At 42.9% G+C, this 142,795-nt stretch overlaps 5 protein-coding genes across 24 annotated transcripts; 2 read left to right on the top strand and 3 right to left on the bottom strand.

The window, feature by feature from the left end:
- Positions 1-261: 261 nt before the first annotated feature.
- Positions 262-24,959, bottom strand: Nusap1 (nucleolar and spindle associated protein 1). 4 transcript variants are annotated; one of them, XM_042275981.2, is made up of 11 exons: positions 24,521-24,959; positions 21,046-21,114; positions 18,959-19,102; positions 15,391-15,505; positions 13,279-13,377; positions 11,000-11,109; positions 8,857-9,023; positions 8,045-8,205; positions 4,789-4,905; positions 2,682-2,790; positions 262-1,187 (listed from the first exon to the last, which is right to left on the bottom strand). In XM_042275981.2, the coding sequence occupies exons 1-11, from the start codon at positions 24,611-24,613 to the stop codon at positions 1,091-1,093; spliced, it is 1,281 nt and encodes a 426-aa protein (XP_042131915.2). In that variant the 5' UTR covers positions 24,614-24,959; the 3' UTR covers positions 262-1,090. The 4 variants fall into 4 exon arrangements, with proteins under 4 accessions (XP_042131915.2, XP_006991319.3, XP_076426498.1 ...); XM_006991257.4 differs by having other exon boundaries at positions 15,391-15,547; positions 24,521-24,845; XM_076570383.1 differs by having other exon boundaries at positions 8,857-9,020; positions 24,521-24,845.
- Positions 24,821-33,776, top strand: Oip5 (Opa interacting protein 5). Of its 4 annotated transcripts, none has more exons than XM_076570387.1 (6): positions 24,825-25,255; positions 25,458-25,524; positions 26,561-26,683; positions 28,254-28,335; positions 28,761-28,865; positions 30,450-30,769. In XM_076570387.1, the coding sequence occupies exons 1-5, from the start codon at positions 24,952-24,954 to the stop codon at positions 28,854-28,856; spliced, it is 672 nt and encodes a 223-aa protein (XP_076426502.1). In that variant the 5' UTR covers positions 24,825-24,951; the 3' UTR covers positions 28,857-28,865; positions 30,450-30,769. The 4 variants fall into 4 exon arrangements, with proteins under 4 accessions (XP_076426503.1, XP_076426502.1, XP_006991321.1 ...); XM_006991259.4 differs by lacking the exon at positions 30,450-30,769 and adding an exon at positions 32,014-33,776 and having other exon boundaries at positions 24,829-25,255; XM_076570388.1 differs by lacking the exons at positions 28,761-28,865; positions 30,450-30,769 and adding an exon at positions 28,933-28,979 and having other exon boundaries at positions 24,821-25,255.
- A 9,881-nt stretch (positions 33,777-43,657) lies between these two features.
- LOC143272646 (uncharacterized) lies at positions 43,658-50,038 on the bottom strand. Its single transcript, XM_076568418.1, has 4 exons — positions 49,836-50,038; positions 49,439-49,784; positions 47,035-47,118; positions 43,658-43,799 (listed from the first exon to the last, which is right to left on the bottom strand). The coding sequence occupies exons 1-3, from the start codon at positions 50,036-50,038 to the stop codon at positions 47,110-47,112; spliced, it is 558 nt and encodes a 185-aa protein (XP_076424533.1). The 3' UTR covers positions 43,658-43,799; positions 47,035-47,109.
- A 6,723-nt stretch (positions 50,039-56,761) lies between these two features.
- Positions 56,762-92,059, bottom strand: Chp1 (calcineurin like EF-hand protein 1). The gene is made up of 7 exons (XM_006991260.4): positions 91,786-92,059; positions 81,521-81,593; positions 76,236-76,316; positions 70,188-70,315; positions 63,783-63,844; positions 59,143-59,265; positions 56,762-58,762 (listed from the first exon to the last, which is right to left on the bottom strand). The coding sequence occupies exons 1-7, from the start codon at positions 91,850-91,852 to the stop codon at positions 58,709-58,711; spliced, it is 588 nt and encodes a 195-aa protein (XP_006991322.1). The 5' UTR covers positions 91,853-92,059; the 3' UTR covers positions 56,762-58,708.
- Positions 92,060-92,071: 12 nt separating this feature from the next.
- On the top strand, positions 92,072-141,770 carry Exd1 (exonuclease 3'-5' domain containing 1). Of its 14 annotated transcripts, none has more exons than XM_042275973.2 (12): positions 92,072-92,313; positions 97,363-97,548; positions 99,012-99,080; positions 99,317-99,374; positions 99,651-99,778; positions 104,290-104,348; positions 109,565-109,651; positions 127,795-127,899; positions 127,977-128,057; positions 134,396-134,539; positions 137,785-137,976; positions 140,263-141,770. In XM_042275973.2, exons 2-12 carry the CDS (start codon positions 97,416-97,418, stop codon positions 140,920-140,922), a joined length of 1,716 nt encoding a protein of 571 aa, XP_042131907.2. In that variant the 5' UTR covers positions 92,072-92,313; positions 97,363-97,415; the 3' UTR covers positions 140,923-141,770. The 14 variants fall into 14 exon arrangements, with proteins under 14 accessions (XP_042131907.2, XP_042131913.2, XP_076426490.1 ...); XM_042275979.2 differs by having other exon boundaries at positions 92,172-92,313; positions 99,646-99,778; XM_076570375.1 differs by having other exon boundaries at positions 92,172-92,313; positions 98,995-99,080.
- The last annotated feature ends 1,025 nt before the right edge of the window (positions 141,771-142,795 follow it).

Raw genomic sequence — 142,795 nt, 5'->3', positions numbered from 1 at the left:
AAGGGAAAGAGAAAAACACTTCTTTACAGCCAGGGATGGTGGTATACACCTAACTCAGCATGTACTTGGGAGGTAGAGACAAGAGGATCAGGAGTTCAAGGTCATCCTCAGATACAAAATGAGTCTGAGCTACCCAAGACCCTGTTTCAAGAAAAAAGTTTGTTGTGGAAGAGAAGTGGGTGGGGAGGATGTGTAAGTACTTACTGACCTTCAGTGGCCACCTCAGTCCTGGGCAACTTACATTTAAAAAGAATGAACCTATCCCAGTGAAAACATTTTTATTTATGAAAACCATAAGCATTACACACAACTCAGCATCTCTGTGTGGCAGAGCAAAGAACTACAGCTATGTCTAGCTGCTCTCCTCTCCCTTACAGCTAGTAAGGGTTAAGTCTGACAGACATGGCAACTCGTATAGCAGCGACTGTTTTGTCTTCGATGGTAACAGGTCAAATCCAGGGTCCAATGTGTGGTAGACAAGTGCTGTACAACTGAGGCACACCCTCTGCCCTGTGGCTTTTATTTAACAAGTAGAGACAAAGAATTCTGTTTTAAAAATATGAGTGACAGTTGGCAATTACATGAAATGATCTGAACAAGGCTCCTATAAGCTAAAACATGTTTTTACCTTGATAAAATATTGATTCATAGCCAAATCAATAAGATTATTAGATTTTCCAGACTAGTGAACAAAAAGGTGGCCTCTCCAGCCTCCCTTTTCCTGTGAACTTGATCTCACTTAGAGTCTCATGCTAAGCTTCTGCTATGGCTTGCTGCCATGTGGGAAGTGCTCTTGTCCAGGAAAGGATGCAGGTCGTCCCTGTTAGAACTAGCAGGACCTTGACATGGAAAACCTGTCAAGAACCCCAAGGACAGGACTTTAAAAAGCAGAGTTTTATAGGACATTAGGTGAAAACCACTTTAGTTGTGAATTTTAGGATGAGAATGTATTTTCAGAGGTATAGCACATGAAGAGCAGACACTCCACAAATTAGGACAGTTATGGTAGAAAAAGCTTTGGACTAAGGTAGAGGAGAGTATAAAAACACCAAGAGAAGGAAAACAAATCAGAAGGAAAGACTGGACAGCATCACTGGGCTTTGGTCGGAACCAGGTTTCTTCGAGCTTCCAAGACCTTTGCCTTCCTCTCCTTTCGTTCTTGCTCATGTTTCTTCCGTTGTTCTTCCCTAAGAGGACAGACAGGCTCCACGTTAGCCTTACAGACACTAAAGAACATGCTGCTGACCTAGCATCTAGTTAAATGGCCCCTGGCACACTCATGGAACAGACGTCTGCCAGGAACTGGGCTCTACCCACCAGCTGCAACGTTTGTCAGCACTGTGTGCAAAGGCTGCAGGTTGCTAGGGTAACAGCATTCTAAAGTCACACATGGAGCAAGACCCAGAGGACACCTCGGTGAATGAATTCAGTGCCTGTACTTCAAAAGTTAGTTGTAAATGAGAAGTCTTATTCCTAGAAGTCAAACATAAGAGTTTGGCCACAGTACTAGAACTAGGGTTCACTGACTAGAGACAAGAAAAAACCTCCAGGCTCATGATGTTATCTTACACGTAGTAAAAGGTCTTGGTGGAAAAGGATATAGGCAAAAGGTGGATGATAGGCAACCTGTATGGAGACAGTCCAGGCGGTAATCTGATCCAGCCAAGACCAAGTGCAGCCCAGCCCACAGAAGGGAGCCTCGCAGGCCCATGCTTGGCTTGGATCTGTGTGGGACTTCACTCCTTACATGCCTAGTTTGCTTGGGAGTGGAGAATTGATACCTGGCCATACTTGAGCACTGGTGTCTGCAGAGATAGTTACATGTGCTGTTGGGAAGACAGGCCCCACAGAAACATGAAGCAGTATTCAGGGTGCATTGCAAACCCAGTTTGGAATCCATTTTGTAGAGCTGAAAATACTTGACAAAATTTACATTTTTAAATAGGCTATCATTGGCGCATGCTTTTAGTCCCAGTGCTTGGGAGGCAGAGGCAGATAGATCTCTTGAGTTTGAGGCCAGCCTAGTCTACATAGTTTCAGGACAGCCAGAGCTATACAGAGAACCCTGTCTCAAAAAAAAAAAAAAAAAGTTATCATGTATTCCAGGCCCCTAGCTTACTTTTTTTTTGTTTGCTGTTTTTTTTGAGACAGGGTTTCTCTGTGTAGTTTTGGTGCCTGTCCTGGATCTTGCTCTGTAGACCAGGCTGGCCTCGAACTTACAGAGACCCGCCTGACTCTGCCTCCTGAGTGCTGGGATTAAAGGCATGTACCACCACCACCCAGCACCCCCCAGCTCACTTTTAGGTTATGGGTACCACCCTTGAAAGTGATTAATGCCAAGCCTGAGGAATGAGCTAGCTCTTTAGGAGGAGGCTGTTAACAAGACAGCAGAACACTTTCCCTCTGCCTAGTCCACACATTCTCCTGACTCTCAAGTGTACTTATACCATTTGCCATCTTGTGATATAGCATGATTCCACCAGCACCCTGGACTTCCAGAACTGTAGATCAAAATAAACTGTTGTCTGTAGAAAGTCTAATTGCAAGCATTTGGTTAAATCAACATAGAATAGAATGGAATATTCCACTTCTGTCACTACTATGATTCTGTCCCTGACATGCTTTGGTACACTGTCTTCTGAAATTAGAACATTTGGAATATGAGATAATGATGTACTCACCTGGTGTGGAGATGAGGCTGTTTGTAGGTTTTCCTGTGCAGGCTAACTCTGCTGACACACTCATTCAGAGAACTATTCTCTTTAGATTGACCCCAAGGTTTCAGCTTTCCTAGGTTAGGAAAAGGACAGTGCTAAGATTCTTTTATTCACAACTCTGTTGTCTCTGTCTTTTTGGCTAACTGCCTACCAACATTTTAATGTATCTTGATTTTACATTCCAGACGTGAATCATATTATTTCTCAAAAAATAAAAGTGTGTTTTAATAAAAACCTTTTATTATTATTGTGTTTGTATGAGTGTGAGTACAAAGGTCAGAGGGCAACTTTGGAGAGCTGGCTCTCTCCTTCTCCACCAAGAGTTCTGCAGACAGAACCTAAGATGGTCAGGTCTATGCAGCACGCACTCTGCCCACGCAGCGGCTCAGCGGCCTGGGTCATGTAGCCGCCATTTACATGTATTTCTGTGTACATGCCCTGGCATGTGGGGGTCAACAGACAATGGCTGCCTCTCTCCTTCCACCGTGTGGTCCTAGGAACTGCAAACTCAGGCTGTCAGTTTGGTGGCTTCACCTGCTGAGGCGCCATGCTGGCCCTGCTGTCTTCTTTTTTAACTCTGAGGCAGCCATGAGGGAAAAGCCCTAATACGGGGGGCTACAGCGATGCTCAGTGGTTAAGAGTGCTTACTGCTCTTACACAGGACCCAAGTTCCGTTCTCAGCCCCCATGTCACGTGGCTTACAATCCCTGTAACTCCAGTTCCAGGGTATTGGATACCTTCTGCCTCCCTAGACAACTACACTCACATGCACACAGACAGACAGTACAATAATACTTAAAAAATCTAAACAAATACTAATAATTAAATCTGTTGTTAATCTAATTACACATCACACTGAATAAAACAATTACAACCAAATAATTTATCTTAAAATTGTATAAGTATTATGTTTAATAGAATTTTTAAAAAATCATTTCATATTTTTAAGGTTTTAAAGATGTTTCTAATTATTTGTCTATGTGTGTGTGAGTGTATGCCACCTGTGTGGTTACTGTGCACTTTATAGCTAGGCATGGCGGCTAACACTAGTTATTCCACACCTTAGGAGGCTGAAAGAAAAGAAAGGCCATGAGTCCAAGGGCACAAAGGGATAAAGAGAGAGTTCCAGATTGGCTTGTGCTACACAGTGAGACTCAGAATACAAAACTCTCTGCTTCCAGCCAGTGCAGTGTGACAGGCTGGTCTGCTCCTGCTGCTGGCTTCCTGCCACGAACTGTCCGCCTGGAACTGCTATGACACACATGTGATGGATGGTCAGCCTCATGCTCTGCCACATGGCCTTTGCCACCAGATGAACTGGAGCCACCCCCAAATGTAAGGCACAACAAACCCTGTCTTTTAGAACAAAACACCACAACAAAGATCAAACAACAACAACCGCATACCCAAAATAAAGTCGATCTGATATACACTTTAAAATTGCTAAGAAGCCGGGCAGTGGGAGCAGCACTCGGGAGGCAGAGGCAGGCAGATCTCTGAGTTTGAGGCCAGCCTGGTCTACAGAGTGAGATCCAGGAAAGGCGCCAAAGCTACACAGAGAAACCGTCTCGAAAAACCAAAAAAAAGAAAGAAAAAAAAAATTGAAGCCCTGTCTCAAAACAAAGGAGCAGAAACTCAAGCGGGTATTTATATACCTGTCTGTAACAGGCAGAGATAAAAAGCTACACAGGCTACCTTCAGGCTGACACCAATCTGTTACAAGTCATACTCCTGGTTAACAAATGTGTAAGCAGGTCAGTTGGTTTTTGCTCAGTGGAAAATCTTTTAAGTCAGGGATTCATGTGGAAGGAGGGCCAGAAATTTCTAGGACTTCTTCCAAGTCATAGAGCATTTTTTTCTCTTGTTTTGTAGTGTTCAGGGATCAAATTCAGTCTCATGCCCGCCAGGAAGCACTTTACTGCTATATATATTATAATACCTCACACACACACACACACACACACACACACACACACACACACACACACACCCTCCAGCCTTTTGATATCTTTTGATGCAGAACTGTTGAAAGTCTTCTACCAGCCTTGTCCTTCCAGACAATTCCACATACCTTTGTGTGGCTTGTAGGTGAGGGGACGAGACAAGCTTGCCTGGAGATCAAACACCGGCTTCTTACTGGAGCTTGGAGTCTGTGCTGCTTCAGCTGACCACTGGAATGGGGTAAGAACTGAAAAAGCAGAACACCAAAGAACTTCATTTCTTCTTTTGTTTTTGTTTTTGGTCTTTTTGGGACAGAGTTTTTCTGTGAAACAGTCTTGGCTGTCCTGGAACTCGCTCTGTAGACCAGGCTGTCCTCAACCACCTGCCTCTGCATGTCCCCTCCCTCCAGGGCTGGGATTAAAGGTGTGCACCACCATGCCCAGCTAGAACTTAATTATTTAAACAAAAAAAAATTACACAGCTTAAAACTTTATTTCTTAGACTCGTTTTATGTGTAGGAGTATTCTGCCTGCATGTCTGTGTACCACACATGCCTGTGCCCAGGGACTTAAGAGGGATATTGGATCACTTGGAACTGGAGTCACAGTGTGAGCTGTCACATGGGTGCTGGGAAATGAATCCAGGTCCTCTGAAGAGCAGCAAGTACTCCTAACTGCTGAGCCATCTCTCCAGCTCCCCAAATAACAGGTTCTTATCAAAGTATCATTTTACCATTTAAAAATATCTACATTATGGATGAAATGTTTTTGTTCCCATCTTTCATTCCCATGATGAAATGGAATCTTGAGAAGAATCATTCCCCATGAATGGGATTAGTGCATTATAAAGAATCCCTCCAGTGTATCCTAGTTCAGGGTGGAGGTTGAATAAGGATTCAATACAGACTCCTGTATCTGAAAGCTTCACCAGGGAGTGGAACTCCCTGATAGGCCGAGAAGGATTAGGAAGTGTGGCTTTATTGGAGGAAGTGCGTCACTGAGAGTGGGCTTTGATATCAAAAGCCCGGGCCAGGCCCTGCCTCTGCCTGCTGCTCAGACTGTGGAGTTCTCCGCTCTTTCCCAATCACCATGCTCGGGTGCGGCCATGCTCCCTGCCGAGATGAAACTGTAAGCAAGTCCCCAGTTAAATGCTTTCTTTATAAGTTGCCTTGGTCATGGCGTCTCTTCCCAGCAACAGGACAGGGACTAAGACACTTAGTTTGCCATTTCAGTGTGTGACTGGACACCAGCAGCTTGGTAGTTGAAGGGCCTTTACTAGGTCCCAATCCCGATCTAGCCTCCAGAGCTAAGACATTTCTTTTGTTATGAGCCACTCAGCCCTTGGTAGTTTATTATAACATGCTGATTAATCCATACGGGTCATGTGATGTAGATGTTGGGCTCAAAGGCAGGAAAGAAGGGGTATAAACATAACTACTAAGGTCTGTTCCCCAGTTAGCAGCCCCTAAATATTCTGAATGGTTCAACATCTTCTAGGGTCATCTGGGAGTAGCGGGGGCTGGGGAAATGGCCCAACAGATAAGGTGCTTCTGATGAAGCCTAACCACCTGAATTTGGTCCTGGAAACCCACATGGTGGTAAGGGAAACGGAGGCCCACAAGCTGACCTCTGACCTCCAGATGTGTGCTCTGGCACACATGCATGTGCATACACATACATACTTGATCTTTTTTTTTTTTTTTTTTTTTTAAATAAAAAAGAGAAAAGCTGATAGCCATCATGGGGAGTGACAGGGCATGACTCTAACTGTAGCACTTGAAAGGTGAAGGCAGGAAGGCGGGAGTTCAAGCCAGCCTCAGCTACACAAGACCCTGTCTCAGAAAGGAAATGAAAAAAATGAATAGAGGGTTAGAGTGGTTTGGAGCATGCACTGTTTTTCCAGGACCTGAGTTCAATTCCCAGCACCCACATCAGGTGGTTCACAACTACCTGTAACTCTAGCTCCAGGGAAAGCTGATAACTTTTAGTCTCTATGGGCACCTGTACTCATGTGCTCATACCTACCCACAGTTATATACACATAACCAAAAGAAGTTAATCTTAAAAAATTAATTAATTAAGCCAGCTCATTTAGAACCCAAGCACTCAGAAAGCTGAGGCAGGAGGACTGTTGTGAGGTGCTGTACACTAGTCTCGATCCTGTGTCGAGAACAAATTCGTATGCTTCCACAGCTTATGATGTGTTCTGGAGGAACCTATATGTCTTTGGGGGATAAACTGAAACAGATCCCTATTATTGAAATACCATAAAAATAACTAAACATGTTTGAATCTTGAAATATTTTGTTGAGTGAAAAAGTCACAGGAAAAAAAGTCAGAGTTAAATTTTATCCATGTAAAATCAAATCTAATAATGGGGGTTGGGGCACAAAATAGCATCTCATTTTACTGAGCCCCTGAGTTCCTTAGCAGAGAGCACTCAGGACGAGTCAGGCCTCATGTCTTTATCTCTGAGCAATGGTAAACCCTCTTGTTATTGTGAGGTAGGTGCTGTTCAGGCCTGAGCGCTTTGTAAAATGACACAGACGTAGCTACTAACCAATTTTTTCTGATCACCCCTGCCCAGGCTAGTTCTTCCTGTTTAGAGCGCCAAGCAGAATGTTTACTGGGCCAGATGAGAGGTCATTTAAGGGGAGAATTCTGTGAACTTACTCTTCTCATCTCTGCACTCTGTGAGTGAGTGTGTGTGTGTGTGTGTGTGTGAGAGAGAGAGAGAGAGAGAAAGAGAGAGAGAAAGAGAGAGAGAGACAGACAGACACAAAGAGAGCAAGCACACAGTTTGAGGTCAGGTACCACCCATTGTCTCTCACAATGGCCTGGTTCTCACCCATTGGTGAACTTCAGAGAGCCATTATCTAAGTCTCCCTGGCACTGGATTATAATAGGCAAGTCAACACATCCAGCTTTCTGTTATTAGACAAAGGGTCTAGGAACTGAACTCAGGTCCCATGTTTAGAAGATAAGTGCTTTTATTCACTAAGCCTCTCTTAGCCCTGGGCCCTTGAATTTGATTTTCCTTTTCCCTATTCAGTTAGGTCATGACCCATGAGAGGCCCTGAGTCTCACACCAATGACCTCTCCTCCAGTCTGAAACAATGGATGGTTCTGGGCCAGGAGCCCGCTACCAGCCTGACGTTTTCAAGGGATTCGAAGGAGAGTCTTGGTGTGTGCAGCAGGCATGTGAGTTTATAGCTTACATCTCTGGTGTTTCCTTCACCAGTGTAAATGGAAAACGTGCTATGACTTTTTGTACTTGATTATACACATGTGAAGAGACTTTAGAGAAAGAGACGCGCTTAGTTCAGAAGTTCAGGTTTAAAGTTAAAACCTCTTTTTTTTTTTTTTTTTTTTTTTTTTTTTTTTTACCTGCAGCAGTAGACTTCCTCTCAGTGGTTTTTAACTTGGGTGTCCTGAACACAGCCTGGTCTTTTGAAGCACTCCCAGGTAGGGTCACACGTGGAGACTTTCTGGCCGGAGTCTTGGTCAGTGAGTACTTATGTTCATTATCTTTAGTAGCAGCTGAAAACCTAAAGCAACAATGGAGAGAAAGATGTGGGTACCTGTACCAAGGGTCACCAAGGTTAAGATGTAAGTGAAACCACTGGACCATCACCAGGTGGCACAGGAGCCTCAGTAAATACTTGCTACGTGAATCAACCTCTCTCACACAAAAGACATGTTTTTGACAACCTCCATTATTTGTAAAATAAGTTTTGAGGGGCTGGAAAGATAGCTTAGGAGCTCAGAGCATTCGATGCACATATGGAGGACCCAGGTTCAGTTCCCAGCTCCCACAACCGTTTGTGATTCCAGTTTCAGGGGATCTGACACCTCCTGGCTGGCCTCTGGGAGCACAAGGCACCCAAGTGCTATACATACATGTAGTCAAATGCTCACACAAATCAAATAATAAGTCTTTAATGATAATAAAATATGTTTGTGTTTTTCTGATATTCTTGTGTTGGCCAATGACTGGAGGTTGTCCACTAGCCAACAAACCTACATACACACAAACACACAAACACACACACACACACACACACACACACACACACACACACACACGCATATCTGAACACTGGTAGAGCCCTGGTCTAGCATACCCAAGGCCCTGGATTTAAACCCCAGTGTGCATGTGAGTATACACACCTACACAATCTCTTAAAAAATCTCTTTACCTGACATTCATTTTAGTTGCTGAAAGCACAGAGTGTTTGTCTGACCCCTTCAGACTTTCAGGGCCATGGGCCCGGTCTTGTGAGAACTGCTGCCTGGCAGGAGTATAGGGTGCAGAGAATCTTCCTCTTGCTGGAACGGGGGTCACTATCCCTTTTTTCTCAAGCTGCTTTTGAAAGGAAGAAAAAGCACCATTTTAAGTCTTGGTTTCAGGCCAGCGAGTTATCTTAGCGGTAAAGGCAGAAGTCCGATGACATGCATTCCATCCCACAGCCCACATGAGAGAGGAAAGAATCAACTCTCACAAATGGTCCTCTGGCCTCGGCGTACACACACATACACACACAATAGAATTTCCAAAGTAAGAGCTTGTTCTTAAATCAGGTGGGGAGGTACATCCCTGTAATCCCACCACTTGGAAGGTGGAGGCAAGAAGGTCAGAAGTTCATCCAGAGACATTTCAAGGCTAGTGTAGACTACATAAAATCCTATTTTTGGCCTCCATGGGCACCTGAACTCTTGTGTGTGTGTGTGTGTGTGTGTGTGTGTGTGTGTGTGTGTGTGTGTGTATTATTTGTGTGTATACAGACACATAATATTTTCTTTTCTTTTTTCTTTTTTTGGTTTTTCAAGACAAGGTTTCTCTGTGTAGTTTTGGTGCCTGTCCTGGAACTCACTTTGTAGACCAGGCTGGCCTCAAACTCACAGAGATCCACCTGGCTCTGCCTCCCAGATTGCTGGGATTAAAGGTGTGCACCACCACCACCTGGCTTCATGATGGCCTCACTCACCTGCCTGTCTCCACCTTCTAAATACTGGGTTAAAGGCATGAGCCACGAGATGGCAGGATACAGTTTTACTTGGAAGGTTTTTAAATTTCTGAGGGCAGGAGGAAGCAATTTTAAGAAAGATGTGTCAAACCCAGATAAGTCCATTCACAAATACAGTCATATGATTATAGCTATATTCTCCATAGTGTTAAATTGAAACTTTGCTAGGTGTGGTTGCTCATGCCTAAAATCCTACTACTTAGGATGCTGAGACAGGAGGGTCACTGACAATTTAAAAACAGCCTGATAGCAGGTTTTTTGGATAACCAGCTGCCAAATCATGGCATGGAGACTTACTATTAGTTACTAAGTCATTAATAATTAAATCATTAAGTTATTAGTTATTAAGCTCAGCCTTATCTTATGCTTGTCCCACCAGCTCTTATAACTTATTTTAACCTGTTTCTCTTCATCTACGTTTTGCCTTAGGCTTTTTACCTTTCTTTTATTCTGTATGTTCTACTTTCCTGCTTCCTCCATGTCTGCCTGGCTGGCAGCTGCCTGGCTGGCAGCTGCCTGGCTGGCCCCCTCCTCTCCCTTTCTTTCTTCCTTTCTCTCTTCGCTCTCAAGCCTAGATTCCTCCTTGTTCTTATTCTGTCTGCCCGCCATCCCCGCCTATCCCTCCTCTGCCTACCCATTGGCCATTCAGCTTTTCATTAGTACAATTAAGTGCCGTATGCAGGCAAGGGGAAACAAATGTAACACACCTTGACATCACTACACAACTGCAGCAGAAACAAATGTAACACATCTTTACATAGTTAAAGTAATATTCCGCAACATAGTCTTGACTACACAACAAAAAGGCAGACAACAAGTAGTTTGGTCTGAGAACATGAATTTTAACAATTAACAAGAAACCGGGAACAGTGGCGCACACCTGTAATCCCAGCACTGGGAAGGTAGAGGCAGGTGGGTCTCTGTGAGTCTGAGGCCAACCTGGCTTACATAGTGAGCTGTAAAACAGCAAGAGCTACATAGTGAGAGTCTGTCTTGAAATAAGAAAAGAAAAAGAAGAAGAAGAAGAAGAAGGAGGAGGAGGAGGAGGAGAAGAAGAAAGGACTGAAGAGATGACTCAGTGGTTAAGAGCACTAGATGCTCTTCCAGAGGACTTGGGTTTAATTCCCAGCACCCACATGGCAGCTCACAACCGCCTGTAACTCCTATTCTAGAGGATCCAACCCCGACTGGGCACCTCCATGGGCACCAGGCAGGTACATGGTATACATATTTACATGTAGGCAAAACACTCATACACACAAAATAAAGTAAAATATATTTTAAAAAAAAAACAACATGCATTTTGTCTGCATACCTTTAGTTCATTAAGTGAATTGTGTTCTTTAAAGTGTTTCTTTTTTCTCACAATATATTCATCAATGGATTCCATTTTCTTAAAACGAGCCTCATGAAGCCTCTTAAAGTCTAGAATGTATCACAATATGAAAAGTAGTAAGATAAAAATCCATTTTTAACCTTCTCTGTGTTTTTATCAACATTTGTTCTCTTTACTTTCCTGACATTCAACTTAATGTCATCTTGACTAAAACACAATTCTAGAACACACAACTTTTGGAAACTCTGGGGAAAGCATGTTCATCTTAGAAATCATCAAGCATTCACATCTCCACTGGCTAGTTCCCTGACATGTTGGTTTGGAGAACAAGAAATTTGTCTTCCTCCACCTCAGTTAGTTAAAGGGCTTTATTTAATCATTACAAAATGGCCCGTGCTTGTGTGTGTGTGTGTGTGTGTGTGTGTGTGTGTGTGTGTGTGTGTGTGTGTGTGCATGTGCGTGATGGGGACTGAAATACAGGGCCTCCTGCATGGAAAGCACATGGTCTACTATTTGAGATACAACTTCTCTCGCCTCTGAAAACTGACAATTTATACACTGAGAAAGCACTAGGCTAAAGACTTCTGTGAAGGGTCAAACAACAAATATGTTAGGCTAGTATGGTTTCTGTCTCATTTTATTTTAATCCCTTTAAAAACTTGAAAGCTGGGCTGGACAGATGGCTCAGTGGTTAAAGAGCACTGACTGCTCTTCCAGAGGACCCAGGTTCAATTCCCAGCACCCACATGGCAGCTCACAACTATCTAACTCCAAGATCTGACACCCTTACACAAACATACATGTATGCTGTGGGATATCTTTCTGTAGGCTGTGAATATGTGTTGCTCTGATTGGTTGATAAATAAAGCTGTTTGGCCAATGGTGAGGCAGAATAAGGTGAGGCAGTACATTCCAACTGGAGAGAGAGGAGGAGAAAGGAGAGTGGGGCAGATGCCAGTCTGCCACTGAAGGAGCAACAAGGTGCCAGCAGACTGGTAATGTAGATTATTAGGAATGGGTTGAGTTAAGTTATAAGAGCTAGCTAGCAAGAAACTGACCCACAGGCCATATAATTTGTAATTAATATTAAGCCTCTGAGTGATTATTTTATAAGTGGCTTCGGGACAGTGGGGCCAGGCAGGACTGGAAAAACTCGGGACCACAGGGTTGGGTGGGACCAGAGAAACTTACGGCCACACAAGTAGGCAAAACACCAGTGTACATAAAATAAAAATAAATTATTTTTTAAAAAATTGAAAGTCAAGCTGAGTGTGGTGGCACATGCCTATAAACAAAGCACAGGGCAGGAAGAGACAAGCTAAAAAATTCCAAGTCAGCTTTGGATACACATCAAGTTTGTGGCCTCCTGGGCTACATTGAGACCCGTTCTCAAAAAATGCAAAAGGCAAAAACTTTAGCTCAGAGGATTTAAAACTAATAAAGGTCAGGAGGGAATGGTTTGCCAAATCTACCCTAGGCTATTCCATTACTGAACTTTTTCTTTTTTCAAATTTACTTTATTTTATAGGTATGAAGGCTTGCCTGCACATATGTATGTGTGTTATGTGTATACTTGGTGCTCAGGATCAGAAAAGGAAGTCGGATCCCCTGGAACTGGAGTTATGGATGGCTGTAGCCACTATGTAGGTGCTGGGAACTGAACTTAAGTTCTCTGAAGGAGCAGCAAGTGCTCTGAACCTCTAAACCATCTCTCCATCCCTCATTATTGAATTTCTAATATATGACAAACAGTCTTCTGTTATAAATATATAATAATCTATGTGTCAAGAACCGTAAGGCAGATGAAAAAACTGTTGTTCTTTTGTTTGTTTGTTTGTTTTTTGCTATTGAGACAGAAAGTCACACTATACATCAGGCTGGTCCAAAACCATGTAACCTAGTTTCTAACTCCCAAGTTCTGAGTAAATAGCATGTATGTAGTATTTCACAGATAATATTTCATCAGATATTTACTGGAGCCTTGCTATGTGCTATTGGATGTGCTGGGTACTAAACAGTGGAAAGAGTATTCTCAAGTTAAATACTAACCCATGAAGCCTAAGTACAGCCATTGCCACTTTCCACTGAGAAAGACAGTCTGAGGGTCAGGTGCCCACTATCCTAAAGCTAGGAACCCAGAACAGTGGAACATGAGCCCCGGTCCCCATACCGGAGATTTTAGCTGCTGCCAACCACTGCCTACTCAACAGGAATCTGAAGGAGGGCAACCCACTGTCTTCTTTGTGTACAAAACTTACTTGGTGTGGTGGCTGCAGTCTTTTTATTGTTCCCAAGTTTGGAAAACCCATCCGTGCATAGAGATTTTTTTCCCAAAGGCATCTTTGAATCTTTATTGTCTAAATACACACATATAAAAAAAAAAAAAATTTCTGTTAAACTCTATTAACTTAGATAATCACAGATATAAAAAGCTTCTAAGAAACATCTGTATTTGAGCACTTGCCTAGCAAATGCAAGGCCCTGGGTTCCATTTTTAGTACCACAAATACTAGACAAAGAATCAAAAAAAGAGTAAATTATTTTATCTGCTTCTATGTACTGTTATTTGGTCTTTCAGAGAGGCACAGTTGAGCAGGAAGTGTTTGAATAGCCTTTAGTAAAGGCAGGCATTATTCAACTAAACACACCAAGGGGGAGCTGCTGCTCCTTTTAAGACAAGGTCTCTTTATGTAGCCTTGGCTGGCCTGAAACTCTCTATGTAGACCAGGAAGGCCTTGAGATCATAGAGACCTGTCTGTTTCTGCCTTCTGAGTGCTGGGATTCAAGTGTGCATCACCATACCCAACAGACAAGTCATAGTTTTTTAAATGTTAGTTGCATGATAGAATATGAACTTATGTTCTTTGTACATTGTGTAAGAACTATCTTATTTAAGAAACACAGAGACGCCTGGTGGTAGTAGTGCATGCCTTTAATCCCAGCATTCATGAGGCAGAGGTAGGTGGATCTCTGTGAGTTCAAGGCCAGCCTGATCTACAGATCGAGATCCAGAACAGGCACCAAAACTACACAGAGAAACCCTGTCTCAAAAAAACCAAAAAAATGGATAAATTTTAAAAATGTATATAAAAAAATTTAAAACAAACAAAAACCTGTCATTGAAAAAGTTTAAGAAAAACCTGTTTTATTTATTTACTTTTTGGACAGTCACTCACTATGTAGCCCTGGCTGGCCTGGAACTTATTTTGAGGACCAGACTAGCCTTGAACTAGCCACCTCCTCAGTCACCCAAATGTTGGAATTAAGGGATGGGATGTGCATGATTGAGAAAGACAGGGATTCACTATGTGAAAAGTGGGTGTCACCGCCTCATGTAAGCATCTCAGCCTAAGAAGCAGGCAGTGGTTGCATCATTCTTGAGCTAAGCAGAAAGGTTAGAGAAGAAAATGGCTCTCCTGTCACCAGGAGAGATTGACCTTCCCAAGCTCTCCGGAACCTCCTACTCTGCTCTGGATAGGAGTCATGGCTAAGGATGTAGCTCAGTCACTGTGCACTTGAGCAGCAGCTCAAGCTCCTGAGTTTGGTCCCAGTACCAGATAACAAATGCTAAATATGACTCATTGGTCTTCTGTATTTATTTCTAAGTTTTGCTTTGACTGTAAAACACGTGAAAGTTCCAAGTGTGGCTATGGTGAACTGTGGTCCTCCAAAGATAAGTTAGTTCCCAAACTCTACCAGCTGTGATGTCAACCACTTAGGAACTGGGTCTCTAGATATTTAATCGGACAGAGGTTGTTTGGTAGGCAGTAATCCAATAGGAGCAGTGTCTTTAGAAGAACAGATTCAGATCAATCCCAGAACCCTTAAGACTGAGGCAGGAAGACTGCAGTGAGTTTGAGGATCTACCACAAGCCAAATAAATAAGACAGATGTCATGTGGAAACAGAGGCAGAGAGCAGAGCATGTGGATCAGGCCACGGAACCACAGACAGGCATAGCCATTACAAGGTACAAGAAGCAAAGAAGGTACCCCGTGCCTCAGAAAAGCATGGCTCATTGACACTTCGGCTTTAGATTTACAGCTCCCAAATGTAGACAACAATCTATTTCTGCTCCTTTTCTTGTTTTTCAGGGGTTTTTTTGGTTTTTGCTGTTGTTTTGTTGGTTTTTGTGACAGGGTCTTCTCTCTGATAAGCAGCTCTGGTTGCCCTAAAACTCACTCCATAGATCACAATGGCCTCAAACTCAGAGATTGACCTGCCTCTGCCTCCTGAATGTTGGGATTAAAGGCGTGTGCCACCATGCATGGCTCAGTTTCTAGATTTTCAAACTGCCTGCTTTGCATTCCTCACAAACTAATACCCATGATCCCCCTGACCATTTCAGTTTGAAAACACTAGCTGGCATACCGTTGACTTCCCTTTTTCCTGAGGAAGCCGCACTCCCGTCTTCTTGGCTCTGGTCTGGCAGAGAAGGAACTTTTGTAGTAGTTTTGAGGTCCTGATTTTCCTGCTTTTCTTGATTCTGTAATGTAGTACAATCACTTCTTTTTATCTCAGAATGATCCTGCAACAAATTGTGAAAGGAAAAAAACCCAAAAGAACAATTGCTATGTTCCGAAAAAGGGGTATGAAATCAAGGTGTGTGTGTGTAGGGGGTGGGGGTCAGTCAGAAGAACAATAGAGGAATAAGACTCCTGAGTGGTTTTGTGTGACCCAGTGTTCTGAGACTGTAATTTCAAAAATGGAGACACTAGAGACCACTAGAAAGAACAGAAGATTTGTTCCTTTATGGATAACAAACTAAAACATAGCTTCTTAATCCATGGGGTCACATGACTAAACATGGCAGCAATAGGAAAAGCTGAACATGAAGTAACCCAAATTAATCCAAAATCAAATACAAAAGGAACCCAAGTTTGATTCCTGAGGCCCCACGTGGTAGAAGAAGAAAACAATCCTGAAAGCTGTCTTCTGACTTCCACATCCAAGCCATGGCATGCACCCCAGCCCCACATCCAAGCCATGGCATGCACCCCAGCCCCCACATCCAAGCCATGGCATGCACCCCAGCCCCACATCCAAGCCATGGCATGCACCCCAGCCCCCACATCCAAGCCATGGCATGCACCCCAGCCCCCACATCCAAGCCATGGCATGCACCCCAGCCCCCACATCCAAGCCATGGCATGTATCTCAGCCCCCACATCCAAGCCATGGCATGCACCCCAGCCCCACATCCAAGCCATGGCATGCACCCCAGCCCCACATCCAAGCCATGGCATGCACCCCAGCCCCACCACATCCCCTCCACATGTAAGCCATAGCATGTACCCCAGCCACCCACATGCTCTCCACATATAAGCCATGGCATGCACCCCAGCCCCAATCCATTCCCTCCCAACACAACAAATACATTTTAAAAATGTTATTAAGGGGCTGGAGAGATGGCACAGTGGTTAAAGGCACTGGCTGCTCTTCCAGAGAACCTGGATTTGATTACCAGTACCACATGGCAGGTCACCATCACCTGTAACTCCAGTTCTGGGGAACTGAATGTCCTCTCTGGCCTCCAAGGGTACAAGGAATGCACATGGCATATGATATACAGCAAGTAAAACAGTCATACACATAAAATAAAAAGGTAAATTTAAAAACAATTATTAAGGCTGGGCATAGTGGCACACATCGCGATGGTCTGAAAGAAAATGGCCCCCATAGGGGGTGGCACTATTAAGAAGTGTGGCTTTGTTGGAGGAAGTGTGTGTGTCACTGTGGGAATGGGCTTTGAGGTCTTATATGCTCAGACTAGATCCAGTGTCACAGACTCCTGCTGCTGCCTGTGAATCAAGATGTAGAACTCTCAGCTTCTTCTCCTGCACACGCTACATCCCACCATGATGATGATAGACTAAACCTCTTAAACTGTAAGCTAGCCCCAATTGTGAGGTCATGGTGTCTCTTCACAGCAATAGAAACTCTAACTAAGACATACATCTTTAATCCCAGCACTTGGGAGGCAGAAGCAGGTGGATCTCTGTGAGTTCAAGGTCAGCCTGGTCTACAGAGTGAGTTCTAGAACAGCCAGGGTTGCATAGTGAGACTCTGTTCCCTACCACCCAAAAGGTAATTGAGAAAAATTAAAAGAAAAAGCACTACAAAACAAAATTAAGAAATTAGGATAGGCATGTTGGTTCATACCTGAAATCCCAACACTTGGGCTGAGGCAGGAGAATTACTGTTGTGGGATATTTGTACACTGTGTGAAGATATATTGCTGTGATTGGTTTAATAAAGAGCTAAACAGTCAATAGCTAGGCAAGAGGTATAGGTGGAACCTCCAGGCAGAGAGAGAGGAAGTAGGAGATGAATTGAGACATGCAGGATGCTATGAGGTGCCAAATGAGTCAGGCATCCAGAATGGAAGAGGTAAAAGCCATATGCTGAAACACAGATTAATAAAAATGGGTTAATTTAAATTATAAGAGTGAGTGGGACAAGCTTATGCTAAGGCTGAGCTTTCATAATTAATAAAAATTCTCCATGTCATTATTTGGGAGTTGGCTGGTGAGACAGAGAAAGACTTGTTACAAATTACCATGACTTTAAGGCCAGCTGGGGTTAGAGAGTTGGACTCTCGTTCAAAAACTACCACCCCCACCAAGAGACCAAGCAAGGTGGTGCATGCCTTTAAGCTGAGCCTAGTTTACATAATGAGTACTGGGCCAGCCCGGGCCGTTAGTGAGATGCTGTGTCAGAGAGAAAGAGAGAGAGGAATGGAGGGAAGGGAGGAGGGAGGGAGAGAGGGATGGATTATGATTTCATGTGGTGAGAATCAATTTTGATTTCTGTTGCTGTTGAGACAGGGTCTCACTAGTAGCACCAGTTGTCCTTGAACTCATGATCTTCTTGCCTCTGCCTCCCAGAATTGAGATTAGAGTTGTATACCTTCATGCTTGGAAAAAAAGTTTCATTTGTATAAGGTACAAGAATAAAATCAGGGGTCTGGAGAGATGGCTCAGCGGTTAAGCGCACTGGCTACTCTTCCAGAGGTCCTGAGTTCAGGTCCCAGCCTCCACATGGTGGCTCACAACCATCTGTAATAGGATCCAATGCCCTCCTCTGGTGGGCAGAGGAACATGCAGACAGTACTCATATAAACGAATAAATCTTAAAAAATGTTTGAAAAAAAAAAAGAATGAAATCAGTGTAATCAAAGCAAGTAGGGAAGCCCCCAGTTATTCAGCCTGACCACACACTACTGAAAGACTAAGCACGGGATGATGACCAGGCCAGCAGCAGACTGAGAAAGAGAACTTAAAACTATACTTCAGGTTGGTGGCTCTTTCATATTTACTGCAGACCACCTATGTGAACAATACATGAGCACTCACATTTATCCTATCAATTTTTGTATGAATTATACTTTTGTATGAATTGCACATGGAAGTATGTATGTGCGGGTATGCACACTATGAATGCAGGAATGCCAGAGGAGGGCATTTGTGTGTGTGTGTGTGGGGGGGGGGGCTCTCTATTATTCTTTGTTTCTTTGAGGCAGGATCGCTCACTGAACTTGGAGATCTTGTTTTTGGGTTAGACTGGCAGCCAACAAGCCCTAGAGATGCTGTATCCACTCCCCTCAGAGCTAAAGTTACAGGTGTGCATGAGACCACACCTGGCCTTCACATGGGTACTAGGATCTGAACTCCATAGCAGCAAGCTTTCCTAACCCCTGAGCAATCACTCATCTCTCTGCAGCCCCTTTAATGGATATTTAATTTAATTTGTACTTAATACTAGTGATTTCTTCCCAAGTGCTCGGGACAGGGGTATGGTGGGGAGTACTGCAGACACAAGTCTGTACTTGTGAGGAGCGTGCAGCACATAGTATGTGTCCAGCCATCTGGCTCATAAGGGAAGGTAAAATGGAAGCTGGTTATGGTGGCTTCTCTTCAGTTTGCATCGTTCCATTCACCTGGAAGTTAGGGATTCCATGGACTGTCTTGCGCTTCCTTCTTGTTGTTGTGACATGACCAACTGGTTTCCTCTCAGCTTGCTCCTCACAGTTAATTTGCATCTCAGTCTCATCACAGGAGACTGCAGAAGACTGATTCTCATCCTGGAAAAAGGAGGATACAGTATGAGCCAGATCTTGTATGCATGTACACTAGCAATTGCATCCTAAGTCAAAGTAACTTGTCACAGATGAGAATAAGGAAATAGCATAAACTAAAAAAGTAAAAAGTTACTGTATGATACAGTATAGTCAGAAAGCAGAGAATCCTAAACAGACCTGCTTATGTAAGAAATCATTGTTAGCCGGGCCATAGTGGTGCACGCAATGCCAGCACACTGGAGGCAGAAGCAGGTGGATCTCTGTGAGTTCAAGGCCAGCCTGGTCTACAGAGCTAGTTCCAGGGCTACACAGAGAAAATCTGTCTCGAGAAACAAACAAAACAAACAAAAGAAATCATTGTTAATGGCTTATATATATTAGTGGGGAAGGTTCTTTTCATTACTGAATAACTAATACTATTAGCTATTATTTCTTATATTTGTTTTTTTTTTTTGTTTGTTTGTTTGGTTTGGTTTGGTTTGGTTTTTTGGTTTTTTCAAAACAGGGTTTCTCTGTGTAGCTTTGGTGCCTGTCCTGGATCTCACTCTGTAGCCCAGGCTGGCCTCGAACTCACAGAGATCCTCCTGGCTCTGCCACCTGAATGCTGGGATTAAGGTGTGCACCACCACCGCCCAGCTATTTCTTTTATTTGTGTTAGAGGAAAAAAAACTTGTTTGTTTTTTTTTTTCTTTTTTCTTTTCCGTACCACAAAGAATCTGGATGGGCCGGGGGGTGGTGGCGGCAGCGGTGGCTCTGTGCAGCCCTGGCTGTCCTGGAACTCACTCTGTAGACCAGGCTGGCCTCGAACTCAGAGATCCGCCTGCCTTTGCCTTCCTAGTGCTGGGATTAAAGGCATTCGCCACCACCGCCTGGTTTTTGTTTTCTTTTAAAGACAGGGTCTTACATGAGTTTAGGCTGATATTGAACTCAAGAACTTCCTATCAGGCTGGAGAGATGGCTCAGAGATTAAAAGCACTGGTTGCTTTTCCAGAGGTCCTGAGTTCAATTCCCAGCAACCACATGGTGGCTCACAACCATCTATAATGAGATCTGGTGCCCTCTTCTGGCCTGCAGGCTGAATACTCACTGAATACATAATAAATAAATAAATCTTTAAAAAAAAAAAAAAAAAGAGTGCTAGGATTACCAACTTGCACTACCTTTTTTTTTAAAGGACTTAGCGGATTTATTTATTTATTTATAATTTCACATGCATATGCATAAGCATACATACATATCATTATATATATATATATATATATACTCTCATATATATGTAACAAAAATAACCAAAACAAACAAAAAAGCTACCAACTTGAAAATGAGAGTTTGCATAGGAGGGAGAAGTGCTGCAATTCTGTTTTAATTAAAACATATTTTAATAATGAATAAACAATTTTTTTGTAAAAAATTAAAAAAAAAAAAAAAAGAACTTCCTCTCTCAGCCACTGGAAGGCTGGAGTGTAAGAGTATAAGCATGTACCATGACATACAAGTACTTCTGCATTTGTTTAAAGATACCTTATTTGCACCAAAACTACACAGAGAAATCCTGTCTCGAAAAACTGAAAAACAACAACAAAAAAAGATATCTTATTTGTTAGTAACATGGCATTTTAAAAATTTATAACAAACAATGATGAGACAATTCAGTCCCTGGTCCTATTACTAATGATAATACCATCATATAATAATAAACATCATATCTATTTATTTATTTATTTATTTATTTATTTATTTGTTTGTTTGTTTGTTTTTGAGCTAGGGTCAGGGTCTGACTTAGAACTCTAATAGACTGTGCTGGCTCCATCTCCCAATGTTGGGCTTATAAGCATGAGCCTTTATATCATCTATTACATCTTAAATCATCACCAATAAGTATTTAATTGCTCATTAACTAAATACAATATTTTACTATCTAATAAGTGATAAGGAACATTACTCACCTGATTTTTATTTTCTTTCCTTGCTTCTGGATTCAGGTGGGCTTTCAAGGCTCTTAACAACTTGTCTGCCTGTAGGAAAGAATAGCTCATCATTACAGTCAAAGTCAAAAAAGCAAGAAATCTATGCCAAACACCTTTTTCTTCTGTTTACTGACTGTACTCTGGTCAGGCTGGCAGACTATAACAATGGCCTGGATAGAACTGGATTTCACACCCCAGGGGCAGTATCAGGTAAAGAAAAAAGACATACAGTGCAATACAATGGGGTAAGTGTGTGAGGAAGCTTTGGATATTGTGGGCTTGATAGATCCAGTGTCAGCAGGTGATGGGATGCCCCAGCTTTAAGACAGATGTCCTGGCTGGGGCTGCTGAGATCGTGAGAATGGAGAAGAGAGGGTCAAACAGACAGAACAAGAGGAAAAGCAAGGCAAAGAAAACAGGGCCGACGATGACTAAGTTCAGCATGACTGGAACACTGAGCTAACGGAGAGGAGGGTGAGAAAGAAGTTGGAAAAGTAGTCAGGAGCACGATTTTGCTAGCTTGGCCTGCCTCGTAAGGCTTCTTGGGTATAAACTCTGTCCTCCAGCAAAGGGGCAGCCTCTGAAGAGTTGGCTTCAGAGGGCAGCGGGTGACCAACTGGATGCTTAGGAAACCTGAACTGCGTCCGGAACTGGAGAGATGGATGAAAACCTCGAAGGAAGTAAGCCAGAAGGAGTACCAAGCTGAGGAGGGAAACTTTTAGGGTCCAGTTTCTCTGGTGGGCAGGTGGCATCCTGTAGTGGGGAAGTCCTTACAAGTCCTGGGGAAAAGGGAACTCCTGGACTCACTTTCCATTCTAGGAAAGCTTCCCTGTTCCTTTCTGGAAGACAAATACTGATCTGAGTGGCTTTCCTTTTTTAAAAGTTCAAATGGAATCAGGCATAGCAATTCCCTGAGATTTCTAGGCTAACCTGGGCTACAGAATGAGACCCTATTTCAAAACAATCAAAGATCAAGTATATTTGTTAGGTTCTTTTTCCCTACTACAAACAGGTATGCAGTTGAGGGCCAAACATTTTAAAAAAAATAATAATTATGTTTGTATTTTAAAAAAAATTCTTAGCTGGGCATGATGGTACATGCTTTTAATCCCAAGCACTCAGGAGACAGAGGTAGGCATATCTCTATGAGTTTGAGGCTAGCCTGGTCTACATAGTGAATTCCAAGACAGCCAGAGCTATATAGTAAGACCATACCTCAAAATAAAAGAGTAAAATAACTTAAATTTTTTTTTTCAAGACGGTTTCTGTGTAGTACTGGCTGTCCTAGAACTCGCTCTGTCAACAAGTCTTGAACTCACAGAAATCTGCTTGCCTCCGCCTCCTGAGTGTTTGGGATTAAAGACATGTGCCACCATTGACTGGCTTAAAATTTTTTTAAATAAAATATAATTACATAACTTCCTCTGCCCATTCCTTTTCTCCCTTCATCCTCTATCCATGTACCTGGCCTTGCTCTCTCTCAAATTCATGACTGTTTTTTAATTGTTGTTACACACACACACACACACCTCCAAGTATATAAATACAACCTGCTCAGTCCATGTTTCTTGTGTGTATATCACTCTATACACTTAAGCTGGGCTCAATCTCTGAGCTTGGCTTTCCTTCTCACACAATCTACCATTAATCAGTAGTAAATGGCAAAGCTTGAAATTTGCCTGCCCTTTAAGTACAGAAGTTTTGATGGGGTGTGAGCCTAAGCCACATGCTTCAACTGTACTAGACATCTCTGCATGAAGCCATCTAGCTATTAATAAAATGATTCGTATTTCCTACTCAATAAATCTCACCTGAGGTTTCCTCTCAGAAGAGGTAATCCAGGTCTTTTTGTTGTTGGTTTTTTGTTTGTTTGTTTTTGTTTTTTCAAGACAGGGTTTCTCTGTGTAGCCCTGGTTGTCTTGGAACTCACTCTGTAGACCAGCCTGGCTTTGAACTCAGAGTTCTGCCTGATTCTGCCTCCCGAGTACTGGGATTAAAGTCCTGTGCCACCACACCCAGCTAGGTGCAAATTTTTATTTATTTACTTATGTGTGTGTGTGTATTTGGGCAGGTGTGCCGCAGTGCATGTGTGGAGTTCGGAGGACAATTTTGTAGAGTCGATTCTCTCCTTCAAGCGTGTGGGTCGCAACACCAGGTCTGTGTGCTAAGCAGTGTTCTAGGAGCTAGAGAGACTGGTGAACAGAACAGGCAAGCCTTCTGCTGCTTCCCGTTGTACTAATGGGGAAACAGCTTATTAACCACGTAAGCTAGAAATGCCCCATCGGGCTGGGAAGAAACCTAAACTACGAGATAGAGGTGGGACAGGTGCTCAGCTGGGCTGGTGGTGGCCAGCTGAGACGGAAAGGAGGGTAGGAGCAGCAGATGTAGTCTGATAAACAATTACAGTCAGGCCAGAGGTGGTGGTACAAGCCTATAGACCCAGGGAAGGTTGAGGCATGAGGACCCTCAATTCCAGGCTAGTCTAAGCTATATACTGTTTCCTTTAATATCCCTTTAAAATTGGGATTATTTCAGCACTTGGGAGGCAGAGGCTGGCTGAGCTCTGTGAGTTTGAGGCCAGCCTGGTCTACAGAGCGAGATCCAGGGCAGCCAGGAATGTTACACAGAAAAACCCTGTTTTGAACCGCCCCCGACACACACCAAAAAAATCCAACCAGATAGCAAAAACCTGAGGGCCTAAACTTTATTTATTAAGCTGTGTAACTCTGAAACATTTCCAAGTACTCTTCATTGCCATTCAGACAGACAGACCTGAGGAGCATCTATGGTCTCATTATTCTGTTTAAACCATTTGAAAACATTTGTGGTGATTAAAGAGACATTTAGTGCAAATATCAGTTGCTGTACAAATTTCTGGGGTACACGTGTGGGAAATCTCAATTACAATATAGCAAGCCCCAATTTCACAATGAATCACATTTTCTCTGAACACCTTGCAAAAGTCCTTACCGGTTTTTAAAAAAAAGAACACCATCACAATAGAGATCAGTGTACGGGCAATCATACTATATCCTGATGGCTAGGCATCCCAATAAAGGCCTGTGAGGGTGCAGGTACTATCATAGTTTACTAAACAGTAGTAGTTTGGGAGTTTTACAGAAAGCAATTCAACTTTTTCTTCAACTGCCTAATAACCGGCATTAGACATTACATTGACTACGTCTTATGGGTCTGCATTTCCCATCTAGTACCAGGGAAATTATCATTAGAGTTTCCAGAAAGAGGCCTTTGGAAAAAGCCAGCCTCCAAATAAAGTAACAGCCATGGCTTCTCTTTCGTTTAACAAATTCCAGCCACCGTGAACCAAACCGACTCACCCAAAAACAGCGTCCCCAGGGGGCTTCCTCTCAGTCTCTGCGCCCGGTATCCCCTGCACTCCAGGTATCTCCTACCCCGCCCACCCAACTGCCCGCACCACCAGCCGGCACCGTACCCTCAGGTTAGCCCGGAGGCCCAGCCTTTTGGCTAAATTTTGCAGGTCACTGTACTTGAAGGAGTCCAGCTCCTCTGCAGAGGGGACGGTCATCGCGTTCTGCAATCCCGGCGACACCCAGAAAAACAGCCAGTGCTCAAACAGCACCGTTCAAATCTGGCGCCACCCGAGGCGTTGACAAGCCGACCTTTATAGTCAGTTTAAATGAAGCCTGCTGCACATCCATTGGTTGAACGCCTCGAGGGTGGTTTTTCAATGCTGGCCAATAGAACGGCGGAAGCGCGCTATACCGCACGCCTAACAGATTAATACGCAGGCGCTCGACAGCTTGTGGGCGTATCTTAGGGAATGTTGTCCAATGAGAACGCAGGAAAACATCATTTGGGTGGGACCTGGCGCGTGCGTAAAACGGAGGCGCGAGCTTCAAAAAGATGGCGGCACGCTCGCGGCGTCGCCTCTCGCTACTGCGGACGCGGTCTTGCAGTGATTCCAGTGACACGCCGTTTTCTTTCACTACCTCCATGGAGTGGGACACTCAGGTGGTGGACGGGTCCTCCCCTCTGGGCCCTTCCGAGACTAAGGTGGAGGCGTCACTCGTCGACCTGCGGCCTCCTGCGTGGTTGGAGCCAGAGAGGTGTGCCGTGTTCCACTGTGCGCATTGCCACGCGGTGCTCGCCGACACCGTGCATCTCGCCTGGGATCTGTCCAAGTCTCTCGGGGCCGTGGCTTTCTCCCGTGAGTGAGGCGAGGGTTGGCGTCTGAGAAAGGCGGGCCGGGGCAGGAGGAGAGGTGAGGGAGCCGTGGTTTTGTTTCCGGAACTGGACCTCGCGTGAGCTAAGCATGCGTCTTTGGCTGAGCGCCCTCACCCCCCACCCCCCGCGTTTTGTTGACTTTTACGGTGAGAGGTTTTCCTGTTCAAAACCCGTTTGTCTTCCAGGAGTCACGAACAACGTCGTTTTGTTAGAGCCCATTCTGGTTGGCATTGAAGGTTCTCTCAGATGCAGGTACGTGTGGAGAATTCCTGAGGTGGATCTATAGTTCCTGATTTAATGACACTGAGGAGTGCCTAATTGTCGTGAACAAGAAGAAAACTTTATTTTTGTTGTGACCTAAGTTTATTCTTTCCATATAGTATGTTTCAATGATATACTTTTTATACGTTTGAATCTTAACAAGGCATTAATGAAATGAAAATTAGGGTTGGGTGTAGGTTTTAACATCTGAGGAGATAACTAGGACTATTTAAATCATCCTGTGAGATAACTAGGACCATTTATTTATTTATTTATTTATTTATATTTATTTGTTTATTTGTTTGTTTTTTGGTTTTTCGAGACAGGGTTTCTCTGTAGTCCTGTCCTGGATCTCACAGAGATCCGCCTGGCTCTGCCTCCTGAGTGCTGGGACTAAAGGCATGGGCCACCAACACCCGGTTAGTTACATAAAATATCTTAATTTTACAAAATCAATTTTGTTCTTAGTAATAACGATTTTGTCTTGACTTTACAATTCTGCCTCTGCCTCCCAAGTGCTGGTTCTCAAGTATGGGAGCCTACAACAAACCTCTTAAAAGAAGCCCGATAAATAGTTTTAATTCTATATTTGGACATGTGCTATAGCTCAGAAGTACAGTGCTTGCCTAACTTGTGTGTCGTGCTAGAGTTGATCTATAGTACTTCAAGAAAAGTACATACAAGAATAGAGTTCTATTTCTGTTTCACATTATAATCTAGAAATAGTTTTATTCTGTTTATTCAGTGTGGGTGTGGGCATTCACATAGCAAGGTGCACATGTGAGGGAGAGAGGACAGCTTATAAGGTAGGGAGCCATGAACTATACAAGTGATCTGAGGAAGTGTAGAATAATTGTTTTTCATAAATTATGTTCTTTGTTTTTGTTTCTTTGAGACAAGAGTCTTCTGTAACCCTGCTGGCCTTGGAAGCTGGTGAACTTGAACTTCAGATCCTCCTGCCCGCAGTAGATTTATTTCTTCTCTGGGTTTTCCTTATTTTATATTCTGTTCTTTCCATTCCCACCAGCACATACAACCTTCTGTTCTGTAATTCCTGTGGGGTTCCTATTGGCTTCCATCTGTACTCCACCCATGCTGCTCTGGCTGCCCTCAGAGGTCACTTCTGCCTTTCCTGTGACAAAATGGTGTGGTGAGTAGAGGGAGATATTATTCATCAAATAAGGTTTTTAAAATTTTCTAGAAAAGTCCAGGTGTTTATAACCAAAGAAGATGCAAAAGGCCAGGCACTATTTATTATACACATGTCTGAAGTAAAGACAAAATACAAACCTGTGATAAATGTCATGATTATTTAGATGATTTATTGTACCATGTCTTAAGAGTCATATGGAGTAATTTAATAGTATTCTTTCATTAAGGGAAATTCTGGAAGGTATGCTTTTGGGAAATAGTGTCGTATATAACTTCATTTACTGCTGTGCCTCATAGCCTTCTTGTGGATAGGACTTGGCCTACATGGTATCCAGCCTGAAAGAAATATACATGTATATTTATTCCTGATCCAATGAAGCCAGTCAGCTTTTCTCCCTCAGGAATTTGAAATGAGGCTGTATTGGTTACTTGTCTAGTGACAGGACAGCATACCTGACAGAAGTGACCTACGGAGGGCTTACTGTGGCTCACATCTGAGGGCGCAGTCCATCATGGTGGGAAGCCATAGAGGAGGTGGCTGGTCGTATTGTGTCAGGAAGCAGAGATTGGTGCTAATGCTCAGCTTTTTCTCTCTCGTTCTTTTTTAAGTGATTTATTTTTATTTTTTATGTGCATTTGTGTTTTCTATGTATGTATATATATGTGAGGGTGTAACTGGAGTTACGCACAGTTGTGGGCTGCCATGTGGGTGCTGGGAATTGAACCCAGGCCCTCTGGAAGAGCAGCCAGTGTTCTTAACCACACTGGACCATCTCTCCGGCCCTTGCTTTCTCATTTTTATTTTTAGTCCAGTACTCTAGCCCATCGAATGGTGCTACTCACATGTAGAGGGGGCCTTTGCACCTCAATTAAGCTAATCTAGATAGTGCTTCTTAGAGGCTTGTCTCCTTTGCCATCCCAGATCTGCCAAGGTGATAATATTAACTGCGGGGACCTAGAGTCATTTTTAGATGATACTGGTGCTGAACTTGAAAAGTGAATACTCCACACTTGGAGTAACTATTTTCTGCACTTTTCTCCAGATACAGAGAAAATCTTACCTGATGAAAAAGATCAATGAAATGAAGAATAGAGTGCAGTAATGCCTGTGGTCGCATTTACTTCTTCCCATAGATTTCACTGGATATTTCATCATCTTCCTAACTAATGGAACACTTGACTTAGGTGTTTTAAGAAACTGAAAGGGCTGGAGAAACGGCTCAGAGGTTAAAATTACTTATAGGTCTATCAGAGTACCAGAGTTCAGATCCCAGCACCCACCTTCCTGTCTCCCAAGTGATGGGATCACAGCGCACACCATCATACCACACACCATCGTGCCCAGCCTTTAGTCAATTTTTCACCCATGGGAGTTAATCATTTGATTCTGGATTTGTTTTCAGTTTTCCTGAGAGATAGTTTTGTCTCTGAGAATGGGGAAGGATGAGGAGAGTTTGTGGTTTTAATTGAGAATTTGTTTTTCCAAAGAAATACACCATGATCCTTGAAGCCATTGAGACAGGCTTTGGTAATGGTACTAATACTTTTTCTATATGTTTTCTCTTTAGTTATCTCTTAAAAACAAAGACCATAGTAAATGCATCTGAGATGGATATTCACAATGTGCCTCTACCAGAAAAGATTGCAGAGGTAAACTTGGTTGTGTAGTTATTTAATATATACAACTTTTTTGTTTTCTTTTTAGAGACAGGATTTTACTTTGTAACTGTGGCTTGGCCCTCATTTTAAGTACAGAGACCAGGCTGTCCTAGAACTCAGCTTTATCCTTTCCCTTGATATAGGCTTTTTTTTTTTTTTTTTTTTTTTTTTGGTTTTTCGAGACAGGGTTTCTCTGTGTAGCTTTGCGCCTTTCCTGGATCTCGCTCTGTAGACCTAGGATTAAAGGTGTGTGACACCACCGCCCAGCTGATAGGCAATTTTTAAATGTATGTGTGTGTTGTGGGTTTTTTTTAAAATAGATTTATTTTTTTTATTTTAAATCTAGTAACATTATAACCAGCAGATTGAGGGTTGAGTGAGGAGTGTAAGAATCCTCAATCTATGTCTCTTCCCAGCTGAAAGAGAAGATAATGGTAATTCATGATCGTTTAAATTCACTGATAGAGATTCTGAAGGAAGTGACTCCTGATCAATCTAATCAAGAAAAGTGAAGAAACAAGGTATGAGTACAGAACTTTCTCCCATCTTCAACAACAGGACCGTTTGTCATTTCTTTCTTTTTTAAAGATCTTTCTGTGGCCAAGAGGCGGTGGCGCACGCCTGTAATCCCAGCACTCGGGAGGCAGAGGCAGGTGGATTTCTGTGAGTTTGAGGCCAGCCTGGTCTACAGAGCTAGTCCAGGAGAGGCTCCAAAGCTATAGATAAACCCTGTCTCGAAACTCCCCAGCCCCCCTCCCCCCCCAAAAAAAATCTGTGTGTTTGTGTGTCCATGGCACATGTGTGCTGGTGCTCATGGAGGCCAGAAGAGAGAGTGGGATTCACTGGAGCTGGAGTTGTAGGCAGTTGTTAGCTGCCTAGCATGGGTGCTGAGGGCAAACTCTGCGTAAATGGGAAGTGCTCTTAGCAGCTGACCCATCTTTCTAGGCCCCAGTGATCCGGTCTTTTCTTGTTGTTGTTGTTTGTTCCTGTTTTGAGACATGGTCACAATGTGCACCTCTAGCTGTCCTAGAACTCACAGAGATCCACCTGCCTCTGCCTCCAGAGTGCTGGGATTGAAGGGGTGCACCGCCACACCTGATTGGTCTTTTATTTTTTAAATACCACTAAGAATGAGAGGACTGCCAGATGTGGTGACACATGACTGTAATTCCTGCACTTGAAATACAGGCACGGAGATCAGAAGTTCAAGATTATCCTTGGCTCCAGTTTGAATTGAGGTCAACCTAAGCTTGATGAGAACTTGTTCCAAAATCCCTACACGCCCCAAATAATAGTTGTTGTTGTTGTTGTTTGTTTTTGTTTGTTTTTTCCAAAACAGGGTTTCTCTGTGTAGCTTTGGAGCCTGTCCTGAATCTCGATCTGTAGACCAGGCTGGCCTCAAACTCACAGAGGTCCACCTGCTTCTGCCTCCCAAGTGCTGAAACTAAAGGTGTGTACCATCACTGCTCAGCCTTGGTTTATTTGTTTTGAGAGAGGGTCTCTGTATACCTTACCATGCCTGGCTCTTAGAAATCATTTTTTGCTTATATAAAATATATATGTATGCTGGGCAGTGATGGTGCATTCCTTTAATCCCAGCACTTGGGAGGCAGAAGCAGGCAGATCTCTGTGAGTTGGAGGCCAGCCTGGTCTACAAAGTGAGTTCCAGGAAAGGCACAAAAGCTAGACAGAAACCCTGTCTTGGGGGAAAAAAAAAAAAAAAAAAAAAAAAAAAAAAAAAAAAAACACGAACAAAGATACATAAGAAGTAACAATGAATAAATTGCATAACAAACAATTTGTGTTTTCTGTTGCTTTTTTTTTTTTTTTTTTTTTTTTTTTTGGTTTTTTTCAAGACAGGGTTTCTCTGTGTAGCTTTGCGCCTTTCCTGGAGCTCACTTGGTAGCCCAGGCTGGCCTCGAACTCACAGAGATCCGCCTGCCTCTGCCTCCCGAGTGCTGGGATTAAAGGCGTGCGCCACCAACGCCCGGCCTTTCTGTTGCTTTTAGACAGGGTCTCACTATGTAATCCTGGCCACTTTGAAACCTGTTATTTGGCCCAGGCTAGTCTTGAACACAGAGATCTACCTGCCTTTTGTCTCCTAGATTCTGAGATTAAAGATGTGCACCACAAGCCTGTTGGGCCTGCAGAGGCTGTCAGATCCCCTGGAACTAGAGTTAAGTCAGTTATGGGTGTTGGAAACCAAACCCCAGTTCTCTGCAATAGCAGTAAATGCTGTTAACTGCTGAGCCATCTCTTCAGCCCCACAGAATGGAACCTAATAAAGTAATAATACATTGAATCATTTTTGAGACAGGATCTTACTCTGTAGCCTATACGGGCTTCCACCGTAGCAATTCTCCTGCCTCAGCCTCCTGAGTGCCTAGTGAGATACAATGCTCAACTGTGGATTTTTAAAACACATGTAAGTATATTTACCTTAAAATTAACATACTTCCTTTATAAAAGCTTAAAAACTGTTATGTCATTGTGTGTAGGTTGCTGGGGCCTCACACAGGGTAGGTGGAAGCCCTACCACTTACTAAATTTCTTTTTATTTTTTTTATTTTATGTACATTGGTGTTTTGCCTGAATGTATGTATGTCTATGTGAGGGTGTCAGATCTTGGAGTTATAGACAGTTGTGGGTACTAGGAATTGAACCCTGATCCTCTGGAAGAGCAGTCAGTGCTCCTAACTGCTGAGCCAACTCTCCAGCCCCAGTTATTTCTGATGTAATAACTATTTTTCTTCTACTTCTTTTTGGTTTCTGTGTTCGCTTTAGAGCCTGTCCTGGATCTCGCTCTGTAGCCCAGGCTGGCCTCGAACTCACAGAGATTCCGCCTAGCTCTGCCTCTTGAGTGCTGGGACTAAAGGCATGTGTCACCACCGCCCAGCTAATAACTATTTTTCTTAATTTCTGGATTTGCCATTTTGGATCAGAGTTTGTATAGGAAATTAAGTGCTTGAGCCTGACTCAGATTAAACTAGGACGCATATGTGTGTATTTATATGAATATTTATGTGTGTGTCCAAGAAATGTATTTTCCCCATGAAATATAGGCTCACTTTTTTAAAAAAGGAGGTCAGAGCACAAGCAGCAGCAGTCAGCTCTGTCCTGCTTTATGAGTCCTGAAGATAAAACTCCGGCCCTCTGGCTGGTAGCTCAACTCCTTTACCTGATCAGCTAGCTTGCTGCCTCTCCCTTTTTATTTCTAAATTAAGTTTTGTTTTTTTTTTCTTTTTTCATTACAGTTGTGTGGGGGCACATGTTTATCAGAGCTCACGTGTGGCCTCAGAGACTTAGTGGCGAATGCCTCTACCTGCTGAGCCATCTCCCTGGTGCCCACTTCCATTTTTGAGAGGCACAACATAATATGCTGGTAAGAGAACAGATTTTAGAAATACTTTTAGCCAGGCAGTGGTGGTGCACCCCTTGAATCCCAGCATTGGGAGGCAGAGGCAGGGGGATCTCAGTGAGGTCAGCCTGGTCAACAAAGAGAATTCCACGATAGCCAAGACTGTTACACAAAGAAACCTGTCTCAAAAAACAACAACAAAAAAAAAAAGAAAGAAAGAAACCTTTTTGATTTAAACTGATTTCTGCTTATTAATTATTAGTAGTCATGAATTGAAGAATTAAAGTCTGTTTTGTTTCTGCGTATAATAGGGATAAAAATAGTAACCACACCTATGGTGAGGATCAAATGAATTAAAGAATACTGGAACAACTGGTTACCCCCCTGGATGAAGAAAAAAACTGAATGTTGTCCTATGAAATCAATCCAGGCAGTGTAAAGATCTACATGTTAAACGTGAAAATAGAAAGCTTTTAAGCAGAACCCTGAAGAAAATCTTCATTATCTCACAGAAGAAAGTTTCTTAAGATAAGCATTAATTGTTTGATGAAGATGACAGTACTTTAAAATACAGAATTTCAACTAAGACAACATAGAGTGAAAAACTGAGCCACAGCAGAAAATGTCACACATAAACAACGAACGTCCATAATACAGCAGCTATAGACCAACTGCTATATATCAGGAAAAACAACCACTTAAAAACTGGCAAAATACTTGTGCAAGCATTTTAGAGAAGGCACTGGGTGGAGGGATATGACTCAAGTAGAGTACTTACTTTGCATCCTGCAGAGGCTCCCACACTACAGAAAAGTGTAAAGCTTGAAAAGTGGTACCCAACTTCACTACTGACAACCAGAAAATAATATCAAATTGGTGAAAATCAAAACATGATGTAAAGATGAGGAGAGAGAATTCCTGTAAGCTACTTGTACGAGTAACACCCTGGCACAGCTGAAGGCCGGTTTAGCATTGCTTGTGGGAACTAAAGACATAATGGCTGCTACAGAGCAGCGACTTAATCCCTAGGCACCTGCACTAAGCATGTAGCAGATGTGTGCCAGTGTGTACACAAAAGGCTCCTCGTCAGTCACATTATCTGTAATACGGTTTGGGAATTTAGCTCAGTAGTAGAGCGCTTGCCTAGCAAGAGTAAGGCCCTGGGTTCAGTCCTCAGCTCTGGGTGGGGCGGTGAGGGAGACAAAATAGCAAAAAAGACCCCCACAAAAAAGGGGGGCGTTACTGGCACACATTATTTGTAATAGACGTGTTGTAAACGTCACGTTGCTCAAGTGTAGAGTGACTGGAGGAACGCCGTGTTTGTGATGTGGACAGATACAGCAGAGCTCTCACCAGTGAAGACTTCTATTCCTTCTTGTCTGTGTTCCTTCTGTGGGTTTGCTTAAACAAATCAGTTTTGTGTCTATTTTATATCTAACTTGGAAGAAAATACACATAAGCACCCAATAGAAGATCTAATGTAATAAAGAATGTTTGTAGCATATAGAAGTGCTCAGTGAAAACTGTTGCCATGTGTATAGTGGTGGGTGCACACCTGGAGTGCTAACATGTCTGAGGTGGAGGCAGAAGGCAAGCCTGGACTAGAGGAAAATCTGTCTCTTGTTAGCTAAAGGAGCATTATTAGCTCTTATATTTCAGTCTCTTAATTGTATCATGAGACATCAAGTGATTGAGCTGGTAACATCTGCATTTGTCCACATACACTTTAAAATGTTCCCACACTGTCACAGAAGGGATAGGGCTCATGAGGGAGGGCCCTTCATTCCGAGAGTTTGTACAATTGATGGTTGATGAGGCAGAAAAAGATATTTATTCTGTTGTTGTATAGACACTGGTTAGGTGCCCATGTTCTTTTAAATAACCCTAATGAAGCTCATTGGGTCACCCCCGCCCCTCCAAAAATAAATAAAGACACGAAAGCCGAGGAGGAGCTATGGGAAAAAGGGAACTGTTTGGGAGGGGGAAGAGGATGTGAATGTGATCCAAATACAGTATGAAAATGTCAAAATCCATTGTATATAATTAATATATGCTAATAAAAGCTTTTAAAGACAAATAACTGTTGCAGGATGTTTGATCACACTGGATCCCGAGATGCCAATATCTGTAACATAGATATTGTGTGGAATTGACCAGTAAATGCTGCTCATCACAATGCTAAAAATTCTCTTCCTTGAGCAGTCAGGTAATAAAAGCCAGTAGCTTGTTTGTTTCTCTTTATTTGACAACAGCCTATCTTGAAGTTTGTAACATCTTCCTTTACTGGATTCCAGGCTGGCTTCAGACCAGTTCCATAGTAAGAATCTGAACTGATTCTTCTGCCTTTACCTCCCAAGTACTAGCATTACAAACACACTACGTCCAGTTTGGAATCTGTTTTTACATTTATTCTGTGTGCATGTCTGGAGGTCAGATGTTAACTTGTGGGAGTCATTTCTTTCCTACAGCTAAGGTCCTGAATATCAAATGAAGGTCAGGCTTAGAAGCAAATGCCTCTCTATCTGCTGAGCTCTTAACAGCCCAATCATCTTTCTTTAAAAAAAGCTAGTGCCGGGCAGTGGTGGCGCATGCCTTTAATCCCAGCACTTGGGAGGCAGAGCCCAGCAGATCTCTGTGAGTTCGAGGCCAGGATGGTCTACAGAGCAAGACCCAGGACAGGCAACAAAACTACACAGAAATACCTGGTCCTGAAAAACAAAACAAAAGCTAGTGTTTGCTGGGTGGAGGTGACACACACCTTTAATCCCAGCACTTGGGAGGTGTAGGTGGGCGGGATCTCGGTGAGTTCATGGCCAGGCTGGTCTTCAGAGCAAGTTCCAGGACAGCTGGAACCACATAGAGAAATCCTGTCTTTTTGTTTGTTTGTTTTTGTTTTTGTTTTTTGTTTTTTGTTTTTTGTTTTGTTTTTTCGAGACAGGGTTTCTCTGTGTAGCTTTGTGCCTTTCCTGGAGCTCACTTGGTAGCCCAGGCTGGCCTCGAACTCACAGAGATCCGCCTGCCTCTGCCTCCCGAGTGCTGGGATTAAAGGCGTGCGCCACTAACGCCCGGCTTAAAAATTTTGTTTTTTTTTGTTTGGTTTTAGTTTTTGTTTTTTTAATCTTTTTCTTCCGGAGCTGAGGACTGAACCCAGGGCCTTGCGCTTGCTAGGCAGGCGCTCTACCACTGAGCTAAATCCCCAACCCCTGAGAAACCCTGTCTTAAAAAAACCACAAACACACCCCTTGTTAAATAACAAAATCAGTGCATCTTATAAATGACTTTCATTCTGGGCCTCAGCATCATCCTCCCTGTACAAATTTGTAACAGGAACATGGAGTAAACAGAGCAGCAGCAAATGCAGAGCCTGAGCAGATGGAGGTGCAAGCAAAGGAGCACCCACTGGGCTGCAGGAGCAGAAATAAGGATGCTGGAGCACAGTGGCCAGTGAGTGCTGGGTATACTGCTGTCATTAACTTATCTCAGGATCTGGAACTTTACCATCTGACAGCAAAGATCAACCCCAGGAAACAGTCTTACTTCAAACCACAGTCCCTGGTAGCCCTCTGCCCTATAGCTGTGGGATCTTGGCCCGGCACTGTTCTTACAGCCAAGTTTAACATGTGTAAGTTGCCTCTTTTGCTGTCTTAGCTGAAGAATGAAATCAACTTCGACATTTCTTATGGGAAGAACTTAGTGGAATGAATAGTTTTATCATTCTGTTTAGAATCTTAACAGAAACTAAGAATTATATCAGTTCTTTCTTTGGACCTCCAGTTCCTAAATAATGACTTATTACTAAGTATGAAAACTTGGCCTTAGCTTAGGCTTGTTCCCAACCAACTCTTGTAACTTAACTCTTTTAATCTATTTTCTGGCACGTGCCTCATCACCTCTCCTAGTTATGTCTGACTTCTTCTAATTCTGGCTGGCGAATCTCCGCCCTGGAATTCCGCCCCCTCCCCACCCGGAAATCCTGCCTAGCTACTGGCCATTCAGATCTTTATTAAACCAATCAGAAGGTGCCTTAGCAGAGATACATCATCACAGTGTACAAAAAGATTATCCCACAACAAAGGATTTATTGAGATGAAACATAAGGTGGTCCCTAAAAGGGAAATAAATTAAAATGTGATGGTCCTTCTCTTCAGATGGTTACCACTGGGCAACACAGACCAAAAACCACCACGACTAAGGTATTAAGAAACCCAGAAAAAAATAAAAATAAAAACTGAGGTGGTGATACACACCTTTAATCCTGCACTCAAAAGGCAGAGGCAAGGATCTCTGAGTTCAAGGCCAGCCAAGGTGACCTTGTCTCAACTCTATCCCTTAAATAACAGAAAGACACCTAAAGCCCACTTCAACAAGGGTCTGTGGAAAGGCCTCTTTTCCCATTGTAACTTACATTATCTGAAATTACCCATTTCAAAGTAACAGCACACAATGAAATTTCAGTGCATTCTCAGCTCATGCTTTATTGCTAAAAACATACACATACAGGTGCAGTTTCAAACTCTCAAAACAGTTCCTTTTCTAAGGAGTCAAATGTCTTCAAAACTCCCAAAGATGCATAGATTAAGAAGCTGCCTTTTGTAGTGCTTCAAACATTCAGTGAAGCTCTTTTACATCACCTTGGATACACCAATGGCGCAATGGAAGATAACAGGGAAGAGCAAGCAAACAGCAACACCTGTGCTTGAAGGGCAGACGTCACTCCACTGTCAGGGAGATTCCTTGAATATTCGTAATCCTTTTCATTACAGGAATGGGTGGGTTAATGTGAATGCCCAGACTAGTAATGTTTAAAGACTGACAACATGCTGGCAGAAAGAATATCTGTTTGATCCTTGGGATGGGGAGTCAGTGCTGAGGACTGGCCTCAGGGCCTAAGTGTTCTCCAAGAGCTAGATCCCAAGCAAAAAAAAAAAAGCACATTTAAATTAAGGACACAGCACACCATTACCAAAGGTGTCAGAATGTTTAGAAAATATCAGTAATTGTAAGTATATTCTGACTTTGAAGGTGTTTATAAGTCTGAGCTCTACCAAATATACATTTAATTTTCCTGTGTGATCTGTTTTAATTGACTTTAGTGGACTATTAGGAAGAGAGTGTTAGAAGAAAGAACTCTGACCTTACATCTTTCTTGGCTAGCGGACATATATATCAGAGGCAAAGAACATTTCTATTTGGGGTACATCACACACCTCCATTCCTGTATTTCAGTCAGAAGCAAACACCACACTGACAACTCTAATTCAGTTCTGAATGATGGAAGTTAGCATTCTAGGTGACGTCCACAGCAAAAGTTAAAATAAATTTCAAACTAGTTTTTCATCATGTAACAGGTAAATTGGATTAAACCCAGGGAAACAGTTTTACTTGAATTCTATTTAGGTCTGTCCCACATTATAAATACTTCTCATTATTTGTCAAAACTATTTGTTGCTTGGATCATTTCCAAGTCAAGAGTCTAAGAGGTTCTTCGCTCCCACCACGGGTTTGGGTAGTGCTGGCAACTGGACCCTTTTCTCAGCTAAATGCTCTCTGCATTAGATTACACTTCTGCTCCTTTCACCATCTTTGTTCACCCAAATACATGTCTTTTTTGGAAGAAGAGAAACTTTTCCTGTCCATCAGGAATCAAAAGTTTTAGGCAAGATCCACACTTTGACCATCTCATCTAGAGTGAAACTGTAGCTCAATGGTTGTAAATGCAGCAACAAGTGCAATCAAAAGAGCAATGGCAGTACTTCCGTAACTCTGCAGAGACCCTCTTAATGCGGGTCCCTTACAGATGGTCCGTATCAGTACCTTCCAGATCAGATGCCTCATTCCTGCAAAACCAAAGTATGTGCACACTGATGCTATACACCTCCAAGATACTAATTTGTCTCCTGCAAAGGAGTCTAGCTATGGCACTAAGGCTGGCTTCTGCCTATTCAGGAACCGCAGAGCATGCATCTGGCTTAATCTATAGTTTTTAAGAAACCCCAAACTTAGTCTACATAAACCTAATTGAAAAAGTCCCATAGCTGGTTGTTTTGCAAACTGAACACATTTCTGAAGTTAAGATAACCCTTCTTAGTCTATTTCCTGACTCTTCTGGAACTCTGCACCATTCTGATTATAGCAGCTTATTCAACATGCTTAGTTTATCTTGTATTTGCAAACATGCTTGGGAATAAATATAGCCAGGAAACAGAGCAAGCATTGCTTGCTGTATTCCTAACAGTTTGAATGTCTTGTGGTTGCCCCTTATTTATCTTGTACTTCCCATTTTTCAATGGAAGTAAGACAATCTTTAATTAGAAAACAAAAATAATTCAAACAATAAAACCAAGCTATTGGTTCAAGTATCTATTGCTTCATTATTGATAAATGCATATAGAAAATTACTAGTAACTACCTAATAATAAAAATTCAACCATGCATTAAAATGTTAGCATTCTAGAATCAGTTATGGGCCTGCTACTATTGCTTACACTTTCAACCAGGCCTGGTTTTAATAAACATGCAAACCCTTTGATTCAGAACTGTGGGAAAAGCAATGATACATGCAAATTCAACTGAATATTGTCAGTCAAATTCCTTAGAGATGCAGTCAGGTACACTTATCTAGTACAATGCTGCTTCAAAACAGAAACAAGTCATATACAAAAAGGCTAAACTGAAGACTTCTATTTAGTTCTAAAAGGCTTAGCTAGAAATCCTGGCCCTTTGAGGATAAAGAATAAGTTGAAAGCCCTGGGAAAAAGAAACTGAGGTGACTGTCTTCAGGGAGCAGTAAGTTTTCTGGGCCACTTACTGAGAGCTGTAGGGGTGGTAAGGATACTTAGGCAGAATGGTTTCTTTTCTGATTCACATTAATGAACAGCTCCCTGGGGAAAGATAGGGAGCTGAGCTACAACAATGTAAACTCAAGCAGTAATGCCCTGAAATTTAGCATAGCCCTCTGCATTTTAAAACTCTTGGCCAAGGGGTTCTTCCAAAATGGTATAATTAATAGCCAAGCAATGTTCTAAATAAACTAGAGACAGTTTGCTTGCATCTACAGCACCATGAGAATGTAAACTCCTGAAGGCTAGGGGGTCTCTTCATATTTTGCATATCACAGGTACATAAAGAGTGAACAAGAGACTACAGAAAGACCGAATACTAATTACCTACATACTTTTGAGACCACAAAATCTTGTAGCATAGTTTTACACTTAGAACCATAAACATGGCTGTTAAGGGTAATTTCTGATGTAACTGAATTAGCCATGTCTCCATGATCATGCAAGTGTCTGAATATTGCTTGGTTGTCCCAAAACCTAACTTGGACAGGACAGGACATTTAAAGAGAAACTACACTCAGTATAGCCTTTCCCCTCCCCTTAGGCTTGTAATAAAATAATTCAAGAGAGAGTCTGAGATCTACAAAACTACTCTTTTAACTTTTTTCCCCTGGGAAAACAAAGGAACAAAGACCCAGATCTTTTCACTGTTCAAGTAGCTACGATGGACATGAGGTAAAGGAAGTTAGGAATCACCCCAGTTCCACTCTTGTATCTTGATGTGAGCTGTGTGATTCCTCAGATCGAGAAAGGAATGAGTTTGCTGGGTTCTCCTTGTTAAAAACTATGCAGTCACACACAGGCCATACGCTTCATTACATACATGTATCAGACATACAGACAACCCCCAGCCTGGGTACTGCCCAGTCATTTTATTTACCTTTAATTCCTAACTTTCTTCATCCTAAGTACAAGGAAGAGCCAGCAAGTTCTTGAGGCTCTCCCGCTTCCCCTGACACACCAATCACACACAAAAACAACCTTTTCCTTTTGGAAAAGTAGCCAGGAAGCCAATGAACAAAGGTTACAAAGCATACATCATTCTACACAGTAAATAACTATTAATAGAAACAATTTAAGGAAGACCCCTACATGTTGGCTTCACTGGGACTGTAGAAGTACATGTGTTTCCGGATTAAGCACTAGAAAGATTTCAACAACTGTAAACTCTAGGGAAACAAAATAGGGTCTTTAACACATATATGAAAGTTGGTATTTTCATATACAAACAAAGATATATTCATATACATTCATAGTTTTAAATGCTTTTTAACTTAGGATGTATTTTCCTTTTGTGGACTCTGTGAGACTGCAGAGGTCCACAAATTCAAATAGTAAGTATTCAACCATACACCTCTGTGAACACAAATTACTATACATGAGAAACTGTTATTGCTACTAAATTCCACCTCCTCAACATTTTTAGTTCATTTATGGCTTTTATTTTTTGCAATAGGAAATATCCTTTCCTATATACTGTGCTACTTTATATGCATTACTTTTTCAAGTTTTTTTAATTTTTCCTTTGTTTCTTAAATTGAAATGCTTTTCAGAAGCAGATTCTCCCAGGCGCTAGCCACCTACTTGATATTCTACAGGGATCCATTCCTGGGTCCCTTACTAGACTCACACCTAATCTGTGGGAAAAAAAGTCACATTAAAAACAGTTTTACATTTTCTATCACACTAATGTAATACATGTTAATAAGTCCTAGACTCTCTTTTCTTTTGGTTTTCTGAGACAGGATCTCATGTAGCTCAGGTTAACCTTCAATTCACTATACAGTAAAGGATAACCTTGAACCCCCGATCCTCCTGACTCAGCTTCCCAAATGCTGGGATTGCAGGAATGCACCACCACATCTGGCAGGCTCTAATTCTAAAATTAAAACAAAACAAAACAAAAAATAACAACCTACAACACTCCAGAAAACTGTTACTCCCAAGTTTCCTAGGCAGCTTTTAGAGGTAGGAATTCCATTTTACTGAAAACTTTCTTTTTTAAAACAAAGCAACTACTTTATTTCCATAAGGAAAGTAGAAAAAAGCCTAGAGTACAGGATACTCCAAACTGCTGACAAGGTTCTGCAATTAACACACATACTGCAAACAGGAAAGGAAATGGCCACAGATTAAACATTCCAAAGCAATTAGCATAGCATCTCAGACATGCAAAATAGAAAATAACTCTCTGGACACAAAATAGGGAAAATGAACCCAAGACATATAATACAGACAATATAAGAACAAGCTAGCTTCAAACTAAGAGAGCAAGACTTAATCATGAAATGAGGCCTTGCTTTGAGGACTGAAAAGCTGCAAAGGCAGTTATTTCTAGCTACCTTGTGAAAGGCTAATAACATTTCCCTAAGCACAATGTTTCTCAATGTGAACCCACATTTCTGTTCAGACATTAGTTGTTTTGGCCTTTATCTCCTATCCCCAGGGAGAATATCACAGATTCATACAAGAAAAAAAGGTAAAGGTCTAGGATTTTCCACTCTTTTTACACTACTAGTTTTTATCAATATTTCATCCTGAAGTTTAAAATTATACTAAATTCATGCACTAACCTCTAACATGGCACTACAATATGCTACCAAGCACTACTGCTTACAAAACTATACACATCTCAAAATGGAAGACATTGGTGATTTTGTTGTTCTTAAACAACTTGTAACACTTGTCCACAAGTATTAAAATATACATATATATATATATATATTTATATTGCACATATCCCGTTTTTGTTTAGTAACTCCAAAAGAAAAACTGCCAGCTTACATGGAGAAGGGAGGAGGCCCGGATACAGATGGAAGCACAGCTCTAAACTGGTAGTTTCTGCTGCTAGTAAGAAAACCCAAGCAAGACTATGAAGTGGAAATGTATCGCACACCAGGCAACCACAACTGGCATGTCCCCAGGTGTGAAATGCCATCTGGTGCTAACAATGCAGGACACTGGAGCATCTTTGATAAAGCACACTCAACACCTGAAGGTTTAAGCTACAAACCTGAAGCATCTGGAGCAAAAGATGGCACCTCCTTGGGGTTGACAGCCCTGCCTGAAGGCCAGATCCCACAAAGTTGCCCAAAGGCATCTATGAGATGCTCGGTCACCAGCTAGTTTCCATTGTCTTCTAAATGAATATATAAGTGGCTGGGGTACTTAAAGAGAAAAAATTGGGTTATATTTTTGTTTCATTTTGAGACAGGGTCTGTCATTCAGGCTGGCCTTGATCTTGTAGCCAATCATCCTGCCTCAGCCTCCAAAATGCTGTGGTTACAGGTGTGGGCTACCAAGCCTAGCAATTTAGGTTACCTTTCACTCTGTATTTCTCTAGTGTTTTATCATTATTTGCTCTCATTAAAAGGTTATTTATAATAAGTATTTTATAAAAAAAAAGCTTTTGTATAAATTCAAATTTGCTGCCCAATCTCAATAACCATTAGAATGTTCAACATTTCCTAATTTTGATCATTTTTATGACTCAACTTCACAGCACTGGGAAATGGTTCCAGAAATCAGCTCCAACAGCACCTTTCCTAACTCTAGCAACCTTAAACTTCCTTCTCTACTGGCAACCACTGAAAACAACAGTTCACTCCCTTGTACAAGCCTGGCATCCCATAAAACAGACTTCTGTTGACTTGGAAGCAAAGAGAGATTTTCATGATGGTTCCTCATAACTGTTAAAGGAAAAATGAGCACACATCACTTCTTACTGGAACTAGTTTTCTCAAGGTCTTCCCAACCCTGAACCTGAATTTCCTCTAAATCTACAGTGACTTGGAACAAGGTCCACACTTCTTATTTGACCCGCTTTTCTTATTTGAAGTTTTGTTCAGATCCTGAATTTCTTCCAAGAGTATAGTGAACCGATCACAGGACTGGGAACATTGCTTCTGAGATCCATTCTCTGGTAAAAAAGTTCAATTCAAACTGGGAAAATTTACCTGAGTCCCAGAATTTCAGCCTTACATTACATTATCACCTAGAAAAATAAATGTCCAAGTACCCATCTTGGGATGAAGGTTATTTATGCTTTTATAACAAATGCAACTACATAATGTAAAAAATCTAAAGTCAGATGCTGCTACATTATACATTGCGGCTTCTTTTTCTCAGAAGAGGATTTACACGCCCCTTTGAGTGATTTTCCTTCACTCCTGTATGTTCAAAGTGGAAGGCGAGTTATACCATAGGGTCCATCACATAACACACATGTCACTTTCCTTCAGCCACAGCCACATGGAAAACCGAAGTCTCATGTGCTACATGAGATTGCAAAAAAGAAAATACTCTCGGAAAACAAGAGTGGTGTTACTGGGCTCATTTTTCTTTTCTTTTCTGCTGTTTTTGAGACAGTCTCACCATGTGGCCAAAGCTGGACCCGAACTTCTGATCTTCCTGCCTCAGCCTCCCAAGCACTGGCCGTATGAGGCAAGCATCACCCCAGCCTGTTCTCTTCCCACTCCGAACTAGCCACAGGCCTAGCTGGTCCTTCCTGAGGATGAAAAAAGCAAAGCAAAACAGACAAAGCTCAAACACTTAAGACCATCAAACTGTCTGAAGCCTTCTCATAAATGACAGCTTTCTTCTCCAAGAGAAAAATCCTGTTAGAAAAGTGGATTTAGACACATAAAAATGTGACTCTGCACACACACTGCAAGGGTTCCACTCCCATAGGAAAGCAACCTTGAAATCTCGACTTTTGCTTTTATCATAACAGAGACTTGTTTTTGTCCAGGAAATTCTGTCAAGGGTGAGCTAGGAGTTAGATAATGTTTCTTTCACCTCCAATTATAATGAATATTTGGAATTTACCACTGCAGTCTCAACTGTGCTTTATAATAGTGTTAAAACTGGCAGACTTAAAAACCAAACGAAATGAAACCTGAAGTCACCCACACTTGGCATTTGTTTAGTTTTGTTGTTTGGAGCTTTTAAAGGAAGAACTCACGATGCACAACCTAAGCACCTGTTTCCAATTAAACACCTTCCTTCCACTTGCAAACGGTGTCTTTCTAATGAAGGAACTGCAGCAGAAGCCTCAGGCCAATTGGTTTCTCCTGGACTCAACACGACAGCTGCATCCCAGACTCCTCTCTGCTGAGGTGGCGTTAAGGAAAGGCAGGCAGGCAGTCTCTCCATTCCAAACCGTGGAGGTGTGTGTAGAAAGACACCCGCATTTCACCAGGGGAAGCAGCTGGATCAAAGAACCAGGACGCCCCACTGAGAAGACAACACAGACATTCCTGGAAAAACATATCAAATTTCAAATAGGAAGATTAGGACAGGGACTCCTATGTAAAGCCACGTTTAAAATCAGTATTTAAAACATACACACACATGTACACACAAATATTTTAGTTAGGTGTGCTGTGTTCACTTGTAGCCTGTAGTACTGAGGCTCAGGCCCAGGGATTACCGAGTTCAAAGCCAGGCTGAGATAGGTAGTGAGACCATGCCATAAACTAACTACATCTTTTCTATCCCTCAAAATGAAACCTCGTGAGGCTGGAGAGGGCTCAGCAGTTAAGAACACTTGTGCCTGCAGTAGTTCAGTTGCCAACATCCAGATGGTAGATTATAACAGGGCACACACACATAAGGTAAATATAAAAATATAAAAATAAAAAATAGTAAAAATAAAATGTTTAATTAAAACAATCAAAACAGCTCTTGGGCAGCACAAGTCATAACTCAATGATAAAGTGTTTGGTTTTGTTGTTTTGGTTTTGGTTTTTCAAGACAGGGTTTCTCTGGGTAGCCTTGGCTGTCCTGGAACTAGCTCTGTAGACCAGGTTAACCTCAAACTCACCGAGATCCACCGGTCTCTACCTCTTTTTTTTTTTTTTTTTTTTTCCTTCGAGACAGGGTTTCTCTGTGTAGCTTTGCGCCTTTCCTGGAACTCACTTTGTAGACCAGGCTGGCCTCGAACTCACAGAGATCCGCATTCCTCTGCCTCCCGAGTGCTGGGATTAAAGGCGTGCACCACCACCACCACCACCACCACCACCACCACCACCACCACCACCACCACCACCACCACCACCACCACCCAGCTCTGTCTCTACCTCTTAAGTGCTAGGATTAAAGGTGTGCATCACCAGTACCAAACTGATAGAGTGCTTTTGTAGCAAGCCATAGAAGCAAGCCATAGAAGAGTTTAAAATAAGTAAATAATAAAAGTAAAAAGTAAAATCCTGCATCCATTAAACACCATTTCAGCAGATTATAGTGGCATAAACCTATAATTCTAGCGCCTGAGAGGCAGAAGCAGGAGGATCACCAAATATTGAAGTCAACCTGGTCTACATGGCAAATTCCTGGACAGCCAGGGCTACAAAGAGAAAAACTGTCTTGAAAAAACCAAAAACCAGCCGGGCGTGGTGGCGCACGCCTTTAATCCAAGCACTTGGGAGGCAGAGGCAGGCGGATCTTTGTGAGTTCGAGGCCATCCTGGGCTACCAAGTGAGCTCCAGGAAAGGCGCAAAGCTACACAGAGAAACCCTGTCTCGAAAAAACCAAAACAAAAAACAAAAAACAAAAAAAACCCAAAAACCAAAACAAACAAACAACAACAAAAACCACCGAAAAAACAAAAACAACCCAGGACCTTGCATCCTAAGCAAGCCATCAACTCCAGTCTTCAGTTCTTTATTTGATTAATATTATTTATTTATGTATGAGTGTTTTCCTGTATGAATTTACACTACATACATGCCTGATGCCCATCATGTCAGAAGAGGATGTTGGATGTCACTTGGGTGCTAGGAGGCGAATCTGGAGGTCCCTGAAAGAACAGCCAATGTTTTTAACCATTGAGGCAACTCTCTAGGACAGAGAATCCTATGTAAACTTACATAGGCCCTACAATGGTCTTTGTTGGCTAGCTGATTGGTTGCTATAATAGGGTCTGTCTGTGTCAGCCAGCCTGGCCTTGAATTTCCAATTCTCCCACTTCAGCCTTTTAAGTACTGATTTTTTTTTTCTTTTTCTTTCTTTCTTTCTTTTTTTTTTGAGACAGGATTTCTCTGTGTAGTTTTGGTGCCCATCCCGGATCTCACTCTGTAGACCAGGCTGACCTCGAACTCAAGAGAGATCTGCCTGGCTCTGGGATTACAGGGGTGCGTTATCACCGCCCGGCTACTGAATTGTTTTTAAGAAGTTTTGGTTTTGGAGACAGTGTCTCACTGTATAGCCTTCTGTAGAGCAGAGGCCTTGAACTCAAGAGAATTGCCTGCCTCTGCTTACCCAGTGCTGGGACCAAGGGCATGTGCCACTAAGGTCCTGGTTTGATCCTTATTACCTCAAAATAAAAATAATAGAACTGAAGTGGGTGCTGAGAACATGGCTTATTTGGTAAAGTACCTGTTGTTCAAATGAGTTTGGACCCCAGCTTCACGGAACAGCACATGAGCATAATCCCAGTGCTGGGAAGAGATGGGAAGATCTCTGGGGCTAACTAACCAGCTGGTCTAACCAAAACTGGTCAGCTCCAGGTTTAGTGAGAAAACTATCTAAAAAATAAGGTGGGGAGAATACGATGAAGACACTTGACATCAACTCCTAGACGCCACAGCACACTCTAACATATATATACGCATACACACAAATAATGCCTAGCTACATTTATTTTTTAATCAGTTTATATTTTTCAATTTAATTAATATGAACGTTTTCTGTACAAAATGAAATTATTGGTTGGGTAAATGATTTATCATCTTACTGTATCTGCTTTGGTTAAAATATAATATAGAAGCCAGTAGTGGTCACATGAGCCTATGTGCAAGTTTGTATGCATGCATGCGCGCGCACACGCACACACACACACACACACACACACACACACACACACACACACACACGATAGATAATAATTATCAATGACTCAGTCTTTTGGTTTTGTTTTTTAAAGCCTTTTTTTCAAGACTGATTATGTATACGGTGTTCTGTCTGTATATATGTCTGCACACCAGAAGAGGGTATCAGATCTCATTACAGATGGTTGTGAGCCACCATGTGGTTGTTGGGAATTGAACTCGGGACCTCTGGAAAAGCAGTCAGTGCTCTTAACCTCTGAGCCACCTCTCTAACCCTCTTTTTTTTTTTTTTTTTTTGAGACAGGGTTTCTCTGTGTATTCCTGGCTGCTCTGGAACGCATTCTGTAGACCAGGCTGGTCTCGAACTCAGAGATTGCCAGCCTCTGCCTCTGATTCCCAAGTGCTGGGATTAAAGGTGTGCCACCACTGCCCAGTGGTCTTTGGGTTTTATTTATTAAAACAAATGTCTTACTATGTAGCCCAGATTACTTTCAAACTCAATCCTCACCTCAACTTCCCAAATCCCAAGTGCTGAGAATAAACATGTGTCATGGTGTCTGGCTTATAGTCATTTTTATATTTATCTTCTGCTTAAGTTAACGGTTTAGTGTTTTAATTCTATTGCTATAACAGTATTTGGAATGATTATCCCATTACTACTTACTTGCCAAGTCCTGAGTTCAGAATTCTGAGCTGAATATAAAAGCACCTAAGGTCACGAAAATATTCATCTTGTGTGCTAAGGTTCCTGAAAATAAAAAGAACAGAAAGGTAAGTGTCCTAGCTTCTTTTCTATTGCTGTGATAAGACACCATCATTTAAGTGAGCTTATAGTTTCAGAGGGTCAGAGTCCATGATGGCAGAGCAAAAGCATGGTGGTAAGAACAGTGAGCTCACGTGTCTAACAGCAAATAGGAAGCAGAGAGAGACTCAACAGGAACGACTCTGGGTCTTTTGGCCCCTCAAAGCCTGACCCTAGTGTTACACACCTCTAAGACCTAATCCTTTCCAAACAGTTCCACCAAAGCAAGGATATACATAGCCATTACTTATACTACAAGTATTCCTATACAACCATTCTAAGAAAAATGCACTCTCATAAGTATGCTAAAAGAATAACCAGCTGGGAGGCGGTGGCACACGCCTTTCATCCCAGCATTCGGGAGGAGAGCCAGGAGGATCTCTGTGAGTTCCAAGCCAGCCTGGTCTACAGAGCGAGATCCAGGACAGGCACCAAAACTACACAGAGAAACCCTGTCTCAAAAGAAAAGGAAAGCCGGGCGGGTGGCGCACGCCTTTAATCCCAGCACTCGGGAGGCAGAGCCAGGCGGATCTCTGTGAGTTCGAGGCCAGCCTGGGCTACCAAGTAAGCTCCAGGAAAGGCGCAAAGCTACACAGAGAAACCCTGTCTCGAAAAAACCAAAAAAAAAAAAAAAAAAAAAAAAAGAAAAGGAAAAAAAAAAGAATAACCATAAAGTCACTTTCTGTCTACCTATGGTGGCACTAATGTTTAAAAACATCAACATTTTTGGAGAGGAAGTTCTGAAGCTTTTATCCAACACTTAGAATTTGTGATACTAGGGGGCTGGAGAGTTGGCTCAGAGGTTAAGAACACTGACTGCTCTTCCAGAGGACCAGAGTTCAATTCCCAGCACCCACATGGCAGCTCACAACTGTCTGTAATTCCAGTTCCAGGGAATCTGGCACCTTCACAGACATACATGCAGGCAAAACACTAATGTACATAAAATAAAAATAAATAGATCTTTAAAAAAGGAGTGGAAGAGCCGGGCAGTGGTGGCGCAGGCCTTTAATCCCAGCACTCAGGAGGCAGAGCCAAGCGGATCTCTGTGAGTTCGAGGCCAGCCTGGGCTACCAAGTGAGTTCCAGGAAAGGCGAAAAGCTACACAGAGAAACCCTGTCTCGGGGGAAAAAAAAAAAAAAAACACCAAAAAAAAAGAGTGGAAGGGCTTATTTTAAAGAAAAATTATGATACTGTGGAGTCTTTCTGGAGGGGGAAAAGTGTAACTGTGCATAAAACTTCCAGCAGTGTATGGTCATCTACTTAAGACTTTTGCTTTTATTGCAAATACACTTTCCTTTCTAAGATGGGGAAGAATGAATGTTATATTCCTTTCCTCTGGCTCATACTTTTTTTTCTTCTTGTGTATCAGATTAAAAAAAAAAAATCAAAACTATTACTGCCAAAGGGTTTTTGTTGTTGTTGTTCTTGGTTTTCTTTGTTTGTTTTTCTGATTTTTTTGAGACAGTTTCTCTGTGTGGCTTTGAAGCCTGTCCTGGAACTTGTTCTGTAGACCAGGCTGGCCTTGAACTCACAGAGTTCGAGCCTCTGCCTCCCGAGTGCTGGGATTAAAGGCGTGCGCCACCACACCCCAGTTCATTTCTGAGACAATGTTTTGGTAATATATATATATATATATATATATATATATATATATATACACACACACACACACACACATACATACATATATATGTGTGTATACACACACACACTCCGGGCCTCTGCACCCACACACCCAGCATATGCCTCACCAATCCAGAAATCAGAAGCACAGATCTGTGTAGGATTTAACTGAGAGCCAATAAAGGGGCCCCAAATTACAGAGATGCCCCATAAAATGAAATAAGAGCCGAATACAAATATGTCAGTACTAATACTTTGTAGTCACTCTAGCTACCCCAATAATATTCTAACAGTATTTCCAAAACTATAGTTCTTAAAAATTTAGAAATTAGAAAAAAAAAAAAAAAAAAAAAGCATCCTAAACCGTTTCCCTTAACTCTGGGTAAGATTTCAACAACGGTGAAATTCACTGTCAGCCGAAATTAATGCGCCATAAGGGCATGATCAGGGCGTCCAAGGACAACGCTGCTCACTATGGTCATGAAAGTTTGCAGGGGCGAGCGGAGGTAAGGGCCGAAGGGCCTGTCTGTACTACACACTCAGAGGGTAATAATACCAGGGGGAGCCTGTAACCTCCCATCTCAAGGTCAGCGCGCTGGGGACACAGGACTCCCAGAGCGGCAACAGGCCTCATTGTTACCTTCACCGATGACGCCTTCGGGAACGGGTCACTGCAGATGTCAAAAGCAACACGGAGATGGACATTCTTAGAGAAACAAGTGGGCGACCAACACTGCGGCTTCCAGACACAGCCCGCGCGAGCGAAATCGGGGAGGGTTGGGTTAGAGCGCACAGCGGCCAAAGCGAAGGGCGCCGGGAAGGGCGTGGGGCGCGGTAACGGAAGGACGCCGCGGCCACACACCGGGAGGCGGCGCGGGCCGACCCGCCGCGGCGGCCCGGGCAGAGCCCTGTGCCGCCCAGGCCCCGCCGGCTCCCGCGTTAGGCCGCTCGACGCCGTCCCGGACCACGCCGCCCACCGGCTGCTCCTCACCCGGTGAACGGACGGCCTTCTCGGCTCACCTCACTCGGCCCCGCACAAGTGCTCTGCCTCTCGCGGGAGGCCCGCCCGGGCCCGGAGCCCGGCTGCCGGGGAACGCCTCACTCCGCCATCTTTGCTCCTTCTCCGATCCGCCACCCCCGGGGCGGGGACGCGGAAGGTCCCGCCCCACCTCTGAGTGCTGATTGGACAGCACCTTGCTCGCGCGCTCTCCTTCCGTCGCAGATTGGCTGGAAGGTACATCAATCAGCGCGCTTTCCCCTTCTGGTTCTATTTTTTTGTTGTTGGAGCTGTATGCTCAGGTTGAAGTTAAAGGGGAAAGTGGGTACTGTAATTCACTTGAGAAAAAAAAAAGTCTGCACGGAGGCAGTCTCATTTTCCAGTAAGATAGTGTGGCAAGGCCGAATAACTATTTTAAACTACCGTTAAAATAACTAGTTACTAGTAATTTCTGTCTTGGTCTAAAGGAGTTTTTTCCCCGGGCTAACATTACACCCAGAAGAACAGTTTCATGCTTTCAGTTCTCCAAATTTTGACCCATTTAGAATCTTAAAAGCCTCAACGTAGCCTGCTGTTTAAAGGTCAACACAGGAGCTCAGTTTTCCTCACCTTAGAGGGCCTGTCTGCTGAGTGAGAAAATGGCAGTTTTGTTTCTTCCAACTGTAGGATTTAAAGATCCTTTAGTGATGGTTCCAGGAGAGGTAGGGAAGGCAAATAGCGTTACATTACTCTTCCATGCTATGACAAGAGTTCTCCTGGGTTAAGCAGTGCTTGCTAAACAACAGGTTTATCATCTGGCCCATTTATTAAATCCAAATTCCTAGGCTGAACTCTGTGGGCTCAGACAAAACATGGTTGTGTATTTCCACAATGTCAGAATCCATTGAATAATAATAAATTCACAAGCTACATTGCTTCATTGGCTGCAACACTACAAGCAGCCTTGATTTCCCTTTGTAGCTGGCAGATGGCAAAGACCTTGTACAGGCTGGCCTCATTCACTAGGTAGCAGGTCATCCACCATACCATGTCCCACATGTCAACTGAGCAACAATGTCCTCAGCCCAAACACATGTTCCTTTTCCAGTGTTAACTGTGTATCAGATCATTATGCTTCACACAGTATTGTGTCTATGTATATATGTAGGCTACAGACCACCGACAAAGGATTACATAAACTTCTATGTTCAAAGATGTTTTTTTTACTGCATCCAGACCGAGCTGGTACAAATGGGAACGAGTCGTACTTACCTAGATATTACTGAACCCAGTTAGAAAGCCATAGCAAACTGAAGTCAGCTGACCGGTGAGCTGCAAAGGAGGGCTATGGTGAGGTACAGGACTGAGTAGGAACACAGGGATGTACAGACAACAGTAATTCAAATGAGCAATTTCAAGCAATGGGGCCTGTGCTAAGCTGAAGCCCAGAGAACAGGCAGAAATAGTCTTGTCCATCCTTAACTCGCTTAACCAGGGGGGCAGATGACCACTGGAGCACAGTGCTGTTTCCTTCCTGTTTATATGGGGGATAGGTGAGGAATGTTCAGTAACGTTCAGTAACTCCTGCCTGATTTTTGTGTGCAGTGAAAACGCAGACCTTCATGCACGTAAGGCAAGCACTCGCCTGAGCTCTCGCCTCAGCCCTCTATTTAATATACCCATATTCATGTTTCTTATCTACTTTTATTTTAAAACGTTTATTTTATGTAAATGAATGCTTTCCCTCCATATATGCATGCACATGTACCACTTGCTTGCTTGGTGCCTTGGTGCCTGAGGAAGTTAGAAAAGGGTGTCAGAGCCTATGATCTGGAGTCACAGATTCTTGTGAATCACCATGTCAGTGCTGAGAATCATCCCTGGGTCCCTGCATGAGCAACAAGAACTCTTTATCTGCTGAGCCATCTCTCCAACACACACTTTAAACCTTCAGCAATCCTCCCACCTCTGCCGTCGGAATCCCAGCTTACTTGTCTTTTTTTTTTTTTTTTTTTTTTTTTTTTTTTTAAATGCATTGGTGTTTTGCCTGTGTATGCCTGCGCAAGGCTGTCGGGAACTGTAGCTATAGACAGTTGCGAGCCACCATGTGGGTCCTGGGAATTGAACCCTAGTCCTCTGGAAGAGTAGTCAGTGCTTTTAACCACTGAGCCACATCTCCAGCTTAATAACTGTAGCGCTGTACTAAGTAATTCTTGAAATTGATTTCTCCAATATCATTAACTTTAGTCTTCTACATTTTTATTCAATTATCATTCAGTAATTTCCTTCTAGTTTAACCATGGGAATGCTATTATTAATATCAATGACACTGTGCCTATACCATTGATCTGACACATATGTACTCTCATTTATTCACTTTTTTTGGAGACTGGATCTCATGTAGCAAAACTGACCTTGAGGGGCTGGAGAGATAGCTCAGAGGTTTAGTGTATTGTCTGTCTGGCAGTTCAATTCCCAGCAGCCCCATGGTGGCTCACAACTATCTGCAACACCTTCTTCTGGCTGCCATGGCGCACAGATGTGTATACAGGCACCCATACACATAAATAAAATTTAAAAGATGATCTTGAAGTTCTGATTCTCCTCTCTACCCTTCCCATGCTGGAATTACAGATGTGTGCCACCATACCTGGTTTTATACAGTGCTAAGAATGGAACCCAGAACTTTGTGCATGCTAAGCAAGCACTCTCCCAACCAAGCTACATCCTCAGTCCTATTTATTTAAATTTTAAATTAATTTTAGATGTGATGGTTATTTTGTCAACTTGACATAAGCTAGAGTCACCTGGGAAGAGAGAACATTCTCAGTTGAAGAACTGTCTCCATCAGATTGGCCTGTGGACATATCTGTGGGGACATTCCTTTGATTAATGATTGATGTGGGAGGGCCCAGCTCACTGTGTATGGTGCCAGGCCTGGACAGGTAGACCTGTGATGTATAAGAAAGCAAGATTACCCAGGTGGTGGTGGCACACACCTTTAATCCCAGCACTCGGGAGGCAGAGGCAGGTGGATCTCTGAGTTCGAGGCCAGCCTGGTCTACAGAGTTGTAGACTGTTGTATAACCCCAAGAAGTGCTCCTCTGAGATCTCTACTTCAGTTCCTGTCCGGACGTCTCTTGATGACGGACTGAAAGCTGTTAAGTTGAAATAAACCATTTCCTCCCACAAACTAGGTGTGGCCAGTGTTTATTGACATGAGGTTAACATCCCAAGGTTTTATTGTGGCAACTTTGTCTGACAAACAGTTAAAAAAGCTTTGCAGGGTTGAAGCGATGGCTCAGAGGTTAGGAACACTTGTTGCTCTTGTAGAGGACCTGGGTTCTGGTCTCAGCCTCCATATAGCTGTTCACACTGTTCATAACTCAAGTCCCAGGGAATGCAATACCCTCCTCTGATATCCATGGGCATCAAACACACACAGTAAACATACATACATGTAGGAAAATACTCATACATATAAAATAATATGTATATGAAATAAATTAAAAAGAGATAGATAGGCCTTGCGATATGTGAAGTGGTGTGACATATTTACTTCTTTGCCAAAACATCAGCCTATCAGTGCTCATCAAATTGTTTTCCACAGCTTCACAAACCACATGGTTTCTTGTGAAATCCTTTCAAAAATATTACAAATAAAAAGAGGACTGTCTCTGGAGTCTACTCTGGACCCTTTGGCACAATTTGGATCTGAGCTTCCCTTTCCGTAGGGAAGGGAGAGAGGGAGGGAGGGAGGTCTGAGTGAGAGAAGTCCTAAGTGAATGTGTAGTTTGACATGGTTCCATAGAACACTTTCTTTTTTTTAAAAAAAAGATTTAATTTATTTATTGTGTATACATGTTCTGCCTGCATGCCTGCACACCAGAAGAGGGCGCCAGATCTCATTACAGATGGTTGTGAGCTACCATGTGGTTGCTGGGAATTGAACTCAGGACCTCTGGAAGAGCAGCCAGATGCTCTTAACCACTGAGCCACCTCTCCAGCCCTCCATAGAACAATTTCACAAAGCTGTTACCCATATGGAAATGGCATAACATTCCTGGGGAATCTGAGAACACGTGTTCATGGAAACTGATCAGTGTGTGCAACCGCACTTTCTCCTCCTAGATGTTTACAGCCTTACTGCCTGCTCCTAAAGAGACTGCCTAGAGACTGGCTAACTCCTCCCCCGTGCTGGACCCCATCCACCCAGACTCCTGGCTGCCAGGGTAGCCTGAGCAGAGCCCTGCCTTGTCACAGCTTCACTGTATGTGTGCATGTCTGTTTGTCCTTCCTTTGTTCCCTAGACGCAGGACCCAAGCCAGCACAGCACCCTTTTCCACTTCTGACTTTATGGTGATTACGACGACAACAGAAATGCCCCTGGTGTTAGGTACGAATGATTTCACAGACCAGTTATCTTTGCAAACACAAATTATCGGCTGTTTCAGCTCCCTAGCCACCAAAAGATGCAGCACGTAACACACTTAAAATAGCACACTCATTCTTTGAAACTGATTCAATTTTGAGAAAATGACAAAATTCCCCATGGCTATTCTCCTGAATGACATCCTACAGGACATATTTTAATGGCAGGTAGAAATTTGTTCTTTGTACTGTAGGCTGAGAAGAAACAACTCCTCCTCTCAGGAAACTGAGCCCCACAGCCAGGAATGGTAGCACACCTTTACTCTACACGAAGAGGCAGAGGCGGTGAATTTTTAAGTTCATGGCTAGTTTGATCTACATCTCGAGTTCCATGCCAACCAGGGCTACACAGTAAGACTCCGCCTCATAAGTAAGCAAGCAAGCAAGTAAATAAATAAATAAATAAGTAAATAAACAAACAAGGAATTCAGCATCACGACAGAACGGGCTTTTTTCAGTGCTGTTCTCTGATTACAAGCTTCCAAGTCTTAGCAACAAAAATTTGTGATTTCAAGGTCATAGAAAAAAAAAAGCCAGACAGGAAATCTCTGGGCTCAATCCTCCAAATATTCAGCAGGAATCTTTCATTTAAGTAGATTTCCATTGGTGCTTAAGCCTATAAGCAGGAAACACATTTTAGATTTTGAATGTTTTTTTTAAGGTTTTTTTTTTTCTTTTTGCGGCGGTGGGGGCAGGGTGGGGTGGGGGGGCTCACAATTTCTGTGAGTTTGTGGCCAGCCTGGTCTACAGAGCAAGTTCCAGACCAGCCAGGGCTACACTGAGAAACCTTGTCTCAAAACAACAAAAGATTTTATTTTTAACTACCTGTGTTTATGTGTCGGGGTGGGTGGGGTGAGGGTTGGGGGTGTTAATTTTAGTGAGTTCAAGCAGAAAAGGCCAGAGCATTGGATCCTCTTGAGCTGGAGTCACAAGCACTTGTGAGCTTACCAAACAAACATGGATGCTAAGAACTGAACTCGGATCCTCTGCAAAAGCAGTGTGTTAACGGCTGAGCTGTCCCTGCAGCCCCGTTGGGGGTTTTTGTTTTGAGCCAGGGTCTCCTGTAGCATAGACTGCACTCAGACTCTAGTGGAGCATGGCCTTGAACGCCTGAGCTCCTGTCTCTGTCTTCTAAGTGCTAGAATCACCGGCTAGCTCTACACAATGGGCTTTGAAGCCTGTTTTATAAATGTGTTGTGAGACCTGTAGGGGTAGGGAACTGCTAAGATTATTGATCTATACTAGAATGTCTATTCTGGATTTTTTTGTTTTCTTTATTCTTTTTTCCGAGACAGGGTTTCTCTGTGTAGCTTTGCGCCTTTCCTGGAACTTGCTTTGGAGACCAGGCTGGCCTCGAACTCACAGAGATCCACCTGCCTCTGCCTCCCGAATGCTGGGATTAAAGGTGTGTGCCACCACCGCCTAGCTTTTTTGTTTTTTGTTTGTTTTTGTTTTCTTTTTTAAAAATGTTGTGTATATATGTGTAATGTTTTGTCTGGTGTATGTATGTGCACATGTGTGCTTGGTGCCATCAGAGCCCAGAACAGGGTGCAGATACCCTGGAACCGGTGTTAAGGAACAGATGGAAGGACACTGTATGGGTGCTGGGAACCCATCCCCAGTCCTCTGCAAGGGCAGCAGGTGCTCTTAACTGCTGAGCTCTCTCCAGCCTCATTTTTTTTTTAAGACAAGGTCTCATGTAGCTCAGGTTAGCCTCAAATTTAAGATGTACCTAAGCTTGAACCCCTTGATCCTTATGTCTTCACCTCGTGTTTGGGTTGTAGGTATGTACCACACCCCAGCTTGCTATCTAATAATCTATCTATCTATCTATCTATCTATCTATCTATCTATCTATCTATCTATCTATAACACTCCTCCTTTGTAAGCAATGCTTCTTGGATTTAGAGACTAGATAAAAGAAACTGAGGGATGGAGACACAGCTCAGTTGTATAGCACTTGCCTAGCAAGCTTAAGGCCCTACCTGAATTCCACACATCACACATCTCTCTCTCTCTCTCTCTCTCTCTCTCTCTCTCTCTCTCTCTCTCTCTCTCACACACACACACACACACACACACACACACACACACACACACACACACACACTCTCGATTTTAGCTGGGTGTTTGGGGTAAACATTTGTAACTATAGCACTTGGGAAGCTAAGGTGGAAGAATTGTTACATGTTTGAGGTCAGCCTGATCTATATGGCAAATTCCAAGCCAGTCAGGGAAATTAAGACTCTGCCTCAAAAATCAAAATAACCAAGTGAAAATGCACTCCACTCCCCCATCCCTTTCCCCAAAAAAACAAAGAAAATATTGGATCTTACTTGGAATTAATAGGAAGGGGTCAGAGACAAAACGCCATGGCTCTTGGCAGACCGGACCCCTAGGTGATTGTCTCTGTCACAGGCCACACAGCAGTACTGTGTACATGCAAATGACACCATAACCATAAATCTGATCAAGGGAGACACCATTCTATTTCAAATTTAGGACACTTGAGTTACATAAAATTGTTATAAAACACATAGATAAAAGTCAACCAAATTCTTTTGTTTTAACGACAATTAATTTATTGATGGATTGAGGAATACAATTTTAATGGGACAATAAGGCACAACTGTGGATTAAAACAGTTTGCTATACAGCTAAGGGGGGTTATTAATCTTAGAAACTTTAAATATGTAAATCAAGAAGCCTCTGAAGTACTTCTCAAACAGATCAATATCAGACAATTCTTCCCTTTTATACAATTTGTATATTACATCATTTGATCACAAAGTCAGACAGATATTCCATATAGAACTCCCCAATTCATGTAGACTCCAGCCATCCATCCTGGCCACTACCCTGCTCCTCACTCTTCCTTTGCAGTGTTTTTGTTTGTTTGGATTTTTTTCACCCTCGGAGCTGAGGACCGAATCCAGGGCCTTGTGCTTGCTAGGCAAGCGCTCTACCACTGAGCTAAATCCCCAACCCCAGTTTGTTTGGATTTTTTAATAGCAATTTCTTTCCTAAAGAACTGTTTACACATCTTGGATAGCCTTCCAAAGCAAAGAAGCAAGCAAGCAAGCAACATCAGAGAAAGCCAGCCCAGAGCAGATTCACACAGACACAGGGGAGAAGCAGCTGATTCAATGAGCTCTAAACCAGCTGACATTAGCCTACAAGTTGAGCCGGGTCACTCAAAGACCTCTAATATCACTTCAGTTGGTGTCACCAGGGCCAGGCCCTATGCTCCTAAGAGATCCGCAATGGTCTACACAAGGAGCTAGGAAGGTCATGTGATTAGGGAGCTCATGAGACAATACATGCAATGCTTGGACCAGGATTATGAACTGACTACATGACTTCCAGCATTAAAATTTGCCAAGTATAAAATTCATTCGGGATTTTGTGCAAAGCTTTAAGACACTGAGGACAATCTAGTTCTTTAGGACTGAGATAAGTCAGGCACTTCCATAACACTAGTCTTTCTGTTTTGGAAATGTAAAGAATCTTCCAGTGTACAGAACACTGAGGCACACATAACCCATGCTGCAGGGTGAATGTGGGCAGCTCTCCAGCTCTTTAGCCTCTTCAGAAAACTACAAGAAGGCCCCTACCATATTGTCAAAACAGCCACTGTTTTGGTGACAATGTCCCAAAGAGAAGCAAACTGGCAAGCGTAAGACTATTTTCTGAATGTCAACACTGTACTCAGAAAAGAAGCCACATAGATACATTGAAAATAAAAAGCCAGAGGTAGAGAGATCTGGGGAAACCAACCACCTAGGAGACACGGCTCTACAAGCCTCACCATGACCACCTTTCAAGAACAACTTGTTCATAAGCCCTGTGCTGAGAGCAGTGCAGGGGACCAAGAGAGTCACGTGCTTCCAAGAGTTGTACTGGTTGCTGAAAGGCTCCTGGATAGGCAATGTCCCAGAGACACAGCCAGGAGAAGGTAGATACAAACCACCAGACCACTCACCAGTCTGTCACATCAGAGACAGGCTTGACAGCAGAGCCCGGAGTCAAGGAGACACAGGGAGGCTGAAAGACCAAATGGACAGAAGGCTGGGCGACAGGGAGGTAGGAAGTAAAGGACACAAGGACACAGGACCATGACAGAGGCTCGATGAAGGGAAGGCAGCGTGGATGCAGTCTCCATCCAGTGGGAGCTTTGCTGGCTGGTTCTTGACACGAGTCCCTATCTCATTTCCGCAGACAGGATGGATGCATGGTATTCAGCAGCAAAACAGGGGAAGATGTCACTTACAAATAGAGACCTGGTGGGTGCATACTGAACAGAAAAAGACTGAGGGTACCATTCTGTAACGCCCTGTTTATACACCAAAGGCAAGTCTGTGTGGACAAGAAAGACTTCAGGTTGTCATGCAAGAGCAGTAGTATTCTGGGAAAGGGGGATGATGGGACAGGGTGGGGCTGGAGGACAGAAGGAAGTTCCAGTTCTTAAATACTAGAAAGCAAGAATAATTTGGTCCCTGTCCTTTAGTGAAGAAACCGGATGCTCATTTTCTGTTCTACATCCACCTTCTCCAAAACCTGGAGTTGAAAAACAAACAAAAATTATCATTAAGATTACGACCATTCTGAGTACCCTTCTAAATATATAAATAATAAAAATGGGTGTCCCCTTTTTCTTCCTATGCATTTAACTTAAAATCAAGAGGTAAGGGGAAAAGGCTCCTAAGGGCACACCCCTCCCGAAGGATCCAGAGAGCTAATGGTTGCTGGGAAGACATTTTCTTCAGTAGTGTAGCCCTTCATAATTCCCCCCATGCTCCTGTGAGTAACCCTAATTAAACTCTTATCTTCACCCCTCCAAAAGACATGAACATAAGTGTTATAATAAACTCAATGTAACTCATATATGCTAATAAAAAGGAACTGAGAGGAAAAAAACCAAAAGGTGGTGGACAGACCTTAACAAATTCTGTAAAGGATATGGCACTGTCCCCGTCCTGATCGGCCTCCTGGATGGTCCTGTCTGCGATGCTGCCCAGCTGCTCATCCGAGATATTCACTCCAACCATCATTCGTAGTACCTACAAGACCAAAAGCCTTAAAGGAGACTTGAGAAAAAGCCACCTCAACTCCCCTTTCCTTAGATTCTTTCAAATTCACCAGCTAACGAAGTGAAATCCTTTGTTTCTTATCTAGGCCATTCTAAAAAAGGAGGTGAGTAGAACTCCAGCAAAGTCACTAAGTGTCTTCTCCATATGGACAGAACTGATTCTTCCTGCTTAGACTACAAGCATGATGTCTGTTGGCACAACAGCCATCCTGAGGCTGTGATACATCATATGTGAATTTATACAAGAAAGCTGGGATACTCAGGTACTGTGAAACCCGACAACCTATCCCTGAGTGTCCTGTTGCATCGGGCAAAGCAGTTCTTTACCGATGTAAGTCAGTTTGGTGGGCTGTTCTGGAATTCAATCCAAAAGCAGTCCTCCATGGGGGGCGGGGGCATTAACAGGCTACAGCCCACATAAATCTCCTTGAAGACAACTTGGGAGGCTGACGTGGGACAATTACAAGTTGAGTCCGATTTGGGTGAACTTAGTGAAGACCTTTTTAAAGATGGGGGTATCTGGGATAGTGCTCAGCAGTAGAGTGCACACCTAGCAAACACAAGGCCCCAGTACCACACATCCACAAACATGGCACCTTAAACAAGATGAGAACTGCACTGTCCTCTTGCCTAATGGCTCACAGGCCTTCCTGTCCCCACTCCTTTACATCCTCTGCAAACAGTAAATGGCATGAGCAGTGAGCTTCTACTTCTTTTTTTTTTTTTTTTTTTTTGGAGCTGAAGATCAAACCCAGGGCCTTGTGCTTGCTAGGCAAGCACTCTACCACTGAGCTAAATCCCCAACCCACGAGCTTCTATTTCTTAACAACTATTTTTGTCAGGGGGCGGTGGCAAAGGAGGCCTGTTTTTTATACAGACTTCCTATGCTGCTCAGGCTGGCTTTAATTGCCTAGACTCCAACAATCTTCCTCAGCTTGTCAAGTAGCTACTACTAATTATATATACTCCCTCACACAGCTGTCAACTACCTTTATTACATAGCTCTAGACCAATTCTTTGGTTTGGTTTGTTTGTTTCAAGATGGGCTATCAACCAATTATTAAAAACCAAAAGTTATACCAGGTGGTGTTGGCACATGCCTTCAATCTCAGCACTCAAGAGGCAGAAGCAGGTGGATCTCTGCGAGTTTCAGGTGAACCTGATCTACAGAGAAAGTTCCAGAACAGCCAAGGCTACACAGAGAAACCCTGTCTCAAACAACAAACAAATACCTTAGAAGTTGTGGCTCAGCGATTAGAGCACTGGCTGCTCTTCCAGAGGAAGAGGGGATTTCATTCCCAGCCCCAACACGATGGCTCACAACTGTCTGTAATTCTAGTTCTAGGGGATCCAATGCCCTATTCTGGCCTCCCTGGGAACCAGTCATGGACATGGTACACAGACATAAGTGCAGGCAACACATATAAACTAAAATACTTTTTTTAAAAAAGGAAGTAGGGCCGGGCGGTGGTGGTGCACGCCTTTAATCCCAGCACTTGGGAGGCAGAGGCAGGTGGATCTCTGTGAGTTCGAGGCCAGCCTGGTTCCAGGAAAGGCGCAAAGCTACACAGAGAAACCCTGTCTCGGAAAAAAAAAAAAAAAAAAAAAAAAAGGAAGAAAGGAAGTAACATTCCCACGTATATTTGGGCAAAGCCACTGCTATCTCTTCCAAATGTGAGTAACCAAGCAGATAAATTGATCCCCCAACCACAGCCTCCTCAGATCTCAATTCAATCAGTCCCTGAGGTGTTTTGCTTGGAGAATGAAAAGCACTTAGGCTATGGAAAGGATGTAAGGAGCATGCTGCCTAACGTGTGAGTTCCTGGGTGCCATCCCCAACATCACACACACAAAAAGAATTATAGTTAGAATATATATGTGTGTCTGTGTTTGGAGGTGGACAACAGTGGTGTGTGATAAACACCTTTATCTGGCCTTTTACTGAGGAGGAGGTGCAGAAGTGGTCTGACCCAGGGCCCGTGAACCAGTTGACAGCTGCTGTGTCTCCAGGCCTCGGTTCCCAGGCCAGTACTTCTTCCATTTGTCTAACCACTTACTAATCCACTTGGAAGTGTATTAGCCAGTGGAAATTTACTGTTATTTAATTGTTATTATTTAGTTTCTATAACATGTTCCCTTTTGTGTGTGTGGTCTTCTCAATTGAACCCATGGCCTTCCATGTGGCACAGTCGCATTCTGCCACCGAGTTACACCTCAGCATTCATTTCAGAAGAGGGCACTGGGTCCCTGAACTGGAGTAATAGGTGGTTGTGAGCCATCATGTGGGTGCTGGAAACAGAATCTGAGTCTTCTCCAAGAACAGCCAGGACTCTAAACCACTGCGCACCTCTCCAGCCCTGTGTTTGGAATTTTTAAAAATCCAAAAAGAAGGGTCTGACTGGCATTTTTCTCCCACTGTCTTTATAAGGTTCTCATATCTGAGTTATGCTAGCCTCATGAAATGGGTCTTGAAATAGAGCAACCCTCTCTACTTAAAAGTATAACCGACACATGACATAGACTATACACACGTATTCACCAAATGCTTTAGAAAATACAGCGCCTAGAAACTTGGTTCTCTTCTACTTTGGAAAACGTCTCTTCTTGATAGGCTAAAGTTTGTTGCCTGAACACCTCAACAGTCCAGGAGCACATGTGGAACAAGGCCGTTCCTGCCCCAGTGACTTTCCTATCCCATGTCACACGATTTCTTAGAAATCCTAGTTAACAGAAAATAAACCAATTCTCCATTCCAAAACCATCTTTCTGGCAGCCAGATCTGGACCAGAGGATGAAAATATATAACTGAAGGGTGGTTGCCTCCATCTTTTAAGCCCTCAAAGGCCATGGGTATAATTTTCAGTAAGACAGTATGCGACTCACTGGAAAACCCTATTCCCATCTCAAAAGCAAAGGGCAAAGTCAACATCCAGTATGGATGGGGAGGGGATCATGAGACCCCCACCCACAGCTGAGGAGCTATTGGCAGGTGGCTGCTGGGGGTGGAGTCTTTTTCTCTCTCTCTTTCTCTTTCTCTCTCTCTCTCTCTCTCTCTCTCTCTCTCTCTCTCTCTCTCTCTCTCTCTCTCTCCCTCTCTCCCTCCCTCTCTCCCTCCCTCCCTCCCTCCCTCCCTCCCTCCCTCCCTTCCTTTTTTTGGGCCAGTTCCTCTGTATAACAACCCTGGCTGTCCTGGAACTTGCTTTGTAGCCTAGGCTGGAGTCATTTTAACTGGGGGTGGGGCCGTGCTCCAATGGATGGTCTCTCATCCACATGCACATCGTCAGCACTAACTGCACTCAGTAAGTTACTTTTTCAAAAAGAACAGACATTAGGAAAGAGGTGTATTAGAGGAAATAAGAGAAGTGGAGGAAGAGGGCATATATGATCAAAAATATCACATACATGTATAAAATTCTCTAAAGAATAAATAGTAAATATTTTGTGTATTTTTTTAAAGCAAGGGCCAAGGTAAACTACCATTTGCTTCCTGTTTCAAGTTTTCTCATGAAATGTAGGAAGACTGAGTTGGTCCTTAATCTGCTCAGAGTAGGCTTCAACTTGGAAGTTTTTTGTTTTTTTTTTTTTGTTTGTTTTTTGAGACAGGGTTTCTCTGTGTAGCCCTGGCTGTCTGGAACTTGCTCTGTAGACCAGGCTGGTCTTGAACTCAGAGAGATCCGCCTGCCTCTGCCTGTGCTGGGATTAAAGGTGTGAGCCACCACCTCCGGGCAACTTGTAAATTTATTAAAGATAAAGATTTAGGCCAGTCACTTGGGGAGTTTGAGGCCAGCCTGGTGTACAGAGCAAGTTCCAGAATAGGATCCAAATCTACACAGGGAAACTTTTTCTTGGAAAAAAAAAAAATAAATAAATAAATAAATAAATGAAATAATGAAATGAAAAAAAATTTAGTTCCAGTTTACTTTGAAGCAGAAAGTACTTCCCCTTTTAGACATATCTTGAAACACAGCGCTTGTCCCATGGAAATTACTCGATGTGCTAGCTCCCTGGAGTCTTCCAGAGTCAACAAAAGGGACAATTTCCTACTGTCCAAAACTTAGAAGAGATCGTGCAGTATGTCAGTCCCAGCTGGGAAACAGGGGCACATCCACTGTTGCTGCCACAACCGGGAAGGGTTAACTGGGCAGATAGCGGCCACAGCCGTCCCTTGACTCTGACACCAAGCGAGACTGAACAGCAGAACTTACTTCAGAGTCCTTGGAATTAAAGGATGGCCAACAAGCTGGCCTGTCAGTAAGTACGCCCTTTGTCACGGAGCGCCGCCGCAGACAGGCAGCTCGTAAGTGGTGGAGACTGCCCATCCGTGAAGACTTAGGGACCCACTCCCAGCCTTCTCTGCCTTTTATCTGCAACAGGACTCTTTCCAAGGCAGGGATTAAATGAATGTTCCCGAAAAGAAAGAACAAGTGCTGCCCATAAAAATGAAGTCAGGGCCCCCAACACACACTGTTCTGAAACTGTCCCACATACCTGTAACAGCTCATCGCGGGAGATCTTGTCATCTTTATCCAAATCATAGAGTCTGAAAGCAACTGGTAGGAAAACACAACAAGTCAGTGGGCAATTTGCAGTCCTTTGTCCTTTCTCAAGGAGCTGAGCACACAAAGGACAGGAGACAGAAAACTGATACCCAATATAGACCTGTCCGAGTTCCCGTCCTACTCTTCTTCAGTAAAGAGCTGCGATTTCTTCCTCTTTTTGCTTTTTGAGACAGAATTCTCATGTGGCTGAAGCTGGCCTTAAGCCTGATAATCAGCTACAGCTGGCCTTGAGCTCCTGATCTTTCCATTCCACCTCCTAAGTGCTGGGATTACAGGCATCCCAGTGCCCAGCAAGGACTGGAGTTTTCAATAAAATCAACAAGACTCGGATGTCTATAATCCCCACCCCACTGTCTAGAGCTGGGATTATGGGTGTGGACGGTATACCTGACTTGTCATTCAAATGGGCACCTAAACTCCAGTCCTCAAGACAGTGCAGCAAGTGCCCTGAGGCCCCCCCCACATCATCTCTCAGTCCCTGCCCTGCCTGTCTTACGTTTCTCTTTCAGAAAGGCTACACAAAAACTTTGCTTATGTCAATATAAGAGAGAGAATTCAGAAGAGTAAAACCTAGTCAGTTTTTTTTGCCATGTTGTTTAAGACCTACTGTGTGAACGGTATTTTGAGAACACTAGGTAATTTTGTAAGAATAAGAGATGAATTCACTGAAGTTACTGTTACATAACTGAATTCAGGTAGTTTTTAAACTACTTCAAGTAAGCCACTGTGATTTCTGGTTATTTATTATGTCTTTTGACCTAGGGTCTTGCTCTAGAGCCTACACTGGCCTGGAACTACGTGGCCCAGGCTGGCCTCAAATTCACAGCAATTTCCTGCGTCAGCCTATGGGCTTGACCTACCATGCCTGGACTGCCAAGCTAGGCAGAGTAATGCACCCCTGGAACCCCAGAACTCGAGAGGTAGAGACAAGAGGATCAGGAACATATAGCCAACCTCAGTCACACAGGGTGTTTTAGGCCAATCTAGGCTACAAGAGACCTTGTCTCAAAAGAAAAAATAAAATAAATAAAAGAGCGCTGAACCCAGGTCCTCTAGAAGAACAACGAGTACTCTTAACTGCTGGGCCACCTCTGTAGTTTTTTTGTTTGTTGTCTGTTTTTTGAGACAGGGTCTCAGTGTTGCCTAGACTAGCCTTGAACTTTGAACTAACAGAGATTTTTTTTGTTCTGCCTCCCAAATGCTGGGATTCAATTCATACTCGATTGTGCCCAGCTCTTAATTTCTTGACTAGGCAAATGGAATGAGGATTTTCCTACAATCTTAGTCGACTTTTAATTTTTTTGGAGACAGGGTCTTATGTAACCCAGGCTGGCCTTGAACTTACTGTTCTTCCAGAGAACTAAACACACACTAGGAGGCTCCCATCCACTGGTTTCCTCCAGTTCCAGGGGCCCCAACACATTCTAGACACACGTGCATGTGTACGGACACACACAGAGAAGTAAAAATGATTTTTATTTTTTTAAAGAGGAGGGGTTGGGGCGATGAATCAAGAGAGCAAGAGCAGCCTGAAGAGCAAGCTTTCAGTGAGAGCCTGTCTCAAGGCAAGAAGGCAGAGAGGAACAGAGGAAGAGCCCCAGCACCCTGCTCTGGCCTCCTTACTTACATGCACTCATGACAACATGTCCACACCATGAAAGAGGAGGAGGACCAGTGTGTGTGTGTGTGTGGGGGGGGGGGGGGGACAGCAGCAGCAGCAGCAAACTCAGAGAAATAGTTTCATCCTTTCGAACCAAGACTAAGGGGAAAGAGTTCCCATGTGGTCCAGACCTTTCTACTACCCATGTTTCTAGTATTATTCCCATCCTGCCTTAGGATGGGACATTAGATAAAATCAGCAGGACTACTGGTGCATTAGTATTAACTGAAGTCCACAGTGTACGTTAAACTTGACTGAGTCTTGACAAATGCATACCTGGTATTACGCCATACAGAATAGTTTTACTCCCCTCCAGTTCCCATCTTTACCTCCCCGCCCTCGAAACAATCCCATCTAAGGCTTCTGAAAGAGAACTCTGCAGACCACACTCCCCAGGTACTAGGTCCTCTCCTAACCCAAACAATCTCGATCAGTTTGCATCCGTCCTCTCCGTCTTCTTCTGTCCCCGCCCTAAAACAATGTATTGAGCTGTGGCAATAAAATACAGTATTCTGAAAGGGCATAGCTGTCACCCCACTGTATGCTAACAAGAACAATTTGGGAACTGCAGTTCATTTTCTATCCCAGAGATACACTAGAACTTTGAAGATACCGAAGCCTATCAGTCATTATAATAAACATGTTTGTTTTGTTTTGTTTGACACAGTCTCACTTTGTGGCTCTGACTGTCCTGGAATATACTAGGTAAACTAGGCTGGCCTCACAGAGACTAGCTTGCTTCTGCCTCCTAAATGCTGGACTATAGGCCTGTGCCATCACGCCCAGTCAACACAAAGTCTGACCCTTGTTGTTGTTGTTGTTTTTGAGACAGGGTCTCTTACATAGCCCTGGCAGACCAGGAACTCATCATGTAGACCAGACTGGCCTCGAATTCAGAGATCTGCCTGCTGTTACCAAAGGCAAGTTCCACCATTCGCTGTAGGTCCCTGGCCCTTTTTTAATGATTTTTGTTTTTTTCAGACAAAATATATATATGTTGCTTATCTGGCTTTGAATTTGTGATCCTCCAAGGATTCAGAATAATAGGTACACACAACTGTGACTGACTGATTTTCTTTTTCTGTGTATATAGTAAAAAAATATAACAAAATTTGCAATCTTAACTATTTTAAGAGTATAGTTTATTAAGTATACTCATATTGTTGCAAACCAATGGCAAGGAGATCTTTTTAAAATTTAATTTTTATTTATCTATTCATTTATTTATTTGTTTTTCAAGTCAATGTTTCTCTTTGTAGCCCTGGCTGTCCTGGAACTAACGCTGTAGAGCAGACTGGCCTCAAACTTACAGAGATCCTCCTGCCTCTGCCTCCCCAATGCTGGGATTAAAGACGTGCATAACTACTGCCCAGACAACATAATTTTTTAATAATTTATTTATTTTTACTTTATGTGCACTGGTGTTTTGCCTGCATGTATGTCTGTGTGAGGGTGTCAGATCCCCTGGGACTGGAATTACAGATAGTTGTGAGCTGTCATGTGGGTGCTGGGAACTGAACCTGGGAACTTTGGAAGAGCAGCCAGTGCTCTTAACCGCTGAGCCATCTCTCCAGCCCCTAGAACTATTTTTGTTTTGTAATAAAAGTTTATTATTTAATAGGTATGTGGGGTTTTTTGGTTTGTTTTGTTTTCCCTGCATGTCTGGTTGTGTACCACGTGCATATCTGGTACTCAAAGAGGCCAAAGAAGGCTCTTGGATTTCTCTGGGACTGGAGTTACAGATGGTTGTGAGCTGCCCTGTAGGTGCTGGGAATGGAACCTGGGTCCTCTGGAGGAACAGCTACTACTTTTGTTTGTTTGTTTGTTTTTCTAGATAGGGTTTCTCTGTGTAGCCCTGGCTGTCCTAGGACTCAGATATCCACTTGCCTCTGCCTTCGAAGTGCTGGGATCAAAGATGTATGCCACCACTGCCCCTCATAGCTAGTGCTTTTAACCTGTGAATCATGTCTCCAGTTTCTGGTGAGCATTTTCTTGTTTGTTTGTTTTGTTCAGTTTTTTAAAAAAGAGTCTCAATAGGGTATGGTGGTGCATGCCTTTAATCCTAACAATTCAGAGGCAGAGGCAGGTCTCTGCTGAGTTTGGAGGCCAGCTTAAATTTGGAATTACAGGCCAGCCAAGGCTACATAGTAAGACCTTGCCTTAAAAAAAAAAAGAAAGAGAGGGAGGAGAGAGGGAGAGAGGAAGGAGGGAAGGAGGGAGGGAGGAAAAGAGGTAGGGGAAGGGAGAGAGGGAGAGAGAGATATCAATGTTGATATATAGGCAAAGCTGCTTCAGGAAAAGCTACAATTCTCTGAGGTTCTTGTAGAATATCCTTTCTAGACCCTGGGTCCACAGACAAAGGAATTCATGACTGCGGAAAGAAAAAATGATCTTCTCAAAATGTCTACTGGATAGGTACCTGTGACTCTGAATGCAACACAAATGGATGATGATTCACATGCACATATTGCTGGGTTCTCAGTTGACCATCTGTGCTCCGCATCAATTTAAGGTTTAAGATTGTTCTTTGACCAAATACCACATCCTGTTATTTAATGTATAATAAAAGCAGATACAACTTCCATCAGCAGACCCACACTCAAGAAAACAACTACTACCAAGCTGGGTGTGGTGCACGCCCTTAATCCCAGGGCTCGGGAGGCAGAGGCAGGCGGATCTCTGTGAGTTCCCTGTCTACGGGACAGCCAGAGCTACACAGTGAGATCCCATCACAGAGAAATAAAAAAGAAAAGAAAAAGAGAACAACTACTGGTGGCCGATGGTTGTGCACACCTTTAACCCCAGCACTAGGGAGGCAGAGTTCAAGGCCAGCCTGGTGGGCAGAGTGAGTTCCAGGAGAGCCAGGGCTGCACAGAGAAACCCTGTCTGGGAAAACAAGGAAAAGTACACAACCACTGGCCCAAGGTCACTAAGAACGAGTGCTTAAGCAGCTTAAGGCAAAGGAAAATGGTGAACCATGTGTACTTTCCTAGGATTCTATGCTTCAACTGGTTTTCCAATTATGCATTAACTCCTGGTCTCAAGTCAGGCAAATCCATTTTTACTATATAGTATCAACATCAGGTGGGCATACACTAGAAATCTGCTAAAACACTAATCAAAGCTGGCCGTGGTGGCACTCAGGAGGCCGAGGGGAGGAGGACCGTCCCAAGTTTGAGACTTGCCTGGATTACACACTGAGTTCCAGCCTGGACCACAATGTAAGACTGTCTAGAAAACAATTAAAAACAACATAATAAATAAAAACACCAACAACCCACAGACAGAAGGCTTTGCATGAAGCAAACAGTACTGGGTCTTGAAGGAGGAAAATGTGGCTCACCAGTGCAGTCTATAACAAACATGAGGATAATGCACAAAATTGTTGCTGTATTCAGCTTTGTTTCTATTGAAATTTCCTGCCATTTGTCAAGCACTATAATGTTGTGGTAAAGCTCAACAGTAATTTAGTACTTTTGTTCAAGAATCTTCTCTGGCCTAAATAACAAGATTCACTTCAGTGATTCTCAAACTGGCCATTAATGCCAACAAAAGGGAACTCATACTCCTCCCAAGAAGATGAGCAGACAAAGGCCAACAGCCACAAACTAAAACTTCATGGGGCATTTGTCAAATATTTGAAACGTAGCATTATGTAATCTAACTTATTTGTATCTGTTCTAATATTTAAAAAGTTTCTAGGATCTTTAAATCATCACGGGCTCCATTTAATCTGTGGCTGCACAAACTCCTGGGCACCACCATGCATTATTTCAAGGCAGAGTTGGGCTCAATCAGTTTCATACAATTTCAATATCAACTTGTGTTGAAAGAAAAGTAGAAATTCAACTTCAACTTCCTGGAAAAGTGTTGTAAAGGACTGGGCAGCAGTCCATGGCCAACAAGGGCAGAAGGAAATCGGGTATCTAAAGAAAGGAGGCAAGAGGCAACAGGCACAGGAAATGAAACATTGCCTCTGTTACTGGAACTTCAGTCAAATGCAGAATCCACCAATTCCTGAACAGACGGAGATTCAGCATTATCTCACAGGCAGGGCCTGGGCCTTGCTCCCATGCTCCCTGTTGTCACTCTAGTACCTTCTACAGTGCCTGGCCTACGAGAGATACTCCATTATAAGAGCAGGTAACACTTAGCGTATATACAAGGTGCTGTGGAAAGCACCTGACATATATTAATTCTCACAACAGGAAGAATCTCTTAGTGGGGACTACAGATGTGGCTCAGTAGTAAGAGTGCTTGTCTGGCACACTTTATGCCTTGGGCTTTACCCCAAGCCCCTCAAAAATAAGGTGTGGTGGCACATGCCAGTAATCTCAGTACATGGGAGGTGGAGACAATGGAAGTAGGAATTTAAGCCAGGCTTGGCTTGCCTAGGAAACATGTGATTCTGTCTCTAGCAGCAACCAAAATCTCTGAATGAGCTACGGAAATGATGTATAAAAGCCCTTAATATCTCATTTCACACAAGAGAAAACTTCAGCCCAAAGACCTCAGGTAACCTGTCCAAAGTCTCATAGGCAAAAAAAGGTAAACCGGGAATTCCAACTCAGCTTGGCTCCATGGACTGCTTTTATAAATGATGAAAGAGTAAATGAGCAGAGATGATGGGGGAGAGGAGGAAATATGCTAAGCCACAGAACGGATGCTCCTTACAGTGCAGTTTGTTGCTTCGGCTGTTGAGTGGTTCAGGTCCATTCACATCTTTGCTCTTTTCGTTATCCTCAATGGGTCGGAAATGAGCCAAAGTTCTCATGAATCCTCGGAAGTTTACCTGGTCCTCTCTGATTAGGAAATAGAACAGAACACCATGTCAATCGGGGTGGGCTCTTCTGTTTGTATGTTTTTTTTTTTTTTTTACAGTGTTTAGGGATCAAACTGAAGGACTTCCCAGTCAGGTAAGTACTCTGCCACTAAACTATATTGATTCATGGTGACTGTTTATGATGGACACAAGAAATGGCCAACACCTCGGGCCTGATTAGCCTGAAAGTCCATATAACAACTTTCTTTCCATATGCATGCATTGCACCTCAGGGCTTACACAGTATCTCCATCCAGAAGCCTCACCCCAACCCTGCAAAGTGGTATATTGTTCTCATTTATTAAATGATTAACTAGGCTGAAAGAAGGAAAGTACATAGCTATGGTCAGAGTTATCAACTGAATTTACTTATCTTTTCCAAAAATCAGATGTAGAGTAGGGCCAGCACCACACAGGATAAAACTCTTCTGCTTTGCATTCTGGAACAGCCACCATGTTAATACAATAAGGTATGCCTAAAGATATTCTAAAAAATCTTGCTTGTTTGTTTACTTATTCTACGACAGTCTGACACTGTAGCCAGCCTGGCTTTGAATTCCCAGCGGTCCTGTTTCCGCTTCCCAAGCGCTAGGCTAACAGGTATAAGCCTATTACCATGCCCAGTAACTTTGCTACGCTTTCCTCCCTCTCTTCCTCCTGTAGTGCTGGGAATCAAACACAGGGCTTCAGCTACACCAGGCAAGCACTTTACCACTGAGCTATAGAGCCAGCCCTGTGGTTTTCTTTCTTTTTAAAAAAATAAGTTTTTTTTGTGCATGGGTGTTTTGCCTGCATGTATGTCTGTGTACCACTTGCATGCCTGGTGTCTGTGAAGGTCAGAAGAGAGCAACCCATTCCCTGAACAGGAGTGAGCTTCCATGTGTGGGCTGGGAATTGAACCTGGGTCCTCCTGAAGAGCAACCAGGGTTTTTAACTTATTATCCATTGTTCCAGCCCCTAGCCCTATACTTTGTTTTGTTGACAGGATCTCACCATGTAATCCTGGTTGGCCTGAAATCTACTGTGAATACCAAGATGCCCTTAATTTTTGAAAATACTCCTGCCTCTGCCTCCCAAGTGCTGAAATTACAGGCATACCCATCACTGCCTGACTCCCTTTTAATCTTAAAAAAGAAAAAAAATGCTGCAGTAAAGATAAACATTGCAGTAAGGCATGGCAGATAGAATCTGTAATCCCAGCACCCAGGAGGCAGAGACAAGGGACTGCTTTGAGTTTAATCCAGTTTAGGCCATATAAGAGTGCTAGGCCAGCGAGGTGGTGGTGGCACACACCTTTAATCCCAGCACTTGGGAGGCAGAGCCAGGCAGATCTCTGTGAGTTCAAGGCCAGCCTGGTTTACAGTGGAAGATCCAGGACAGGCACCAAAACAACACAAAGAAACCCTGTCTCAGAACTCCGCCCCCCCCAAAGATTTATTTACTTATTTTATTATATATACAGTGTTCTGCCTGCATATATTCCTGCATGCCAGAATAGGGCATCAGATGCCACTATAGATGGTTGTGAGCCACCATGTGGTTGCTGGGAATTGAACTCAGGACCTCTGGAAGAGCTGCCAGTGCTCTTAACCTCTGAGCCATCTCTCCAGCCCAGCAGTACCTTTTCTCAAAACAACAAGAACAACAAAACCAATCAAACAAAATAACAACAACTAAAAGGGCTAGCGATACAGCTTAGTTGGTAAAGTACTTGCCTAACATGCATGAAACCCTGTGCTTAAACGCCTAGTACCACATAAAATTGAGTGTAGTGGTTCATGCCTATAATCCCAGCGCTCATGAGGCAGGAAGAAGAGAACAGGAAGTTCAAGGTCATTCTTGACTACATAGATTTGGGGATCAGCCTGGGCTACATAAGACCCTGTTTCAAAAAAAGGAGGATGGCAGCACTTGGGAGGCAGTTAGGTAGATCTCAAGTTCAAGGCCAGTCAGAGTTATATAGTGAGGAAAAAAAAGAAGTTTTAGGCTGAAGATGTAGCTCAGTCAATAGAATGCTTGCCTAGCATGCACAAAGCCTTGAGTTTGAACTTCAGCACATGGTCATAGTGGTGGACCCCTATAATCCCCTCCACTCAGTGAGTAGAGAGAGGAGGATCTGAAATTCACGGCAGCTGAGCTGAGAAGCCTCAGCAGGTAAAGGCATTTGCTGCTAAGTCTGAGGACTGAGTTGAGTCCCCAGAACCCACAGTAGAAAGAGAACTGACTCCTGGAAGGTGTCCTTTCACCTCCATGTATGTGTGCCTACAACACACACACACACACACACACACACACACACACACACACACACACACACACACACACAGAGAGAGAGAGAGAGGAGAGAGAGAGAGGGGAGAGAGAGAATGTAGTAAAAATAAAATAGCAACAACAAAAGGGAAATAATTCTATATTGAATAAATGAATTGTTTACCAGTTACATACAGGGTCGCCCATGTGACTTGTTTAGTTAAGACAATCCTATCTGTCTCAGGTGACCTGCTTCCCAGAGCTACCTAAAAACATCCTGCCAGGCATAGTGGCATACACTTTTAATCCTAGCACTTGGAGACAGACAGATCTCTATAAATTCAAAGATAGCCTGGTCTACATAGTTCCAGGCCAGCCAAATCTACACAGTGTGAGAACCTGTATCAAAAAACAAAAACAAAACAAAATCCCAGTCTTCTCTGGGTGATCCCAGCATTTAGGAGGCAGCAGTGGAAGGGATTCTGAACTTGAGTTCATTTTGTACTGCAAAAGGGACCATGTTTCAAAAACAAAACAGAGTTTAAATAACCTTCGGTCTCTAAGTGTCAGGCAGACACAGTTCAGAGACCTACTAACGGGAGAGATCAGGGGAAGGCTAACTGGAAAGGGTGAGCTTTGCTTCCCTCAGGAAGCCACCACACCCCTCATGGAGTAGGATGGTATCTGTACCAGAATGGAGGCTCTGCGCAACCAAGCAACATGGAGCACCTGGGGGGATGTTATCACACGATGTCTATAACAGAGAACCAAACATCCAGGTTCTACTGTCAAATTTCAGTCTGAAGAAAAGAAAACCCTCCCTCTTTAGGACAGAGGAAAAATACAAGCCTGGGAGCCGAGCAGCACGTCTGGTAGGGACAGGAGGCAGGCATAGGCTGCCTCTGCCCGGCTACAGAGGACCGGAGGAGACGGCAGGCAGTAAACAGAGTAGAGGAAAGACAGCTTTGCCTTTCCAAACAGACTTCCAGAGCAATTCCAGGGGCCAGACAATCTGAGTGCATTCCCCAGAATCCAACTGGTGCAAATGAGAACTGAGTCCTGAAAGTTGCCCTTTAATTTAAATACACACAAAATAAATACATGTGAAGAAGAATAAGGATAAGAATAAGAATGAGAAGGAGAATGAGGAGAAAAAAAGGAGGAGGAGGAGAAGAAACGAAGAAGAGAAAAGAAGAAAAGAAGAAGAAAAAAAGAAGACGGAGGAAGAGGAAGGAGGAGGAGGAGAAGAAGAAGAAGAAGAAAAGAAGAAGAAGAAAGAAGAAGAAGAAGAAGAAGAAGAAGAAGAAGAAGAAGAAGAAGAGAAGAAGAAGAAGAAGAAGAAGAAGAAGAAGAAGAAGAAGAAGAAGAAGAAGAAGAAGAAGAAGAAGAAGAAGAAGAAGAAGAAAACTTCTACAGGATGTTTCTCCAAGTAATTGACGGCGACTGAGGAGCTTGGGAAAAGAAGTTCCCGAAATGACTCTAGTGAATGACTTTCCACTGTGAGTCTGTGTAAGGCACATCTGTGGACGGGGTGCAGCGCTCTGCAGGCTCTCAAAGCACTCCTGACCACAGTGCTCAGGAGGCAGGAACGGAGGAAGGGAAGAACAGAAGAGTGCTCGGTTCAACAGGACTCTGAATGGAGTGTGTCTTGGTCTGACTGATTCCTGCCACCCTTCCTGATCTAACTGGTTTGAGTTTTCTTATTCAATTAAAACAAAAACAAAACCTTTTATGTGTATGGGTGTTTTGCTGGCATGTATGACCGGACCATGTGTGTACCGGTAGTTTTTAGATCAACTTGACATAGGCTAGAGCTGGGAAGAAAGAACCTAGACTGGCCTGTAGGCATGTCTCCCAAGTATTTTTAAAGCTAGTGATTGATGTGGGAGGGCCCAGCACAGTGTGGGTGGGGCTACCCCTGGGTAGTATAAGAAAACAGGATGAAGCCTTGGTGGTGGCTCACGCCTTTAGAGGCAGAGGCAGGCAGATCTCTGAGTTCCAGGACAGCAGGGATACACAGAAAAACTCTGATTGTGGTGGGGGGCGGGGAAGGGGGAAGAAAACAGGCTGAGTAAGCCATGGGAGAAAGCTAGTAAGCAGCACTCGTCCATGGTTCTACTTCAGTCCCTGCCTTCAGGTTCCAACCGTGAGTTCCTCTCCTGACCTTCGATGACGCGATGGACTGTGATTTTGAACTGTAAGCTGGAATAGACCCTCTCCCCCATCAGTTGCTTTTGGTCATAGTGCTTTATCACAGCAATAGAAACAGTAGCTAAGACAGCCACCATCACCTCAACAGCAAATTCCTTTGTTCTCAATTCAGAATCATAAAATTTCCTATCTGGGCATTTTATCTGATAGTGCTAGCAGTTCATCATCATCATCATCATCATCATCATCATCATCATCATCATCATCGTCACCGTCGTCATCTTTTGTTTCTGAGACAAGGTCTTGCTCTACAGCCCAGTCTATCTTCAAAACTGGAAGCCATCTATTGTGTCAGCCTCCCAACTGATCATGTTATAGGCATGCACCATCATCCTGCTCTGTAAGTGATCAATATTAAATTTTAGAAGGGATAACTTCTAAGCAAACATATACAAAGCATTCAGAGATAAATGAATGCAATTTACCCACAAACAGTTAAAAAATAGAATTATGTGAACACACACACATTTATGTAATATATAATGTGAACAAAGGATATGTGTGCAGCCGGGCGGTGGTGGCGCACACCTTTAATCCCAGCACTCGGGAGGCAGAGGCAGGCGGATCTCTGAGTTCGAGGCCAGCCTGGGCTACCAAGTGAGTTCCAGGAAAGGCGCAAAGCTACACAGAGAAACCCTGTCTCGGAAACAAACAAACAAACAAACAAACAAACAAAAAACAACAAAAAAAGAATATGTGTGCATGTATTATATGTAATCTCATATATATGAGAGGGAGAGGACCAAGGCAGGAGGCTAGGGAAATGGCTCAGTGGTAATACATTTGACCAGCATATATCAATACATATGCTTGTGACTCAGCCCCACCAAAAAAAAAAGCAAGCAGGTATATGGAAGGGCATACCTTTAATACCAGAACTCAGGAGGCAGAGGTGTGCAGAACTCTGTAAGTATGAAGCCAGCCTGGTCTATGTAATGAGTTCCAGGTCACCTAGGACTATACAGTGAGAGCTCCCATCTCAAAAACAAAGGAAAAAAAACTGAAATAGCTTGGAGGGGGAGGAGGTATTAAGGGAGAAGCAAATGACCACAAATGCAGACTGCATTGTCCAACACTTTAATAGCCAATAATGTGTTATGTGCTGTAAATTATGAACTAGACTTCCACAATTCCCGTTCCAGCAGATCTAATACTCTCTGATGGCACTAAACAGGTGGTGCACACACAGACACAAAAGGAAGTAGAAGAAAAAAATCAAGGTGGGTAAAACACAAGAGATAATCTAGATATGAAAATTAGGGATGTCCAATTTAACTCTGGACAACCACGATCTGAGATGACAACTATCATTATTCCATTATACATTATTGTTATTGTTACTACTATAATTAGTCTACATTAGCAATTATGCAGGCTAGACAACAAAGGAAGGAGCCAAGACCAAGGGCTGTGCAACAGCAGCAGCCATCCCAACTCACCCCTCTGAAAAGAAGGCATTGATGATCCGGTCCCCCAGGGGGTTGATGGCAAGTTCTGGAATCCTCTGGAAATCTTCCCGGCTGCCAAGAGAAACACCTTAAGCTAGAGACCACTGGCCTTTGGCATGAACTCCTTTAAATCCAACAGAGTACAACCCGGTAAGAGTATTGCCTCCTGGAATTACTTCTGTGGCAAATTATACGAGTCATTAGAATATCTGCCAAATGTGTTTTGTACCAACTCAGGTGTGAATGAAGCAAGATTTAATCTTGCTACATTCCAGTAAGTTCAGCAAACAGGTCATGTCAATAAACCAAACAATGAGCAAATAGTAAGCTGTTCCTTAGTAAATGATTTCTTAGACATTACCATTTTGTAGTTATTAGGTTTGGTGCTGTGAACAGCAAATACACACAATCATCTACCACAGAACTTGAATGTAGGAGCAGGCAGTTGGAGGAGCCTGAAGACGCTTGCTTGGGAAGGGCTAAAATACCTAAGAAATTCAAGAATCTCTCTCTCCTTTTAAGACAGGGTTTCTCTGTGTAACAGCTCTGCTCTCTCTGTCCTTTTAAGACAGGGTTTCTCTGTGTAACAGCTCTGGCTAACCTGGAACTCACTGTGCTGGCCTTAAACTCACAGGGATCCACCTGGGAGCAAAGGTGTGCACCACCACTGCCCAGCAAAATGCAAGAAATTCTTGAGATGTTTCCATTTAAGAAGAGAACTACAGGGCACAGTGGCTCACACCTATGGTCCCAGAACTTGGAGGCTAGCCTGAACTGTAAGTGAGTTCTAGAACAGTTTGAACTAGAGTGAGACCCTCACATAGTTTCCCAAGAAACTAAGCCCCCCCCCAAAAAAAAGAGAGAGAGAAAAAGAAAGAAAAACAAAGGGAAAGACTCCTCTCATGGACGAGAACTGGAGAAGATTTAACCTTGAACATGGTAAGAGCAGTCAGCTTCACATAACATGGTGGCTGTGATACCATTCATTATACATACATCCTGTGCTGCTCCAACTTGATACAGTATCACTCTTTTTCTCATGCCATGCTTTATCTGTGCCCTTGTAGAGCTGAGGAAATTGAATTAGAGAGACAAAGTAACTTGCCCTTGCCACAACTAAAGGGCAGAAATGGTTTAAATCCAAGACTTTAAGTCAAAATATGTTTTTTGTTGTTAAAAAAAAGTTTCTCATATTGTTTTTTGGGTTTCTTTGTTTGTTTTTTGTTTTTGTTTTTTTCAACACAGAGTTTCTCCGTGTAGCTTTGGTGCCTGTCCTGGATCTCACTCTGTAGACCAGGCTGGCCTTGAACTCATAGAGATCTGCCTGCCTCTGCCTCCCAAATGCTGGGATTAAAGGTGTGCGTCACTGCTGCCTGGCCCCATATCGTTTTTAAATTATTATTATTATGGCATTGTAGCTGAGGATGGCCCTGAACTTAACTCTGTAGCACAGGCCAGCCTGAACACATGATTTTCCTGCCTCAGCCTCTGAGTACTAGGACACCAGGCATGTACTACCACATTCAGCCCACATTAAACTTTTTGAACACTACTCTCTTGGTATTTCTCTAAAACTTCTTTGCTATTCTCTGTGAAGAATACAAAACTGTCCATGATTTAATCTTCCAAAGTATCAGTGTCACGGCGGACAGGGAAGAAGAGCTAGGGTTTCTGTCAGCGGTAGAGCCCATGCTCAGCAAATGAAGGCCCCATGTTTGATCTTAAGCACAACCCCACCCAAGCGGTAGAAGACTGCTAGAGATCAAAAGAGACTGAAGAAATTAAGACTGGAGCTAGGGATACAGCCCAGCTGAGTGTTTGTATATCATGAAAGAATCACAGGTCCAATCCCAGCACCACATAAATCAGGCAAATGGCACACGCCTGAAGTTGCAACAAAAGGAAGGTGGAGGTAGGAGGATCACAAGTTCTAAGTCATTCTTGGTTATGTAATAACTCAAGGGCAGCAGGGATACACGCAACCCATCTCCAAAAACAAAACAAAGAACAGCAGGGCCTGGTTAGATGGCTCTGTCAGTAAAGTTCCTGCCTGCCTTACAAGCATAAGAACCTGAGTTCAGATCCCAGCACTCATGTAAAAAAGCCAGATGTGGCAGCGCACATCGGTAATCCCCACACTGGAGAGATGGAGACGGGCAGATCCCTGGAACTCATTGGCCAATCAGGTTAGCAGAATTGATGAATTCGAGATTCAGTAAGACCTTGTCTCAAAAATTAAGATTGGTTGGGCCAGGTAGCTCATGTCTTAATCCCAGCACTAAGGATGATGAGGCAGAGGTAGCCAGATCTTGGGAGTTGGAGGCCAGCCTGGTTCTACATAGTGAGTTCCAGGCCAGCCAAGGCTAAGTAGTGAGAACTCTGTAAAAAAAAAATTAATTAATTAAAAAATAAAAAGGAAGAGGGGGAAAAAGACACCCACCCAATGTGGATCTATGACCTATGAATTCTACATCCACATATACACATCCATACATAAATTCGTGCATACACACAGGCACATCCATACATGGGGGGTGGGGGTGGGAGCAGTAACAATGAAATATACAAGAGATGATTCATCAGATAGAGCATTTGCCATTAAGACTAGGTTTAATCTCCAGTACCAACACGGTGGCAGGGAGAGCCAACTCTTTCTAGGTTCATTTGCTTTTACTTTATAAGTGTTTTACCTATGTATATGTATGTGTACCACTTGCATTCCTGGAACTTGTGAAGGTCAGAAGAGGGCATTAGATCCCCTGGAACTGGAGTTACACATGGTTATGACCCACCAATTAGGTGCTGGGAATTGAACCCAGGTCCTCTGCAAGAGCAACAACTGGGGTGGCGGCAGTGGTGCACACCTTTGATCCCAGCACTTGGGAGGCAGAGCCAGGCAGATCTCTGTGAGTTCGAGGCCAGCCTGGTCTACAGAGTGAGATCCAGGACAGGCACCAAAAACTACACAGAGAAATCCTGTCTCAAAAAACAAAACAAAACAAAACAAAACAAAAATTTGGGGTTGGGGATTTAGTTCAGCGGTAGAGCACTTGCCTAGTAAGCGCAAGGCCCTGGGTTTGGTCCTCAGCTGGGGGGGGGGGGGGGGAGAGCAACAACTGCTCTAAATTGCTCCAGTCCTCACAGAGTCAACTTTTTCAAGTTGTCTTCTGACCTCTGAAGGGAGCAAGCAGAAGTACCTTGACTTAAATACTGCCATTTTGACTTCAGACTCCATTTACCCATAGGGTGAAATAAAGTTCAGGTTCCCAAGTACTAGAGGAGCTGAGAACTTCCAATGGCTGACTAACCGCCTCCCTAAACCACAGGAATAGTTGTTATGCATCTTTAGTTCTCTAGAAACATTATGGTTGTTCCTAACAACAGAAGGAACAAATGAATCTGATTGGTTGGACTGAAAGGCTTGCATTGTTTGTGGGTTGGCAATCATGGACCACTCAAGGTAGCCCCTAATCTCTAAATCCTGATTGGTGAACACTTTAACTGTAACTCAGCAACATGTTTGTAATTTTTGTGCTTATAAACCCCACTTCTATCCCTGCTCAGGACTGTCAGGAAAAACAAGGCTTCTGAGTCCTTGTCCGGTAACCCTGACCAGTGATCCACTTATGTGGTGATTTAGTAAAATCTTTGGAACCCGTAAGTATTGTCTTTTCCCATTCTTGTGGCACATAACGGGCTAGGTGTAACAGCTGGAGGGCCCACCGTGATGCCTCACTGAGGAATAGGATTGTGGATTACATAATTTGTCCTACAATACAAAAGTCTATCTGCCTAACAAAATGTAGTTCCTCTTGTCTAACAAGAGGGTGAAAAATAATCCTCGGGGATGGAGAGATGACTCAGCAGTTAAGAGCATTTGCTGGTCTTCCAGAGGACCTGGGTTCAATTCCCAGCACCCACGTGGCAGCTCACGCCTGTCTGTAACTCCAGTTCCAGGGGATCTGACACCTTCACATAGACATACATGCAGGCAAAACACCATTGAACATAAAATAAATATTTAAAAATCCACACTTTTACATGAAAACAAAGGCTTATTTTTGAATTCTATGATCACTTTTTTCATTTCAATAACCTAACAACATTAATTTTATCTGAAAGCACATACCTATAAATAATAGACCTAGTATCAAGTAGGGTATACAATCTAGCCAGAATCAGTTCATACTCTATAATGGGACCTAAGCATGGACTTCTAATGTCATAAGGACCCAAGTCTTGTCTTTCAATACCAGCTTTTTTTCCTTTTTTTAAAGCTAGGGCCTTATTATGTAATAGCTACATAGTGAACCCAGGCTGCCTCAATTCCTCAAGTTGGAATTACAGAAGTTCAACACCAAGCCTGACCCATCTCTTGTCTTAATACCCAGGTGGCCACAGAGGTGTGGAGGGTATTAGATCCTCTGCAGCTGTAGCTATAGGCAGGCAGCTGTAAGAAGACTGATGTGGGTGTCAGAACAGAACTCAGGTCCTCTGCAAAATCAGCGTGTGCTCTTAACCACTGAGCCATCCCTCCAGCCCTAGTGCAGCATGGTTCTCGGTCACGGTGCTACTGAAGGACAGCCGACTACATCTCAGCAGAGCTTCCCGATCATGACCATCAGAACTGCCTCTGGACCTTTGTCCCTGGGTGGTAAGTCAGCCTTCAGATGAGAACCGTCAGTCTAAACAAAACACTGAACACCTAGTCCAGCATCAACATAATGTGATGTTCCCTAAGATATGGGTTGGGTCATGAGAGACAGTAGAGTAACCTAAGCCATGTATGGGTCAGTTTTATAAAAACCAATGTGTTTGCAAGGGCCATGGGAAAATGCTTGTGAAGAAAGAAGGCATTTAAAAAAAAAAAAAACCCAAAAATCCTAATTCAGCCGGGGCAGTGTTGGCGCATGTGCTTGAGAGGCAGAGGCAGGTGGATCTCTCTGAGTTTGAGGCCAGCCTGGTCTATAAAGTGAGTTCCAGGACAGCCAGGGCTACACAGAGAAACCTTGTCCTGAAAAACCAAAACAAACAAAAACTTTCTAGGACTGGAAGAGCAGCCTCTAAACTCGAGAGAGTTGGAATAAAGCGGCAGAAGCCTAGCCTTGAGTTAGTATCACTGTTCTGCTTATTTAACTCCTCGGTGGACCAACGATATGTAGGCACTGTCCAAAATGGTCCTTGCCCTCAAAATGCAAGACACTTAGTGTGCCTACCCTTGGGATAAAGCCAGCTGCTAGGGAGTTCTTGGTTTCTGGGAGGGAAAGAGTGCTCACCTGAGAGTCCCATTCTCCCCTTTGTCCAGGCTGGTGAACCGGCTGTACAGGCGCGTGATCTGACTGTGGGAAACTAAAGAGCACAAAGTTAGTCCCAATTAAAGCAGTAGACATGTATTCACACTACACCCACAGCCCATCACATGTTCCAGTGGGAGAGATGGGAGCCAGGCAACTTTTTCTAGAATGTCAAAACAGCAAATTAAAACAACAAAAAACTAAAGAGTAGGAGGAGCTGGAAAAGAAACTAAATCAAAAGCAATGAAAGCTGGCTCTGAAAATGAAGTGTAGGTGGCCGGGTGGTAGTGGCAAAGGCTTTTAATCCCAGCACTTGGAAGCAGAAGCAGATGGAGCTCTGTGAGTTCGAGACCAGCGTGGTCTACAAAGTGAGTTCCAGGACAGCCTGGGTTACACAGACAAACCCGGTCTCAAACAACAACAACAACAACAACAACAAACAAACAAAACAAACAAACCCAACCAAAAGTGTAGGTGTATCATTTCCAGCGCGCACACACACACACACACACACACACACACACACACACACACACACACTCATGCCATAAAAAACACAAAAATCTTTTTCTAAAAAAAAAAAAACAATTGCTGAGTGGCGGTGTACACCTTTAATCCCAGCACTCAGGAGGCAGAGGCAGGCGGATCTCTATGAGTTCAAGGCCAGCCTGGTCTACAGAGTGAGTTCCAGGACAGTCAGGGCTGTTACACAGAGAAACCCTGTCTGGAAAAAACAAAAAAATAAAATAAAATAAAAACATAAAAAAAATACGTCGGTTGTGGAGTACCTGCTTAGTAGTATGATCCCTAGCAAAACACACACACACACACACACACACACACACACACACACCCCAAATGAAATAAAGCTAAAGTAAAAAAAAATCCAACTTAAACTATTAGCTAGTTTGGCTCTTCAGACTGGAATTTCTAAGTAGATAATGCTGAACTAAATATTGGGGGCACCTCAAACAATTCTGTTTTTAAAGTCTAGTTTCCTTCTGCACCAAACATCCCCAATGTCGTCACTTTTTCAGGACTTTATCAGGTGACAGACCACCACAACCTGGGATCAGCTTGTTTGCTGGGACAAAGTGGCCATGCTCTGACCAGATGATATCTACAAGAGAAGCTAATTGCTCCTCATTTTGGATCACCTCCGTGACCTCCAGCACAAGCTGCCGGCTAAAAGCAGTTTATAACTGCAGGTGTGTAACACAACAGTGAAAGTGCAAAGGCATTTCTGGGAAGCAGTTTAGTGTTCCAGCAGGTGGGAGGCAAGAGGATAGAACAGGACCACGTGAGAAAAGACTACCGCCCCAGTAGGCAACAATTTCCGACTTCATCTCAGCTGCACCTGTTAGGTAGGCATTAAGGGTTAAGTGTGGTTCTGGTGGTTGTCCTCCTGAAGTCAAGCAACAGCACTGGACTTGCTGTATTAGGAACAATGAAGTAAAGTAAACAGGCAGGAGGTGAAACAGGAAGTGAGTGATCGGGCCGAGACAAGAGGACACACCAGGCAGCTGTGACCTCTTCGGCTCTAGCTTCATCTCTCAAGTGGAGCTCTAAGAACTCAAGTGTGCAGAGAGAGAGAGCGAGCAGAGAAGGCGCTATAACTGCCCCCTTCAGGCAGAACAAGCAGGGTATGGCGGCAGATAAAGGCCTCCGGTGGGGCCTCTGTGCAAAGGGTACACACTATGACGGCCATGGTACCACAGGGTGTAGGGGAATGGGATTGTGAGGAGAGGCTGAGAGGAAATGCCTGGCGTTTGGAAGGCACACCAAGCTAACTGTTAGCTTCACCTCAGCATCCCTTCAGGAGAGCCTCGAGGGGTAGATTATACTGCTATGCTAACTCCTCTCTACTTTCCTGACCATGCCAGTCACAGCTGCTTTCTTTAGGAATCGAATCAATTTATCCAGGCCTGGCATCTGGCCTCAAAGGCCACTCTTGTAATAAATTCCTTAGTTGAACAAAACTAATAAGTCAGTTAAAGAATAACTACATTTCCCAAAAAGTTTGGAAAAAAGAAACCCGTGTTTACCATCTCAACATTCTTTTCCATTTCTTTAATATACAGTCTAATATCATTTGTGTACCTAGATCCAATAGCTTAATTTTATTTTTATTTTATGTACATTAGTGTTCTGCCTGTATGTATGTCTGTGTGAGGGTGTCAGATCCTTCGGAAAAGGACTTACAGACAGTTGTGAGTTGTCATGTGGGTGCTGAGAATTGAACTCAGGACCTCTGGAAGAGCAGCCAGTGCTCTTAACTGCTGAGCTATCTCTCTAGCCCCTAATAGCTTAATTTTCAATTAGTAGTTGATAATCTTTCATATTGGTGTTGAGTATTTTAGAAATATGTTTATTTTTTAAATTATGTTTCTAGGTCTGTGCAAGTGAGTGCTGATGCTCTCAGAATCCAGAGGAATTGGATCCCCTGGAACTAGAGCTACAGTGGTTGTGAGCCATCCATCAATGAGTGCTAGGAACCAAACTCGGGCCTTCTGGAAGATCAGGGTGCATTCAACCACTGAGCCATCTTTTCCATCCTGGTTTTACTTATTTTTACACTATTCTCTCTGTGTGTAGTATGTACAGTACGTGTAGTGTGTGCGAGAGTACATGTACCCATGCACACACAGGTAAAAGCCAGAGCAGGGCTTCAGGTGTCTTCCTCTATCACCCTCCAACCAGCTGCCTTGAAACTGAGTCTCTTAAGAGAGAATGGAAGCCCACTAATTGGCTAGCCCAGCTGCTTGACCAGTGAGCTCCAGGTATCTGACTCTCTCCACGTCCCAGTGCTGAAGTTACAGGCACGCCTGCCTCTCCATGAGGCTGGGGACTGGAACTGAGGTCCTGCTTGGAGAGCAAGCACCCTTACCCACTGGGCTCTGCGATAGCCCTACGGGAGTTTTAAGTATATATAATGTTTAGTTCACTAGGTCAGTTTTTAGTGTTCAGAGTCTCACATTTCAGATTGGCTAAGATGAGGAATGATCAAATTATATTTCTTTTTGTATTAACTTTAACATATCAATTTAGAGTATTTTATATTTATATATTATTTTAACGTTATATGCATGATAAAATGTAAATGGAACAAAACAATATACAATGTAATTTTCCTAACACCCAAGTCCCCAATCTCCCATGCTAAAACCATGAAATGAATAGTTTACTGTGACCCTTACTGGGAATTTCTTGTGTATGTATTTGTGTGTGTATAGAGAGATTTATACAATTTTTTTTTTTTTTTTTTTTTTTTGGTTTTTCGAGACAGGGTTTCTCTGTGTAGCTTTGCGCCTTTCCTGGAACTCACTTGGTAGCCCAGGCTGGCCTCGAACTCACAGAGATCCGCCTGCCTCTGCCTCCCGAGTGCTGGGATTAAAGGCGTGCGCCACCACCGCCCGGCGAGATTTATACAATTTTTAAATTAAGGCATATGTCACAATCTAATCCAACTCCTAAAATTAATAAATGAATTATTAGATCATTATTATAGAAGAATATAAAAGCCCTCTTGTAGTATGTATGTTTTTTAAAACTCCTTTGGTAAGGACTTGTGTTATTACACTCCATATTTTATAAAAAAAATCAGTTTATAGCTTTTGGAAGTCATAATTTGCCGATATATAAAAAATAACTACGCGCCGGGTGGTGGTGGTGGTGGTGGTGGTGGTGGTGGTGGTGGTGGTGGTGGTGGTGGTGGTGGTGCATGCCTTTAATCCCAGCACTTGGGAGGCAGAGCCAGGCGGATCTCTGTGAGTTCGAGGCCAGCCTGGGCTACCAAGTGAGCTCTAGGAAAGGCGCAAAGCTACACAGAGAAACCCTGTCTCGAAAAACAAAAAAAAAAAAAAAGTAGCTTTAAAAAATAAGAAACTTCTAGCCGGGCGGTGGTGGCGCACGCCTTTAATCCCAGCACTCGGGAGGCAGAGCCAGGTGGATCGCTGTGAGTTCGAGGCCAGCCTGGGCTACCAAGTGAGCTCCAGGAAAGGCGCAAAACTACACAGAGAAACCCTGTCTCGAAAAACCAAAAAAAAAAAAAAAAAGAAACTTCTACCTTCAAGACAAGCTTGCCCATATGGGAATCAACAGCAAAACGTTAGAAAATGGCAACTATTAACATTCTCAGTATGCTCATATCTGAACCTATCACCTATATTTTGGATGTAATGTTATAATGATAAAATTAAACACAGCTTTGTAAATATTAAGGTGCTAACTCGGGAGGCAAAGGTAGGCGGATCTCTGTGGATCTCTTGAGAGCGAGGCCATCCTTTCTACAGAGGGAGTTCCTGGACAGCCAATGGATACACAGAGAAATCCTGTCTCAAACAACAATAAAAACAAACAAACAAACAAACAAAAAAGGGTGCTAAGTCCACTGGGACAAAGAACATAAAACAACCTTCAGTGTGTACCAAAGTGTAGAGCTGATCGTGAACTCATTCTTTCACACAGGCTATCCTTAAACTTGCAACCTGCCTCAGTTTCCAGAGCATCAATATTACACACGTGGACCACCACACTGGCTTCATCTACCTTTAAAAGAGCTACACAATCCACCTGCATAAAAGTACTAGAACTGCCAGGAATAAAGGCAGGACATGTTTCCAGTAAAATTAAACTCACTGAAGTGGCTAAACTAACCAGACAGGCACCTAAAACCTTAACACTCCTGGAAACGCAAAAGAGATCTTAGGAGTCAACAACTTCCCTTAGAATAGACTGTGACTATGACTATGTCCTGAATGAAGGTAGCTGTAGTCTCCCCTGCTCATGCAGGGTAATTATTTTATATGACGAATGAAAAGACCCTGTTAACCCTGAGTTCAGAGCTTCCTATCATTTCTGCCTCGTGTTCACGGACATGAAAGCACCAATGTGGACTGGCAGGGGGAAGCGTGAGAAGTTAAAGATAGGTGAAATTATTTTGCTATCACTTAGAGCCTATCTTAATGATGAGGACAACCTGGGTTAAAGCGTACAACCGCAGGCAAGAGCACCTCTGGGGAAAGCTGTAGAGCTGAGCCTGCTCCTCTAGCCTTCCTTTGAATGCTTCAAACCCCGACGTTTCTCCAATATAAGGACTTTAAGATCGAACCTATTCTCTTAAGAATTAAAGGAGACCACTGGGTGGTAGTGGAGCACGCTTTTAATCCCAGCACTCTGAGAGGCAGAGGCTGGTAAATCTGAGTTCGAAGCCAGCCTGGTCTACACAGAGAAACCCCATCTAGAAAAACAACAAAAAGTGACCAAAAAGGTATTTTCTAAAACAAGCAGGGGATGGACATCAGTCGAAATACTTCAGAGCATGTTCACAGGATGGCTTCCAACCCTAGCCCAAGAAAAGAAGAAAGTGACCCAACCAAACAACGGACAAAACGCACCTTCTCAGAACAGGCGACCTTTACTATTACTGACCAGCAGGTGACAGAAAATCACTCTCAACTTTCCTAGGAACCGTGACAGTACTGAGGTTATCAACTGTTTCCCTCTTCCTACACAGCACAGGAAAGTAAGGGTAAAGTAAAGTACTGTGAGTTCCAGGTCAACCAGGGTGACAGGAAGACCCTGTCTCAAAACAAAATCAGGGCTCGAGGTGGAGCTCAAGGGTACATCCCCTTCTACCAAGTATTCATAAAAGCCAGATGCTGCTAGGTTCAGTCCCTTACACCAAAATAAATACATAAACAGATTAATGAACAGGAAACAGACACAGGAAGCAAATGTGGCAAAACTATACCAACAAATGTAGTAAATAAAACAAGTATTGGTGGTCATTTACCTCAACTTTTCTGTGAATTTGAAAGTTTACAGTACAAAATCTGAACTCTTGATTTTGTTTGAGACTCTAAGATTTATTTCTTTTCATTTATTTTTTTATTTTATTTTGCTAGAATGTATGTATGTGTAGCTTGTGTGTGCGCTTAGTGCCAACAGAGGCTAAAAAAGGGAGTTACAGAGAATGGTGAGCTGACATGTGGGTGCAGGGAGCCAACTTGGGTCCTCTGTAAGAACGGCAAGCACTCTTAACTGCTGAACCACCTCTCCAGCTCCTTCCTTTTATTTTAAAAATTATAGTTATGTGTATGTGTGCACATATGTGTCCACATGCATTTGTGCCACAGCCCACATGTGAAGGTCAGAGGACAACGTGCCATAGTTTCCACCATGTGGGTCCTGGGAACCAAACTCGAGACGTCAGGTTTGGTGTCAAGCACCTTCACCGGAGAAGCCATCTGGCCTGCAAAAGGACAGTATCTTGCTATTCAGTTTAATTTTGCTATACGGTCTATTCTGGTCTTGAACTCATAACCCTCTGATCTTAGCCTCCCTAGTGCTGGGGTTACAGGCATAAAATAAGCTACCACATCTGGTATGAATTCTCATCTTCCGAATCTGATACATTCAGGCCAGGTCATGATACATTTGCCTTTTCCTATATATAACCTAAGATATCTGCTCTGGCTCTTCCATAATAGTGTTTATTGCTTATAACACGTGTATTACTGTTTTGAGCGTAATGTTTTTCTGCTTAAACCCAGAAGACAGCTTCTATCTCTGCAGCTGCTTCTAGGGGCAGTGAGTTTCTATGTAAACTTCCAAACAGTCTATGTTCTGAACCCCCTTCCTCATTCATAAGGTTCTACTCCTTCAGAGCTCTGTTCCCTATCCTGACACACAGTTCTCCTTAGCCCTTTCTAGACAGAAATTGGAACTCTGGGAGAAAACTAAAGGGTAAGGAACCTTACTAATTATTCCAAACCTGCTAAAGATATCATCTACGCATTTCCAATGCAATAGGAGACCGGCAGGAGGGTCCTGGGCACCCACAGAATCAATGTGGTGTGACCGCGGGAGGGCAGGGGGGCCCAGGAGGAGGCAGCAGCACCCAGAAGCTCACATTCCAGAACTGTTCTCAAGCAGCTGCCTCTGTCAGGGTTGTACTCTGCTGGAACTGGAGACCCACACCTTTCATAGCATCACTACACCCTTCCCAACAAACAAAACTCACTGGTCTGTACAACTCACTTCTAACCCTGTACAACACCCTGCCCAAACACACACACGACACACTGAGGGCAGGAACTAAAAATAAACCAATCTGTATTCACCACTATTTAGTTGGCATAACCTTTGCTCAAAGTTAAGATTTCTCGCAATCTACAGCCAAGCTCTTCCTATGGTTAAATGAACTAAGGGTCATTACAGAAATTTCTAAGACACTGTGACCTCCCTCTAATTACATCTTTCATTCAAATGTACTGACTTATAAAAATGTAGAAATGTGAAAGAAGTGATAGAACAAAGGCTAAATATAGTAGGTGTTTCTTTTCGTTTTGAGACAGGGTCTCACTGTGTAGCCCTGGCTGGCCTGGAACTTGGGAGATGCACTTGCCTCTGCCTCCACATCTGGCTCCCCCGCCCCGCTTTGGTTTTTTCGAGCAGGGTTTCTCTGTGTAACCCAAGCTGTCCTGGAACTGACTATATAGACCAGGATGGCCTTGAACTCAGAGATCACCTGCCTCTGCCTCCGAGTACTGGGATTAAAGGTGTTTTGTGGAGTTGACACACCTGTAATTCCAGTACTTGGGAGGCTAAAGCAATAGGATCTCAAATTTGAGGCCAGTCTGGGCTACACAAGAACCTGTCAAAGGTAAAAAAAAAAAAAAGAAGAAGAAGAAGAAGAAAAGGAAACAAGCCTCTGCTAAGGGTACTAAGGAGATAAACTCACAGCTTGGTCTTTAGGGTAGAGGGCTGACCCTGTAGCCAACAGGACTGACTAACAGTTGCTGGGACACCCTAGGTTAACTTAGCCAAAATTAATCCATTATGTGTCAAGATCCAACTCCTGTATGCCACAAGGCCAGCTCACGACTCTTCCTTAAATTCTGAAGGTGGGTGCTGCAGGATTTCAGTTTCCTTATGTCCTGATGCTAATCATAACTCTCTGGCTTATCTCCCCAGCCAGGCTGTGGGTGTCTTTTGTCACCATCTGCTCTGAATATCTAGCATAATATTACATAGATGCTGCAAAATTTCAGTACTTGTTTCGTTGGGCTTTCCCAATCAACACATACACTGGTTTTGGTGACAATCTTTCTCATACTTGAATCACTCTTGGGTAATCAGGATAATAGTTCAAGTCTGTGATTACTTGGGTTTGTCCATGAGTCACAAGGTAAAAGAACTCAGCCCTACAGCCAGGACTTATGAAAAGAAACTGGAATGATATTACTGTTCCATTCACTCTGAAGCAAAAACAGCTTTTTCCCCAGTTGGGCATAATGGCTTATACTTAGAATCCTAGCACCCAGGAAGCTGAAGCAGGGGAACGGACATGAGTTTGAAATTAGCCTGGGCTATGTAAAGAAACTTTTTGTTTTTGTTTTGTTTTTTGGGCTCATTTGTTTTGTTTTGTTTTTGGAGACAGGGTTTCTCTGTGTAGCTCTGGCTGACCTGGAACTTGCTCTGTAGACCAGGCTGGCCTCCAACTCACAGAGATCCACCAGCCCCTGTCTCCCTGGTACTAGGATTAAAGGCCACCATCACCTGGCTGTTTTGTTTTGTTTTTAAAAACAGGGTTTCCCTGTGTAGCCCTAGCTATTCTGGAGCATGTTATGTAGACCAGGCTGGCCTTGAACTCAGAGATCCACCTGCTTCTGCCAGGACTAAAGGTGTGCTGTGCATCACCAGGCCCGGTTTATGTAGTAAATTCCAAGCAAGTCTGGGCTACAGAATAAGACCTTGTGTCAAAAGAAAACAAAACAAGAGCTTGTCCCAACTCACTACACTTCCTCATGATGTGACTCTGTGCTTGAAACACAGATGCTTTAATTTGGTTGTCACCTTAGATGTAAAGAAGTCATTATGTTTACAAGTGTGGTCAGAGGTCATGGCCACAAAATGTAGTAAAATGCTTGCTGAATCCAGCTGAATCCATTTCTACTCATGGAATCAGAATAAGTCATGAAATGTCCATAAAGGTGAGTAGCCAAACAAAAGCTATAAAAAGTTAAGTAATTTCTGTCATCCACTCAAAATTGTGACAAGGATCACCTTGGTTAAGGAGGCAGGTCGGCGTGGTTCAAGACCTCGGCCAGGCTTGGCAGCCATATGTGTTAGTAAGGCACTGCGGTAGAGGAAGCAGACCAATGCGGTAGGAGGTGGGGCTAGATAACATCTCTCCCAACTGGAATACTCTAGAAAGTTGAACTTGTCAGACAGCCAGGACAACTTTTAATTTATCCAAGGACTCCATTCCTGGAGCATTCTGTAATTCGCCCAGCAATCCCTCAGTACTATTTGCCACTGTGTTACTTGGTGCTCACGTTATCGTCAACACAGGTACCATGAAGACACAGCTTAAGAAACTCACCAAAGTCACAAGGATCACTAAGATAGCAAGGGAGCAACACAACTGTGTCATACACTATCAAGGGCTTTTCAGAGGTTTGGTGGTGTTCTCAGTGCGTCTGAATTCCTTAAGCCCTGTTGCTCCTTTGTTCAGGTTAATAAAGAGGAACCCAGAGTATATATTTAAAAAAAAAAAAATCTGTTCCTGGTACAAGCTCACAGATTTTGGAATACATCCAGTTTCAATGCATAAGATACAGCAACACAGCAGAAATTAATATGTATGAAAATAGGACAAGTGTCCTCATTGTATCTTTAAAAACCTGGTCACTATACCCGTGCTTTTTCTCCAACAGTTCAGATTTAGAAGTCTCAGGTTTTCGGACTCCTGATTGCTTAGAGGTCTCCAGTCCCTGGTCACAAGCCTTACTATACGATCTTCTTTCCTGAGTCTATTCTTCCTTGCGTGTGATTTTAGCAGTTCTAGGTCCTTGCCGAGAAACCTCATTGGTGTGTACTACGTTTGGATTTGCTTCTGCTTTACCTGCTGTTCAGGATGTAAGAGAGGCAAGGTAAAGAAAGAAAATTCGCGGACTTTCGTGGGCAAGAGTGGAGTGGTGGTGTCTGTGCTCCGTGGCTGGACCGAGACTCCGGGCTCCTGAGGCAAGACAGCACCTAGAGGAGCCACTTCCCGGCTCCGAGAAGCTACAGATGAACGCCCGGGTACCCTAGCCTTCGGCTACCCCAAACACCAGAGGCTGCACGGGACCCTCCCAACAAAGCCACCGCACCCAGATCGAGACCTCAGCGACAACCGCCCTCAATACCGAGGCCAGCCGGAGGCGCCCGGCCGCCTTCCCACCCCCCCAACCCCAACTCACAGCCAGTCTCCTTCTTGATCTCCTCGAGCTCTTCGTCCCGCAGTAACGTGGAGGCCCGAGACCCCATCACCGTGGCGGGAGCTCCTTCGGGAGCGGCAGCGCCAGAAGCTACGGCGGCAGGAGGGGAGGAGGGAGGGAAGGGCCAGGGGTCAAGAAGGGAGAGGGCACTGTTTCTCTTGCGGCCCGGGGAGGGAAACCAGGGGTGGCGCGCGGGGGAGGGCGGCCCGGCGCCAGCCAATCGGGAGCGAGGCCGCGCCCTGCGCAGGCGCCAACGTCAGAGCTTGGCGCTCGAGCCCGGAATGAATCAGCCCGGCGGCTGCGGGAGTCCAAAGGCAGGCGGGCCCCGCCCCCGGAACCACCGCCGCCGCCGGCCTTAAAACGGCGATGCCAGGGCGGCGCTAGCGACCACCATTAAAAGGGCAGTGCCGCCGCCCGAGCCGCCGTTTTTCCGACGCACCAGAGGCAGACGCTCAGCGTCACCCACAGGTTTCCCGGAGGACTCTTAACGCCAGGAATCCCACCCTCCAGGTGACAGGCATGGAGGAGAAACAAAAGCGACAGAACGAGCGGGGGAAAGCCTAGGGTGGATCCCCCGCCTGGGCCTGGCGCGGTCTTTCCTGCTCTCTCTCAGTCTCTCGTCCTTTTTCCTTCCCCTGGCCACGGAGTAGGTTGGGGTTGGGGTGGGGGCCGCACGCCGATTGCCTGCGTCTTTCCTGCGCTTCCCCACCTCCGGCCGCTGGAGGGCGCTGGCAGCCGCCTCGCGGCCGCACGCCTATTGGCTGCATCTTTTCTGCCCTCTCTGCCCTGGCCGCTGGAGGGCGCTGGCGGCCGCACGCCGATTGGCTGCGTCCTTCCGGCGTTCCGCCGTAAGGGGGTGCTGGCCGGCTCGGGGCCGCAAGCTGATTGGCTGCTCCGGGAAGCTGCAGGTCGTTCGCCCCGCGGGCGTAGTAGGCTCTTGCGGTTTCGGCGGCTGGCATTGCGAGCTTTCATCCGGTTTGTGTCAAGGCTGTGCCGAGATAACTCCCAGATTTCTTCTCTAACGGTAGTTCCTCGTCAATTGGAGGAACTCACCATCTGACTGAAATTAAGGTCCGGATTCCCCAAATTTCTTTGCCCGGGGGTGAGTGGGGGTGGGTGGTAGAGGACCCTAAAGGTGAGAAGGTGAGGGAGAGAGAATACCTCGAGCAGGGACTGTCATTTACACTTCGAAATTTATCTTGTTTTAAAGGTGAGGATTTTTAAACCGTGAGCCAGCATTTGGTAGGTTTCTCAGGGAAGTTGCGAGTTGAGCAAAGCCTAAGAAATACTGGGAAGTCCTGTTCTAGGAGTTTTGTTTGTTTTTTTGCCACTCATTGATACCATGCTTGTAATCCCAGGAGGTGGAGGCTGGAGGATTAGGAGTTGATGCTGCAGGTAGCGAGTTTGAGGCCAGCCTGGGCCCATAAAACCCTTCCTAGACGCGGGGAAATACTTTTCTTTTTTTTTTCCAGAGGAGCCCTGGCTGGTCTTGGTCTCTTAAATGGCTGGAATTACACACTTGAGCCTCTATGCGGGTCTTGCATTTTATTTCTCTCTCTCTCTCTCTCTCTCTCTCTCTCTCTCTCTCTCTCTCTCTCTCTCTCTCTCTCTCGTTTTTTGTTTTTCGAGACAAGCCCTGGCTGTTCTGGAACTCGATATGTAGACCAGGCTGGCCTCGAACTCAGATATTTGCCTGCCTCTGCCTCCCCGAAGGCTGGGATTAAAATTGTGCACTGGGATTAAGCGTGCGCCACCACTGCCCAGTTTGCGTTTTATTTTATGGCATTTTTTTGTTTGCTAAAGAAAAGGTTAAAAGTCGCATCTTAGTATACACCCTCTCAAGTGAAGCAGTGGTCTTACCGCGGCATCACCTGTCTTGCCCCTTGACCCCTTTGTTTAGAACCAGCTTGAGAAATGGAAGAAGTTCTCATCAACTTAGTGCCGAAATATCGTAGCACCTTTCTCAAATTGCCTCAGGCTCCTGGCTTCAAAGTTACTTAGGCCATTGCAGCTCAGCCTTAGTCCCCAAGGCCCCTCTGCCCACTGAAGTTCTAGTCTGACTCAGTTGTTTCCTAATTAACCCCTTGTCTTACCCCATCTGAGATCAGCCTTCCTGTGATCATTTTGGATGTGGCAGTCTTAGAAGCCCATTAATGTGGTGTGGAATCTTGATGTCATACACATGCATAATCCCTCTCTTGGTTGGCCTGGAAGCTTATCTCTTCATCCTGACATTTTTTTCCTCCTAATTTCTAATATAAATTTTGATAACTATATCCAGTTAAACCCTTTGTGTGAGGTCTGGTGGCTAATGTCTATAATCACAGCACTGAGGAAGCAGAGGCAGAAATATCTTTGCAAATTCAAGGTCACCGTGGTCTAGATAGGGCATTCCGGTCCAGCCGGGGCTACTCAGGAAGATGTGTGATATTTTGTTTATCTTCTGACAAATAAGGCTTGCCCGGAGATCAGAGAAGCAGAGCAGCCAGCCACCTCTTAACCTCTCTGAATGCTCATCTCCAATAGGGGCAAGATCCTATCTATGAAACCTCAGACTGTCTCTACCCACCTTATATTCCTGTCTGATTCCTGCTTCCTCCTACCAAGTACTGGGATCAAAGGTGTGTGCCACCACTGCCTGGTCTCTATGATTAACTAGTGGCTAGCTCCGCCCTCTGATCTCCAGCAAGCTTCATTTGTCAGAACACAAACCAAATATACAACAGGAAGATCCTGTCTAAAAACAAAAAGCAGTAACTAAAATTTCTTTGCTATGTGGGATTTTTTTCTGATTTGTTTTAACCTTTAAAAGTGGTATTTGTGTGCTGGGCAGTGGTGGTGCACACCTCTAATCCCAGCACTCTGGAGACAGAGGAAGGCAGATCCAAGTTTGAGGTCAGCCTGATTTTAACAGTAAGTTCCAGAACAGCCAAAGGTACACAGAGAAACCTGTCTTGGGGAAAAAAAAAAAAAAAAAACTTAAAAAAAAAAAAAAAGGCCAGGGCGGTGGCGCACGCCTTTAATCCCAGCACTTGGGAGGCAAAGGCAACCGGATCTCTATGAATTTGAGGTCAGCCCGGTCTACAAATCGAGTTCCAGGACGGCTAAGGCTACACAGAGAAACCCTGTCTCAAAAAACCACACACAAAAAAGATTACTGGGGCTAGAGGCTGCTTGGCATTCAGGTCCCAGTACCCATTTGATGACTCACCATTTGTAACTCCAGCTCCTTCTGGCTTCTGAGGGCACTACATACATGTGGTTCACAGACATACATGCAAACAAAGCACCCATACATACAAAATGATAATAATAAAGGTCCAGTGTCATGGTACATGCCTTTAATCCCAACACTCTAGAGCACTCTTTGTGAGTTCAAGGCCACCTACCCTACAAAGAATCCCAGGCCAGCCAGGGCAACACAGTGAGACCCTGTTTCAAAAGCACAATAATAATAAACTAAAACTTTTAAAATTAAAAACAAAAATAAATAAAAAATTTTAAATAAAAGAAGTAGAGTGAAAAAAAAAAAACATAGTACCAGGGCTAGGGCTGTGTCTCGGTGACAGAGTGCTTGCTTACCTATGCAAGGCTCTGGGTTCAGTCCCCAGCGTCACAAGTATAAACAGACAAAAGCACTTGGGAGCTGGGAAGTCGGCTCAGTGAAAACCAGACATAGCATATTTCTTTAATTGCAGCATCCAGGATACAGAGGCAGGTGCATCTCTATTGAGTTCTACTCCAGGCTGGTCTTTATAGCAAATTCTATGCCTTCCAGGGCTATACAGTAAGACTTTATCTCAATAAAATAAGGAAGAAGCTTCTATTTAGCTATGATGAGAAAGGGGATACCATGTCCATTTTTTAAATTGAAAATGGTTTTTCATATAATACATTCTGATTATGATTTCCCCTCCCTTATCTCCTCCAGATCTTCCCCACCTGCTACACTTCCAATTCCATTCCTCCTTTCCCTCGTTCTCTAGAAAACAAACACGCCTTTAATCCCAGCACTTGGGAGGCAGAGGCAGACAGATCTCAGTGAGATCGAAGCTAGTGTGGTCTACAGAGTGAATTCCAGGACAGCCAGAGCTACGTAGAGGGACACTGTCTCAAAAATACAAAAACAAAACAAAAAAGCAGGCAAATAAACAAACTAGAATAAAACAAAAAGAACAAGAAACACACCAAGTCCATAAAAACACAAAATTGGAAACCATAGTATACAAGCAAAAGTCCAATATTTCCAAAAATAACCATTGAGTTCATTTTTCATAGGCCGTGTACTACTAGACCCAGAGTCTGCCTGCCCTTAAATGTGGTTTGTATACCCAGTGAGACTTCATTGGAGAAGCTAATGTTTCCTTTGTGAGCAGTTGTCAACTGGAGACAGATTCTTAGAGATGGGAGCTGGTGTCCACCCACCTCTCAGTGCTGGGACCTGTGCAGTCCCTGTGCATGATGCCATAGTCTGTGAGTTCCTATGTTCCTCAGTCCCCTGGTGTCTAGAGTCATCTATCCCCTCTGGCTCTTAAAAATCTTTCGGCTTCCTCTCTTCCACATCCTTCACTGACCATGCCCATTTTATAAACAAAAAAGCTAATCTTGTCTTGCCCAGAGCCCTACAGTTTTGAGTTTCCTACATAAGAATTAAAATTGTGGGGCTGGAGAGATCAGTGCTTAAGATCTCTTTCAGAGGACACAGCTTTAGTTCCCAGCAACCATCAGCAACTCCAGTTTCAGGGGATCTGGTGCCCTCTTCTGGCTTCCTCGGGTACTAAACTAATGTGCAGAGACATACATGGAAGCAAAACAACTGTACACATAAAATAAAAATAAATAAAATTGTACTTGCTGTGGTTCTTCTTAGTATTCTAAAATAAGGAACAAAACCAAACTACTCTTCTTATCCCTTAGAGCAGTGGTTCTCAACCTTCCTAATGCTGTGACCCTTTAATACAGGTCCTCATGTTGTGGTGACCCCCAACCATAATTTTATTTTGTTGCTACTTCATAACTAATTTTGTTACTGTTATGAATCGTAATGTAAATATATGATATGTAAAATATCTGATATTCAGCCCCTGTAAAAGGGTCTTTTAATAACCCCCCCCCCCCCCACCCAAAGGGGCCACAACTCACAGGTTGAGAACCACTGCCTTAGAAATTTAGAGAAATGCACCACCAGGTGGTGGTGTTGGTGGTGGTGCACACCTTGAATGCACACCTGGGAGGCAGAGGCAGGTGGATCTCTGTGAGTTTGAGACCAGCCTGGTCTACAAAGGGAATTTACAGGACAGCCAGGACTGTTATACAGAGAAAACCTGCTCCCCCCCCCGCCCCCCCAAAAAAACCAAAGATTTGGAGAAATGGTAAATAACCAAACTTTTGAAATTTTTGAGACAGGGTGTTCCTGACTTGCCTGAAACTTACAGTGTAGACCAAGCTGTTGTAGTCAGAGACCACCCTCACCTCGGTCTTCTGGATGAAAGATGTGCACCACCATACCCAGATCAAAATAGTCTTTTCAAAATAATGGTCTCTTTGTTAATTTTTAAGTGTTTGGATGCTTGACGAAGATTCTTTGAAGTCTGCTTTTGGAATCACAGAGCATGGATCCCAGCAGTGACTACCATTTCCTCAACCACATTTTGTGGAGAAGAGTGAAACTCACCTTGGTTTCTGGCATCTTCGAGGGCGTGCTCCAGCATGTGGATCCTAACAAGATTGTTGTCCTAAAAAATGGTTGGGTTCTATTTGTCATTTTCTTCTGCCTTCTTAAGAGATTAGCAGCTGCGTGTGGGTGGTGATTGTGGGCAGCATTAGTAGCTGGGAAAGCAGTGTTGTTCCTATTTTAAGAAAGGTATGAGAAAAATATTAGAATACTATTCCCGAGCAGAGCAACATGGCTGCCTGTGTTGGGTGGTCCTCACTTGTGTACTCTCACTGACATTACAGTGGAAATTTTCTTTATTATTTACTTAATGAATGTGAGTGTTTTGTCTGCATGTATGTCTGTGTGCCACATGCATGCCTGGTGCCCTCTGAGGCCAGAAGAAGACATAGGACCCCCAGATGGTTGTGAATTGTTACATGGGTGCTGGAATCAAACCCTGGTCCTCTGGAAGAGCAGTCAGTGCTCTGAACTGCTGAGCCATCTCTCCAGCCCTGAGGGTGGTAGTTTTCAATATATACTTCTAAAATTTGGGAACTTCTGTTAATTATTGTTGACATGAATATTGAAATCAATCTTGTTATTGAAATTGCTTTTGGCTTCAACAGAGGGGGAAAAAAATCACAGGTGTAAAGAATTAATTTGTCTCAGACAAAAAGAAGTCCAGAAGTCAGGAGTTCAGGGCCAGTCTCAACTACATAATGAGTTTGAAGCCAGCCTGGAATACATGAGAACCTGTGTCAAAAGCCCAAACCAGGGCTGGGGATGTAGCTCAGTTGGTTGAGTTCTTGGCTAACACACAGAAAGCCCGAGGTTCAGACCCTCACCCCACACAGGACAGGTGTAGTGGCACATGTCTTTCTTGTTGTTGTTTTGCAGGGGGTGGGGGTTGTGTGTGTGTGTGTAGCTTTAGCCTGTCTTTAGACTAGGTCAGCCTCAACTCTCAGATCTGCCTGACTTTGCCTCCTGAGTCCTGGGATTAAAGACATGGGCCACCACTGCTGGGCTGGCCCATGTCTTTAATACCAGCAATTGGGATTTTTTTTTTCTTTTTAGTTTCTTTTTTTTTTTCTTTTTTTCTTTTTTTTTCCTTTTGGCAGAGTCTCATTATATAGCCTTGGCTGGTCTGGAACTTGCTATATAGACCAGGTTGGCCCCAATCTCACAGAGATCTGTCTCCCGAGTGCTGGGATTAAAGTTGTGTGCCCACCACCACTTTGCAGGATTTTTTAAAAAAAAGATTATTTATTTATTAAATATACAGTGTTTTGTCTGCATGTGTGCCTGTAGGCAAGAAGAGGGCACCAGATCTCATTACAGATGGTTGTGAGCTCCCATGTGGGTGCTGGGAATTGAACTTAAGTGCTCTTAACTGCTGAGCCATCTCCACAACTGAGGAAGAAGGGATTTTTATATAAAACTTGTATTTCAGTAATTTTAAGAGAGTTCACAGTTTCTTGCAGTTTTGGGGGAAATAGTATGTGTTATTAACCAGACACAGTTTTATATCTGTGAAGATTCTTTTCTATCACAGTGAAGAACGTAGAGACAGGCCGGAGTGTCCCAGGAGTGAAAATGTTTTTTGGGCATGAGATTTTGAATGGTAAGTTTTATGTTCCCTAATCACTAGTTGAAATCTGCCATAGAAAACTTACTTCTCTGCCTCATTCAGGCATTTGAAAGAAAATAGGATTTATCTTGTCTTTAGTACTGTATACATGAACTTGTTTTTTTCTGCTTTCCACCCATTTATAGTCTGCAATCGAGCACGGTGTGTGGGGTGGGGTGGCTGGTGGCTTTCCGCTGGAAACTGTTGAAAATCTTCTGGTTGTTTTTCAGTGGAACTAATGGATGAAGCAGAACAAGGTGCATCCGGAGAAAAGGCATCTTCTGTTAGGTATTACGAGACAGTTTCTTCACTGTGAGGTTTTCCAAGTGAGCACAGTAGAGGAGACAGACTTAACTCTAGTCCACTAGCTGCTTACTTCTCAAATGGTCTAAGGAACTAAAAACAAGCAGGTCAGTGTGTCTGTCTCTAGATGGCGCTGCAGGCAGTGGATGTGAGCAGTGTAGACATGGGCTGCAGTCTTTGCTGTTAACGAGTAGGGAGATCTGTCCATGGCATCGGTAACAAAGGACAAGTTCATCTGAATATGGTTTTTTGTAAGGATAGCATAAATACAGAAAGAGCTGGAATGGAGAAAATGAAAGACGAAGACCTAACTGTATGTGAACCTGCTTCACCTGCACCAGAGGCACCCACCAGCTCCTTACTCAGTGACCTCAAATACTGCCCATCGGGTGAGTGCTGGACCTCTGAATTTGCTAGGCTCTTTTTTTTTTTTATTGTGCCTCACAGTAAAATTGTGAATTAAGGTAAGTATTATAAATTATGTATTTAGTTGACATGGGAATGCATACTGTGTGCCAGGATTGGGGATGCTGCCCTCACTGAGCTCTGATACAAAAGGTGCTAAATAAAATGAATGAATAGGAAATATGTGCCATACTGCACCTGTAACCCCACCACTAAGAGGTAGAAGAGGATCAAGAGTTCAAGGATAGAATTGGCTACATTAGCAAGTTTGAGGACAACCTAGGGTATATGAGACCCTGTCTCAAAAAAGAAAAAATGAGTAAAATATATAGAATGCTAGTACTCTATTACCACATGCTGAGAATAGCAGGACAGTAAGCTTCACATGTCCAGGGCAGGTCTTACTGAAGTAGTAACGTTAGCATAAAGGCCTAAAGGAGGGAGGCACTGAGCTGTTTGGATGTCATGAGAAATGCCTCCCTTTGTTCTTTGTTTTGAGCCGCAGTCTAGTATTAGATAGCCCTGGCTGCTGTGGTACTCCTTATGAACCCAGGTTGGCATCAGTTTCCCAAATGGTAGGATTAAAAACAAGCGCCACCACTCCAAGCTCTTGTTTTCAAACAGGGTTTCTCTGTGTAGCTCTGGATGTCCTGGAACTCACTATGTAGACCAGGCTGGCCTTGAACTCAGATCCACCTGCCACCACGCCCAATTTTTCAATTGGTTAGTTTTTGTTGTTTTGTGATAGGGTCTCACTCCTATAGCCCAGGATTCATTCTGTAGCTAGCAGGCTAGCCTCAAACTCGTCAACAATCTTTCCTTGGCCCTTATGAGACTGAGATTATAGGCATGAGATACAGCACATGCTGAGAGATGTAGTTAAACTTAGAAAAGAAAAACGTAAAGGCTCTAGAGGTAGGACATGCCAAGATATCGAAGCAACAGCGAGGAAATCATTATATATGGAGCAGAAGAAGAAGGAATAAGTGATGAGGTGGATTGATGGGTCACTGAGAAATTTATAGACCATTAAAGGGGTGTAGGACTCTGAAGAGAGAAAGGAAGCAAAGTAATGAAGAGCTTTTGGGTTTTGGTTTTTCATTAAAAAAAAAAAAAGTAGCCAGGAGGTGGTGGCCCACACCTTTAATCCCAGGCAGAGGCAGGCGGATCTCTGTGAGTTTGAGGCCAGCCTGGGCTACAGAGTGAGATCCAGGAAAGGCTCCAAAGCCACACAGAGAAACCTTGCCTCCAAAAACATAAAATAAAAAACAAAGTTAGTTTTTGTGGTATACACCTTTAATCGCATTACTAAGAGACTGAGGCCAGCCAGGGCTACAGAGACCCTTTTTCAAAAAACCAACCAACCAACGACACAAACACATCTAGACAGCTTTGGGAAGAAATTATAATTCTTTGTTTTTCATTATTCTATCTCACACTGTCCATGATAACCTGGAACTCAAGGCAATCTCCTGCCAGTCTTCTAAGTCTTAAGATAACAAATAAGGACCACCATGCCTGATCTTCCTTCTCAATGATACATATTGAGTTTAATATATATAGTTTAATTATATATATATATATTATATATTAATTATATATATTAGTGTTTTTGAAACAGGATTTTTTTATGTAGTCCTGGCTGTCCTGGAACTTTATAGATCAGGCTGGCCTCAAACTCACAGAGCTCCGCTTGCCTCTGCTTCCCAGGTGCTGGGATTAAAAGCGTGCACCACCACCACCACTGCACAGCTTATGTTTTAAATTTTCCATTACATTTATTTGTGTGTGGGGATATATGTGTGTCATGACATGCATGTGGTGGTAGAGAGTCACCTTGAAGGAAGGGTTTCTCTCCTTCTGCCATGTGCATCTTGTATTGAACTCAGGCTGTCCGGCTCTGCAGTAAGTGCCTACACAATGAACCATCTCATTGGCTTGAAATATTGGAAACCCCTCAGGACAGTGCCCTCGACTCCAGTGGAAGCAGTAGAGTAGGTAGGAAGCACTGTACTTCTAGATGTGTGTTGAAGGTGGGGCGGAATATCCTGACAAATTAGATAGGGGTGTGCAAAGATAACGTGGAATCAAAGATGATTTTAGGGGTTTGAACCTTAGCATCTGCAAGTATGAAGAGAGTTATGTAAACTAAGATGAGAAGAACTTCATGCAGAAAAGGTTTTGGAGACCTGAACAGAAGTTCAGTGAATTAGACAGAGTTCTTTAGAGGAACAGAATTAGTAAAATGAGAGAGAGAGAGAGAGAGAGAGAGAGAGAGAGAGAGAGAGAGAGAGAGAGAGAGAGAGACACAGAGAGAGAGAGACACAGAGATGATGATGAATTTCTTAAGTCAGTAACAACAGATAAGTCACACCTGAAAAGCTAAGAATCCGGTAGTTACTAGTTCCTTGAGGCTAAATGCTTCCGCAGTTGGAGTAGTTCCAGAATAGCTGTGTCTCCCTGGTTAGGGGCAAACAGCTGTTAGTTACACAGGGCAGGGTGCCTCAGTAGTCCCAATCTGGTGCAGAAGCCCCTGAGTTTCCTGGAAAGCCTGTGGTGCCCTAGTCCATAATGAAAGCTTGGAAATGCTGGTTCTGAGATCAGTGAAGGAAGCAGCAGCAGCAGAGTAGATTAACTCGGCAGCAGGAGGAAGACCAAGCCAGCAAAAGACCAAATTACTCTCCCTTCTGACATTTGCTTTTATCTGGACTGCTACCAGAAGATCCACCCACAATTGGGTGGACCTTCCCCCGTCAGTCAAGGCAATAAGGACCATTGTTTGGTAAGATGCCCTACTCAGGTTATTCTAATTTGTGGCAATTTTTCCCCCCTGAGACCAGGTTTCTTTTTTGGCTTTGGAGCCTTTCCTGGAACTCACTCTGTAGACCATGCTGGCCTCGAACTCAGAGATCCGCCTGCCTCTGCCTCTCGAGTGCTGGGATTAAAGGCATTCATCACCACTGCCTGGCTATTGTGGCAAGTTTACATTAAAACCAACTGTAACATTCAGTTTTGGTCAATTTAAGTTTGAATAAAGGCCAGGGATGCTGGCACTCAGGTTATATATTGCTGGGAAGATTGTAAGTGGAGGACAGCATGGGCTACATAGTGAAGCCCTGTCCCCAAAATAGAAAATGTAGCCTAGAGATGAGAAGTCTCATATGGAGAGAGAGCTTCAGGAATCAACCAATAGACAGTTTTTTAAAACCTTGAGACCAGCTGAAGTCACCAAAGAGAGCGTGTATAAATGCAAAAGAAGAGGAGGATTATCCTGTGGCACTACAGAGATTGGGAAATAATCAAAAACCCTTAACCGTTCAGTAACTGTGCCAGTTTGAATGGGAATGCCCCAGTAGCTTCATGTATTTGTGTACTTAGTCGCAGGGGATGAACTGTTTGACCCATTAGGAGGTGTGGCCTTGTTGGAGGTGTGTCCCGGGGTGGGCGTTACTGTTTCAGAAGCCCAGCACCAGGCCCACTGTCTCTGCCCGCTGCCTGTGGATCAGAATATGGAACTCTCAGCTCCTGCTCCAGCTCCAGGCTTACTGTCTTGTGCCCTGCCGTGATGATAATGGATGAGCCCTCTGAAACTGTAAACAAGCCTCCAGTTAAATGCTTCCTTTTATGAGAGTTTGGTTGGTCATGGTGTCTCTTCCCAGCAGTAGAATAGTAACCATAACCAAGGCAGCCACCAAAAAATAACTCTTAAGGTAGGGTCTAGGGATGTAATTCAGGATAAGATACTTTAGTCATGTTAACAATGACCTGGGTTTCATTCCCATTATCATCAGATGGGTAAACTGTGGAAGTAGAGGCAGGAAGATCAGAAGTTCAAGGGCATCCTCAGCTACTTAATGAGTTCAAGGCTAGCCTGGACTGTGTGAGACCCTATCTCAAAAAAGACATAATAATAATAATAATAAAAAGACTTTAAAACTCCAACAGTGTGGGTGGGTATTATTCCTTTTCCAGGACTCATTTATTTTAAACTGTTACTTTTTGTTATGAAATGTCTTTTTAAAGTGCTTGACTTGGGCAGGCAGGATGTGTCAGTGGGTAGAGGTGCTTGCTGGCTAGTTTGCGTTCAATCCCCAGAACCCACATAAAGGTAGAAGGGAGAACCCAGTCTACAAAGTTGTTTTATGACCTCCACATTCATGTGAGCGTGTGCACACACACACCCAACACACCATACACATGCATACATAATAATAGATGAATCCCTACAGGAAGGCCTTGGTGTATACTCGGTATGTAAACCTAGAAGAGAGAATCAGTACTGGATTGTGACAGGAATGATAGACCATTCAGTTTGTAAGATTATCCTTGGTAGGACTCTGGTTTACTCTCCGTTGACAAAACAGGATGGTAACTAGTACTCACCAGGTTTGATGTGTGAGGACTGAACAGGTGATAAGGAGTATGTCTAAAATTAGCCAGAGGGCCATTCTCTTGTCAGAAGAGAGAGACATTCAGTGCCACCCTTCTCTTGTAGAGGAAGAGGAGGTGACATACACAGTCATTGGTCAGTTCCAGCAGAAGTTTGGCGCTGCGGTAAGTACTGCCAGTCGTTTACAGTGCGGTCTTCTCTACAGATAGCGAGTCTTGTCTTACAAGTTGATTTTAAGACCTTTGATGTTTTCCCTATTAACAGTATTTTGGTAGTTTTATTATTATTATTTATTTATTTTTATTTTTTGTTTTTTTTCAAGACAGGGCTTCTCTGTGTAGTTTTTGGAGCCTTTCCTGGATCTCGCTCTGGCCTCGAACTCACAGAGATCCACCTGTCTCTGCCTCCCGAGTGCTGGGACTAAAGGTGTGCGCCACCACTGCCGGGCTTAAACAGGTTTTAAAATATTCTTTATATGTGTATGAGTGTTTCATTTACATGTATGTCTGTGCATCCCATTCACACAATGCCTATGGAGTCCAGAAGAGGTCATCAGATCCTCTGGGACTGGAGTTACAAATGGTTGTGAGCTGCCATGTGGGTGCTGGAAATCAGACCCAGATCCTGTGCAAGAAAGCCAGCATTCAACCACTGAACTGTCTCTCCAGCCCTTTGGTGGCTTTAAAATTTACTTGTGTGTGTGTGTGTGTGTGTGTGTGTGTGTGTGTGTGTGTGTGTGTGCGCGCGCGCGCGCGCAGGCATGAGTGCCATAACAGACATCTTTCAGGAGTCAGTTCTCCCCTTGCACACTGTTTGAGACAGGGTATCTCTTGTTTCTGCTACTGTGCTGTGTCCAGGACAGCTGACCCAGAGCTTCTCGGCAGTTCCCCTGTCTCTGTCGCCCATCACCGGAAGAATGTCGGGGTTACACATGTGCACTACTGCATCAACCTTGTTATATCAAACTCAGGTCTTTAGGTCTGCTCAGCTAGTGTTAGCCCAGGGTAGCCTAGAACTAGCTCAGGGTACCAGGTTTGTATGGCAGGCAGGTTTACCCACTGAGTCATCTCACTGGCCTTGTTTACTTATTTTTGAGAAAGGCTCTAGCAAATAGTCCATTCCAGCCGTGAACTCAGATATATCTCCTACCTCAGCCCCTTCAGAGTAAGATTGTAGGGATGCATGAAATTTACATTACATTGTTAGATGAGCTGTATAGGTACAATACTTTGAACAAGAGTAGAAACACATGTACAGTATGTTCTAACCAAAATAATCTTAAATTTGTGTCAATATACAAAAATCCATATCACTGTAAAATATTTAAAACTAGTAGTTGCTTTTTTAAAAGTAGATTCAATAATCTATCTTTGTTTTTTTTTTTCAGGACAGGGTTTCTCTGTGTAATAATTTACCTTTTTATCCTATCATTTCTGTGACACATATACAGTATAACAAAAATTTACCCCAAATTTGTATCAATATACAAAAATCCAAGCCAATGTAAAATATTTAAAACTAGTAGCAACTACTAGAAGTAGATTCAGCAATCTACCCTTTTTATCCTATTTCTGTATCCCCCCTTTTTCTTTTTAGAATGAGATCCCTGAATCTAATCTCCTTTGTTCAGCTTTTTCCTGACCTGTACCAATAACAACTTGTAACCAACTCCCCTAAACGATGACAAATATCCATAACCCACTGAACGACCAAAAACAAAAACAAAAACAAAAAAAAAAAAAACTGCCCACCCCTCCTCTTGGGAATGTGGGCTTCATGTTCTTTAAATTACTTCCTGCTGTCTGGGAGAGACAGTATCTTTAGGGGACCCTGAAAAAAATTAGGATAATTGTCAAGTCTTGGGAGAGCAAGCTGTACCATTTGTTGTCCAGTCTCTGTGTAATGGGAAAGTGCAGGGCTTGTCTCAAGTCCTGGCTAGAGGAGTCTGTGATGCTGGATCATCTCAGTCAGCCACCTTGAAATTGTCCTGAGCAGTTTGTAATCCAAAGCTGATCTTCAGGTGGTGTTTGTATGCTTAGTGTTGTCACCATAGTCCAGGTGGAATCATCGTTATGGGGCCCCACCCTCCTTTTGGAGACTTCAAAGGTTGCTATTAGGCATGGTCATAGTTCACTAGAGAGAGCTTAAACATTTTAAATGTCATATACAGCAGATCTCAAAGAGGTTGAAGGACCATAATTTGTTATAAATATCCAGTGTACTTGCCGGGCGGTGGTGGCGCACGCCTTTAATCCCAGCACTCGGGAGGCAGAGGCAGGCGGATCTTTGTGAGTTCGAGGCCAGCCTGGGCTACCAAGTGAGTTCCAGGAAAGGCGCAAAGCTACACAGAGAAACCCTGTCTCGAAAAAACCAAAAAATAAATAAATAAATAAATAAATAAATATCCAGTGTACAAAAACTTAACTCCTAGTTACTTGAGAGAGATTCAATATGAAATCATGTTCAGGAAGCTAGATGAAGCCCTTTTTCTAGAATTAGTACTCTATATAACCTTTAGGATCATGACAAAAAGTTTTAAAAACATCTTATAAATTTTGATACCTTAAGAAAAGCTTTAATAAAACAAAACCAAAGGATCTTGAGATGAGTAGCAATAGAATAGTCCCTGAATTTTGGTTTTTCTTCGGTCCCTATCAGGTGGCTCTTCTGACATAAGATAGAGATTTTGAATTTTCCTTTTAACAAGCATGCTTGGGTTTAGAGGAGAGAACCACTAATGTTGTATGGTATTTTGTTTGTTTTCTGACAAATAAAGCTTGCCTGTAGATCAGAGGGCAGAGCTAGCCACTAGTTAACCATAGAGGCCAGGAAGGGGTGGCACACACCTTTAATCCCAACACTTGGGAGGAAGAAGCAGGAAGATCAGGAGTTCAAGGCTACCCTGGGCTACACAAGATTGAACCAGTCTAATAGAGAAACAGGGCGGTGGAGGCTCAGGCCTTTAATCTCAGCACTAGAGAGGTGGAGACAGGAATAGAAGGCAGGTAGAGATAGGATCTCGCCCATTCAGTCTGAGGATTCATAGAGACAGGACGCCTTATTCAGTCCGAGATTTCTTAGAGATAAAAGTCTCTCGTGGCTGCTGCTCTGCTTCTCTGGTCTTTCACCCTGATATCTGATTCCTCCTGGTTTTTATTGTTAAGACTGATTCGGATCAAGCTTCATTCAGTGTGCCACCATGCCAGGCTGGCCAACCTTTTAGGGATAGCAACTGGACTTTTTTTTTTGTTTAGTTGTTTTTTGTTTTTTGTTTTGCTTTTCGAGACAAGGTTTCTCTGTGTAGCCCTGATATTTCTGGAACTCATTCTGTAGACCAGGCTGGCCTCAAACTCAGGCCTGCCTCAGCCTCCCAAGTGCACAACCATGCTTGGCTAGTAATTTGATTTTTCCCCTTTTTTTGTTTCTCGAGACAGGGTTTCTCTGTGTACCCACCATGGCTGTCCTGGATCTTGCGTCTGTAGACCAGGCTAGCCTCAAACTCATGGAGATCTGCCTGCCTCTGCCTCCCAAGTGCTGCAATTATAAGCGTATGCCACCACTGCCTGGCAGCAATTTGATTTTTGAGACAGGGGCTCCTGTACCCCATGCAGCCTCTAACTTCCTATGTAGCTAAGGTTGATCTTGAACTCCTGATCCTCCTGCCTCCACCTGGGTTACATGAGGACATCAACACACCCAGCTCCTGACTCCCATTTCCTTTTTCTTTTTTTTTCCTTTGGGGTACCAAGAAATGTTTTATTTTTCTTCTTTCTTACAGTAGCTTTGTTAATTGCATAAAATCATGTTTTGTTTTTGCCATTTAAACATTATCACACAATCCTATTCTGAAGGACAAATGCTCATTAACAACAAAGCAAAAATAAAAATTCACAACCTTAATCACCTAGATTTGTCATTAAAAGGAAAAACGGGAGGAGGGGCTTTCTTATAGGCATTTTCACAATGTCACATTTTCTCCTTAAAAGAGAAGGATTTCAAAACGAAAGGTGAATTAACTTAAACAGAAATAGTCATAAAAAGGAACTTTACAGAATTGTCAACAATATTAAGACAACATTGACTAACCGGTTTCCTTACAGCATCTTCCCAACCCCGACCCCGACCCCCAGGACCAAGACAGGATGTCTGACTCCCATTTTCTAAGGACTACTCAGGATGGTGTTTAGGTATAATCTCAGTGATTTTGAAAAAAGGAAGTAACCATCCTTATGTTCACAAATGGACTTCATAACTTATAATTGGGGCTGTGTGGGTCATTTTAATTTGTTACTGATTCAGAGACGAAGTCTCCATAATTTTCTCAGCCTGTCCTCCAATGCAATCCTGCCCTAGCTTCCAAAGTAGCTGGGAAGACAGATGGACACCACCATGCCTGTCATACATATGTCTTTAAAGGGAGAGCTGACTTTTAGCAGTTTTTTTTTCATTAGCATTTGAGGTCTGAGTGATTTATCTTCCAGTTATGTGTTTACACTTCTGCTAAAACTGAACTGAGGAGCAAATGTGTTCAGTGGTAATTTATATGTATAAGTGAAAACTCTGGTGTGTGTTAGTCAAAGTTGTAAGTTTTAAAAGATGAAAAAAAAAAAATACCCAGAGGTGGTGGCACATGCCTTCCTAGCACTTGGGAGGCAGAGGCAGGTAGACTCTGAGTTTGAGGTCAACTTGATCTACAGAGTGAGATCTAGGACAGCCAGTGCTGTTACACAGAGAAACCCTGACTTGGGGAAGGAAAAACAACAAAAACATGACCCAGGAGCTGGGAAGATGCCTTAGTCAGCAAAATGCTTGCTATGCAAGCATGAAGGCCTGAGTGTGGATCCCCAGCACTGAGGTAAGGCAGGGAGCACGCACGTCTGTACCCTCTCTGCTGAGGAGGCAGAGATGGGCAGATTCCTGGAGCTGCTGGCCAGCTAGTCCAACCAAATCATTGAGCTACGTGTTTATGAGAACCTGTCTCAAATGTAAGATGGGAAGCGACTGAGGAAGACACCAAACACAGGTCTCTGTCCTCCAAATGAATGTGTGTGCACACATACTCACAAGTGAACATGTACACACACACACACACACACAGATGACCCAAGCTGGGTGTTTGGCACATTCTTATGATCCCAGTACTTGGGTAGTAGAAACAGAACAACAGGAGGATAAGACTAGCATGGGCTAAGTTGGAGACCAGCTTGAAGGTATATGAAACCCTCTTGTTTATCTATCTGTCTGTCTTTCTATCTATCTATCTATCTATCTATCTATCTATCTATCTATCTATCTATCTATCTATCTATATTATTTTGAGTCAGGGTTTCTCTATGTAGCACCAGTGCTGGGATTAAAGGTGTGTTCCTTTTCTTGACAGATGCTCCACATCAAGAAGCAGAGTGTCTTGAGTGTGGCTGCAGAAGGAGCTAATGTGTGTCGCCATGGGAAACTCTGTTGGCTTCAGGTGAAAGATCTTTTCTAAACTGAAATGTTTTCTTTGGTTTTGTTTCTGGCATGGTCTTATGGAGCCTAGACTGGCCTTGACTCAGTTGTGTGTTTGCTAGCCTCTGAACCCTATTCCTCCTATATCCACTACCCAAAAGCTCAGTGTCTGTATATGTATGTGTGATTATGCGATAAATCCATGGGAATCTGGTTAAGGAGAATTAGGGAAATGTATTAGGGTAAATTGAGGAAATACACTGGGGAATACAGAACAGAACAGACAGCTGAAGTCATCTGTAGACAAATTTCTAAGCGGTTTTATTAAATAAAAGACACAGAGCCAAAACTAGGGGTGAAAGCCTTAGAGATCAGTGAAATAGAAATAGCCACCAGCTAACCTTACCTCACCACGCCACAGATTCCAAAGTGCGATGACTTCTTGTCTACCCAGACTTTTATTGCCTTGCTGTTCTGCCCTCTCATTGGCTATCTTAGCCGAGCTACCTCACTTCTTTGTCACTGCCTGTCTGTACAGACCTCCAGGTCTCTATGGTTGGTACTGGGATTAAAGGCCTGTGTCACCATGCTTGGCTGTGTTCCCTAGTGTGGCCTTGAACACACAGAGACACTACCTGCTAAGGGATAGGACTAAGGGCATGTGCTACCACTGCCTTACTTTTGTGTTTACTTAAAATGGCTTGCTATTTCCTCTGATCTCCAGGCAAAGTTTATTTATTAACATACAAATAAAATATCACTACATTTCTCCTTTTTTTGGTCTAATAAAAATTAAAAAAAATAAAAATGTTATAACTAATATAAGAAAAACTATATACAATAAGTACAGTAACTATATACAATATATACAAGCAATAAATACATCAACAATGTCTAGTCCATTTGCATTGACAAATTCAGAGAAAATATTCCATTATCTATCCTATTTTTGTGAGTCCAAAATGTACCTAATTTACTTTCTATACTATCTTATGTTACCAACAGAAAACTATCTTATGAAGTCTTTCAAACTTACACACTTTACACCTTCTTAGTGAGTTTCTTTTCTGAATTTCTTAACAAGGAAAGTTGTTACTACAACTATCTAATCTTCAACTCCCTCAGAGACCCAAGAAGGAAGTAATATTACCTAGTAAAACAGGAAGTGCAAACAAGCAACTTCAAAAAAGATGTGAGTTATGACAGAAACAGCCAGCTGCCTGGACAGTTACCTGAGGTTCCTCTGTATGCTGGGGCATCATCTTTGGCCTACAGGCTTAGCTTATCTGGCAGACTCATTTGTGAAGTAGGATGTACACAAGGCCTACAGCTCGACCTCACATTTGGTGTGAGTATTCCATGTACCAGATCAACCTGAATTCCGCCAGTGTTCTGTCATGATTCAGGATTTTAAATTCTGGAAATTGCGGGTGTTTTTGGAATTCGGCTGTCTATTCTTCTCGGCTTGTGGGTGGTTTCACCTCGGCATCCCATTCTTCTCCACATCCCATTCTTCTCGGCTTGTGGGTAGCTTCATCTCCTTTATTAAATGTCATTCTACCATTGAGAGTTAGACTCCATCAGCTTAGTTACTCTCTCAAGAATAACTGTTTCAGCTGCTGTTCCACTGCACACCAGGAGCCATTGGTCCACTGCCCATTCAGCTGCCTTCGAAGAAAGGGGCACTGTACCTTTTCTGGATTGCAAAGCCACTTCAGGGATGGGGCCATATTGTCCTGGCCTCAGGACACCTGTTGCTAAAGCCGCAACCACACTTGTTTTGGCAAGAATAGGTAGCCCTCTGTTTTGTGTCCTGTTTGTCCATTTTGGATAGGATACTGTCAGCAGTCAATGCAAGGACGCTTTGTTGCCCAGTGGCTAACTTTTGCCACAATGAAAGTTAACTCCATATGCAGTTTCTTCAATGCCCATATCTTCTCTGAAGTAGATTGGTGCTGCCAGGAGTCGACATTTCTCATAGTCATAAAAAAAGAAAAAATTCTAAGTTATTAAAACATTTTAGGGGTTGGGGATTTAGCTCAGTGGTAGAGCACTTGCCCAGCAAGTGCAAGGCCCTGGGTTCAGTCCTCAGCTCTGACGGAAAAACAAAAGAAAACAAAACAAAACATTTTAAATGCCATATTCTGTAGATCTCTGAAGGGTTTGAAGATGACCTGTCTATTGAATATATCTCTACTTGACCTTTAAAACATACCTAGTATGACTACAAGTTCGATTGTAATGTCTAACTACTAGCTTTCATTTCTTTATATCCTAATGGTTGGTAATAACATTCAAGGATTAGCAAATTGCATTACATTGTTAAATGAACTGTATAAGTACACTATCCTGAACAAGATTAGAAATATATGTACAACATTTTCTAACAATATCAATCTCAATATATGTGTATATATATATATATATAAAATTTGTATACAAGATATAAAAATCCAATCCAATGTAAAGTATTTAAAAATAGTACTTGTTTTTTAAAAGTAGATTCAATAATCTACCTTTTTAATCTATATCATATCTATATCCTCTATTTTTTTTTCAGAGTAGATTCAATAATCTACCCTTTATCCTATCATTTCTGTATCTCAGCTAGCCATCTCAAAATTGTTCTGAGCAGTTTGTAGTTCAAAGCTGATCATTGGGTGATGTTTGTCAGCTTAGCTTATTATTATTGTCCATGTGGAACCATTGTTGTGGGGCCCCATCATCTTTCTGGAGACTTCAAATTCACTGTTAGGCCTGGTCATGATTCCCTGCAGAAAAGTGATAGAGACTTGAACACAAAAACATGTATAGGCAGCTAAATGAAACCTTTTTTCTAGAATTAATTAGTACTCTATATGACCATTAATATCATGACAGAAGTTATATATATAAATCTTATAAATTGTGATATAAAATTCATACCTTAAGAAAAGTTTAAAGAATCAAAATAGAACCAAAGAATTGAGATTAGTGGCAATAGAATAGTCCCTTAATTTTTTCGTTTTCTTCTGTCCCATATCAGAAGATGGCTCTTTCTTCTGACATGATACAGAGATTTTGCATTTTCTTTTTAACAACATGCTTGGGTTTAGAGAATGAGAGAGCCATTCTCCAACTCCAAAGCCAGCTTTAATTTCTAATTGAACTGGGACTACAAAAAGACCATTTGTGTTAAGTGTATGTAGAGAAGAACAGAAACAAACATTTAGGAAGACTTGTGAAATTTTATATGTGATATACCAATAGGCCAATTTACTCCTTTTCTTGGGACATTTTCTCTAGATGATTTGTCCTTTTTTTCTTCAGATGTTTCATTTATCCAGTGTTCTTCAGATTCCTTAGCATTCATTCTCCCAAAAGACAAAAGCAAAAATCTTTCCTCAAGCCTAACATTGGGGACGTTCCCTTTTGACAAGTTATATCTGATTAAATGAAAAGCATTTGTTAGTGATATAAATTAGTTTAAATTGGATGGTCATGCTGGTTGATGAACTATCACCTCTTCTAATTAAGAGTTCTCTCTTGTTCAAATCAAACCTTTATCAATTTTGATGGTATCCACAGGTTTTCTTCTCCTGTAGAAACAAAAGCAAAACCTTGTCCTCAACATAACACCTATCCTGGTTTTCATTCTGAGGTCAGCACATCTTTAAAGTATATAGGCTGATTTAATTCTGTAGTTTTTTTCTACTATCCAATGTCTCTTCACAGCTGTTTTTCCTTTTCATTAGCATTGAGAAAATTCAAAGTTAATAGAGCATTATGTAATCTATTTCTGGGGGGTTTTGTTACTCCTTTGTGTTTATTTAGTATATCCTTTAGAGTTTAATTTGATCTTTCTATGACTGCTTGGCCTGCAGGATTGTATGGTATACCTGTAATATGCTTTATATTGTGATAAGCAAAAAACTGTTTCATCTTACCAAAGACATATGCTGGAGCATTGTCAGTTTTAATTTGTGCATGTATACCCATGAAGGCCATAACTTCTAGCAAATGCATGATTACAGAATCAGTTTTTAAAGAACCCAAAGCAGTTGCCCATTGAAATCTTGAATAAGTATCAGTAGTGGGTGTACATATTTCAGTTTTTCAAATTCTGCAAAGTGAAACACATCCATCTGCCAGATTTCATTCCTCTGAGGACCCTTTGGATTACATCCTGCTGGTAGTGGAGTCTGATTATAAAAAGAGCAAGTAGGACATTTCTTTACAATTTCCTGGCTTGTTGCCAGGTTATGGAAAAATCTTTTTTTAAACCTTTACTATTGACATGATGTTTTTTTTATGAAATTCTGAGGCCTCCAGCACATTTTTTTATCAATAGTTTATCAATCTCATCTTTACCTTGTACTAAAGGGCCTGGCAGACCAATATGAGGTTGGATGTGAATTATATATAAAGGATGCATCCTATTCCTGATTATATCTTGTAACTGAATAAATAGTGAAGTTAATTCTGACTCATCAGGGATAAAATCTGCAGTCTCAATATGTAAGACCAGTCTTTCAGCAGACTGAGAGTCAGTAACTATGTTGAGAGGTTCCAAAAAATCCATTAATACCAACAGAATAGCATACAATTCCAGTTTTTGAACAGAATTATAAGGACTTTGAACCACTTTAGTTAAATTTTCTGATTTGTAACCTGCCTTTTCTTGTTTGTTTGCATCTGTATAAAATGTATGAGCTCCAGATATGGGTGTTTCCCATACAATGCAAGGCAAAATCCAATTAGCTCTCTTTATAAGTTCAATTCTATCACTTTTGGGATATTTGCTGTTAATCTCCCACAAAAAAATTACTGCAAGCTCTTTGCCAAGGTTCACTTTCTGCCCATAATTTTTCAATGTCCTCCTTAGTTAAAGGTATGACAATTTCTGCTGGGTCTTTTTCTGCTAATTGATGAAGTATCAATTTCCTTTTAAAAGCAAGTCAGAACTTTTCCACATAAGTTTTTAATTTTTTACTCTGTTTATTTGGTAGAAATATCCATTCCAATATAATATCTTCCCTCTGCATTAAAATTCCTGTAGGAGAATGCCTAGAGGGTAAAATAACCAAAATGTAGTCGAACTTTGGATCTGAATGATCCACGTGTTCTTCCTGTACTTTCTTTTCCACAAAGGCCAATTCTTTCTCAGCTTCAGGTGATAATTCTTTTGGACTATTTAAGTCCTTGTCACCTTCTAAGGTTTTGAACAAATTACTCAGTTCATCATTTTTTACCCCAGCAATAGTTTGTAGATGGGAAATGTCTACAAATAATCATTGAAAGTCATTTTTTTTTTTTTTTGGTTTTTCAAGACAGGGTTTCTCTGTGTAGCTTTGGAGCCTGTCCTGGAACTCACTCTGTAGCCCAGGCTGGTCTCAAACTCACAGAGATCCGCCTGCCTCTGCCTCCCGAGTGCTGAGATTAAAGGCGTGCGCCACCGCTGCCTGGCACTCATTGAAAATCATTAAGAGTCTATAATTAGGGGTTGGAGATTTAGCTCAGTGGTAGAGTGATTGCCTAGCAAGCACAAGGCCCTGGGTTCAGTCCTCAGCTCTGGAAAAAAAAAAAAAGAGTCCGTAATTGATCTATTCTAATTTGCACCTTTTGGGGTCTAATTTTTTTTGTAGACCTATTTTATATCCTAAACAATTAATAGAATCTCCTCTGTATCTTTTCAGGAGCAATTTGTAATCCCAAACAAGGCAAAAATTTCTTTACTTCAAACATTTTTTCTAAAGTATCTGCATTTGAATCAGCTAGTAAAATATTGTCCATGTAATGATAAATTATAGATTTAGGAAACTGCTTACATATTACTTCCAGTGGCTGTTGTACAAAATATTGTCACAGGGTTAGGCTATTCAACATTCCCTGTGGGAGGACCCTCCATTGTTATCTCTTAACCAGTTGAGAATTATTATAAGTAGGCACCATGAAGGCAAATCTTTCTCTTTTTCTTGTAAGCGTATTGAAAATAAACAGTCTTTTAAATTGATAACTATAAGAGGCCATCCTTTAGGTAACAGAGTAGGCAAAAGAATTCCAGATTGTAGAGAGCCCATTGGCTGAATTACTTCGTTAATTGCTCTTAGGTCTGTTACCATTCTCTATTTACCAGATTTCTTTCTTTCTTTTTTTTTTTTTTAGATTTATTTCTTAATTTGTACACAGTGTTCTGTCTGCACGCCAGTAAAGGGCACCAGATCACATTACAGATGGTTTTGAACCACCATGTGGTTGCTGGGAATTGAATTTAGGACCTCTAGAAGAGCAGCCAGGGCTCTTAACCTCTGAGCCATCTCTCCAGCTCCTTACCAGATTTCTTAAAAAGAAATAACAAATAACAGGAGAATTCCAAGGGCTGGTTGATTCTTCAATATGCTGAACATTTAACTGCTCTTGTACCAGTTCTTCTAAATCCTGCAGTTTCTCTGTTGTTAAAGGCCATTGCTGAACACATACAGGCTTGTCTGTTAACCATTTTAAAGGTAGAGCAGTTGGCGTCTTTGAAAGATGAGCAGTTGTTGTGCTTTCTTCTTGTACAATTTGGATGGCTGTATAATAATATCTTCTAATATTTCTCTCAGAAACGTGTTAGTTTATGGTTTGTTTCTGACGTTGGAGAAATGTTAATCTGAGTATTCCATTGTAATAGATTACAGCTCCATAAATTCATAGTTATATTAGCCACATATGGCTTTAATTTTTTTCCTCTCTGTCCTTCTGGTCCTATACAAACAAGCCATCTTGTGCTCTGTGTTCACTTGAGATGATGTTCCAATCCCTAACAGCTGAACATTTACCTCCTGAATAGGCCAATTTGGATGCCAATATTCTGGTGCAATTATTGTCACATCCATACCTGTGTCTACTAAACCTTCCAAGAAAACATCATTTATTTGTATTTTTAATTTTGGTCTTTGTTCATTTATAGAAGTTTGCCAAAAAATTGCTTTATGGTTTCTCCTGAATTTCCTGTTCTCTGCTACAGCTGTTCTATCACCTTGAGCAGCCTGGTTTATTCCAATAGGCATTTGGTTATTTAGTTGCTCTGAGAAGGGGTTTCTTCTATGATGGCAGGAAAGATCTGAACTGAATTTGCTGTGGGCACCTACATGAGGCCCCTCTGGGAGTTTCCCGAAGGCAGAGGCAAAGGATTACCTTGTCTGTCCCTTGTTTATCTATTTTTTGTTGTGCCAATGTTTACCCTTACCACATCTTCTTCATAATCCAGAAGTGAGGGGCATTCTGTTGTCATTGTTCCTTGAATAAACATTCTTTTTAGGAATGCCCTGTTTACACTTCCTTTTCAAATGATCTTGTTTACCACAACTAAAACATCTGACATTATTTTTCCTTAAAGCTCTTGAAATTACTTCTCCTATCCACATCTCATCATGGTCATGAGACTCAATATTAATTGTGTCCCTGATCCAATCCTCCACGGGTGCTGGTCTTACCTTTAATAGTCTGATTATTCTTTTGCATGCTGCATTCACTTCTCAAAAGCCAAAGATTCAATTATTATCTGAATAGCTTCTGAATTTGGTATCATTCTATTTACTGCTGAAGACAGCCTTTGTAAGAAATCCATGAAGGATTCTCTGGGGCCCTGTATAACTTTTGTGAATGATTCAATTTTTTTTCCTGTTCCTCAATTCTGTCCCATGCATTCACAGCTGCCATGCGGCGTAGAATTAAGGTTTGGTTATCATATAAACATTGTCTTTGTATATCAGTATATTCACCTTCTCTAAGAAGCTGATCCTGGGAAATTTCCACACCTCTAGTTCTACATTGATGTTCTATTGTTTTAGCCTCCTCCTTAAATCATATTCATTCCTGTAATTGTGCTTCAGACTCCAGGACAGCTGTTACCAATTCTTTCCAGTCCTGAGGAACAATTGTATTACAAGTTGATCACAAGATTAACATTTGCTTTACAAATGGATTATGCATGCCATATGATACTCCTTAAATCTAACATTTCCACTGGAATCCAGTTAGCTTGTACACACCCTTGAGCAGGTAGTTCCTGTAAGGTTATCGGATAGATTAAGTTCGGTTGTTTGAAAACAGGCTGTCTCTCTGTAACTGTATAATTCAATCCTGAAATAATTTCACCTTTAAATTCTTCTGTCTGGGTCTGAATTTCTCTATGATTCATTTTAGCAGGTTTTTCTAAAGCTTTTTATCTTGGCACTTAAATTGACCAACCTCTTTATTACTAAAATAAGGATAATTAAACAAATAATATTCATAATTGATATTACATACATCCTATCAACATTAATTATCCCCTCATTTAATTGTTCCATTTTTATACTGCCTAATGTGTTATCAAACAAAAACCAATTTCCTTCCATTGTAAAAATGTTTCCCATTTTTTAATGTGGGGAAAATTTGTAGAACAGTAGACATTTGAGGGAATTTCAAAGCAGCTACCTAGCATGGTGGCAGTCCAAGATGGAAATCCAGAGAAAGTGAGAGCCTACCACGCACCAGGTGCTAAAGAAAGCTAAAAAGACTCTGGTCACATGAGTTGGAGATCTAACTGCTGTAGCCAGATTGCTTGTAACTCCGACTGAGCCTGGGGACCTATAACCCTCGCCCTGTAAGGCCACCAATGGTTTTATAATGAATTCTTCCCATGTGGGTGCAAATTATAGATGAATTTCTAAGTGGTCTTATTTAAAAACACAGAGCCAAAACTAGGGGTGAAAGCCTTAGAGATCAGTGAAATAGAAATAGCCACCAGCTAACCTTACCTCACCACGCCACAGATTCCAAAGTGCCATAACTTCTTGTCTACCCAGACTTTTATTGCCTTGCTGTTTAGTCCTCTCATTGGCTCTTAGCCAAGCTACCTCACTTCTTTGTCACTGCCTGTCTGTACAGACCTCCAGGTCTCTATGGTTGGTACTGGGATTAAAGGCCTGTGTCATCATGCTTGGCTGTGTTCCCTAGTGTGGCCTTAAACACACAAAGACCCTGCCTGCTAAGTGCCCCTGCCTGACTTTGTGTTTACTTAAAATGGCTTGCTTTTTCCTCTGATCTCCAGGCAAAATTTATTTATTTATTTATTTATTATTATTTTTACATCATCTTGTAGCTAGAGTTTTCCTGCTTGCCCACAGTCAGGACAAATCTCTGTCACCCGCCAGTCCCACAGCTGCTCAGACCTGACCAAGTAAACACAGAGACTTAGATTGCTTACAAACTGTTTGGCCGTGGCAGGCTTCTTGCTAACTGTTCTTATAGCTTAAATTCATCCATTTCTATAAATCAATACCTTGCCACGTGGCTCATGGCTTACTGGTGTCTTCACATGCTTCTTGTCATGGTGGCGGCTGCCAGTGACTCTGACTCAGCCTTCCACTTCCCAGAATTCTTTTCCTTGTCCCGCCTATACTTCCTCCTGCCTGACTACTAGCCAATCAGTGTTTTATTTACTAACCAATCAGAGCAACACATTTGCCATATAGAACATCCCACAGCATCATCTTTTTTTTTCCCCTAAAGATTTATTTCTTTATTATGTATACAGCATGTATTACTGCAGGCCAGAAGAGAGCACCAGATCTTGTTAGAGATGGTTGTGAGCCACCATGTGGTTGCTGGGAATTGAACTCAGGACCTCTGGAAGAATAGTCAGTGCTCTTAACCTCTGAGCCATCTCTCCAGCCCCACAAAGCTTATTTGTTAACATACAAATAAAATACCACAGTCATCCTCTGATCTGACCATGAGCGAATCCACCTGGCAATTTGATCACACCAGGAAGCAGGAAGCAGGGAGAAGGGGCTCATAACCCTTCTCCCTTTCCTTTTAAGTGGTCACATACAATGGCAAGAAGCGCTTCCTCTTTCAGGCCCTATAGCCCAAGGTCATGGGTGGAGCAAATACCACTACATTTCCACTTTTTGTCTTAATAAGACTGTTCTAAACTTAGTGCAAACTATATACTAAAAGAATGATTATCAAGTATTGTCCAGGAAAAACAAAGGGTAATAACATAAACAAAAATGGAACTACAACCAACAAGAACAACATCAAACAAGAAAGACATGCTAAATGTCCAGAAATGTCCAGATCATAGGTAAATGGCAAATTACCAAGATTACTCCAATAGCTGTCCTATCCTTAAGATTCTAACTCTAGTACTTGATATGTTCTAGGTAAGATACGAGAAGATTGTAACTGTAACTATCTAGTCTTCAACTCTATCAAAGACCTGAGAAGGAACATAATAATACCTGAGAAAAATGGAAAATGCATGCAAGCAATTTCTGAAAATAGACAGAGACAGCTGGCAGCATGGACAGTCACCTAAAGTTTCTCAGCATCACTGGGGCATCTAGTTTGGCTACAGGCCTAGAATATCTGACAGACCATTTTTAGAAGCAGGAATTTTGAAAGGCCATCTTACCCTGTCTTGGCAGAGTTCAATAGTTGCTTTTCCTTGTGTCCTGCTTGTCCAGAAAGAATAGCATTTGTACTGTCAGCAGTCTAGGCAAGGGCAGTTCTTTGCCCAGCAGGCCAATTTGTGCCAAGAAGTCAAACTTTCAAATGGAAATGTCTTAGAAGCCCAACATTTTCTCAGGATCAGACCTGTGCTGCCAAAAGCAATCGTGTTTCATGTCAACAGAATTCTAAGTTATCAAAACATTTAAATGCCATATTCTCTAGGTCTATGAAGTGTTTGAAGATGACTTATCCATCTGACATATGTTTCTGTAAATCTGGAGAACCTAACATAAGTATAGAAGTGACAAGCATGGATTACTATAATTCTGTAAGTCTTATCTACCTAAATAACCTAAGGACTAAAGCTTCACATTAACAAGATAAACAGTCTGTTTACCGTATAAGGACAATGACCTCAAAATGGTGACAATATACAAAATGTCTTAAATGGAGGTAGAAATGTATAATGCATTATGATAACAATATCCTAAATCTGTACCAATATACAAAATGTCCTAAACAGAAGTAGGGCATATATACAGTATGACAAATATAGTCTTACATTTGTATCAATATGTAAAATATTTCAAACAGGAATAGAAATATATGTACAATACAACAAATATAATTTTGTATTTGTATCATGTAGCTAGAGTTTTCCTGCCTTGCCCACAGTCAGGACAAATCTTTGTCACCCGCCAGTCCCACAGCCTCTCAGACCCAACCAAGTAAACACAGAGACTTATATTGCTTACAAACTGTATGGCCGTGGCAGGCTTCTTGCTAACTGTTCTTATAGATTAAATTAATCCATTTCCATAAATCTATACCTTGCCACGTGGCTGGTGGCTTACCGGCGTCTTCACATGCTGCTGGTCATGGCAGCAGCTGCAGTGTCTCTCTGCCTCAGCCTTCTGCTTCCCACAATTCTCCTCTCTCCTTGTCCCACCTACTTCCTGCCTGGCCACTGTCCAATCAGTGTTTTATTTATTGACAAATCAGAGCAATTTGACATACAGACCGTCCCACAGCAGTATCGATATACAAATTATCTTAAATAGGAATATAAGAATAGTTTACATTTGTATCAAATATACAAGAATCCATATTAGTGCAAATTATCCAAGGCTGATAATTTGCTAAATAAGTTTACTAGTAGATACAATGATCTACGTTAATATACTATACCTATCCATTCCCTTTTTCTTTTCTAAAGGAGAATACTGAGTCTAAATTTTATTGTTCCACCCCCCAGTCCTATAACCATTCATCTATAATGCTGAGAGGGGTTTGGGAGAGGAGGTGTCACTTTCTTAGGATTGCTTCCTGCTGTTTGGGGGCAACAATATCTCTATGGGGTCCTGTACGAAAGCTCAGATAGTTAGGTCTCAATAGGACTAACTGTAGAGTCTGCAGCCAGTCTCAGAGTAATGGGTAAGATTGTTTTGAGATTCTGGCTAGAAGTGTAGTATGATAGACCATCTCATCTTGGAACTGTCCTGAAGAACTATCAGTTCAAGGCTGATCATTAAGTATGTTCTTAGGTACGATGGCATCTTTCTGGACCGAGTAGAGTCCTTGTTGTGGGGCCCTGTCTGTCTTCTGGAGACTTCAGAGATTGCTATTGGGAAGACTTATTTTTACTGTGGAAAACTTGAACATTATTAATATCAAAATGGACAGTTTGGATTTAGGGTGATTTGAGGAAGGATTCCCAGAAATCAAGGATAAGCATGGAGAGAAATAGAAATTTGACAACAATGGTCCCTACATTATTGGTTTTCTTCTGTCTCACACCAGTCCATTCTTCTGATATGAGACAGAATCTCCTAATTTTTCTTTTAGCAATATTCTTGGGTTTAGAGAAGGAGAGAGCCACATTCCAGCTCCAAAGCCAGCTTGATTTATTTTTTTTGTTTTGTTTTTTGTTTGTTTGTTTGTTTTGTTTTCTAAGACAGGGTTTCTCTGTGTTTTGTTTTGTTTTTTCCAAGACAGGATTTCTCTGTGTATCCTTGGCTATCCTGGAACTCTCTGTAGATCAGGCTGGCCTCAAACTTACAGAGATCTGCCTGCCTCTGCTGGGATTAAAGGCATGCGCCACCACCGTCTGGCCAGCTTGATTTATAATTGAAGTGGGACCACTTTTCTAGGGTTAAAGAGATACAGATGTTAGGCAGTGAGATATTACCCTGTGAAGTATATTGGTACCAATATGTCCTTCCTTTATGCAGTAGACATCTAGGTGTCCAAGGCCTTATGATTTCTTGAAGATGGGTATTCTTATTATCCTGTAAAGACAAAAAACAGAACCCTGCCCTGACCCTTGTTTGTTGAGTTTTCCTTACAACTTGTAGAATTGTCACATTGGTGGATGAGCTATTCCTTCTCCTCATCAAGGGGTTTCTCCTGTTTGAAGAAAATTTTAATTAATTTTGTTGGTATCCATAGCTTTTCTTCTCCTGCAGAAACAGAAGCAAAACCCCTTCCCCAACCTAGGACATATCCTGGGTTCCATTCTGAGGTCAATACATCTTTGAAGTAAACTGGTTGGTTTAACTTAGGGGTTTTTTTGTTGTCCAGTGTCTCTCCACAGCTGTTGTCTCTTTTTCATCAGCACTGAGAAAATTCAAGGTTAATAAAGCATTATGTAATCTATTTCTAGGGGTCATTGTTACCTCTTTCTATTTATTTAGCATATCCTTTAAAGTTTGATTGGATTTTTCTATGACTGCTTGGCTTGCGGGATTGTGTTGTTTACCTGTAACATGCTTTATATTATAATAAGCAAAAAAAGATCTCATTTTATTTGAGACATATGCTGGAGCATTGTCAGTCTTATTTTTTTTAAGATTTATTTATTTATTATGTATAGTGTTCTGCCTGCATGTTTGACTACAGGCCAAAAGAGGACACCAGATCTCATTATGGGTGGTTGTGAGCCACCATGTGGTTGCTGGGAATTGAACTCAGGACCTCTGGAAGAGCAACCAGTGCCCTTAACTGCTGAGCCATCTCTCCAGCCCACATTGTCAGTCTTAAATCTTCAAAATTCTGCAAAATGAAACACATCCATTTGCCAAATTTCATTTCTTTGTATAACTTTAGGATTGCTTCCTGCAGGTAATAGAGTTTGGTTATAGAAGAAACAAGTAGGACATTTTTTTACAATTTCCTTGGCTTACTGCCAAGTGATGGAAAAGTCCCTTTTCAAACCTTTGCTATTTACATGGTGTTTCTTATGAAATTCTGAGGCTTCTAGCACATTACCTATTAATAATTGATCAATCTCATCATTACCTTGTACAGACCTGTATGGGATCTGATGTGTGTTATATATATAGGATGTTCCCTATTTCTGATTATTTCCTGTAATTGTATAAATAGTGAAGTTAATTCTGACTCACCAGGAATAAATTCAGCAGTTTCAAGATGTAAAACAACTCTCTCTGCCTATTGAGAGTCAGTAACTATATTGAGAGGGTCCATGAAGTTCAGTAGGACCATAAAAATGGCATACAGTTCTTCTTTTTGTTCAGAATTGTAGGTGCTTTGAGCTACTTTACTTCAGTCTCCTGATTTATATCTTGCCTTTCTTGATTTATTTGCATCAATATAGATTGTGGGGACTCTAGAGATTAGTTTTTGCTGTACAGTGTGAGGAAGGACCCATTCAGTTCTTTTTATGAATTCTATTCTCTTGCTTTTGGGATAACAATTGTTAATCTCTCCCAAAAATATACAGCAGGCTCTTTGCCAATATTTATTATCTTTCCATAGTGAGGAAGTTTCCTCATTAGTTAAAGGTACTGCAGTTTCTGCTGGGTCCATTCCTGTCAACTGATGAAGTCTCAATTTTCCTTTTAGAACTAAATCAGAGATTTTTTTTCTACATAAGTCTTTAAATTCTTACTCGGTTTACATGTTAGAAATGTCCATTCCAATATAATATCTGCATCAAAATCCCTGTAGAGGAGTGTCTAGAGGAGCGTATGACTAGAATACAGTTAAGTTCTGGATTCCTGACCTTTAAAGGTATAAGTATTCTTTTTCATTCTGTATTAGCATTGTCAAAAGCCAAAGATTGAGTTAATACTTATTTAATTCTTGTTCTGATACTTTTTTGTTTGTTTTTTTCGAGACAGGGTTTCTCTGTATAGCTTTGCGCCTTTCCTGGATCTCACTCTGTAGTCCAGGGCTGGCCTTGAACTCACAAAGATCTACTTGCCTCTGCCTCCCGAGTGCTGGGATTAAAGGCGTGCGCTACCACTGCCCAGCTATTTTTTTGTTTTTGTTTGGTTTGGTTTGGTTTTTAAAGACAGGGTTACTCTGTGTAGTTTTGGTTCCTGTCCTGGATCTCGCTCTGTAGACCAGGCTGGCCTCAAAGTCACAGAGATCTGTCTGGCTCTGCCTCACGAGTGCTGGGATTAAAGGCATGTACCACCACCACCCAGCTGATACTGTCTTGTTTAGAGTCTTGGTCAGTCTTTGTTAAAAAAAAATCAGTAAATGGTTCTTTTGACCCATGGAAGACCTTCATGTATAGCTCAGTTGGTTTCCCTGGTTCTGAAATTTTTTCACAAGCATTTAAAGCTGCTATATAGCATAGAGATACTGTATGCTCATCAGTGGTACCTTGTACATTTATATCAGCAAAATGGCCCTCACCAAGAATTTGATCTTGCGAGATCTCAAAACCTTTCATTTTACGTTGCTGCTCAAGGGCCTTTGCTTTTTATCTTGACCAGCTTTTCCATTGTAACTGCTAGCTATATTCTAACACAGTTGAAATTAACTAATTCCAATCATCTGATATAATTCTATTTCTAGAAGACCATGTATTTTACAACTGTTTTACATATGTTGAATGTATGCCATAGGTAACTACAGCCTCCCTAATGTGTTTTAAATCCCTTATATGAATAGGTTGCCAGATATATTCTATATATTCTTCAGGATGTGTATCATCTGCTGGCTTCTCATGGATGATGACAGGATAAGCCATTTTATAAGAGCCACCTGGCAATGTTATTACGTGTGTGTGTGTGTTTGAACCTCCTCTGTTGTAAAGGATTCTAGAGATTTCATGGAATCATACATTTTTTTATGAAACATATGATTTCCACAACTTTGTTCTATCAATTAGAGATGATCTTTCCTCCTTAGAAATAATCTGAATGGCATTAAGATTGCTCTGAAGGGTTATTGTTATATACATTAAGTATTCATATTTATTATCACCACCTCCTTCAGGCCCTATAGCCCAAGGTCATGGGTGGAGCAAATACCACTACATACCAATACATATATACATATATACACATATGCATGTATATTGGTTGTCCTGTAACTTACTCTATAGACCAGGCTGGCCTTGAACTCAGAGATCTACCTGTCTCTGCCTCCCATGTACTAGGATAAAAGGCATGTGCCACTGCCACCTGGCACTGTGTATATGTATTTTTTCTTTTTGAGACAGGGTTTCTCTGTGTAGCTTTGGAGCCTTTCCTGGAACTCACTCTATAGCCCAGACTGGCCTTGAACTCACAGAGATCCGCCTGCCTCTGCTGGGATTAAAGGTGTGCACCACCACCGCCCGGCTTGTGTATATGTATTTTAATAGTCTTTTGTCATTCAAGAACTCACTTAGAATGTCCATTATTGTTTTCCTTTTTTTCCCTTGGAACTACTGGGGTTGAACCTAGAGCCTCTTATATCCTAGATAAGCACTCTTTCACCGAGATACCCCCCGAGTCTTTAGAATAGCCATTCTTCTATTGCTCATTTATTTTAAAAAAGGCCAGTGGGTATGGAAGAGATGGATCAAGGGTTAAGAGTTCTTACTGTTCTCGAAGAGGAGCCTATTAATTTTCAACATCCCCATGGCAGCTCACAGCTGATTGTAACTTTAATTCCATGGGGTCCAGTGCCCACTTCTGACCTTGGAAGATACCAGGCATGCATGTGGTGCACAGACATACGTGAGGCAGAACATCTATACACACATTTTAAAAATTAAAAATAGCTGGGCAGTGGTGGTACCTTTAATCCCAGCACTCTGGAGGCAAAGGCAGGTGAATCTCTGAGTTCAAGGCCAGCCTGATCTATGCAGTGAGTTCCAGGACAGCCAGGGCTAAGCAGCATGTATAGAGGTCATCGGACGACTTGCAGGTGTCAGTCTCTCCTTTTATCTCGTGTGTCCTGCGATTGAGCTCCGGTTCTCAGGGTTGGCAGTACCTCTAGCAACTCAGCCATCTTACCTCTCTTCAGTGATGTTTTTATAAAGTCTTCTCACTTGCTACATTCCTGTCTTCAGTATGGATGGCCCCCTGACGAAGAGAAGTTCTCAAGAGATTCAGGGAGTGATAAAAATGTATCTAGTTTTTTATGTCAATATCATATTAAGGGCTGGGGTGACTGTTCAGTTTTTAGGACCTGAATTTTACACTTAGAACTCACAACTTTCAGAAGCCAAATATAGTAGCATGTGCTTGTAATCCCAGAACTGGAGAAGCAGAAACAGGCAGGTCCTGGGACTCATTGGCTAACTAGACTACCCTAGTGGCCAGTAAGAGACCCTGTCTTAAAAAAAAAAATCCAGGCAGTGGTGGTGCACACCTTAACCCTAGCACTTGGGAGGCAGAGGCAGGTGGATCTCTGTGAATTTGAGGCCAGCCTGGGCTACAGAGTGAGTTCCTGGACAGCCAGAACACAGAAAAACCTTGTCTCAAAAAACAAACAAACAAAACAAAAAAGAATCTGGGCCAGCAAGATTGCTTGCTACCAAGATTGCCAAACTGAGTTTGATCCACAGCTCCACATGGTGGAAGAAGAAAACCAACCCCGACAAGTCACTCCAACCACGTGTCCTGTGTCATATGTGTCCGCCTACCCATTCCACACAAGAATAACTGAAAACAAATTTAAATTAGTTGCTGATGCCTGAGGTTGTCCTCTGGCCTTCATGCACGCACACACACAAACACACACAATATTTGGTGTTCAGGGAAGGAGTTCCCAAGGCCTACCCCTGTTTATTGGCAGTTGATAACTTCTGGGAGGGAGAGTGATTTTTCTTTAAGAGTGGGGCCACTGGAAGGTTGTCCCTTCCCCAGTGGGTGACTCCATGCTCTAGTGTAGATGGGCAGTGCTAATTTGATTCAATGGATTAAAAAATTTAAAAAAGAGGACTTGAAGTTGTGAAGGAGATGTGATGGGTTTTGGGGGGAGTTGGAAGTAAGGAGTAAGGGGTAAATATGATCAATATATATTGCATACATGTATGAATTTTGAAAGAATAAAGGGTAAATATCATAAGTGATAGAAATGAATACATATATTTATCATGCTTACTGTATCTCAAAAGAAAAAGAAAAAACCCATCAAGCTTTCCTGGTTGACATAGCAAGTTTACCTGTTTACTCTTTTCTTTCCTTCTGAAAATCCTAGTAATTGTACTTCCATCTTATTTATTGCAGTATCAGTATCAAAGGTATCAATATCAAATCAGAGATACCCAGAATTTCACCCATATTAAGCAAGCACCCAACCACAGAGCCACCTCCCTAAGTCCCGTTCTATCATTTGAATGACCGCTGCCAGCTTAACAGTGAGGATGCGCCTCGTTTTCATCTGTGTCCTGTGCTTTTGGTCCTCGGATCCCTCCTGTGGTCTTTCCTCATTCCGTGGTATTATCTGTTGTAGGTGGCCACAAACAGCCGAGTTTACTTGTTTGATATTTTTCTTCTGGGAACTCGTGCTTTCAACAATGGACTTCAGATGATTTTAGAAGACAAGAGAATCTTGAAGGTGGGCATTAGAAGCTGATTCCTGTAGTGATGAGGTTAGGGTAGGTCCTAATGACTCTCCATCTTCTGACTCCGTAGGTTATCCATGATTGTCGATGGCTTTCGGATTGCCTGTCTCATCAGTATGGAATCATGCTGAACAATGTCTTTGACACACAGGTATGAAGGGGAATGCTGAAGAAAAGCCAGCACACATGGATCCTAGTAGAAGATTCCCTGTCTAAAAAATGATTGTGCCATGTGTGGTGGCACATGTCTTTACTCCCAGTATTTGAGAAGCAGAGGCAGGTGGCTCTCTGTGAGTTGAAGGCCAGCTTGGTCTACATAGAGAGCTTCACATCATCCAGTGCTACACAGGGAGACCCTTAAAAAATAAAAGATTGAGCCTGTTTTTCCTGGTGGCCATTCCTGCCCACTTCTCGCATGAATTATGTCTATAACTTGTGAGAACTATAAAAATTGTATAGAAAGTGACTTAGAATCATATAAGAGGAAGTCTTCTCTTTTTACTCTAGAATTGTAAAGGTAAGAAGGAAGCTGGGTATGCCATGACATTCAGAAACTTCAGAAATTTGAAGGTCATTCAGAAGTCTGATGTGGAGACTTAATATGAAGTGAAAAAGCACATCTCACCTTTATCATGTGTTTACCTCAAGGGTGTAGGTTGTTGAGACTATTACAGCCCTTTTAAAAAAAACCCTATTTATGGGGCTATCAGGATGGCTTAGTAGTTAAGAGCACTTGTTGCTATTGCAGAGGACCCTAGTTTTGTTCCCAATACCCACATATCTATCAGTAACTCTGGTTCCAGGGGAACTGATGCCCTCTTCTGACCTCCACAGACACCGAGTATACATATGGTACACACACATGAAAGCAGGTGAACACACATATAAAACAAAGTAAATAAATAATTTTTTCTTAAAAATGAAAAAAAAACCTACCTGGCTCAAAATAATAACTTGATAAGATTTGAATGGGTTCTTGCAAGGGACCGGAAGGAAATGAGAAATGCCTTGCCTAGCCCATTCTTAAAACTCATTTGGTTTCTGATTGGACCCTGAAAGCAGTAAAACCTCTGGTCCCAGTGTGGTTTCTCTCTTTCCCTCTTGTTCTTGTGTCTTTCCTTCCCTCCTTTCCCTTGGTTTTTCTTTTTTTCCCTTTGGTGCTGGGGATTGGTTATTATTTTTGAGGATCAATTCCTAAGTTCAATTTCTTGTTTGAATATGTGGCTCATTTTACTCTGTATGTATCTACTCATGAAGTGTGTACCATTTCTTAGGTTTGCAGTTCCTTTGGGCCTTCTTTTAGAATCCTTCAGTGTATAGTATTGACACTGCCCATGCGCCATGCTTACTCCCAAAGTCTCAGAGGAGTCTCCCTTGTTCCCCTGAAGCTGTCCGCATAAATATTGTTTTCCTTGCTATCGAATGAACTCAAGGCCTTGCATAGAAGGCAAGCATTGTTGCTATAATGGATCACAAATTTGGCCTGGCTCCTTTAGTTATAGTTCTGAAGTTATAGTCCTTAGTTATAGTCCTCTTACAGTTCTGAAGATGAGAAGGCTCACATCACTTTTCCTGGGTAAGAGTCAGGGCGACAGCAAGATTGTTCTAGAGGTTATTGGGAGTGACTGCTCCCTTGCTTAGGAACAAAACCTTTGGACAGGGTTTCTCTGTGTAGGTCTGTTTATACTTGCTGTGTAGCCTAGTCTGCTCTCAGACTTGCAGCTATCCACCGTCTTCTGCATCCCCAGTGCTGGCATCATGGGCAGTGCTGGCATCATGGGCAGTGCTGGCATGGGCAGTGCTGGCATGGGCAGTACTGGCATCATGGGCAGTGCTGGCATCATGGGCAGTGCTGGCATGGGCAGTACTGGCATCATGGGCAGTGCTGGCATGGGCAGTGATGGCATGGGCAGTACTGGCATCATGGGCAGTGCTGGCATGGGCAGTGCTGACATCATGGGCAGTGCTGGCATGGGCAGTGCTGGCATCATGGGCAGTACTGGCATCATGGGCAGTGCTGGCATCATGGGCAGTGCTGGCATAGGCAGTGCTGGCATCGTGGGCAGTGCTGGCATCATGGGCAGTGCTGGCATCATGGGCTTGCTCTACCAAACCCAGCATATTTAGCGGGGCTTTGATTGTTTTTGAGACGAGACTCATGTAGCCCTGACCTCAAACTCTGTAGCCAAGGACGACCCTAACTACTGAGTTTTCCCCTCGGGGCTCCACTGCCTTTCTCAGTAGCTTGAGGCCACGCACATTCATTGTTTTGTGACTCCTTTCTCCCTCTTCAGAGTATGTCATTCTGTTGATAGGAAGCAAGAAGATTTGGGATTTCAAGGCCAGTCTCAGCTACCTAGTGTTCAAGGCCAGCCTGGACCACATAAGGCCCTGTCTCAAAAACTTAAAAAAAAAAAAAAAAAAAAGGGTGTGTGTGTATGTGTGCAATGCTGGATAAATGGTTCATCAGTTAAAAATGCTTGCTGTGTAATGGTGAGGGTCATATTAGGGTCCCAGCACCCACATAACAAGCTGAGTGTCCCCGTAAACACCTGTAATGCCAGCTCTGAGGGAGGCAGAGACAGCAAGCTCACTGCAGCTTGCTGACTCCCAGCCTAGCTGAGAAACCGCAAGCCCCAGGTTCAGAAAGAGACCCTGTCTCAGAAGACTAGGCAGAGTGATGGAAGACACTCCACTGCCCTCTTCTGGTCTTCGCTTGCACACACAGTTGCAAACATCTGTACACACATATGCATGCAGTAACATAGACATGTACAAATACATAAAGAGTATGAGAGGTGACTCGGGTTAAGAGCACATGCTTCTCTTCCAGAGGACATGAGTTTGATTCCTAGCAACCACATAGTGGCTTACAGTGCTCCATAATTCCAGTTCCAGAGGGTCTGGTGCCCTCTTCTGGCCTCCTCAGGCAACAGGCATACACTTAGTGCTCATACATACATACATGGCGTGGGGGGGGCGGGGAACGCTCATACACATGAAATAAAAAGATTCATCTTTTAAAAATTAAAAATAAGCCTCAGGCTATGAATGTTGATTGCCCTTAATCCCACTGCTTAGGAAACAGAGGCAGGTGGATCTCTGAGTTTGAGGCCAGACTGGTCTATAGAGTGAGTTCCAGGAGAGTCAGGGTTACTAAGTAAGATCCTATCTCTGAAAAAATAATTCTTAGAAAACAAAGGTAAAAGGATAAAGTAGGAGCCGGGCATAGTGGTGCACACCTTTAATGCCAGCACTTGAGAGGCAGAGGGAGGCAGATCTCTGTGAGTTGGAGGCCAGCCTGGTCTACAGAGTGAGTTCCAGGATAGCTGGATCTACACAGAAAACCCTGTCACAAAAAACCAAAAACAAAACAAAACAAAAAACCCAAAACATTGTATAGTTTTGACAAGGAAGCCAAAACTATACAATGGAAAAAAGAAAGTGTCTTCAACAAATGGTGCTGGCATAACTGGATGTCAACATGTAAAAGATTACAAATAGATCCCTATCTGTCACCATGGACAGAACTCAAGTCTAAGTGGATCAAAGACCTCAACATAAATCCAGTTACACTGAACTCGATAGAAGAGAAAGTAGGAAGTACTCTTGAACGCATTGACACCAGAGACCACTTCCTAAATATAACACCAGTAGCACAGACACAGAGAACAACAATTAATAAATGGGACCTCCTGAAACTGAGAAGCTTTTGTAGGGCAAAAGACATGGTCAAAAGACAGCCTACAGAATGGGAAAAGACTTTCACCAACCCCACATCTGACAGAGGGCTGATCTCCAGAATATATAAAGAACTCAAGAAACTAGACATCAAAATACTGAACAATCCAATTAAAAAATGGGCTAAAGAGCTAAACAGAATTCACAAAAGAAGAATCTCAAATGGCTGAAAGACATTTAAGGAAATGCTCAACATCCTTAGTTATCAGAGAAATGCAAATCAAAACAACTCTGAGATACCACCATATACCTGTCAGAATGGCTATGATCAAAAACACTAATGATAGTCTATGTTGGAGAGGATGCAGAGCAAAGGGAACACTCCTCCACTGTTGGTGGGAATGCAAACTTGTACAACCACTGTGGAAATCAGTATGGCGGGTTTTCAGAAAATTGGGGATCAATCTACCTCAAGACCCAGCCATACCACTCTTGGCCATATACCCAAGGAATGCTCAATCATACCACAGAGATACATGCTCAACTATGTTCATAGCAGCATTATTTGTAATAGCCAGAACCTGGAAACAACCTAGATGCCCGTCAACTGAAGAATGGATAAAGAAAATGTGGTACATATACACAATGGAGTATTACTCAGCAGAGAAAAACAATGACAGCATGAAATTTGCAGGCAAATGGATGGAACTAGAAAATATCATCCTGAGTGAGGTAACGCAGACTCAGAAGGACAAACATGGTATGTACTCACTCATAAGTGGATTCTAGATATAAAGCAAAGAACAATCAGACTGCAACCCACAGAACCAGGGAGGCTACATAGCAGGGGGGACCCTAGGATGACTGTGGCTTATAATAAGTTTTGGTTTTACTCAATTACTGGGCAAGCCTCAATCAAACATTTCACTATTAGCATAAGAATTTGTAGAGGCCAGCCTGGGCTACCAAGTGAGTTCCAGGAAAAAGGCGCAAAGCTACACAGAGAAACCCTGTCTCGAAAAACCAAAAAAAAAAAAAGAATAAAAAAGAATTTGTACTGTATCAAGCTGATAAAAAATAAAAATAAAAAAAAGAAGGAAGGAGAAAATAAAGAAAAAGTAGGGCTGACAAGCTGTCTTACCAGATGAAGGCATTTGCTGCCAGTCCTGAGCACAGTTCCTACAACTCATATGATAAAAGGAGAGAAGCAGCTCCCGCAAGTTGTCTTGTGGCCTTCACAAGTGTGAGACAGCATGCATGTGCCCCACCCAGATGGAAAGTAAAAATACCCTGTCATCTGCTCCTGTCACCTTCCCCTCTGGTCCACTTTTGTTCACTCTCCATCTGTGACTTTAAAAGAGCCCATGTGAGCCGGATATGACAACACACGCCCACAGTTCCGACACTGGGGGAACTGAAGTGAGGGGGCCACCCTGCCAAGCCAGCCTCAGTTACGTAGTTCTAAGCCAGCTTGGGCTACATTTTAAGACCCTGTCTCAGAGCAAAACATTTGATTTTATTTAGGACCTACTCAAATGATTTAGGATAATTCATCTTAAGAACCTTAATCAGATTCTAGGGATTAAGAAATAGATTTTTTTTTGTCTGTTTAAAGACAGGGTCTCATGTTACCCAGACTAGTCTCAAACTGAGGATGACCTTGAAGTCCCCAATTCTCTGCCTCTGCCTCCCAAACACTGGGATTACTGGCAAGCTCCACCATACCCAGCATAGGCATAGACAGTCATTATTCAACCTGTGGCATCCAGAAAAATTATTCTTGCAGTTTTTAAAATCTCTATATTTGTGATACGTGTGCATGCACGTGTGGGTGCAGGCACCAAGGGGCCGTGTGCACATGTGGAGGGCAGGAGACAACCTTGGGCATGGGTCCTTCTTTCTCTTTTGCAACGGTCTCTTGCTGTTCACTGCTGCACACACCAGGCTAGATGGCCTGTGAGCTTTGGGGAAGCCTCCTGTCGCTGCCTCCTCTCTTGCCCTAGGAGCGAGCACTGGGATTCAGATAGGAATCCGATCTGCCAAGTCTTGCTTTATGTGGATTCTAGGGATCTGATTCAGATTCTCACACATCCATGGCACATGTTTTGCTCACTGAGCTGTTTCCCCAACCCAATATAGCAATTCTTAATTTTTTTCGTGTTCCTTACCAAAATGTTGCCAGAGTGGCTGTTAAGTAAGAAACACAGTTCTTGAGCAGCTAACTCCGCTGCCTTTGTCCTGCCTACTGCATCCTTGCTGAATGTCACAGGAACGTGTTTCTTCTGTTCTGAAGAAAAAAAACCCTTAAATTCTTTTTTCCCATTCTCCAAAGGCACCAAAGTGTAATAACAAAAAGAGAGAAGAAAATAGACAATGCAGAGCTGTGTTATCTCCTAGCTTGATTATTTTCAAAATAAGTTGACTGACCTGCTTTAAATTTACCTATGGCATCCGTGGCATGACCTCAGGGCAGATGGAATTTAAACATCTCTCTCTCTATGTTTCTGTCTCTTTCTCATCTCATGTAGTCCAGGCTGGCCTCCAATTCCCCATGTCCTAGATGATGATCCTCTTGCCTCTGCCTCCCAAGTACTGGAGTTACAGGCTTGTACCAGAAAGTCTAGTTTTTGCTGGGGTGGAGCCCAGGGCCTGGGGCATGCTAGGCAAGCATGGTACCTGCAGAGCTACATCCCAGCCCTTACAGGTAAGTCTCCCAGAGTATTTCTGACATGAGCTAGTTTTCTGTGTGTTGCTTAATTTTCATTTGTTGTTGTTGTGGGGTTAATTGTTTTCTGTTTCATATATTAGGTAGCAGATGTCCTTCAGTTTTCCATGGAAACGGGTGGTTTTCTTCCAAATTGTATCAGTACTTTGCAGGAGAGTTTAATCAGACACCTTAAAGTTGCCCCTAAATACCTCTCCTTTTTAGAAGAGAGACGCAAACGTGTTCAGGTAAGTGTTAAAAGGTGTGTCATTTGACTCCAGGCGTGCTCTGCACAGGACTGTGAGCCTCTGTGATGGGGAAGTGACAGCCGCCATGCAAGCCTGGGCATTGCCAGAGCCTTAGCTGTGCCAGGGAGGAGCAGTTCGTGGTTTCAAGTGGATGGAAACCAGAGTCCAGATTTTTTTATTATGAATTAAAAAGTACTCTTGAGTACTGGAGAGATGGCTCAGAGGTTAAGAGCATTGGCAGCTCTTCCAGAGGTCCTGAGTTCAATTCCCAGCAACCACATGGTGGCTCACAACTATCTATAATGAGATCTGGTGCCCTCTGCTGGCCTGCAGGAACACATGCAGGAAGAACACTGTATATAATAAATAAATAAATTTAAAAAGAAAAGAAAGGCCGGGTGGTAGTGGCGCACACCTTTAGTCCCAGCACTCAGGAGGCAGAGCCAGGTGGATCTCTGTGAGTTCAAGGCTAGCCTGGTCTACAGAGCGAGATCCAGGACAGGCACCAAAACTACGCAGAGAAACCCTGTCTCAAAAAAAAAAAAAAAAAAAAAAAAAAAAAAGAAAAAGAAAAAGAAAGAAAGAAAAAGAAAAAGTACTCTGAAATAAATTTTCAAGTTGGGATTGGGAAGGTTTTATAGAAATTTGAATTAAGACATTGGAACCAAAATCATCTTAGTTGCTTTTCCCAAAGCTATATAAATTTTCTTTAGTGCATGTCTTAGTTAGGGTACTATTGCTGTGAAGAGACAACATGGCCACATGACCACAGCAGCTCTTATAAAGGAAAACGTGTAATGGGGTGGCTTACATTTTCAGAGGTTTAGTCCCTTATCATCATGGCGGGACATGGCGGCATGCAGGCAGACATGGTGCTGCAGAAGTGACAACATTTTGCAGGCAACAGAAGTGAACTGAGACCCTGGGAGTGGCTTGAGCATATATAAGACCTCAAAGCCAGCCTCCACAGTGACACACTTCCTCCAACAAGATCACATCTACTCCAACATGGCCATACCTCCTATTGGTGCCACTCCCTTTGGGGGACCATTTTCTTTCAAACCACGTTCCACTTCCTGGCCCCCAAAGGCTTGTAGCTATATCATAATGCAAAAATGCATTTAGTCCAACTTCAAAAGTCCCCATAGTCTAAAAAGTCTTAAGTTCAAAGTCTCTTCTGAGATTCATGCAATCTCTTAACTATAATCCTCTATAAAATCAAAATAAAAAAGCAGATCACAGACTTTCAACATAAAATGGCATGGGATATACACTGCCATTCCAAAATGCAGAGAAGGGAGCATAGTGAGGAAATACTGGACCAGAGCAAGACCAAAAACCAGCTGGGCAAACTCCAAACTCTGCATCTCCATGTCTGATGCCAAAATCTCCTTCAGATCTCCAACTCCAGCTTTGTGAGCTGCAACACACTTCTTCCTCTTGGGCTGGTTCCACTCCCTGTTAGCAGTTCTGGTATCTCCAACATCTTGGGGTCTCCAAGGCAATCCAGGCTTCACCTTCACAGCTTTGTGCAATGGCTCCTCTAGGCCTCCATTCAGGGACACCCCAATGCATGCCTGGCCTCAGCAGCATTCCTTAGTCGCAGAGGGAGATTCCATAATGCCTTTCTTCTATCCTTGAAGCTAGAACCACATGGCCAAAGCTGCCAAGTTGTGCTGCTTACTGGGGCTGGAGCATGGCCCTTTTGTTCAATTACATCTTCACCAGCTTTCTGTTTTCCAATAGTTTCCTTCGCTGCCTAAGCGTGGCTGTTCTGGAACTTGCTTTATAGACCACCTCAAACTCAGAGATCTGCCAGCCTCTGCCTTTCAAGTGCTGGGATTAAAGGTGTGCACCATCACACCTGGCTCCAATTTTTTCTTTAATTTCTTTTCACAAATTGGAAATTTAGCTGAGGTCACCACTCCCTTTATTCCATTTCTTAATCCGGTTATTTACTTGAACACAGGATTTAGTTCCATTCCACTTTCTTTTTTTTTTTTTATTTTTTTTTTAAATATTTATTTATTTAGTATACAGCATGTATGACTGCAGATCAGTAGAGGGCACCAGATCTCATTACAGATGGTTGTGAGCCACCATGTGGTTGCTGGGAATTGAACTCAGGTCCTCTGGAAGAGCAGTCAGTGCTCTTAACCTCTGAGCCATCTCTCCAGCCCTCCATTCCACTTTCTGATGCTCCTTTTCTCCTCAAATATTTTTCCTTGCTAAGCTTGCTCCTTTTCATTATAAATCTTCACTGGCCTTAACACTAGTAACCACAAAATAGAGTCTATACTAGGCTGTTTTGAGATTACCTCTGCCAAGGGAATTAATCTAAAACTCTTCACTTTAACCTCAGGCAAACTTGTCGGACAAAGGCAAAAAAGCAGCCACATTCTTTATCAAAATATCCTGAGAATAGTTTCTAGGCAATTCTTCTCCTCTAAAACCTTTTGAGCCAGTCAGGCAACAGGAAGTGAACTGAGACACTGGGCATGGCTTGAGCATATGAGACCCTCAAAGCCAGCCTCCACAGTGACACATTTCCTCAAACAAGACCACAAGGCCATAGTGGCTAGTAGTGCTGCTCACGTTGGGGGTCATTTTCTTTCAAACCACCACAGTGTATAATATCCTTACATGCAAACCTGGGTTGTGAGTGTATTACCTACAAAGTTGGTCATTGCTAAAATCTAGCATTTTTCCCTTCAGTGGTGCCAGGGATTGACTCAGGACTTTGTATATGATAGGCAAGTGCTCTGTCATTGAGCTATACTATACTCCAAGCCCTCTCTCCAACTTTGTGGGCTTGTGTGATACTGGCAATGAAACCTAGGGTCCTAGACATAGTAGGCAAGCTGTATGGCAGGCCTGCATCCTCAAACTTTGAGCAAGAAATCCTGATGTACCAGCCTCCCTCCCAACCCTACTTTTTTCTGACTCACTTTAGGGTACCCAGGGGTCCCAGTGTTTATCCATGTCTGGTGTGGGATATCTAAGGGAAAAAAAAATCTAGGTACACTATGTTCTTATGTCTGTCTGTCTGTCTGTTTTTTTGTTTGTTTGTTTTTCAAGGCAGGGTCTCACTGTGTAGCCCTGGCTGCACTGTGTACCACCTGGCTAAATTTTACTTACTATTAATTAAAACTGACTGGCCAGTGGTGGTGCATACCTTCAATCCCAGCCAGAGCTATTACACAAAGAAACCTTGTCTTGGGGAAAAATGGTTTTACTCTCCCTAGGAAAATCCAGAAGTATGGTTGACAAGACCTCTTCCACCCCCTTTATTGAAAATCTTGGCCCTGGAAACAACCTACTTGCTTCCACTCCGCTTGGTACTCTTGGATGAGATGATGTCGGACTTAACCACACTGGTGGATGGGTACCTAAACACCTATCGAGAAGGTTCTGCAGACCGGCTTGCAGGCACAGAGGTAAGTGCAGCTTTCTGTGGGTGTGGTGTGTTCTCTGTCTCTTCCTCTGCCCACTGTCGGTTTGGGGACTCCCTTGTGGGTTCGTGTGTTTGCAGTGTTGGGGATCAAACAGAAGACCTCATACGTTCCCAGCAAACCCCCGACTAATGAACTACATGCACAGCCCTTTCTAAATTTTTTGTTTTAAGAAAAGGTCTGACCAAGTTGTCTAAGATGGCCTTGATCTCTGTCCTGCCTCCTTCTGGAGCAGCTGGGATTACAGTCTTGGGATTTGTCACAAATTACAGATTTGACTGTGACACCTACTCTTCCCAAATACAGCAACTTTCATGGAATAGCCTTGTGCTCAATCTTCTTTTTCTCCAACAAGGACTGTTGTGTCCCCGGTTTTCCTCAAACTTGCTATGTAACCGAGGATGACCTTGAGTTCCTGATCTTTCTGCCTTCACCTGGGCAGTGCTGGGCTGCAGGCCTGTGCCACCATGCCCTGTTTTTGTAATGCTACATATCACACTCAGGGCTTCACTCATGCTAGACAAGTATCCTGCCAACTGAGCTACAACCTAGATCCCCTTTTTTGCCTTTAAAAATATATGTGTGTGTGTGTGTGTGTGTGTGTGTGTGTGTGTGTGTGTGTGTGTGTGTGGGAGGGAGTATGGATGGAGGCCGGCAGGGACACCAGATCTCCAGAATCGAGTTACGGATAGTTGTGAGCCATCATGTGGGTACTGGGAACCAAACCTGGGTCCTCCAGAAGAGCAACAGTTTCTCTTAACCAGTGAGTCTTTTCTCTACCTCCCTGTTTTGTTTTTTCAACGAAGTGTTATATATCCAGGATTGACCTTGAACTTACTGTACATCTAAGGATGATCTTGAACTCCTGATTCTCCTGCCTCCACCTCTCAAGAGCTAGGATTACAAGCATGTGCCACCATGTTGAGATTGATACATTGTGTATGTGTGTGTCTGTGTCACGTGCATGCATGTCTGTGTGGTGTATCCACATTTGTACCCATATGTGGAGAGCTAGCCTGTGCTTGAGTTTATGGAGAACAGAGATCAACATGTATTTTCTTCTGCTGTTTTTTTTACTTTTTCCACCCCTGCCCCCTTTGGTTTTTCAAGACAGGGTTTCTCTGTGTAGCCCTGGCTGTCCTGGAACTCGCTCTGTAGACCAGGCTGGCCTCAAACTCACAGAGATCTGCCTGCTTCTGCCTCCAGAGTGCTGGGATTAAAGGCGTGGGCTACCACTGCCAGGTTCAGACAGATTTTTTTAAATTAAAAATAAGAGGATAGTAGAGCTGGGTGTGCAGCTCAGTTGGTAGAGGGCTTGCCTAGCACACGAAGTCCCGAGTTTGATCTCTACAACCACATAAACTGGACATAGTGGCTCACACCTGTAATCCCAGTACACAGGAGGATCGGAATTTCAAGGTCATCCGGAACTACATAGTGAATTCTGTGCCAGCCTGAGCTACATGAGACCCTGTCTTAAAACAAACAGCAGCAAATTCCCCCAGAATATGTGACACAGCATAGCAGTAGTGCATAATTGTAATTCTAGTCCTTAGGAGAATAAGGTCAGAGTATGGTGAGTTCCAGGCAACTGTGGGCTACATAGGAAGTGCAAGATTATTTTGAGCTACATGGGGAGACCCTGCCCCCCAGAAGGTACTGAAAAAATATGTAAAACTATGTTACCATATGGGTAGAATAATTTTAGAAAGTTATAAAAATTCATACTTGAGGGGGTTGACATGTAATCTAGGACTTGGGATGTTGGTCATTGATAGAATACTAGTCTACCTTATTATAAAGCCTGAGTGGGATCCCAGTTACCACACATATGAGAAGTCATCCAGTGCAGACACACATTTACTAAGTCAGGCAGCACACACACACACACACACACACACACACACACACACACACACACACACCTGAGATCATATGTACACTGACTGTACCTGGGTGTTAAAGCTTTTCAGAGGGTGCACCTTCTAAGCCAACTTAAGCCAGGCTGGGCAACATATTTCCTGTATTTACACACACACACACACACACACACACACACACACACACACACACACTTAAATATTTAATTTTCTTAAATACTTAAATTACTCAAAACAATACAATCAAAATTTTAAAGTAGTATTATATTGGAAACACTAGAGGGCACTGCAGGAACACACTTGGATAAACTCACTTGCCTGTTCTCCTCAGGGGTGATAGGGACCATGTTTGGTTCCGACTTTGCAAACCTGTGCTTGTTTGCTTTCCCAGCCTGAGTGTATGGAGCTGCCCGAGGAGCTTCTTCAACTCAAGGACTTCCAGAAGCAGCGCCGAGAGCGAGCTGTGAAGCAGTACAGAATGAATGCGCAGGGCCTGCTCATAAGGACGGTGCTGCATCCAAAGACACCAGCCGGGCGCACACCAGGGAAAGAGGGCCCAGTCAGGGGCTTTTTAGTTTGTAAAACTTCGGACGTAGACACAGCTCCACACTTTCTGTGTCACAGATCTTATAAGGATGAGAATTTTTTGGATAGAGAATCTAAAGAAACCACAGGAAATTCTCAAATTCTGCCTCCCATGAAGGAAGGTGAAGCCAGTGAGGATTCTGAGGACAAACCAATGTGTTGGGAGTCAAGGGGGCCAGAAGACCTGAGAACCCAGAAGGCTCTCTCAGTGACTCCCACGCATGCGTTTCCGTCACATTTTTCTTTGAAGGAGGAGATAGAACAGTTGCTGATGGTGGAAAATAAGGGAGTTTTGAGAAGCCCAAATCAAGACACCTCGGTGTCTCCTTCCCTTCCCCCGGAAAGCTGGGGGGCACCAAGTGACACCTTCCCTCTTCCTGAGAATGCTCTGATTTCTACACTTCCACCCTGCCCAGCGCTGGAGAAGACAGATTCATGGATAAGTCCATCTCCAAATCTGTTTTAGGATTTACGGTTGGCTGCTGAGTCCATGAAGGGGACTCATCTACCCTGCCAACAGGGTCCATGTGAGTTTCTCCTGGGGTAGGTAGGGTGGTTAGGTCTGAACCACAGGCTTCTGGGAAAATGATGGCCTTCAGTTAGTGCTTCTTCCCGGTGTCTGGATTAGGATGGAAGGAATAAGTGAAATAATGGACCAAGTCAAACTTCTGATATGCAGAAATATTCCCAGTAGCCTGAGTAATCATTTCTCATAATTTAGGTTCTGAGGATTTGAAGAAGTAAAAAATGCTTGTGCTCAGTATCTGGAAGGATCCAGTTTAGGAATATTGTGGGCAGCTCCTGTGGATGGCAGAGCTGGTACAGCCTGCGCAGGCCATGGGTTCAGTCTGCAGCATCACCAAAAACAAGTTGTATTTTTATGTTTGTTTGCGTTTGGGTTATTTTTGGCCTTCAGAGTGAAGTAAATCTAAAAACCCTTATTTATAGGTTAAAAAAGGTTTCTCATCCAACTTCACCAGTACTTTTCTCCTTAAAATATTACTTGAATTGTGAATTTTTGTCTGTTGTATTCTACAACAGAATAAGTAATGTCATTATAGGGTTCAGTCTCATCTTCTTTACATCTCATCAACCTTCAGGTTTTGTCCACTTTCCTAAGGAAGCAGAGGTGCTGGCTTCTTTGTTGCCCGCTTTGTGGAAATCTAAGTTTGAGTCCATTGTATTTGCCTAGATCTGTTACCTTTTCTCAGAGTGAAAGAAAGACAGCTGGAAAAAGGCGCTTTGTGTTGAGTGCTCAGAAATCACTCTTACTCTTTTGTGTAGAACAACCAATAAACCTGCTTTGGCACAAGATCATCTCTCTTTTTCCCTTTTTGTGTGAGATTGTGGAAATTTGAGAGTAATATCTGAATTCCTAGGTCTGGAGTCTTGTTTAGAAATCTGTATTCTAGCTAGACACGGTGGTGCACACCTCTGATTGCAGCCCTTGGGAAGTTAGGCAGGAGGTAGCAGTTTGAGGGCAGCCTAGGTTTCATGGGAAGACCATGCTTCACTAATTTTTAAAATCTGCCTACCCCTGTTACAGGACTGTTACTGCACCTTGAAGATGCAGAGATAGTCCAGGATCAGCAATGACAACCAGTTGTTTTTTTTTGTTTGTTTGTTTGTTTTTTTTTTTTTTTTTGGTTTTTTGAGACAGGGTTTCTCTGTGTAGCTTTGCGCCTTTTCCTGAAACTCACTTGGTAGTCCAGGCTGGCCTCGAACTCACAGAGATCCGCCTGGCTCTGCCTCCGGAGTGCTGGGATTAAAGGCGTGCGCCACCACCGCCCGGCTGACAACCAGTTGTTTTATGAGAGTCACTGAAGGAATTAGTGTTCCCTCTCAGATTCCAGACCCAAAGCAGGGTGTAGTGGCCCACCTCTGTAGTCCTAGCACTTAGGAGGAAGAAGCACGGGATCCAAAATTCATTCTCAGCTCTGTAGTGAGTTCAAAGCCTGCCTGGGCAAAGGAAACCCGTCTCAGCAACAAAACAAACTAAATGAAATGCTCTTAAATGAAAAAGAACTTTTAGGGCTGGAGAGATGGCTCAGTGGTTAAGAGCACTGGCTGCTCTTCCAGAAATCCCGAGTTAATTCCCAGCAACCACAGGGTGGCTCACAACCATTTATAATACAATCTGATGTCCTTTTCTGACATGTAGTTATACATGCAGTGCACTCATACATAAATGAATAACGTTTTTAAAAAGGAAAAGAACTTTTAAATGAAAGTTTTGAATTTGTATTTATTTTCTCTTATATGCATGAGTGTTTTGCCGGTGTGTGTATCTGTGCACCACGTGTGCACAGAAGCCAGAGGAGGGCGTGGATCCCAGCCCT

Source organism: Peromyscus maniculatus, chromosome 4 (assembly GCF_049852395.1).
Source record: "Peromyscus maniculatus bairdii isolate BWxNUB_F1_BW_parent chromosome 4, HU_Pman_BW_mat_3.1, whole genome shotgun sequence".
Taxonomy (NCBI): domain Eukaryota; kingdom Metazoa; phylum Chordata; class Mammalia; order Rodentia; family Cricetidae; genus Peromyscus; species Peromyscus maniculatus.
This window is presented reverse-complemented; position numbering and strand designations above follow the sequence as displayed.

Excerpts from the sequence above, each read along its gene's own strand:
- Chp1 (XM_006991260.4), bottom strand. The coding sequence starts at position 91,852 with ATGGGGTCTCGGGCCTCCACGTTACTGCGGGACGAAGAGCTCGAGGAG. Across the intron at positions 63,845-70,187 it reads CCGAAGCAACAAACTGCACT|TTGCTTTCAGACTCTATGAT; the intron begins GTAAGGAGCATC and ends TTTTCCTACCAG. Across the intron at positions 58,763-59,142 it reads CCTTTACAGAATTTGTTAAG|GTTTTGGAGAAGGTGGATGT; the intron begins GTCTGTCCACCA and ends TTTCAACTCCAG.
- Oip5 (XM_006991259.4), top strand. The coding sequence starts at position 24,952 with ATGGCGGCACGCTCGCGGCGTCGCCTCTCGCTACTGCGGACGCGGTCT. Across the intron at positions 25,525-26,560 it reads GAAGGTTCTCTCAGATGCAG|CACATACAACCTTCTGTTCT; the intron begins GTACGTGTGGAG and ends CATTCCCACCAG. Across the intron at positions 28,336-28,760 it reads TACCAGAAAAGATTGCAGAG|CTGAAAGAGAAGATAATGGT; the intron begins GTAAACTTGGTT and ends GTCTCTTCCCAG.
- Exd1 (XM_042275973.2), top strand. The coding sequence starts at position 97,416 with ATGGATCCCAGCAGTGACTACCATTTCCTCAACCACATTTTGTGGAGA. Across the intron at positions 104,349-109,564 it reads AGCAGAAGTTTGGCGCTGCG|ATGCTCCACATCAAGAAGCA; the intron begins GTAAGTACTGCC and ends TTTTCTTGACAG. Across the intron at positions 128,058-134,395 it reads ACAATGTCTTTGACACACAG|GTAGCAGATGTCCTTCAGTT; the intron begins GTATGAAGGGGA and ends TTCATATATTAG.
- LOC143272646 (XM_076568418.1), bottom strand. The coding sequence starts at position 50,038 with ATGTACCTTCCAGCCAATCTGCGACGGAAGGAGAGCGCGCGAGCAAGG. Across the intron at positions 49,785-49,835 it reads CCGCGAGAGGCAGAGCACTT|GAGCAGCCGGTGGGCGGCGT; the intron begins GTGCGGGGCCGA and ends TCACCGGGTGAG.
- Nusap1 (XM_006991257.4), bottom strand. The coding sequence starts at position 24,613 with ATGACCGTCCCCTCTGCAGAGGAGCTGGACTCCTTCAAGTACAGTGAC. Across the intron at positions 19,103-21,045 it reads GGAAAGAAAATAAAAATCAG|GATGAGAATCAGTCTTCTGC; the intron begins GTGAGTAATGTT and ends TCCTTTTTCCAG. Across the intron at positions 4,906-8,044 it reads GAGGAAGTCTACTGCTGCAG|TTCTTACCCCATTCCAGTGG; the intron begins GTAAAAAAAAAA and ends CTGCTTTTTCAG.